A 144179-nucleotide genomic window follows, 5' to 3' on the forward strand; every position below is an offset into this window, starting at 1 on the left:
AGAAACCAAAAAAGACATGACAGCAAATGTAATGCGGTATACTGGAGCAGAAAAAAAGGATATTAGGTAAAAACTAAGGAAATCTGAAGAAAGTATGACTTTAGTTAATTAGTTGTAACTAATGTACCATACTAATATTAGGAAAAACCAAGTGTAGGATAAATAGGGACTCTCTGTACTATCTTTGCAATTTTTTGTAAATCTAAACTATTCTAAAATAAAATTTTTATCAAAATGTTTTTTACATCATTTTAAAGACTAAAACTTGCAGAGAAATAAAAAAGATCACATATTTAGTAAATATTTGCGGGGGCGGGGGGATATGGCAAGTCTAAGAAACCCAGAATCAGTAGATGTATTTTTGACTTTATGAAGCTTTAAAAGAAAATTTTCACGTGAAGTTTTGGTGCTATGTCTGTCATAAAAGTAATACAGGAACAAAAAGTGAAGTCACTCGTGTGTATCATACACTAATAAATTTATTTAAATTTTTATTTTGCACAGTTAAAAAGAATATAAGTGTTCTTATCATGACAAATTTGTTTTAGGCCCCTTCCAAACAAAAACATGGAGGAAATATTCTGCTGTAAACCATCTGGTTGTACTGTTGCATAATTGGTATTTTTAGGTAATGATTCAAATAGGACAAACTATTATAAACACATATGTAGTTTTGTTGCTGGTTTTTGTCACAATAAATCCTAGGGTTTTAAGTGGGACTGCAAGAGTTACAATCTCCATAAATCACTTAAAATATTTATGTAGAGACAGTAATATACACACCTTTCTGTTAGTTTAAGCTACACTTTATTAGGTGCAGTGCGTTGTGCTAGTCAGAGATTCTGATTTCAGAGGTGGTCAGTCAGCAGCATTTAATACTAAGACCACATACCATAGGTAGATGTTATCAGTAGTTAGTATTATTACCTGTATTAAGTATGTAGCCATACTTAATCTCACTCAATGCTTGTGTCTTTAGTAATAAGCAAAATAAATCTTAGAAATGAGTTTTATTGGTAAAATGAATAGCTTGTGAATTAGCACATTGTAGTGTGATAAGACTATCATTGGTAATGTCATTTGTTTTCAAAATATATAGATGGATCAAATGTTGTAGAGCCACTCTTCAATCTTCCATGAACAAGCTACAATAATCTACAGCAGCGCTGTCCAGTAGAAATATAATGAAAACCACATGTGTGTTTTTTGTAGCCTCATTAACAAAAGTAAAAAAAAAAAAAATGAAGCTGAAGTTAATTTTAATAATGTATTTTATTTAAACCAATAAATCCAAAATATTGATATTTCAACTTGTAATCAATATAAAAACAATAATGAGATATTTTAAAGTCCTTTTCATACTTAGAAATTCAGTACAACACAATTCAGTACCACACATTTCAATTCAGTACAACACAATTCAGTACAACACACCTCAGTTTAGAAGTTACTTAAATTAGAAAAGTGCATCTGTATTTAGATTTCACGTAATTTGTAGCTGAAAAGGTAGATTCACATACTTTCATATATCCAGACATACTTAAAAGTTGGCCCAAGATGGAATAGAGTATAAAAATCATTTAATATTTGTTTTTATAAAAACTAACCTGGCTAATTTTTTAGAGTAATTAACTTGATTTGCTTCAAAATTGTGTACATGTTAATTAAATTCACTAAGTCTTATGTCAGCTCACTATTACTAAGTTTGAATTCTAATGGATGCTACATAAATTTGAAAGCATCTCTAGACTTATTAATGTAAACAAAGTGTTCTTTAAAAATGTTATAGGTTTTTCAGTTCAAAATTATGAAATGCTATCATTTATAATTACAAACTTCTGTATATTGAGTTATGTTAGAAAAATGTGTAAAATTATTATTGATCTGTATTATGAAAATTTAAATTTCAATATGAACTCTTGCACTGCTTAGGTAACAAACTTTTTCTTGTATCTTTAAGTTTGTCTCTTTCATGTGCAGTGGAATATTGGGGAGAAAAAGTGTATCACATGACAAAATTTTTCTTTGATTAGTGAATATTTGGCAAGCCTTTTAAGAAAGTCTTGAATTAAAATTGTCCAAGGGTGTGAGTGACATCACTAAGATGGCGGAGTAGGAAACCCTACCTCTGTCCTAAAAAAAGATCAACAATTACACAGCTATCCATGAACAAGAAAAGCTCTGGGAGAGGTCTACAGTCCACTTAAGAAACTGCAGCATAGAGGAACACAAGCTTCAGAGTAACATACAAGAAAGAAGAACACGTTCATTTTGCTTGCATCATTCTACCTCCACCCTCCAAGGAAGCACTGTTCAGCACCAAGAGTAAACTCCAGCTAGAAAGTTCCCTTCACCAGGAGAGGGAGGAAGGAGGAGTAACCAGCTTCTCCAGCCTTTGGGGTACCGCAGGAATGACCACTTCGATTTCACCTCACTCAGTGAGCAGCAAAGCTGAGATGTACAGAAATGACGAGGAACGAGGAAGAAAAGCAGGGGTTATCAGTATCAGCCACACAGCAGGAGTGACAGTGGTTGCGAGTGTTGGCTCTGCGGATGACCCCAGCAACTTTTGCCACTGAAGAAACCAGGGACCAGCACAGCCACTGTGGAGCTCCTGCAGTTTTCACCGTGCTGTACAGGCATTTGTGTTAGCAGAGGTCAGCTTCCTGAGACCCTCTCCGGTCCCTGCCACACACTCCAACCTCCTGCCCCTTCAGAATCTGGAACCTGCACTGGCAGCCACCTGAGGCCTCTGTGGGTATGAAAGCATAAGCCACTAGCCTAGAGCCCCATGGTGGAGCCCCACTACCATATACACTCATGAGGCTAGGCCCACAGTTCTCACCCTGTATGGCCCATACCCAACATCCCATCAACAGCCTCCACTGCCATGGGCAGGCAAGGAAGGAGACTTTGCAGCAGCTACATGAGTCCACGCCAACAGCCAGAACTCCATAGCTGCTTGTGTGCCTAGATTTGGCTCTTTCTCTTGTCACTGGCTTGCACCACTGGGCTGACTTCCAGCTAGTACTTCTAGCTGTGCACCTGCACACCGTAGCCTGATTCCTGATACCAGCCTTACTACTATGTGCCCATGGTGAGAAACAGCAGCCACAGTAGTGCATGCTGACAGCTACACTCCCACAGCTGCCAGTTAGTCCACTAGTCCTTGCAGCTTGCACTGACCCCTACTATTACATGTATGTTTGCAGCTGGTCCCTGCAGCCACGTATGTGCATACCACCAGCTCTGGAAACCCTAGTGGCCTGCCTGGCCTCTAGCCACAGGACCAGGAAGTGTTGCTGAGGACCCCACCATCCCGTGCAGTGCTCATCAAGGACCACACAGCTGTTGCTGCTGCAGATCACAGTGTTTGAGCACTGATGAGTCATGATGCCCTCACACTTGGCACCGTGAACCATTAGAACCAGGGTCACAGCATTAGCCCCAGTGTGCCCTCACCCACAGGTGAAAGTTATTCCTTACCAAAGTCAACTATGGAAGAGGTGGCTACATCTTCAAATGGGCAGACACCTATGCAAAGTTACAGGAATCACAAAGATTGAGGAAAACATGACTCAACTAAAGTAAACTACACCAAACTTCTAGTAACTGATCACAGGGAAATGGAGATATAGAAAATGTCCAACAAAGAACTCAAAGTAACTGTTTTGAGTATGCTCAGAATGCTACAACAGAATGTAAATAAATAATTTAACACACTCAGGAAAGCAATGCAAGAATAAAATCAGAAGTTCAAAAAAAGAGATAGAAATATTAAAAAGTACCAAACAGAAATATATGAAGTAATGACAAACATAGGACACAGGGGTAGATAAATGTAGTTTAAAGTTTCAAAATTTCTATTAGAGTTGAGGAAAATGTAAACAGAATGATTTGTATTGACCCATAATGAGGCAAGAATGCAGATCATAATGTCCAATATAATCACTAAAATATGGTTAAATATATAACTTAGAAGTTGGAAGTGGAAAAAAGAAAATGATCATATTTGTATGATCTAAAAGTCATCAAGATGGGGAAAAAAGATAAATGGGAGTCAAATAGTAAATGAATAGTAAATAGAGCTAAACAAAATCATATCATTAATTATTTTAAATTTTTAAAAATGCACCAAGCAAAAATTTAAAATTGTGGAATGAGATAAAAAGTTGCCTCAATTTCATGTAGCTGACAAGACGTTTTTATAAGAGTACTCAGAACGAGTTAAAGCAATATGTATGCAAATATTAATCAAAAGAAACTGATATACTTATGTCATACAATGTCAATTTTAAGTAAGGGATCTGTTATGCAGAAAAGGAGGAACACTTCATAATAATACAAATGTTAATCAAACAAGAAAATATCATAAATTAACTTGGAATACTTCCCAGAATTAACTTATTCCAGGAACTATTATGCCAGTATATAAATAGGTTGTTGTGATCCAGTTTTTTCAGCCTATGAACCTGTCACTAGGAATACTTATTGGTAACCAGTATAAACACTTAAGAATTGAGACTCATGAAATCCAATTGTTTAGTTGCTATATGCATGAAACTGGTTCCATTATCTAGGGAATACGAATGGTAAACACAGCAGTTACTGCCTATATGAAAATGTTATGCTCAATATCAATTTCTCTTATTGTGTCCATAACAATGGCAAAATACACTTGGCTTTGATTGCCTATTATCTTTGTATTACTCATTCTGAAGATGTTTAATAAAAAGAGCTTTACAAAGCTTTTACTTATGCACTTTTATATTTAAATGTTTACCCTTTTTTTGATCTTAAAGGTAAGGAATAATAGCTGTAAAGCTGTAATAGCTGTAAAGCTAATGATAGTGTATATTTCAGTATTTTTTCTAGACATAATTACTAAAAGTATTTTACAAATATTTAAGAATATCATTAATGTTAAAAAAATAATCTAACAACCAATTAGTGATGTGAACCTTTTTTAAAAAGCCATAGTTTAAACCATTAATTGATTTACTATTTTTAGGGGTACTACTGTCAGGAAAGAAAAAAAAAACAATTGAAAATTATTATCTTGAAAATATCTTAATTAGTTAACAAATATTTGCTTTTTCAAATCTACAATTAGATAAAAATCAATTCAAAATAGCAAAGCCTTTGTTCTAGTTGCTGATTGTAATTGAGAATGGACACTAAAATTAAACAGCTGTCAGAGTATTCTTGGCTACTGACTTGAAAATTTCAGAGATATAGGTTATAATTTATCTGATAACTCCTGCTATTACATTGAAAGGTGCTTGTCTTTTGTGAATGATTCAACTTGCCAATTAGTCCTACAGCTCTGTTGAGCGAACAAAGATATTAAACAAAGGCTGTTCTTTAATCCAGGAGACTCCCCATAGTGATTTCATGTACTGCCAAATTTCACAGATTGACATTTTATTGTAATCTTACATAGCAAAGCAGTAATATTCACAAGCAGTAGATACTTTGACCTGAAAAAGAGATGAGAACATAATTACAATCTCTCCGCTGGAGTGAATATTGATATTTTTTTGACCTATGGTAAAAAAAAAAAAAAAAAGTACATGATGATAGTCTATCCCACCTGCAGCTTTATGTCAAAAATAATACACAAAACCAAAGAAAACAAAAAAATCTCCCACAATTTTGAAAGAATTAATGGAAATAGATGTGAATGACATAATATCTTCTTTATTTGTTTGTTTTAGATAAGTATACAGTATAATTTATAGGCCATTGATTTGTATGTAATATTTAGAACTGGGATGGTTGTTACCTATGAAATAATCAAACTACACATTTTACAAATGAGGAAATTGAGGCTGGAGATCAAGTATTTGTGGAGTATCTTGGACTCAAACCCACTACCTTGAAAACATCTACAACATAACTATCTTATAACGCAAATGCAAATTTTCTCCTCTAAATACGATTTTATAATCTGAGTCCTTCAAGAGAGACATAATGATTGGTTTGTGTGTTGAATTCTTAATATCTTATATCATTTTTGGTACATTATAAATGTTAAATAAATACTACTGAATAAAAGAGAGAGTATCATCTCAGAAGTCCCGTAGTTCTATGTAATCACTTAAGAAGGAACATATTAATTTTAAAAAATAGACGTTAAACTGTCAATCACTTATTTTCCATATTTTCATAAAATATAATATTGTGAAAGTAAATTAATAATCAATACAAATTCCAGCACCTATTTCCAATAACTGAACAGTTATATACCACTTACTATTTGCATGATGATGTAAATGGTTTAGTTCATTGAAACTTTAGGGTTAACCCTGGCTTAGAGGTGAGTACTGTTGTTATCTTGATATTACAAATAACAAAACTTGAATTTAGAGGAGCTGAAATTTGAATTGAGGAATCTTAAGAACCACAGTATAATAATGCCTTATGAGTTTAATTTATAGTACCTTAATGATGTCCATGTAAAGATGTACAACTAGGCATTGGAAACACAGAACTTCCCATAATTCATGAGAGAGTTAACTTTGAATACATAAATTTGAGCTCATCATATATCAAAGGATTGGGTGAAAGGACCAAAAATAATATAAATTGGGGGTGGGGAACTACTGGGGTGGAGAGGTGCACAACTGCAATTCAAATTAAATAATGTAGAGGGTGAGAAACAGAGTCATTAAGACCAGATGAAGTCTCCTACAGGACAGAAACATCATTATGATAAAGATTGTACTTTAGTAACTATTTTAAAATCAACAAATTGTATTTTCAGTTTTATTTTTGTTGTTAAATAAAATTTTCTAGTTTAAATAGTTCAAAATAAGAAATATGACATTTACCTATTACTATTTCATTATAAATAATTTATAAAATCATCAAAATTAGAGAGCTTTTCACTATATAGTGTTTTTGTTTGTTTGTTTGTTTGTTTTTTAAATGTATTTCCCAATAGAAAGAATACTATTGTTTTAATTAAAATTTATTGGGGTGACAATGGTTAGTAAAATTACATAGGTTTCAAGTGTACAATTCTGTAATACATCATCTATACTCATATATCACATTATGTGTTCACCACCCAGAGTCAGTTCTCTTTTCATCACCATATATTGGATCCCTTTAACCCTCCTCTACCACTCCCAACCCCCTCTGTCCTTACCTTCTGGTAACCATTAATCTATTGTCTGTGTCCAAGAGTTGTTGTTTCTTTATTTGTTTGTCTTGTACCTTTGTTGTTTTATATCCCACATATCAGTGAAATCATGGTTCTCGACTTTTTCTGTGTGATTTATTTCGCTTAGCATTATAATCTCAAGATTCATCCATGTTGTCGCAAATGGCACTATTTCATCTTTTCTTATGGCAGAGTAGTGTATATACGAGGTCTGACAATTACATTCGCGAACTTGCCACTGTGCACTTACAAACACTATGCAAACAGCTTGGTAAGGTTTCATAACTTTGGTTATGAAGCACTATACGAACAGCTTGGTAAGGTTTCATAACTTTGGTATATCAATGTCTCACAGCTGTGTTCAGGTCTATGGGTGGCTGTGTCTTGCTGAGTGGTGTTCATTATTGTTGTTCCATGTTTTGTGTGCTGTCACAAGAATGCCTGAACTTGAGTCAGAGTAACGAATAAACATTAAATTTCTTGTTAAACTTGGCAAGAGTGGAAGTGAAATCAGGGACATATTAGTTCAAGTCAATGGGGATAATGCCATGAAGAAAACAGCTGTGTACAAATGGTTTAAACATTTTTCTAAGGGTCAGGCATTATCCTTAGAAACTGATGAAAAGAGGTCAGGATGGCCAGTAACAAGCAGAACTGGTGTAAACATTGCAAAAGTTTGTTGAATTGTGCATCAAAATCATTGGCTGACTGTGAGAAACACAGCAGACCAAGAAAACACCAATAGAGAAACAGGAAAATCTTAACTGAAAATCCTGGCATGAGAAAGGTGTGTGCAAAAATAGTCTAGAAAGAGCTCACCAATGAACAAAACAAAGGAGAGTTGAAGTTTGCCAAGACCTTTTGGAGAGGCAAGATGATGTTTTGAGCCATGTTATCACTGGTGTACCAATGTGATCTTGAAACAAAACATGAAAGTGTACAGTGGAAGTCAGCCAATTCTCTACAACCAAAAATGTTCCGTCAGGCCAAATCAAGAGTTAGAACGATGTTGCTAACCTTTTTCTGATATTAGAGGGATTAGTCATTATCCCTAGTACTATTTGGAAGTGCTGAAAAGGCTGCATGAAAAAGTTAGACAAAAATGACCAGAACTTTTCACAAAACAATTTATGACTCTTGCATCACAATATATCAGCTCACACAACATTGTATGTGAGGAAGTTTGTAGCCAGTAAACAAATAACTATATTGGAACACCCTTCCTACTCACCTAACCTGGCCTGCAGTGACTCTTTACCTGAAGATAGAGGAAATATTGAAAGGAGGACATTTTTATGACATTCAAGACATCAAGGATAGTATGATTTTACCTGGCAGGGGAGATACCATGATCACGAAGGTGGTTTTCCCAAGGCGAGACTTATCCATTGCACTCCGGATGTGGGGGACCGCGTTCGTGCTCTCCCCTGTTATTATTATTATTTTTTAAAGGATAGTATGATGACAGTTCTGATGGCCATTCCAGAATGAAAGTTCCAAAATTGTTTTGAAGGGTGGATTAGGCTCTGGCATCAATGCATAGCTTCCCAAGGGGAGTACTTCAAAGGTGACCCTAGTGATATTCAGCAATGAGGTATGTAGCACTTTTTCTAAGATGAGTTCCCGAATGTAGTTGTCAGACCTCGTATACCACAGCTTCTTTATCCAATCATCTATTGAAGGACATTTTGATTGTTTCCATGTCCTGGCCACTGTTAATAAAGCTGCAGTGAACCTCAGAGCACCTATATCTTTACAGGTAAATGTTTTCATATTTTTGGGATATATACCCAGGAAAGGGATTGCTGTGTCATATGGTAATTCTACTCTTAACTTTTTGAGGAACCTCGACAGAAGAAAACATAGGTACTAAACTTATGGACCTGGGATTCAAAGATGATTTTATGAATTTGACCTCAAAGATAAGGGTAAAGCTAACATAATTATGTCAGAATGGGATGATATCAAACTAAAAAGCTTCTGCACAGCAAAAAAAATCATCGACAAAATAAGGCATGCAACCGAATGGGAGAAGATATTTGCAAACAAGCTCTCCGATAAGGGGCCAATATCCAAAATATATAAAGAACTCATACAACTCGACCACAGAAAAACAAACAATACAATTAAAAAATGGGCAGAGTACCTAAATAGACATTTCTCCAAGGAGGACATACAGATGGCCCATAGATATATGAAAAGATGCTCAACATCACTAAACATCATAGAAATGCAAATAAAAACCACAATGAGATATTACCTCAGTCCAGTCAGAATGGCTTTCCTCAACAAGACAAATAGTAACAAGTGTTGGAGAGGCTGTGGAGATAAAGGAACCCTCATACACTGTTGGTGGGAACGCAGACTGGTGCAGCCGCTATGGAAGGCAGTGTAAAGGTTCCTCACTGTATTTTTTGAAAATCTAAAAATATTTTAAACACATTGAATCTCACACTATGTAGTTGTCTCACTTTATATTTATAGTGATAGGTACACAGGGATTATTACAATTTCATTCATTCATTCATTGGTTCAACAAACACTAAGAACCTACTATGTGTTAGGTATTGTTTTAAGTGTTGGAGGATTTGTCAGCATGCAAAATAATTTTTTCATGTGTCTTATATTCAGGTGGGGCATGATATTGGCACAAATGTAAATAAAAAGTGTAATTAGAATTTCAGATATTGAGAAGGTCTCTTAATACGATAAAACAGAGAAATGCAATGGGGAGTTCTGATAAGTGTGTAAATGGAAACTATTAATAATTTATCTAGTACAGTCAGAAAAGGATTTTTGCAACATGAAATGCCAGTGCAAGACCAAGCTTGATTTATTGAAAAGTCAGTAAGAAAGAAGTAACTTAATATGGGGCAAATAGTAGTAGGTAAATTTAAACACATAGGCAAGATAATATAACAATTGTATTATCATATTAGATATACAAAGTACTATGTTGTTCTGTAGGCCTTAGTAAGGGGTTTATATTATACTATATATGCTATGGAAAGTAGAAAGGATTTAAGCAGGGAAATAATGATCCAATACATTAGAAAAAGGGATGTGGCTCTCATGTGGAAAATAAACCAGTGAGAAAAACAAAGAAAGCTAGAAAAGAGATTAATGAAGTAGATTGGGGGAGAGATGATGATATAATGATCTAGGAGTGAAACAGAGGAAATGGTGAAAAGGGACTAGATTATGATTTTTTTTTTTTAGAGGCAATATCAGCAGGAGTGTTAATGGATAGAATTAACATGAGGGACACAATCCTATCAAGAATGACACTTGGAGTTTTGGTCTGATGGGGTAGATGATATTGTCATATGCTGAGATATGGGAAGACTTCGAAGGGAGCAGACTTGTGAAGGGGAAGTGGGAGGAGTGACGCAACATGTTTTCAAACCCCTTTCTGTTCTTCATCACTCTCGTGGGCTTGAATGAATCCAGTGGAAGTCCAGAAGATCTATTTTACTCTCTATAGATGGGACTGAGTAGTAGAAAGGGGATTATAAGGAGGATTTTAAGGATGGGGAAGATTTGATCATGTTTAAAGATGAAAGCAAGGAGCTACCAATGGTAGAAAGAATGATAGAAAGGAAGTGACTGATAAGCGAAGTCCCAGAAAAAGCAAGAAGATGGGACGTTACATACATATATTTATGAACTGGTTATCTATAAGATATTTCATTTTGTAATATTTGAAGAGCAGCAGTAAGGATTGGTTTGACTGAAGTGGCAGGAGTGGTGAAGGAGATAAAGGCTCTAATGTATGAATGTGATCTGAAAATAGTAAAGGATGTGGTAGGATATTTAGAGACAATTATGGCTAAAATCAGTGTTTAAAGAACTGTTAATAAAAAGTTGAATAGAGCAGAAGATCAAACTAAAATGTAAGGTCCAAAGTTTAAAATGAAAATGATTCAAATTTTTTTTGAATATAAATTTCTGTAGCAGAATTCAGCCACCTGAATACATGATTATTGATGTTATATTCTAGCATGGAACCATTGTTCAAATTCGGTTGAACTGCAACAAGTAAACCACAGAGCTGCAAGGGAAAAGCAGTGTCTTATGGTGATTAAGCTTATGAATTTTAAAATCAAATCTGAGCTTGAATCATGGCTATGACACTTGAAAATTTTGCAAGCCCCAAAATATTAAATTCTGTAAGCCTCAGTTTTCTGATATGTAAAATGGAGTAGAAATATCCTCTTAACAAAACTACTTGCCTGATTCCTGACATTAGAGCACAAGCATCCAGTCTTTTACCATTACCTATGTAATGGATGTTTGCCTAGATTTCTGATCGATGCCACTTATCAAGTTGAAGAAATTTCATTCTATTCCTAGTATATGGAGAGTTTTTTTTTTTTAAGTTAAATTTATTAGGCTGACGATTGTTAGTAAAGTTATATAGATTTCAGGTGTGCAATTCTATAATACATCATCTATATATCACATTATGTGTTCACCGCCCAGAATCAGTTCTACCATCACCACATATTTGACCCCGCTTACCCTGTATAAGAATAGGTATTGCATTTTGTAAAACTGAGGGTTTTCTTTCTTTGCAGCTATTGAAATGTTTATGTGGTTTGTGCTCATTATGCTATTAATATAATGTATTACATTAGTTGGTTTCTAGATATCAAACTAGCCTTGGATTAGATACCACTGGTGATGATTTATAATTGTTTTTTCCTATGTGACTGGATGTAGTTAGCTAATATTTTGTTAAAGATTTTTGGGTTTATATTCATAGTTGATATTGATCTAGAGTTTGCTTTCTATAGTTTGCTCACTGATTCTTTTTTCTGCCGTACAAAATCCAATATTGAGTCCATGTAGTGAATTTTGTTTATTTCAGTTATTACCCTTTCAACTCTGTAATTTTCATGTTTCTTTTTTATAGTTTTTCTCTATTGAGTCCTTTTTTATGTCATTGTAATCTTATTTTTCTTTAATTATTTAAACATTTTATAATAACTTGAATATATTAATAACAACTGCTTTGAAATTTTTGCATGATAAATTTAACATCTGGGACCACTTATGATTGTTACTATTGACTGATATCTATATCTATATCTATATCTATATCTATATCTATATCTATCTATCTATCTATCTATATCATCTATAGATATCTATAAATATATCATCTATATCTATATGTTTATATTTATATATTTATATATAATAAGTATGAGTCATACTTCTTTGTTTCTTTGCATGTCTCATAAATATTTGTTGAAATTTGGACATTTTAAATAATATGTTATAACATTTTTATGTTATTTATATCATTAACATTTTTTGTTTTGTTTTGTGAGGACTTAATCTGATTTACAGAGTACTAAAATGGCTGTTTTAACCATATTCTCCAGTCTTACACTTCTTTCTTGGGGAGAGGATAAGCTCATCTCTTTGCATTGTGATAGCTATGACTCCAGTCGACCTGTGCAATTTTTAATAATGATACCTTATGTTTGTTTCTCAGTTTCTTTGCAATAAATGGGGATAATAAGAGTACCTTTAACAAAGAGAGGTGTTATGAAGATTAAATAAGATAATATTATAAAACAGTTTAAAATATCTGGCACATTATAACATAGATATTAGCTTTTATTACCTGCATTCTTGTTGTTAAGTACCATCAAATCTATACAGGAATTCTTATTTACTGAAGCTGTACCTCAATAACACTTTTTTTTCTAAAAATGATTCAGTGAGTATTTCTGCAAAACATATGATTTATTGAAGACCTTTATCTATGCTGGAAATATGTTCCAGTATCCATGGAGATAAAAATTAGCCTTAAAGTCTAATAAATGTCCCACTAAAAAATGGTACACATTTTGTAAATTGAAAATACTTGAGGAAAACTCTATCAAAAATTCACATGCTGCAATGAAATAAAATTATGCCCTAAAAACTTTGTCATAAAAGATTAAATTAGCAGTGTTCAGAAAATGGTTTTACAATATCTGAATAATTAAATTCATTATAAGGTTTAGTTTCTGCTTAAAAGTTAATTTTTGTTTACCTGTATATCTATATATATCTTTCTATCAATCTATCTAGATGTATATGTATACTATATATAAACGTATTTTTTAACAAGCTTGATACCTCTGATAATATGTTGTAATCAACTAACTCTTCAAATGTATGACTTTCTTAAAGAAGAAATAAGTAGCAGCCATCGACAAAGGGCAATTTGAGGGATATACACATGCTTACTTTACTCAAAGAACTTCCTCTGTTAGATTAAGATGTTACAAAAAACTTTGGTCACAATCAACTGGCAACTCCTATAGTTGAAGGAACAAAATATAATTTAATCTAAGATTTATTTGGGAACTGTAATGTGCAGAACATTCTGCTAGATTTTGGAGAAACAAGCACACACACAGTGATAGATGATAGATAGATAGATAGATAGATAGATAGATAGATAGATAGATAGATAGATAGATGATTGATAGATAGATAGATAGATAGATAAATTTTAAGAATTATTGCCTCCAGAATATAAAATATGTAATGCATTTTTGTGTTTATTAAGGTGTTTCTTAAGATTTGGATGAAATTCAGACTGGTGGGTGAGTTAAAATTTGGAATAACTTGGAAGTAAAATGAAAGCAGAATATTCCTGTCTGAGTTAGATAGCCAGATAAGGGTGGCTGGATTATTTTAGGTGAACACTAGACACCATAAAGTAATCCTGAAAATAATAGAAAGTTTCATGGTAAGAATTAGACACTATCCTGCCTCCTAAGGATGGTTGAACTCTAGAAAAAGTCCACCAAAACCTTTGAACCCTAGTTACGTGATTTATAAAATAATATTGCATTATCTTTCTCACAATTTGTGAAAATGAAATAACACTTAGAAAAGGAATAAGCACATTATTTGGCAAATAGAAGATGCTGAAAATATTAGTTGGAAAAGGATTTCTTCAAACCTTTGACTAATTTCACGTCACTATCACCACCACTACCACCATCACCAACCATCATAATCATCATCATCATCATCATCATCATCATCATCATCATCATCTCAAATAATTCCTATAAGAGAGCTCATATTTTGTGTAAATCATTTATGCTGTCCTTTCTTTCTTCCTTTATTCATTATTTTAATAAGTATATGTTAAAGACTTATTATGCACCAAGTACAATGATGAAAATCTGACCATGATTTCTTTCTTCCAAAATTTTTTCAATTAGAGTTGACATTCAGTATTATTTTATATTACTTTCAGATGTACAGCATAATGGTTAGACATTTATATAATTTATGAAGTGATCCCTGATAAGTCTAATACCCACTTAGCACTAAACATAGTTATTACCATATTATCAACTGTATTCCCTATACTGTATTTTCATCCTTGTGACTATTTTGCAGTCACAAAATAGTGCTTCTTAACCCTATACCTTTTTCATCCAGACACCTAACTCCTCCCATCTGCCAACCATCACTTTGTTCTTTGTATATATGAGTCTGTTTCTGTTTTATTTGTTTTTTTTTTAGATCTTTAGGTTCCACATGTAAGTGAGATCATATGGTATTTGCCCCTCTCTCACTTATTTCACTTAGCAAAATACCTTCTAGGTCCATCCATGTTGATGCAAATGGTAAGATTTCATTTTTTATAGCTGAGTAATATTGCATTGTACTCGTATATATGTGCCACATACTGATGGGCATTTTGGTTGCTTCAATATCTTGGCTATTGTAAACAGTGCTGCATGAACAAAGAGGTACATCTATCTTTTTGAATTAGTGTTTTGTATTTCTTCAGATAAATACCCAGAAGTGGAAATGCTGGTTATAAGGCAGTTCTATTTTTTATTTTTTTGAGGAACCTCCATACTGTTTTTCATAGTGGCTTGCCAATTTGCAGTCCCACCAAGAGTGCATGAGAGTTCCCTTTTCTCCACATCCTCGCTAATACTTATTTTTGATTTGTTGATAATAGCCATTCTGACGGGTGTAAGGTGATATTTCATTGTGGTTTTAATTTGCCACATATTTCATTGTGTGATATTTCATTGTGGTTTTAATTTAATTTCTCTGTTGATTAGTGATATTGAGCAATGGAACTGAATAGAGAGCCCAGAAATAAACTTATGCCTACATGATCATTTAATCTATGACAAAGGAGGCAAGAATATAAAACACAGTAAAGATAGTCTGTTCAATAGATGGTGCTGGGAAATCTGGACAGATACATGCAAAAAACCAAAAGAGAGAGAGAATGAAAATAGACCTCCTTCTTACTCCATATACAAAAATGAACTCAAAATGTATTAAAGACTTAAATGTAAGACCAAACCATAAAACTCCTAAAAGAAAACAAACTCTCTGACATGGCCCTTAGTAATATTTTTTCTGATATATCTCATCGGACAAGGGAAAAAAAGAAAAAATAAACAAATGGGACCACATCAAATTAAAAAGGTTTTGCACAGTAAAAGAAGCCATCAACATAACAAAAAGACATCCTACTGATTGGGAGAATGATATACCTGATAAGAGCTTAATATTCAAACTTTATAAAGAACTCATACAATTAAACACCAAAAAAACACAATCCAATTAAAAAATGGGCAGAGGATCTTCTGAACTTTTAAACTACTATTTAATCTACACCATAATCCTGTGGTGTTGGTACTCATTTAGTGTACTTGTTTTACATATAAAAATAGCTTGCAGAAGCAACTTTCACAAGATAAAAAAGCCAGACGAACGAAGAATTTTGATTGCAATCTTCATCCACAATCCAGAATCCATGCTCTGTGCTATCTCCCAATAGTTCTCAAATTGAAGTGGGTTTAGCATAAGAAGTGACTGATTGTTAAAAATCCACACATCAGAAATACAGTTCTCCAGGTTTCAGTGTCATCCCAGTAATCTGCATTTGTAGTAATTCTCCCCAGGCAGTTCTGATCCAAATAGTCTTGGACTGCATTTCAAGAAGCACTTGTGTAGACATTTTCTTAAAAACATTCTGGAAGGAAAACTGACTCTGGGTGGTGAGCACACAATGTGATAGATAGACGATGTATTATAGAAATGTATAGCTGAAACCTATGTAATTTTATTAATCATTGTCACCCCAATAAGTATAATTAAAAAACATTCTAATTATTCTCCTAATATAGGACTATAGAAACCATTAAAATCCCTCTTGAAAGGCTTACCATAAATAAATGATTTTAGTGTTCTGCCTAAGTGATTTTGTCTAATTACTTTGTTGTCATATAAATATAATTTCAAATGTTGTTCCTTTTTCTGACATTAAAGGAGAGAACTAGACAAAAATCAAATGATGGCAGGCATATTTCCTTTGTGTAAAACCTGCAATGGAGATGTGCCATCACTTCCTATCTGTGCTGTAGTTTCACATTTCATATTAATCACCTTTGCCTGGATGTTTAGTTTATCTAAAAGTGAACCATAAACTTTGCCCTAAAACACTTTATTTTACATGCTTGTATTGCATGTAACAGCTGCCTCAGAATCTATCTAAGACATTTTACACTTCTCAGTTTTGCTCACCATTTATTTCTGAAGACTTTCCATGACTAATCCAATCTCTGTCTACTGTCTTTGCTGTTTTCCAGTCACACTATCACCATCTTAATTTAGGCCCTCATTATATTTTTACTGGACTTTGATCATGTTTTCATATATTTTTGTGGTATTTTGAACTTCTGCTGTTTTCTATACATCCTACATAGCTCCCAAATCTTTTTCCGCAACACAAATCTTAGATATTGTCATTTCTCTCTTCACTAAAATCATCAATATCTCATAAAGTCTCATTGACTGTAGTGAACATTCTTTAATTTGTTCAGTTTCTCCATTATTTGACTTCAATTTAGTTTTCTAACCTGAAGTCAAATAATGGAGAAACTGCTTTCCAATGTGAAATCTATCATCATTTTTATCACAGTATTACATTCTGCTTTGTATTTTAGCTACTATATTATAAGCTTCTTGAGGGCAAGTCTGCTTTATTTTTAATTTTAAAACATTTTTATAAGTGATTGAACAAGTCATTATTTATAGGATAGTTGCTAAATACTTGCTTGAATAGTTACTGTTTGCTTGAATGGATTGCAATTCAGTCATTTGAAACATAATTTTTAATTTAAAATATATTTTTTTTAGATTTACATTGTTGATTTAATATTGAACTCATAGTCAATAACACTATAACTCCTGCCTGAATGAAACTTATCTAACATGCATGTTTTCTCTATAATGTACATCACATTTTTCTTCTGCTTAGGGACACCAGACAGCACTGTGCTTGGGGACCATTTTATTTTATTAAATTTATTGGGGTGACATTGGTTAATAAAATTATATAGGTTTCAAGTGTACATTTCTAAAATACATCATCTATACATTGCATTGTGTGTTCACCACCTAAAGTCATCTCCTTCCATCACCATATATTTGACCCCCTTTACCCTCTTCTTCCTTCCCTCTTCCCTCCTACTCTCTGGTAACTACTAAACTGTTCTCTGTGTCTATGAGTTTTTGCTTGTTTGTTTTGTTTATTGTTTTCGGTTTTATATCCCAAATATGAGTGAAATTATGTGATTCTCAAGTTTTTCTGTCTGACTTATTTTAAATTTGTGTTTTGTTGAAGTCTTTAAGAAAGATATACTGTATTTTGCCACATATATGCACACCTTTTTGCCAAAATTTGTGATGGAAAAATAAGGATGAGCATTACACATGGGCAGTACTAATTCTGTATCTACATAAATGTTTTTAATTCTTTTATTTATGCTTATGAGTTAAAAGTGTAACTCTAGAAATCAATAACGATATCTTTATGCAAAATAATACCCTGGAATATGATAATTGGTTTTGTTGAACTTACAATGAACTTGCAAATGAAGAGTTCTCAGCTTTCTATGATGCTTAAATGTCATAAATTTGTAACTGGTACATAAAATTTCTTGTACTTGTATCTTCTTGTGTTTTGTAATACATAAAATTTCTTATACCAATATATGTTAAAAAATAAATGCTAAAATTCCTTTATAATACAAAAAATAAGTACCTAAATGTAAACAAAAATTTGAATTAAAAACCTAAAGCAAGATTTTTCCATGAAAGTTTGGACCTAAAACATGGGTGTGCAGTATACACGGGAGCACATTATACATGGCAAAATATGGTAATATAGTTGACCTTCATCCACAGAGTGTTGGTAAAATATCTCCCTCTAGACATATTTACTCTGCAGGTGCTTGTTTAGGGCTTTGACCTTTTGCATGTAATAAATGTATTTAAAGTCTTATTTTCATTGTGTATTTTTCTGAATTATTTTAAATTTGAATATATCCTTTGAAATAGAATGCCTTAAAATAAATGTACTTTATTCAGCTATGGTCTCCTTAGTTTTGTGTAAAAACAAATGTATTTCAAACATTCATAACAAGGAAGACTCAAAACTTTTTTTTTATATACTAGTTAAACCTATGTGAACATTGACGTGTTTAAGAAAACATGTCAATTTTTAAACTGAGTTTAAAAAAAATGTTTAAACTTCAGGCTGTATATTCAAATGACTAAATTCCTTGTGGTTCAATTGCTACCAGGTAAGGGCATTTAAATATTCAATTTCATCTTACCTTTTTTAGCATTGGCATAGAGAATTTTACAAAAGTACTAACTTCAAAGCTTGTATTCAAGTTCAAAAAGGATCTACATACTTATTATTAACATTTGTGTTTTTATGTAAATATTTGTTTTTATAAGCTTACCACAGATTATAATCTCACTTTGCTTTTAATCAAAATATCTCCCAAGTAGGTTCTTTGCTGATCTGGATCTTAGACAGCTGGTAAAATTGTCCTTTTTTAGTATGCCAACCTAGGGAACAAAATGTAGAAACTGTCATGTTTTCTAGGGAAAAGAAAAAGAGAAACTGCTTAGTTCCTCTAACCACTGATCTTGATGAAAGGTGTACCATTCTTAATATTTATGAAGAGGTTTTTCCCAATTTTGCCCCAGAAAGCAACTACATTTGTTTTAAAAATAGATGCTATATAAAAACAAAATAAAAAAAAGCGAAAGAAAGAAAGAAAGAAAGAAGGAAAGAAGGAAAGAAGGAAAGAAGGAAAGAAGGAAAGAAGGAAAGAAAAAGAATAAAATGAAAGAAAGACGTGGAAAGACAAGTGTTTGGAAAAAAAAAAGAATTAGGAGCAAAATGACAGGTAGAGTAATGTGAACCTCACATGGTTCTGAAGAGCAAAGGTTTAGTATAGACAGAATAAATCAAATTCATGTAAATTTAAGGCTCTTGGTTTCCAAACACAAATAATGACTCTGGTATCCTTATATCATAGAATCAAAGGAAAAATCTCAAAAGTCAGGTTTCAAAATATATTGAGACCAGAGAAATTATGGAAATCTAGGTACTAAGACCTAATGCGTGAAGAATTAAGCCATTGATTTAGTCATTTTTATCTATTATTTGGCCAAATTTCAGAAGCATTCAAATTTCAAAAGCATAATTAAATAAGCAGTGTTTCTGAAACATTTAGAATAGTTAAGTCATTTAACAGGTTTCTATATGTTTATGGAAATAAATTTATTAGCTTTAGGGGAATTCTTTATTCCTTCTGTCAGAAGCCTGAGAACAGAAGATTCATTAAAAGCAACCTTATATTTGCTTCCTGTGTGTTTCCTCCTTCTGGTAGATCTGTGCTTGACCTAAAAACTTGATGGCCAACTTACATTTCTAAAGAACTCTTAACTAACACACGGAATACCATCCACAGAAGGCACAGCCTTTATTTCTTTTTCTTTTTTTATTGATATAAAATTGATATAAAACAGGCATGTGAAAAGATGCTCAACATCACTAACCATCAGGGAAATGCAAATTAAAACCACAATAAGATAGCACTTTACACCTGTCAGATTGGCTATTATCAAAAAGGTACAGTTTTTATTTCTGATTGGGATCTCTATCTTGGTGATGAGTTTTTTGTTTGTTTGTTTTGTTGTGTTGTGCTATATTGCGTTTTTGTTTTCTTGTTCTGAATAAATTAAGCTAGGAAATGGAACTTGAAGGCATCATTAACCAATCTTGTTTAAAGCCTAGAGCTAAAGTCTACCCTAACCTCCTATTGCTTTTTCTTCTTCCACCTGGACACTAGTCTATCCTTGATAGGTCCTACTGAGCCTTAGGTACAAATCCAGACTGACTTGGGAGCATTGGGTCAGTCTGAACAAAAAATCTGAGTCCTGGTGTGTGAGGTGCCTCAACTTTTTCAACAGGTCCCTGCCTTTGATTGTGATGAAACCACATTCAAGAGAGCAAAAGTCATTTCAGGGTGAGAAAACATGGTGATTACCGATGAACTTCCCTATCAGCTTTTACACTATATTTATGTACAATTCCTGTAAGTAAGTGATCCATTTGAGGTGGAAGTAAGCTCACATTTAAAACCAGTCAAATAGGAAAAAGAATACAAACCCATATCATATTTGTATAAAGAAGACAAGTGTTTGCAGGTGTTTTGCAACATGTCATATATGTCCCATACAGTGTATGAGACCATTTAGTGGAGAAAGGCATGATGAAAAGGAGAATTGTGTATTTCCTCCTGATGAGTGCAGGATGCTACTGCAGATGGAGGTAAATGTGGATAAGGGGAGCCACTCTTGGACAAGAAAGCTTTCCAAATATCTGCATTACAGACACTTAGTACGTATACCTGTGTGTGTACAGGAGGATATGTAGATCGATACGTTGTCAACTATACTATCAGTTAGTTATTTTTCATAAAGCACTATTCAACCTAAAATATTTCAGCATTTACTTACTTTACAAATGAGTTGGGGAAGAGTGGTTGCTGATTGACCTGGGACATTTTTCAGGACACTTTCAAGTCCTCAAATCTGCAACAACCCACGGTGTGTCATCTTTTTGAGATGTGTTTTTTCAAGGTGAGTTGTATTCGGCCAGAAGTTTTAGAATAAGGCAATCCTCAAACAACACATTTGGGTAAAACAATAATTATGTAAATACAATGAGAGAATATAGGGTATTTTATAGGCGGTTAGTTTTATCTTCATCCGAATCAATTTTCCATATTATCTAGCTGTGACTTACTAATGAAGTCGGTACTATGCTGACAGATTTTTACAGACCAGTAGGAGATTCCTGTGGTCAGCCTGGGCCTGAAAAGAGAGATTATCCGATCTGCTTAAACATGTGCAAAAGGAAACTATTCTTCCTGAATGAATGTATCATCCATCTCAGTACCTTTCCTAAGTTACTTCAAATCTGGCACTTTTACTGATTTAAAAGAGAGTTTGGGGGAAGGGGATGATCGCTGCTTTAAAATGCGTGTCGCATTAAAAATAAAAAAGAAAGAGGGAGAGTTTGGCAATGATTGACTTTCTGAGAGCATGCAGCCAGGCCAAGAGAAACTATCAGGTGGCATTAAAAGCAGTCAACGATCCATATTTTAAACTAACTGTCCATAAAGGTATAGCCTTTTGTGGAAAGGAGTCAGGTACCTGAATAAGGAAAGTATGTTAGGCAATTGATGAGTTATAGAAGATAAACATTGCACATAATGAGAAACAAAAAAGGAACTACATCATTTAATTCATCATCCCTCCTCCATATGAATTTGAGCATAACTGCATTCCTCATGAGGTGTTAATGTAATCATGGGTGTATGAAAGAGCTCTGAGTGTAAGGAGATCGTTTGCTCTCATCCTGTGGTCATTGGCTTTTTATTGTCTATGCATGACCATCTATCTCTACATGAACAGGCACTTTTCCCTCCAGAAAAATGTAGTTACACTGCTAGTTTCTGAGTTAAGTGCAGGTTCCAGAAGCTTTGAGTTTACACAAGGAGAAAAGAAAGGTGAAGGACAGAAACAATAGTTAAGTAGAAGCTTCTTAAATATTTCATAATATGTATAACTTTTTTTGGGGGTGGAGGGGGGCTATGAGAAAAATGGATTCTTTGACCAAAATAATGTCTTTCAAACTTAGCCCCTTGGTGGTAATACTTTAATTCTCCCATTAGAAGCACAGGGAAGACAGTCTTGTCTCTCCTGGAGGTCAGTCTATGAAAATCTACAAGTAGAGAACAGTGGAGACCTATCTTAATCATTAATATGTTGTCTAGTAAAACTAAAGAATGATATAGAGATAGGAGTGAGTCAACATATTACTGATAGAGGCAGCTTCCCCCACCTTACCCTTCCCACCCAACCCATGCCACTGCTCCTGGAGGCCATGGCATGTGTCTTCAGAGAGACTAGCCTTAGCATTCCTCATTGTTCATCTTTTTTAAAATACATTTTAAATAAAGTCATTTATTTACTTAGTTTAATTTATCAATTCTATTTATCAATTATTTATTTTTATTTTTTTAATTAAAGTTTATTAGGGTGACAATTGTTAGTAAAGTTACATAGATTTTAGGTGTACAATTCTGTAATACATCATCTATAAATCCCATTGTGTGTTCACCACCCAGAGTCAGTTCTCCTTCAATCACCATATGTTTGATCCCCTTTATCCTCATCTACCAAATAAAGTAATTTAAAATCAGATATGAAACCTAAATTCTTAGATTTTTATTAACATTAGTTTTGTATTGATGATTTTTATCTCATCAATGATGTGGAAGGCACAATAGTATAAAGTTACTATTTCAGAATCTTTCTGCACACAGGCAGCCCTCACCAGCAAGTGGTCAGGCCGTTACTTTACCAAGTAAATATGATCATATTCAGAAGTGAAATTTAATAAGATTGAATTCTGTTACCACATTTGTCCTAGGTTTTAACTTATTAAAAGAAATAATAGCTTTATACAATATAACGTTACATTGAAAGCATGAGTAGAAATCAGTTTTGGGCAAATAAGTAAGATGTTAAAATATAAAAGTGACTTTTAATAGAATGCCAGAAATAAATTTCAGATATTTGTTCTTATTTGGTTTCCTGTGTAAGTTGTATATATTTTCCTAGGAATAGATTAATTGATTAAGAACAGCTGCATCTTATTGCAATTACAGAAAAATGAAACACACAAACAAAATATTGAGAGAAACCAATTAAACTTTTGTTGTTTTTCAAGTAAAATTTGAAACATTTTAATTAAAATGAGAATTATAAATATATATTTAAAAAATTTTTAATAGATATTTAATATTTAGTCAATATATCTTAAAGCTTTATTCAAGACACAGTCCATTTTAAAAGCAAATCAAGCAACTATCCAATAAGATATATTTCCCTCTCAGCATATTTAAAAAGCAATCAGTGTATCACCTGACACTGCTCATTTTGAGCCAATTAGAATGAAATATAAATCCACAAAAGCAATTTTAGAAGTTGCTTGAGCAAAATAAGTTCTGACAGAGCAAAAAGATAACCAGTATTTGTCTCAAGTCTTGCTGCTGTGCAAACCTTTTTGCTGTATAATAACATAAATGTGTATATAGGACTCCTTAATAGAAGAGAAAGTGCTTCCAAAATTAACTGTAAAGTACTGTTTTATAAAAAAATGGAATAGAATTCCACTGAGCTTGTTTATAGTAGTGAGTTTATTTGAGGAACTGACATTAAAGCAGGGAAGTAAGGAAAAAGGCACCAGTAATCTTGTTTCACCAAATGATAAATTATTTTCTATTCTTAAATTTGTTCATAGATTTTCTGTTGCTTAGTTCATGTGTCAAAAGTATATGCTTTATAAAGTCCTTACTTTATAACTCCAAAAATTACTTGGCAGTGGGAAAGGCTCACAGTTGCTGTCATTCAACAAAGTAAAATGAAAATATTTAAAGTGTTCTTTTCAAATGAATATACAAGTAAGTGTATGTTGGTTATTAGTATTAACAATATTATCGTATTTAATACTGGAAATTCAAGAGATCAACTTTTATGGCTTTGGATACCGACAAATAAACATGTCTAATCATCTATACACTTAGGTTTTACTCCTTCTTAACTTTAGATGTGCATTAAATGTCTTTAAATTTTAATTTTAGGTCTGGCCATAAACATTTTTAAAATAAGGGTATAAAAAAGGGGAGACAGACAGAAGAGAGAGGATGAAGAAGAGTGAGGAGGCCTCATTTGTTGAATCCAAATTACCTATACAGCACATTAACATGTGCCAATTTATTAAATCTACAAAATAGTTCCATGACAAAATCTGTTTGTACAGAATATTTTATAAAATTATGTAACTGCTGCATGTGGTAAATAATGAGCAATCTCTAGAGTGCCTCAGATATAAACTAAAACCCAAATTGGCCTACTATTGATTTTATAGTTTTGACAAACCATTTGATTTCTATGAGTTTTAGTCTCATCAGATATACAGTGAGATAAATACTTGCTTTAAAAATTTACATTAAAGATGAAATGTAGTGTATGTAGAGTGCTTAACATAATGCCTAGCACATAATAAATATTCAATACTGTATTTCTCTCTCTGTCCAATGACACAGAGTTAATACATGGGACACAAAAGAAATTTGAATTCAGAGCTATCCCACTTTATTATCTATGCTTACACCATTTATGGAGATATATAAGTATTTAATATTCACAATATGGCAGTGAATAATTACTGGGTTATTATGTAAATACAATTCAAGGGGAAACTACAACTGTTTGGTAAAGAGCACATAGGTATTTGAATTAAAACTGCTAACTTTAGGAAAACAAAATTGAGTATGAATGTAAACATATAGTTATTGATTGGGCGTCATAAATGGACAGTTTTATAATCAATCTTCTATGAATTAAAATGTATATAATTTTAATGATAAAATGACAAACTATTATTCATCTAGGAATTGCAATATGCATTTGAAAAAGAATAGGTGACAGTAGTAGGAATAGCATCTCTTTAAATCTATTGTCTAAAACAACCTTCTTCTCATTTGATTAGCATATTGGTAAAGGTCCTCTTGAACCTCATTTTGGACAAAGAGTTCCATAGACAGGATATTTTAAATCATTTTAGGTAAAATAAATACCACTCCATGAAGCCGCCAGATACTCTAGTCACAATATGTCAACCCTAAAGTCTCTTTTAGACTCTACTTTATGGAATTTTCTCACAGATAAAAGGGGATTCACACTTTTACAATAATCCCATCTGGCCAAGAAGTGAACCCATAACTAAATAAACATTTTCTATAAAATCCATCACTTAATTTCCCAGGATTTTCTGAGCCTCTTTATTTATCAGACACAACCTTTTAACAACATAGAGGACATTTTGAGTAGCACAGGTGTCTAAGGCATTGTATAATGGTTAGAGAAGAGTAAGTAATAGGTTTCAAGGAAGTGTCAGTAATTAAACAACAGATTACTCATGGTATGAAAAAATGATTATGATTGTTCACATCCAGATAATATGATAGTCTCTGCAAGTAGAAGACTTGGAGTCGAGTTTTGGATAAGCCAAATAATACTGAAGGATATTGATCAATAACTGATATTCTGATACCCAGTTTATTCACTCAAAAATTCAGATTCATAAATAATGTTTTCTGGGTTTTCAAGATTCAAATATGATAATGATTATGTAGGACATTCTAGGGCACAAAACACACCTTAACATATTTAAAAGAAAGGAAATTATACTGTGTCTGCTCTCAGACCACAATGGAATTAAACTAGAAATCAAGAACAGAAAGATAGCTGAAAAAGCCTAAGTACATGGAGATGAAACAATACACTTCTAAATAACACATGGATAAAAGAAGAAACATCAAGAGAAATTTAAAACTATTTTGAACCAGAAGAAATCAAAAACACACCAGAATTTGTGAGATTCAGTGAAAGCAGTTCTTATGAGAAAATACATAGCATTGAATACATATATTTAAAAAGAAGAAAAATCTGAAATCAATAATTTGGAAACTATAAAAGAAGGACAAATAAATCTAAAGTAAGTAAAAATAAATAAATAAATAATAAGAGAAAAGAAATCAATGAAATTGAAAATAGGAAACCAATAGATAACACCAATGTAACCAAGTTTCTTTGAAAAGATCAGTATAATCAATTAATATAAATGAAAAAGAAGACATCACTACTGAGCTCATGGACATTAAGATAATAAAAGAATACTATGAGCGACTCTATTACATACATTTGATAATCTAGATAAAATACACCAATTCCTTAGAAGATGCGATCTGCCAAAATTTACATACAAAGACATAATAGGACTATATTTATTAAAGAATTTGAATAAAAAATTAATAACCTTCCAAAACAGGAAGCACCATATCCACATGAGTTCACTGGAAAATTCTACCAACTATTTAAGGAAGAAATTATTCCAATTCTCTACAATCTCTTTCAGAGGATAGAAGTAGAGGCAATACTTTTTAATCTACGAGGCCAGAATTACCTTAATATCAAAACAAGACAAAGACATTAAAAGAAAAGAAAACTACAGACCAAAATTGCTCATAAACATATATGCAAAGCTCCTCAGCAAAATATTTGCAAATAGAATAAAAAATATTTAAAAAAGAATTACAACTTTTCAAAAAAGAAAACCTTGATTGTTAAGCTTTTACACTCATGTTCCTTTAAATATAACTTAAATTTCTTCTAATAGCATTTTTATTCACAGGAGTTTACCAAATAGCACCCTTACCTTTTACATGAGGGGACCATAAAATTTTAAAAAAAGGATTACATACCAAGAACAAGTGGGATTTATCCCAGGTATGTAAGGTTTGTTTAATATTCAGAAATCCCTAATGTAATCATCAATAGATGAAGAAAAAGCATTTCTCCAAACCCATAGAATGTACTTGTATAATAACAAGATTGAACCTCAAGGTGTTAAACTATGGACTTTGGGTGATTATGATGGGTCAAGTAGGTTCATCCTCGGTGCAAAAGTCTGCTATTTGGGGTGGTGATTTTGCGAATGGGGGGAGATTATGTACATGTGAGGTCGGGGTACATAGGAAATATCTGTACCTTTCCCCCAATTGTCTTGTAAACTTAAAACTGTCTAAAAAAAAAAGTCTTTAGTAAAATTGAAATATGCTAATTAATGCAGGCAGAGACTGGCACTTCAAAACTCTTCAGTTAATATTAGCTAATCAATTGTATAATGGGAGTTTTCAGATAACACATATTCTCATTTCCTACTCATTCATTTTCCAAAATGAACCTCAATAAAGTTAGACTTCTTTTACATATTACTTAAAAAATATATAGTTATTTTATCCCTGGAGGCAGTTCCTTCCTAATTCATCTGTGGCTCTCTACTAGTTCATACAGTACTTTAATATTGTTGGTGTCCAATCAATGCTGAAAAGATGAATGAACAAACTTCATTGGTATCACTGCCCCAAAATAACATTAGAGTTGAGCCTTCTTCATCTTCTTCAGATGTTTAACTTTTAGATGGATTCAGATTTTGTTAAATTATTTTTTTATATCAGATATAAAGCTAAATGTGTTATCTAGTTAACTCATAACATCTCTATTCCCAACTCAGATTTAAACACATGTAATTTTCAAAAAGATGCATTTTGACATGGGGTGGATGCATAGAAAAGGAAGTCAAAATAATCAATTTATACTTTTTAAGTAATGATTTGAATTCCCTCAAATAAAATGAAAAGCATTACTGTATATCTTAGCCAACAACAGAATTTTTAAGGTGATGTTTCCAAATTTATGTTCACCAGTTTTATGTGAACATAGCTACTATTTTATCTCATATTATAATTAATTGGAATATCAACCAGGATATGATCTAATCATTTTTTCAGTTCTTCAGTACAAATGCTGTGGAAATTGCATTTGAAATCCTATGTAGACACAAAGATCCTATGATAATATAATATTTTTAAAAAAATAATACCATGTGATTTCACTTATATATGGAATCTAAAAAAAATATGAAAAAAAAACTGAAACAGACTCATACATACAGAGAAGAAACGGGGGAAATGGTGAAAAAGGTTAAGGTGAAAAAGTCAAAGTGAATATATATGAAAATAGTGTATGTTGCCTAATATTTTTTTCATAAGATCCAGAACATTGTATGTTGGCAAATATGAGTGTGCAGTGGTTATCCTGGAAATCAGTCAATCAGAAAGGATGATTAAAGCCAGTTATGTAATCCTGTGGCACAAGCAAATTGCAGTTGACCCTACTCCTGTAGATTTTGAGCTTGGGTCTTCTCCTGAATCTGCTGAAATTACCTTATATAGTTAGTTTGGTTCAACAACCTAGTCTTTATTCCCATAATCACATCTCATGTACTCAATACGCCCAATCATTCACTTCTCCCTTTCTTTGTATTTTCACATATTTTTAGCCTTAGACAACACCGTTGCTCAAGTTAGCCCTGTCACAGTGAGGCAAGAAATACATAAAGCCCTCTTTTTATTCTAAAGACCATGTGCTTGAATAGTGCGTAAAATTGGAGATGTAAAACAATCAGTTGTAGTTTATCAATTAACACTTTGTCTCATTTACTCATTATAGTCTGTGATATGGAATTAAAGTAGTTTAGCATATTATCTCTAGTTAGACTTGGAGAGTTATATACTATGTAGTTTTATGTAAATTTTAATACATAAAGTTGGGGTATGCCAAAAGGTGATATGTAGTACTGTGGTAAGAGAAGCCTAAATGTGAGAAAGAGGTTTTGATTTAATTCTTAAAAACAATGGAAGAAAGTATATATGCAGAACAAGTTAGTTGGCCAATTACACTCTATGCCTAATTTTATTCTTGTATTCCTCATCTGTAAAGCTAGTAAGTTGATTTTCAGATGACCTCTTTCAATTAAAAAAACATATAATTCTATTCATGAATTCTTATATAATTCTATTCATGTAATTCATGTAATTATTCACTTTCATTCTATTGATAAATACAAGAAAGCTACTATCCTCATCCATCTATTACTTGAGTTGATTTTTTTTTCCTGGTTAAGCACACGACTCTATTGAGAAGATGAAAGCCTACGGTATCTGATACCATTGGTAAACTTTAAGAATACTATGCTGAGTGAAATAAGCCAAAGATAGAATGACAAAAACTGCATGATTTAACTTATATATCTCACATAATGGTTGTGAGATATATAAAGATGGTTGCCAGGATTTGGAGAGAGAAGGAAATGGAAAGTTGGAATTCAACGAGTTAAAGTATCATTATAAATAGGTAATAGATAAGTAAGTTCCTGAGATCTGCTGTACAATATCATCCCCATAGTTCACAATACCAATACTGTACTATACACTTCAACATTTTCTAAAACGATCGAGTTTACATTAAATGTTTCTATAATAAAAATGTATATATTTTTAAGCAGACATAATGGCATGTTGCTTTTTTATTCAATTTGCTCTTGAAAATGAAAAGTAGGAGTATACTCCTCCTTTGGGATAAGAAAATTTCTGGGAAATACTGTTTTATATATTTTGGAGAAAATAATTTTCTGTGGTAACGTTTTATCTGTTAGCTATCACATCTCAATCAGGAAATAAGGTATTACCTTAATGTTTACACATTACAAGTTTTCATTGCTGACATTTCAGGTTTTGATTAAAAATATAGAAACTACATAATTAACATGTCTTTAATATTATAAGCAAGATTTGATCATAGATTAGGCTAAAAAATAGTTGTGGAGTAGCCGATTTTAAGCTATCTTAAAATTTATGATATTGTTTGACTTTTTGAGCCACTTTATTAGAAAATATATATTATTTTACCACATGTTTTTAATACTGAATTTTTTAAATAGATTTTTGCAATACAAATGATACCAATAGCATTAACTTTACACAGTAAATATTTCTTTTCCTTTGACTTCAGCTTTTAATTAGCTTTTTTTATCTCTTTGAAATTTCTGTCATAAATGTTAGTAAATATGTCAACTCAGTTACTCAACACCAACCAGACATTTTTCAATTGCCAAGGAAATCAAAATTAGAGATCCTCCTCTTACATTCGTCCTGGATAAAACTCCACTGGTGGACCTCTTATTTTCATTAATTATTTTTGGTGGAGAGTTTAAATTTTTATTTTTATTATTTGTGCATATAGATCTTGCCTTCAAAGACCTTAAAATTTTAATAATAAGATATTATTAATTCAATGAAATAATTAGAACAAAACTAGGTGCTTTAAAGTCAGGATTACAAAACTGCCCAAGAATCTGAAAATAGGGAGTGAAGGCCTCGTGAAGGACACTGAATTTGATTTAATATTTACTAATAAAAACTAATATTTAATAAGTACTTATTGAGTATCTGGTGATTGGGTAATGCTTTTGCAAGGATATATTAATTTAACTTTTATAAGGACTATGTAAGTAAATACTATAAATATTTTTTTCTTCAACGTTCAAATGATGAAACAATTATTTTTTAATAATTTGACAGGGTCATTCAGCAACACATGTTGCTTAGTTAGAATTTATCAGTTAATATAACCTAAGAGCTTGCTCTCTTGACCACAGTACTTTGAAACAGAGGTAAAAATCAGTTCCGTAAAGTGATAGAGTTGATACTGATGTGGGAATACATATAGTAAGGGCTGGCAAACTTTACCTGAAAGCAGCCAAATAATAAATATTTCAGGTTTTTCAAGCCACCCAGTCTCTGTGGCAACTATTCAACTCTGGTTGTATCACAAAAATACTTAGAACGTACACAAACCAATGGGTGTGGCTGTGTTTTAACTGACTGTGTGTGTATTTTTTTGTTTTGTTTTTTTAATTAAAGTTTATTGGGGCAACAATTGTTAGTAAAGTTACATAGCTTTCAGGTGTTCAATTCTGTAGTATATTATCTATATCACACATTGTGTGTTTACCACACTCCATTTGTCCTCTTCGAGAGCCCTACTCCCCGCTCCCTCCTCACCCTCTGGTAACTTCTAAACTATTGTCTGTGTCTATGAGTTTTTGTTCTTTCAGTTGTCTGTCTTATCTTTTGTTGTTTTCAGTTTATATACTACATATCAGTGAAATCATGTGGTTCTCATATGATTCTCTACTTTTTCTGTCTGACTTTTAACAAACCTTTAATTATAGAACAGGCAGTGGCCCAAATTTAGCATGTAGTGATCCGTATGTCGCCAACTCCTAATATATGGTCCCAGCTGTTTATTGTTTTATTCTGCCAAGAGAAAACAAACAAAAATATTCTAATTTTAAAAATATGAGTACAATAGAGTTGTTTATACCCTACAACTCAGAAATAATTTTTATCAGACAACTAAAGTTACATTTGCTGAATGCATCGATACAACATCTAGAGATATAAAATGCATCTGTGTAACACATATATAAGGTGTTTCATAAATAATTTGAGGAATAACATTGAGGATTCTATGTGTATTTCCCTTGCCTCTTGACAGCATTTTAACATACATACATTTCTTTCAACATACACTTCTAGAATCATAAAATCTACCTATTTTGTACAGTTGTCATGATTAGCTACCACTAATTAAACTGTTTTGGGAGACTTTCTTAAAATTTTCAGCTCAGGTCACTGGCATGATGGGTATTGTTGATGTAGCTCAATAAAGAGAAGCAGTAAGGGCTATATTTTAAGGTGAGTACAGATTTAGTATCTATACCCAAGGCAGTCAAGTTGAATTAGACACTGCAGACGAACAGCAATGCAATCACATAATTTGTGTTTCAAGGTTTCATATTTTTTCACAAGAAGAGTTTTGCTAATAATTAAGTATTCAGTAGAAATGATTCCCCCCTTTTATGAATATTCTCAAGATTTCTATTTGATATTCTGCCAAAATTATTGAATTTCACTGTGAATGCCATTTCCTTGAGGATTTAGAATCACAATTGAGAATCTTGTAAGAAAAAAACAAAACAAAACAAAACAAAAAAACAACTGTCATATAGACTTTACAGTGTAGGGGTAGGGTTAAGAAAATTTTATAATTTAGAGGTAATAGTGATGCTCATATTATATTATGGTACATATAACTTAGTACACTTAGTACTACAGAAATAAAAATATCAAAGGTCCATGATTCAAAAAAAAAAAAAAAAAGGTCATGACTGCTTATATCAGATCATTATTACTCAATTGTGGCAAAAATTGGGTTATACACAATTTATATATTTTCACACCAATGAAAATTTCATAAAAATCATTCTACTGGTGTTTATATACTATGATGTTTTAAAGTATTGTTATATGTCTAAGCTTTAAACTGTATTTCTAGTGCCCTTTCACATAAAGCATTAACAATTTTCCATTGTTTTTATACTAGTAAGTGTGCCTCAGTTTAAAAACATTCACTAACATTTTATAAATTAGAGACTAAGTATTTCAGCTTTCTAATTATCTTTTGAGTACCATGTAAACTCACAATGGCCATCTCAGATTGCAATTGTTATACTTTCTATATGTTATATTTTAATCTGTTTAACATTTAGCAATGAAAACAGGCCAAGGCATTTTGTGTGTATGAATGATCTAATCTTACTTTCTCTCACTGTTTAAAGAGGTAATGACCACATGAATATAAATGAACTGACCTTATCAAATCTATTACACCAAATAGTCTAACGATATTGAAAAACGTGTATTTCTTTTTTTTAATTAGTTTCCAGTGTACAAAACAATGTAATAGTTAGACATTTATCATTTATATCCCTCACACAGTGATAACCCTTTTCCCCCATCTATGACCCCTCTGACATCGCATACAGCCATTACATTTCCACTGTCTCTATTCCTAATGCTGTACTCCGCTTCTTGTAAATATGTATACACACATACACATACACATACAGACACACACATATATGTATATAACTGTAATTGACGTTCATTATTGTTCAGCTTCAACTTCAGGTGTACAGTGCAGTGATCAGGCATCTACATCATCCCTGATGTGGTCTCCCTAATGAGACAAGTGTCCATCGGATACCCTACAAAATCTTTACAGCATTATTGATTACATTCCCCAAATTGACTTTCATATCCCTGTGGCCATCTTGTGGTTACTGATTGTTTTATAATCCTCTCACTTTCCCCCTTATCCCCAACCCCCTTCCATCTAGCAACCCTCAGTTTTTCCTCTATGTCTCCGAGACTATTTCTGATTAGTTCATTCATTTATTCTTTTCTTTAGATTCCACATATAAGTGAGATCATATGGTATTTGTCTTTCTGTCTGACTTATTTCACTTAGCATAATGTTATCTGGGTCCATCCATATTGTTGCAAATGGTAAGATTTCTTTCTTCTTTATGGCTGCATGATACTCCATTGTAGAAATGTGCCACAGTTTCTTAATCCAGTCATCTACTGATGGTCATTTCGGTTGTTTCCATGTCTTGGCTATTGTGTATAGTGCTGCAATAAACATAGGGGTGCATAATTTTTTTTTGAATTAGAGTTTTGGATTTCTCCAGATACATACCTAGAAATGGAATTTCTGAGTCGTAAGATAGTTCCATTTTCAGTTTTTTGAGATACCTCCATAGTGTTTTCCATAGTGGCTGCACCAATCTGCAATCACACCAACAGTGCACAAGGGTTCCTTTTTCTCCACATCCACGCCAGCACTTGTTTGCTGATTTATTGGTGATAGCCATTTTGACTGGTGGTATCTCATTGACTGGTGGCATCTCATTGTGGTTTTCATTTTCATTTCTCTAATGATTAGTGAGGTTGAGCATTTTTTCATATGTCTGTTTGCCATCTGTATGTCCTTTTTAGAAAAATGTCTCTTCATGTCCTCTGCCCATTTTTTAATTGGGTTGTGTGTTTTTTTTTTTGGAGTTGAGTTGAGTGAGATTTTTGTAGATTTGTGATATTAACCCCTTATCAGATATATCATTGGCAAATATCTTTTCCCATTCAGTAGGATCCCTTTTTTTTTATTGATGGTTTCCTTTGCTGTGAAAAAGCTTTTTAGTTTGATGTAATCACACATGTTTATTTTTTCCTTACTTCCCTTGCCCAAGGAGATATATCAGTAAAACTCTTACTCTGGGTAATGTCTCTAAACTTTCTTCCTATATTTTTTTCTAGGAGTTCTATGGTTTCAAATCTTACATTTAAGTCTTTAATCCATTTTGAATTTATTCTTGTATATGGTGTAAGGTGGTGGTCCAACTTCATTTTTACGCATGTGTCTGTCCAGGTTTCCCCGCACCTTTTATTGAATAGACTGTCTTTACCCCACCGTAAAGTCTTGCTTCCATTGTCGTAGATTAAATGACCATTAGGCATGGATTTATTTCTGGGCTCTCTATTCTGTTCCATTGATCTATGTGTCTACTTTTATGTCAGTATCATGCTGTTTTGATTGCTGTAGCTTTGTAGTATAATTTTATGTCAAGTATCGTTATACCTCCCACTTTGTTCTTATTTCTCAAGATTGCCAAGGCTACCTGGGGTCTTTCATGGTTCCATATAAATTTTAGGATTATATGCTCTATTTATGTGAAAAATGACCCTGGTAGTTTGATAGAAATTATGTTGAATCTGTATATTGCCTTAGGCAGTATGGACATTTTAATTATATTAATTCTTCCTATCCATAAGCATAGTGTGTGTTTCCGTTTATTTGTATCTTTTTTAATTTCTCTCTTCAGTGTCTTATAATTTTCTGAGTACAGATCTTTTACTTTTTTGGTTAAATTTATTTGCAGGTATTTTATAGTCTTTGAAGCAATTGTAAATGGGATTGTTCTCTTAATTTTTCCTTCTAATATTTTAGTATTGGTGTATACAAATGCAACTGATTTCTGAATATTAATTTTGTATCCTGCTACTTTACTGAATTCATTTATCAATTCTAATAGTTTTTTTGGTGGAGTCTTTAGGTTTCTCTACATATAGTATCATGTTATCTGCATATAATGACAATTTTACTTCCTTCTTACCAATTTGGATGCCTTTTATTTCTTTTTCTTGTCTGATTGCTGTGGCTAGAACTTCCAGCACTATGTTGAATGGAAATGAAGAAAGTGGGCTACCGTGCCTTGTTCCTTATTAAGGGGAATGGTTTTAGCTTTTCCCCATTAAGTATGATGTTAGCTCTGGGTTTATGGCCTTTATTATGTTGAGATATGGTCCCCCTACTCCCACTACTCCCACTTTCTTAAGACTTTTTATCATAAATGGCTGCTGGATTTTGTCAAATGCTTTTTCTGCATCTACTGATATAATCATATGATTTTTATTTTTCATTTTGTTAATGTGGTGTATCACATTAATTGATTTGCAGATGTTGAACTACCCTTCCATACCAGGAATGAATCCCACTTGATCATGGTGTATGATCTTTTTAATGTATTGCTGAACTCTGTTCGCTAATATTTTGTTGAGGATTTTTGCATCTATGTTCATTAAGGATATTGGCCTGTAGTTTTTTGTTTTTGTTTTTGTTTTTTTTTGTAGTGTCTTTGTCTGATTTTGGGATCAGGGTGATGATAGTTGCCTCATAAAAGTGTTTGGGATCCTTCACCCCTTCTGGATTTTTTGGAATAGTTTGAGGAGAATAGGTGATAATTCTTTTTTGAATGTTTTGTAAAATCCACCTGTAAAGCCATCTGGTCCAGGGCTTTTGTTTGTTGGGAGCTTGTTGATTACTGATTCAATTTCCCTGGTGGTAACCAGTCTATTCAGGTTCTCCATTTCTTCTTGAGTTAGCCTTGGCAGGTTGTATGCGTCTAGAAAATTGTCCATTTCTTCCAGATTGTCTAATTTATTGGCATATAGCTGCTCATAGTAATTTCTTACATTTTTTTGTATATCTGTGGTGTCTGTTGTCACTTCTCCTCTTTCATTTCTGATTTTATTAAGTTGGATACTCTCTCTCAACACATATATTTCATTTAAAAAATGCAATATTAACTTTTCTCCTATACTAAATTAAAATCCTCTACATGCTTGCTATTAATGTGGCAACAGATAATTTACCATTGTGATGAGATTATACTTGTGATTGCCTAAGACAAGCATTCATTGTTTGGTTTTGCTATTTTGATACTACTCTATCTTTACATATGCATTTAATTATAAGCAACCTGAAACTACTTTTTCTTTTTCCTTTAAAATTGATTTTGAAAGAATTTTAGATTTACACTAAGATTATAAGAACAGTACAGAGATTTCCTATATACCTTTTATCCAGCTTCCCTTAATTTCAACAACTTTGGTACTTCTCTATCAAGTAAAATATTAATATTGATGCACTAAAATGAACCCAATACAGACTTCACTTGGATTCCACTAGATTTCCACTGTTCCAGGAGGATTTTTCTTTACAGTATTTTTTCTCACATTTTCTCCATTTTGTCACAGCTCAGTCTTACTTTGTATTTCATAACACTTTTAAAGCAAATGTTACGAAATTTTGTAGAATGTTCCTTAATTTGAATTTGTCCGACATTTTCCCATGATTGGATTAAGGTTATGGATTTTGAAGAAAGTACCACAGAAGAGACCTGCCCTTCTTATCACATCACATCAGGGAGTGCCTGATATCAACATGAGTTATACTCACAATGTTAAAGTTGATCATTGGGCTTAAGTCTGTCTGCCAAGTTTCTCCAATGAAAAGTTGCTATTTTCCCTCCGTTGTCTAATCCTCAGAAGTGATTTACTAAGGCCAGCCCATATACAAAGAAAAGGAAATTAAGTTCCACCTCTTAGAGGGACGTATATCAAAGATGTTGTGGACATGTATTAAAGCAAGCAGCATACTACGTAAGTACTAGGTAAACTCATTTCTAAACAAATGTCTATATGGATTCCCGTATTTGTCTATGGCTAAACTTGAGTTCATATTGATATCTCCATCTCTAACCCAACACTACAGGGTACATTACAGCATTTCTCCTTATTTGTAACTTCTTTCTCTGGGAGTGAGAAAACTGACTTTCATTATCTACAATCCATTTACTCATTTGTTCAACCATAATGTAAATTACTTTCACAATTACTAAATTATAGCCCTGTGAGAAACAAAATTACCAACTAGAGCACACTGTTTGTCTTTAACTTTACCTTATCTAGACAAAACACTGTTCCAAAATGATTTGGGCTGCTTTCTTCCTCATTTCCTTTAGTGAAGTTAGGTAATACATTTGTAAAACAATCCGTTTTCATAATCTCCATCACATCCTGACTTCCCCTGATATCCTGGTTGATTTTTTTTATTGAGGTATAATTGACTTAGAACATTACATTAGTTTCAGGTGTATAACATAATGATTCAATATTTTTATATATTATGAAATGATCACAGTCAGTCTAGTTGCCATTTTTCACTGTACGTAATAAGAACTTTTTGTTTCCTTGTGGTTAGAATGTTTGAGACCTATTCTCTCAACAAAGTTCAAATATGCAATACAGTGATATTAACTGTAGTCACCATGTTGCACATTACATCCCTAGGCCTTATTTATTTTCTAACTGGAAGTTTGTCCCTTTGAACTCCATTAATACATTTGACCTACATCTCAACACCCAAATCTGGCAATCACCAATCTGTTCTCGGTATATGAGCTTGTTTTTGTTTTTGTTTCCTGTTTTTGTTTTCTTTCTTTTTTTTTAGAATCCACATGTGAGATCATGTGATATTTGTCTTCTTTGTCTGACTTATTTGACTTAGCATGTAGTCCTCAAGTTTCATTCATGTCACAAATGGCAAGAATTCATCTGTTTTTATGTCTGATTGATATTTTATTATATATGTATGTATATGTATGTATATATATACATATATATGTGTATATATGTATATACATATATATATATATATATATATATATATATATCAGTTTTTCTTTATTCATTCTTCTGTTGATGGACACTTAGGTTGCTTCTGTGTCATAGCTATTATAAATGATGCTGCAATGCACATGGCAATGAATGTACCTTATCAAGTTAGTGGTTTTGTTTTCTTTTGATAAATACCCAGGAGTGGAATTGTTGGATTATATGTTAGTTCTATTTTTGATTTTTAGAGGAACCACTATACTGTTTTCCAAAGTGGCTTCAACAATTTACGTTCCCATCAAGAGTGTACAAGGGTTCCCTTTTCTCAACTTCCTCATGAACATTTGTTTCTTTTTGATGATAGCTATTCTGACAGGTGTGAGGTGATATCTAATTATGGTTTTGATTTGCATTTTCTTGATGATTAGTGATGATGAGCATCTTTTCATACACCTGTTGGCTGTCTGTATGTCTTCTTGGAACGATGTCTTTTCAGATCTTGTGCCCATTTTTAAATTAGACTGTTATTGTTTCTTTTCTTTTTTTGCTTTTGAGTTATATGAGTTCTTTATATATTTTGGATATTAACTCTTTATCATATAAATGATTTACAAACATCCAGTAGGTTGCCTTTTCATTTTATTGATTGTTTCGTTTTGTTTTTTTTGTTGTTGTTGTTGTTTTTTGCTCTACAGAAGCCTTTGAGTTTTATGTACTTCATTTATTCTTGTTTCTGTTGCCTTTGCTTTTGGTGTCAAATTCAATAAATTATTGCCAAGCCCAGTGTCAAGGAGATTACCACCTATATTTTCTTCTAGAAGATTTATGCTTTCAGGTCTTACATTCATGTCTTTATTACATTTTAAGTTATTTATTTGTGTATGGTATAAGATAATTGTCCAGTTTCTTTCTTTTGCATATGGTTGTCCAATTTTCCCAATACTATTTATTGAAGGAATTGTCCTTTTCTCATTGTGTATACTTGAATCCTTTGTCATAAGTTAATTGACCGTATATGTACAGGCTTACATATAGGCTCTATATTCTGTTACATTGATCTATGTATCCATATTTATGCCAATACCATAGTGTTTGGATTACTATAGCTTTGTAATATAATTTGATATCAGGAAATGTGATGCCTCCAGCTTTCTTCTTCTTTCTCGAGATTGCTTTGCCTATTTAGGATCTGTTGTTATTTTCTCAAATTTTAGAATTATTTGTTCTACTTCTGTGAAAAATGTCATTGGAATTTTGATAGGGATTGCATCAAAGTTGTCGATATTTTGTATAATATGAACGTTTTAATAATATTGACTTTTCCCGTCAATGAGCATGGAATATTTTTCCATTTATTTGTGTCTTCAGTTTTTTTTCATCCATGTCTGATAGTTTTCAGTGTACAGATCTTTTTCCTCCTTGTTTAAATTCATTCCAAGATACTTTATTCTTTTTTGATCCAATAGTAAATGGGATTTTTTTCTCAATTTCTCTTTCTGATATTTTGTTATTAATGTATATAAATGCAATGGATTTTGCATATTGATTTGTATCCTGCAACTTTAACTTTACTGAATTCATTTATTAGATCTAACAGTTTTTTGGTGGAGTCTTTAGGGTCTTTGTATGGAATATTCTACTATCTACATTTAGTGACAGTTTTACTTCTTTGCAATATGCATGCATTTCATTTCCTTTTCCTCACCTAATAATTCTGGCTATGACTTCCCATGCTATCTTGAATAAAAATTATGAAAGTGGGCATCCTTGTCTTGCTCCTGATCTTCAAGGAAAAACATTTAGCTTTTTACCACTGAGTATGATGTTAGTTGTGGGCTTCTCATAAATACCCTTTGTTATGTTGAGATACATTCCTGCTATACCCATTCTGTTGAGGTTTTTTTTTTTTATCATAAATGAATGTTGCATTTTGGCAAATGTTTTCTTCATCAATTAAGATACTGATAACATTTTTATTTTTTATTTTGTTAATGTGTTTGATCACATTGACTGATTTGTGGATGTTGAACCATCCCAGCATGCTTGGAATAAATCCCCTTGATCATGGCATGGGGTTCTTTTAATATATTGTTTAATTCAGTTTGCTAATATTTTATTGAGGATTTTTGCATCTATGTTTATCAAGGATATTGGGCTGTGATTTTTTTCTTATAGTATCCTTGTCTGGTTTTGGTATCAGGGTAATACTGACCTTATAAAATGAGTTTAGAAGTGTTCTCTATTCTTCTCTTTGTTGGAAGAGTTTGAGAAGGATTGGAATTAATTCTTCTTCTTCTTCTTCTTCTTCTTATTATTATTATTATTAATGTTTGCTAGAATTCACCAGTAAAGCCATCTCTTTTGGACTTTTGTTTGTTGTAAGGTTTTTGATTACTGATTCAATTTCTTTACTGGTACTGATTGTGTTCAGATATTCTATTTCTCCATAATTCGGTCTTGGAATTTTCTATCGTTCTAAGAATTTTTCCATTTCTTCTATGTTGTTCAATTTGTTGGTGTACAATTCTTCATAGTAGTCTCTTGTGATCCTTTGTATTTATATGACATCAATTGTAATGTCTAGTCTTTCATTTTTTACTTTATTTATTTGTTGTTGTTTTTTTTAAATCTTAGTGAGTCTAGCCAAGAGTTTGTCAATTCTATTAATCTTTTTAAAGAACCAGCTCTTTGTTGTATTAATTTTTTTCTATTGTCTTTTTGTCCTCTATTTAATTGACTTCTGCTCTAAATTTTATTATTTCCTTCTGCTGACGTTAGGTTTCATTTATTTGTTTGTTTGTTTGTTTCTAATTCTTTAAGGTGCGATGTTAGGTTGTTTACCTAGGATTTTTCTTCTTTCTTGAGATAGACCTGTAATGACATAAATTTCCCTGTTATTAGTGCTTTTGCTGCATCCTGATATTTTTGATAGGATGTATTTTCATTCTCATTTGTTTCTATGTATCTTTTGATCGCTCCTTTTATTTACTATTTGACCCAGTCATTCTTTAAAAGTATGTTGTTTAATCTCCACATATTTGTGGTTTTACCTTTTTTCTTTTTTGCAATTAATATCCAATTTCAAAGCCTTGTGACCAGAGAATATGCTTGGTATGATTTCAATCTTCTTAAATTTGCTGAGGCTAATTTTATGTCCCAACATATGTGCTATCCTAGAGAATATTCCATGTACACTAGAAAAGAATGTATGATCTGGTGTTCTGGGATAAAGTGTTCAATAAATGTCAATTATGTCATTTGGTCTAATGTGTCATTTAAAGCTGATATTTCCTTACTGATTTTCTGTTTGGAATATCTATCCATAGCTGTCAATGATGTATTTAGGTCTCCTACTCTAATTGTGTTTTGGTCGATTTCTTCCTTTATCATGTTTCGCCGAAATAAGACCTAGCTGGACCATCAGCTCTAATGCATCTTTTGGAGTAAAAATTAATATAAGACCTGATCTTATTTTAATGTAATATAAGGCCTGGTATTATTTTAATACCATGTAATATAAGACCAGGTATAGTATAACATGACATAATGTAATATAATGCAATATATAATATAATATAATATAATATAATATAATATAACATAATACCTGACCTTATATTAATTTTTGCTCCAAAAGATGCATTAGAGCTGATGGTCTGGCTATGTCTTATTTTCAGGGAAACACGGTAGTTCTGTTAGTAGTTGTTTAGTATATTTCAGTGCTTCCTGATTGGGAGCATGTATATTGATAAATGTTATGTCTTCTTGTTGCATTGTCCCCTTTATCATTATGAAATGTCTATCTTTGTCTCTTGTTAACCTTTTTTTATCCTGACGTTTGTTTTGTCTGATACAACTATGGATATACCCAATTTTCTCTGGATATTATTTGCTTAGAGTTTCAAATTCCACCCTTTCACTTTGAGTCTATATTTGTCCTTGGAAACAGCATATGGTTGAGTTTTGTTTTTTTAATCCAGTCTGCTACTTTTTGCCTTTTTATTGGTGAGTTTAGTCCATTTACATTCAAGGTGATTAACGATATATGAGGATTTCCTAAAGCCAATTTATTTTTTGTTTTCTGGTAGTTTGGTGCCTCCATTGTTTCCCTGCCTTTGTTGCTGTCTGTTATTTTAGTGAGGTTGTAGTCTATGATATTTCCCCTTTTTCTTATTTTTGTGTTATATGTCTCAGTTCTGAATTTTTTTTAATGGTTGTTGTTAAGTTTATATAAAAGAATGTTTCATATATACAGTAGTCCTTTTTCAGCAGACTTCTTATCTCCATTCCCCCTTGCAGATTCAGACCTATACTCTTTCCCCTTTTATTTTTGTTTTCACAAGTTATCCCTAATTATGCTGTGAGTTGATTTCTGAGTTGTAATAGCATGTTGTCTTTTTCTTCTCTTTTTCCTTTAAAAAAAAGTTTTTATCTTCTTCTTTTAATTTATCTTTTTTTTATTTTTTAAGCTTTTTTTTTTTATTAGTTTCAGTGTTTTTATCTTCGTCACCCTTTATGTTATGTTTAAGTATACAGTGCCCTATTTTGTGTAGAGGCTGCCATTTACTGCTTCTCTCTATCTGTTACTAATCTTGCTCATGGTTTTGTATTCTTTTGATTTTTTGTTTCAGGTCGAATAGCCTTTTGCAGTATGTCCTGTGATGCAGGCCATTTGTTGGAAAATTCCCTCAGCTTCTATACGTCTGGAAAGGTGTTTATTCCTCCTTCATATCTAAATGATACTTTTGCTGGATATATTATTCTTGGCTCATAATTTCTCTCTTTCAATAGTTTGAATATTTGATTCCACTCCCTCCTGGCTTGTAGAGTTTCTGCTGAAAAGTCTGATGATAGTCTAATGGGTTTTCCCTTATAGGTGACTAGTGGTTTGTTTGTTTGTTTATTTGTTTGTTTGTTTTTCCCCCTGGCTGCCTTGAGAATTCTTTCTTTGTGATTAATTTTTGACAGCTTCAATACATTGTGCATGGGGGGATGTAGTGGGCGATAGAGTTTTGAGCTTCTAAATCCCCAATGCAGCCTCTGTGTGTCTCGGTGGTTCTGGTTGCCACTGCAAGGATCCACCCGGAAAGGTGGGGGCGAGGTGAGCTACGAGAGGTGGCTGATGTATTTGTGGCTCCAAGCAATGGCAACTCCCAACCCAAAGCTGTGTCACCACTACAGCTCTTTCCCTATTGCTGGAATTATGGCACTGTGCATCTGTGGGATTGTCTGCAGTTCTCAGGGCTGTATATATTCTGTTCTTTAATCAGACACGGTACAGTGTTTTCTGGAGCCTGCTTCTAACACTGGGAGGGTTAGAGGTAGGGGTGAGCTCTGGAAGAGTGAGGGGGAGTCAGCCAGATTCCGTGTCTTTGTTTCCTGTTTTCTGCTTGGAAGTGAGGGCTTAAACCATAGTTCTCACCCTTCTATATTCAGTCTTTGCTCTGAGATCTCTACCCTGATCACTGGGTTCAGCCATATTATATGTTGATCCCTCAAGCAGGACTGTGGGCCACAGTGAGTGCACCTGCAGCATGAATTCTTCCCTTTCCTGAGAGTGCAGTGAGCTCCAGACTCTGGCCAGCAGCCCGAGTCTCGGCACGTCCCCCCTTCGCTCTTCTCCTGTTTACCCGATTTGCCCACCTTCAGATGATTCGATGCACGGATCTCTCAGACATGCTTCTGTGTTGCTTAGGTTATCCTTTGTTGAAATATAGCTGTTCAATTTGTTGTAACTTCCAGTGGAGAGTTCAAGAAGCCATACTCATGCCGCCATTTTTGTGACATAATCTTAATTACTGTGTTTTAAATTAACTTTTGTCTCATTTTGCCCTTAGTTTCCCTATAAATATTTTGTTATATGCTTATTAGGTGAATTCCAATATGAAGACTTCATTATTGTGCTCTATTTTTTTCAAGACTGTAAAAATTTTGATCACTATATCAAGCACAATATTACAGCTGTAGTTCTAACTATCCAAGGGTACCATGCAAAGAACAAGAAACAGCTGCATACAAAGAGGCAATAATGGATTAGAGGGAGACATTAAAAGAGAATGCAAGATAAATGTATTAATTATTCCCACATATGGCAGTTACTATGGGATGATCAATACATGGTAAATAGATACACGTTGATGGATAATGTGTTATGACATATCTTGGTAATTGTTTCCTAGGGAAACGAAAAAATAGTTCTATAAACTTTTAATTACAGAAGTTCAAAAATGTCTTTGAATGGACAGGAAAATTAAAGCTTAAAGGCCCTCTTCATTGTGTAATCTTAAATCATTTAATCAGACTTTGCTGGTTACAAATAAGAGTTATAGTAAATAGATCCTAAGTAACTTGATGGTTTATAATGAAAATATATATTTAGTTTACTCAGTTTAGTGCTAGTACAGATATTCTCATTCCCTAAATTCTTTTCTGAGATTGAAATAAGACACTTCAGAAATTCTGAATGCTTAAAAATAAATTTTCTACTATTATCAAATCATTTTCAAAACTTCCTAAACCACAAGTCTAGAAGGATCTTAATCATTGATCTCTATAAACAATTTATGGACAGTAAAATCAAATGTATATAAACATTTAAAAACATGATGATATTTATAGTATGATGATTTTGAGTAGCTTTAGGGATTTAAATTATTAGGGACTTAGGTATTTCATCATAAGTCTCATAAATAGAATAATATGGCAAAATAAAACATTATAGTAACCTTCATGTAATATCTTTATCTAAAGAGAGAAATGATTCCTTTGGGATACCCTAGGATTTAGCTGATTTAGTAATTCCTTAGAGAAATACCAGCTGATTTATGTCTATTAACTGGCTTGTGATGTAATAATGTGCTTGACAGTGGTAAGTTAGTTTAACAAGCTGACCTGCTTACATAGAATTTGTAAATATTGCATGAGTTGAAGCATTAATTGGGTCTTTTAATTGCACAGACTGAAATGAAGAGCTTCTTGAAGGAGTTTTGTACGTTTTACAGCATTTGCCAATTTAACACTACTCAATAAAAACTTGAAATACCTTCTGAGCTTATTTTGAGTTTACTTCCTAGTCATCAGTACATGTTTCTGGGAATAATACAGGAAATTTGCTAACCAGCAATGAAATTGGTGCCTACATTAATCACCAAGGCCTCATGTTCTATAGTTCTAATGAATGAAAGAAAGAAGTTGTTTTAAGAGGTTTCTGTTGAAAAATATTTCTCTTTAAGTAAGTAGGAGTGTAAATAGCAAAGGAAATGGTTTTCACAGGTTTTTGTCATAAAAATAAATTTAAACTTTTAACTTCATATATAACCTGATTTTGTGCATTTCTTCGGAGAAAATGATACAGGTTTATAAATGACATTGTAGGAAGGGTATCATAAAAGCTGTAACAGAAATTTGAATAAAATCTGCATTTTAAACTTTGAATGTATGATGTAAAAAATAGTGATTAAATATGCTATTAGCTTATTGTATCTCAGTGAAATACATTTCAAAATTAGTGGTGGAAAATTTTGCATGTTTATGTATTGTTCTGTGTAGAGAATATTGTCTTGCAAAAATAATGGCATATCTTCCATTTTTAATAGCAAATACAAATAGTTTGCTGGAAGTTTATTAGCATAGACTATAAACCCTACAATTAGATAAATTTGTTCTTAACTACCTAGAAAGGTATATTTTCAGGGTACAAATAAGGCAGAGGAAACATTTTTTGCCCGCATTTTCAAGATGGATCTTGAAATCATTTCTGAGGCAGCTCAGGTATTTAAATGCTCTCTGGAAAACATTAAAATGCCATCTCAGTGCTTGTTTAGACATTATTGATTTTATATTATAAGTAGATGAAAGGTTCGCTTGGGGAATAGTGCTGTATAATTGCTGCAATGACCTAGCCATCTAATACTACCCAGGGCAAAAGCCATTTGATCAAAATCAATGTAAAATATACATTTATCCTCCTGAGACTTCTAGGGTATAGAGGAGAGAAGGGGCAAGACATAAAATATGAAGAGCAATATTTAATAATGTGACATCAGAAAAAAAAGCAATTACATCTTTACTAACTCTCAAATGCAAATGACTCTACATGACTCTGAATTCTGGAGCTGTATGGCTTATCGACAATAGAATAGACAAATCAATAACTTCTGAAAAACTCAAAGTGTTTTGAAAGAAGGAATCTTGTATTAGTGTGAGGAATGTATCTTTACAAAACTCCTCAAATGCCATACCTCTTGTTTGTTTAAGCACATGGTTGCATAAATATATTCTTGGCAAAGCTTACATCTTCAACTTTTCTTACATCTTCCCTAGCTGTTTCCTTAGTTAGAGGGCCCATATAATCAACACATCATATCCACGTGAAAATTATTCTCAACCTCAGAATATTGGTCAGCTTTGTAAAATTCAAGTTCTACTCTTTAAGTCCAACTTCTCATCTGATGTCAAGAAAAGCAGAGGGAGCACTGTTGAGGGATGTCCTTTACTGAGAGAGAGGGATTTACCACGAGCCAATGACACTTAAACTTCATGCCTTCCTGGGCAGGACCCCTTGTGTCCTGGAAAGGACCCTAACAATGCCTGCATATGCTCATGTATTTTTGTAAAACTCATGTTTCTGAAAAAAAAGGTAAGATATGTTTAAATTTATGTGATTGGTTTTCTAACCTAAATAATGCAAATACTGTTATATTCATGATTTTGTTTTATTGATGAGTCCAAAACTGTATTAGCTTGAGACCCCACAAATTCAGGATCTGCTGCTACTATTGATAAGACCCATGAAGTTATCCAATTTGAGTGTGTAATCAGGGGAGTACCAGATACCTGACTGGAGCACCAACAGCATGTCCTTGGTCTAGAGGATAGCAATCATGTGCCCATGCTGTGTCATCCCCACTGACCAAGTGCCAGTTGAAAAGGATAAGCCATGTCGAAAACGAAACTTTCAGCAAGAACACAACTTATATTTTTAACTTACCTTAGTAAAATGTTATTTGAATAACTTGCTGTACCCTTGCAAGCAGGACACCATCATTTCTAGCAATCGTAGCTTCCATCTCCACTATTTCTCACACCCAACCATGAATACAGTCATATCAAAACTTTCCAAGTTGATCATTATCTATGACAGCTAAATTCTCAGCAGAATGATCTCTAGTATATGTTCTGATATTATACAAATATAAGAAATGATTGGGAGTGATGAAGTAATTCAAAAGATTGGAAATTTCTAACCTTAGCTGGAAGCAGAAAAACACCTTCTTTAAATGCTTGGAGACATCAAAACTGCTCACTTTGTGCTACAGCACTTTGCTTTCTACCTGTGTACACTCCATCTTTATCGAAAGCATATATCAATACCATACACTCACATCAACAGATCTCACACCTTCAGTTGAGAACCAAAGGATACATTCATTCCTTAATTCATTCATTTAAGAATTACTTATTGCGCACATTTCTTTTTTTTATTTAGTTTTATTTTATTTTTACATCCCTCACACCGTGAACTCCCCTCCCCGCATCCACCACCACCCCGACCTCACACTGAGCCATCACATTATACACATAAAATTATAGTTGGCATTCATTAATGTCCAGCCTCTGGTGTACAATGCCATGACCAGGCATCCACAGCATCCCTGAGGTGGTCTCCCAAACAGGACATTTCTGAGCCTGGCATTCTTCTACAAATGGAGTAAGAGATATGCACATGCTACTTTTAAATAACTAAAGCTGGCAGATTCTGGTGCCATGGCAGTCACTACCATGTTAGCTGAGAAGATCAGTCCTGAAGAAGCAAGAGTGGGAAATCATCTACCTTGGAAATGCACCAGGACTTTCTAACTGACACACTCAGGGAAACCTAAAACTTATCATTTAAGGAAAGGTATTTTGGAATGGAGGATGGGGAGGTATCTTCCATGTCAGAGTGTTTTTACTGGGATTGTTCTCATCAAACAGACTATACATGCATTTGTTGTATAGCCCCTTGCTTAATCACATATTAAGTAATCACAACAAATCTCACATTATATCACATGTACATGTTTTTATAGCATATTGAATCTTCAGTGGTTCTTAACAATGATGAGAGAGAGAGAGAGAGAGAGAGAGAGAGAGAGAGAGAGAGAGAGAGAAAGTTGAATAATTAAGTTTGTGTGGGTATGCATTTTTTTCCATTCTATCTTCTTTTGTGACTATCTGCTGGTGGTAAACCAACATTACCCAGGATGGAGTTACTGAAAAAACCCTGGTACTGAATTCAGGTTATACTAAAGTTAAATCCAAGGTCTAACACTTATAAACTATGTGATTCAAAGCACACTTATAAGAATAAGATTTATAAACCTCAATTTTTCATACCTAATAGAGAGTTAACACTACGTGATTGGCCAAGATTAGATGAGTCTTTCTTTTTTTTAATTTGTATTTTAATATGCTCCATATGATACCCCCTTGCATCATTTAAATCTGAAAATTCACTGAGATCATGAATTATGCTCTTCAAATCATTATTTTTGTTTCCCAAAAAATATTAACGATAACATTTATTTAGTATTTACACTTTGGTAGACACTCTATTAATCTCCTTATAGACTTCACATATTTAATTCTTATATTTCTAGCCAGTTATTAGACTTCAAGTTCTGCAAATGCTGTTTGACTTTAAAATTTAGCTCTTTCACTTACAAGCTATACTATTGGAAAAACCACTGAGCCTCTATGAACCTCAGTTTTCAAATGTAATCATAGCTAATTGTGAATAAATACAAATAAAACACATAAATATTGCCAGGAGTATAGTAAGTTATTGATTATAAGACAGCATTGTTTTCAAATATACCCATTTTTACCTTTATCACCTTTTATTTGAATTCTTATGGTAGATTTATTATTGTTCATTTTTTTGCTGTCTTGTGTAATTTGCATTTTGTTCAGTAAATACTCATAAGGAACAAACCTTAGCCTCACCTTGATAAATCTAAAATATTGACTTTTCGATTTTCGTACTCCTCCTCTATAGAAAAAGTGTATTTCCCATACCTGTTATGTTGGACTTGTCTATGTGATGTTCATTGGATAATGAAATATGTTGTGAAGTGACCTGGTGCAGGCTGTAAGCCTACCCCTTAAGTTTCTATTTACCTCTCTTGGAGCTTCTGGTCTGCCTAGGAAAATGTACACCCCCATATACCTGATGGTCTTATACACATGCCCCAAGCATGTGAAACGTGGCTTATGTCTGAACTCAATATGCAAGAAGAAGCAGAGCCACTCAAGCTGTCCCACTGACACACAGATCTATTAGTAGTGAGTGATAAATGCATATTGTTTGCCACTGAGATTATGCGTGTTGGTGCATTATAAATTGGTTCAGGAGTTTAGCATATTTTAATGGCATGCCATTGCACTTAGACTAAAATAAAATTCCTTCTCATAGCTTACGAGGATTTTAACTGCCTCTCAGATATCATATTACATTTTTTTATACTCAGTCCACCTGGGTCTTTTTTTTTTTCTTTTCCTAGAATGTTATAAGATCTTTTCCTTCAGGGCGCCTTCTTAAATGTTATTCTGTCTTCCTGAAAGGATATTTCTCACTCTTCTTTTCATGCCCCTCACCCTTCAGGTCTTGACTTAAAAGTCATCTCCTCATAAATAGCTGCCCTAACACTTTATCTAAATACTAAGATCCCTCCGTCAGTCTCTGTTCTATCACTTACTATCACTTTATACAATTATATAATATTCATTTACTTGTTGTCAGTATTTTATACTACAATCTAAGCCCTTTGAGGCCAACAGAAGGGCTTGATTTATTTGCTATTGGTTATCCAGCACCTGGTACAGTGCTAAAAGTTTACAAGTACTCCCAAATTTTATTGGATGAATTGTTTATTTTTAAGTAAATTGAGGTAGATAATGAAATAAATGTCACAATATTATACAAATGATAACCAAGTGGAGAACTAAGACTCATATTCAAATTTATTTGTAAAGATCTAAGTATTAGAGAGAAAAACCAATAATATGTATACGTGCACATGTGTGTGTGTGTGTGTGTGTGTTTGTGTATTTTTTTTCTGTAATACATTTATCCTTGATTTATTCAATGTTTTGGTAATTCATACCAAATATTGATGAATCAATTATTGAAATGTCTCACAGTAAGTGATTCATTAATTAAGTAGTGGATTATTTAAGGGTTGAATTTATACTACTTAGAATAACAGTCTCAACTACCCTCAAGTACATTAGATGTACTATTAAAAATTTACAGCCTAAATATACAGTATTATTTGTTTATTTAAACAGATACCCTCAAGATTCTTTATTATACAGCTTGATCTACTTTAGTAGACATCTCTGCTAAATATTTGATAGTATCTAAATTTCAATTATTTAAAACAATTTTATATTTATATTAATTGTTATCACATCCCTATGCTAGATTGTTTTATATTAAAGAATCTAGCATATTAAAGAATATGCTAGATTGTTCTATATTAAACAGTAACCTTAAAATAGTAAAGACTACAACAAATACTTATTTCCTGCCATATGTCTGTTCTATAAAATCTTTTCTTTAGGACCTAGGCTAAGTGAATAGCCTCTTTCTGGAACTTTGTTGGTTGTCACTGCACAAGAAACCTAAAATGTAGTGAAATATGAGCTAGCTAGCTTTAAATCTGCTCAAGATACATGTCACTTCCTCTCCTGTTTCATTGCACAAAGCAAGTCATATTATGAAGTTTAAGTCCCTGTGACAAATACAAAGAATTCTCCCTGAGGGGGTGACACTGAATGTAGGCAAGAAATGATACATTTATGACATTCTGACACCTAATTTTCCTGGTATGATCACTATATAAATGCTTGTTTTACTTTAGCAATCACAGACTAGCAGTTTGACTTTCTCTTTTCAAAATACCCATCACTACTTTTTCTGAGATAATTCTGAAATCTCAACTGACCATATGCACTTTAGATTAAAGTCTGATAACTGTAAGGTAAAGTATTTGCTAGAGGATTTTTGAGGTGAAATAGTATGTGAAAAAAAGTAAGCATTTTTCTTGATAAAATTATTTGGGGCAGATAAACATTGAATAAGTTTGGAAACTTTGTTATGATTACCCCAAACTTTACAGTTACTTTGAAATGTATTAAATATAGCCGGAAGTCATTAAAATCCAAAATTTCCTGATTTTTCTTGGACCCACTGTCCAAGGAAAAAATGATAATTTCAAAGAAATTGCTTTCTCAGAAGTCAAATTAATATTTTTCATATTTTTAAAAAGTAAGAGGAAGTTAGACAAAACTGAAATAAAAAAATACATTAGGTCATTGTACTTGGTCATCTTTCTCTGCATCAGGATGTTTCGATTAAAAAAAAATCACATTTTGGTCCATCAGATTAAAAAAATGGGACAGAAACTAATACTTCTGGATCTCTTATTATGTACAGAAATCTGAGCTATTATCTTATGTACATTTTCTTTAATCTTCAATGTAATCTTTGCAGATATTTTTATTATCATTTTATAAGAAAATTAAAGCCAAAAAGGTTGAATGCATTGCCCTATGACACACAGCTGGTAGTGAACATCATGGATTAAAAACTCATACAGTTTTCCTTTCAAAGAACCTACAACTTCCATATGCTTCATTCAACTTAATCTTTTGTTTGCACTATCAAAGGTGGTATCAATGTGTATTTGAAATGTGAAAATGGGATGGTTCTTCATAGAATCTTACTTATATCTCTACTCTTTAATTTTCTATACTGGAACTAAAATAATTTTTTGTCCATAAAGCCTTCACTTTAATCCAGATAAATCTGCATGCACCTCTCCAAACTATTTGATAAATCTGTTAATATTTGATTAAATTGTGCTCAATGTTCAGACCATATACTGTGTGTAATTGATCCCAGAAAATAATACTGTTAAATAGTAATTCATAAATCTGTATGCGGTGAGGTCTTTGGGACACGTTGAAAATGGAAAAAGGACTGAGTATTGTGTATAAAATAAACCCTAAAATGCACACAAGATTATCTAGTCATTAAGAGCACTTTCTGGCATCAGACAGATCTAGTTGTGTCTCCCAGTTATGCTATCTACCAACTGTGTGAACCTATAAGTTATTTAACCATATCTGAAATTGTATTTCCTTACCTGAAAAATGTGGATAACAGCAACACTTACTTCAAATGTTTGTTTTGAGTATTAAATAAGATATTCCTCTTAAAGTGTTCATAGTGTTTAGCAAAGTGCATTCTTTCAATAATTGGAAAAAATGCCTACATTTTGGTCTTATATAATGACTATATCCATTGCTATGATCTAAATGTGTCCTCCCAAAATTCATATGTTGAAATTCTAATGCCCCCTGTGATGGTATGAGGAGGTGGGGCCTTTGGGAGGTGATCAGGTCATGAGGGAAAGCTATCATTCATGGCATTAGTGCCCTTATAAAAAACACTCTAGAGAGATCCCTTACCCCTTCCATCATGTGAGGATACAACTAGAAGTCTGCGAACCAGAAGAGGGCCCTCATCAGACCATGCCATAACCCTGATCTTGTACTTCCAGCCTCAAGAACTGTGAGAAATAAATTTCTATCATTTTGTAAGCCACCTAGCTGTTTTATTTTGTTACAGCAGCCAGAACAGACTAATTAAGACATCCATTATCCCCAAATTTGAGTCTTTAGAACCAATATAATTAAAAATAAATCATAATCTGTTCACTGTTAGAACTTTAGCTTTAATAATATAGAAAATGATCTGTCAGCCCTATTATTTTATACTGATTCTTACAGGACCAATTGGATATCAGAAACCACTTAGGAAGAAGGGTGATGTTGCTACTTCTATCAAGATCCAGAGGGTTGATTAAGGTTAGTGTTGCATGTCATTTCCCAAAATCACATATCATTAAAAATTAAGACCAGTGATAAATGGTAATATCGCAGGTAAGTGTTTCTTGATAAATCTAATATGAATTTGAGGATTTAGGTTTTCATAAATAGTAATGTAGATGAGGAGGCATCAATTCATTTATCTACAATGGTAACATTAACATGGATTGGAATTTTCTTTAAAAAAATAAGACTAAGTGTCCAGTGTCTAGACAGATCAGTCAAATTATCTCATCAGTAGAATAACAGACACACTGGCTAGATTGCTATCACATTCAGATTATGCATTTCTTTATTCTACATAATACAGCTTCTCAATCTTCCACTTGTCAGCTTCTTTCTCTTAGGTGGTTTATCATGTGTTAGAATTTGTCAGCACAATTAGACATAGACTATCCTTGTCAGGAACATGATCATTATGTGAAAATGTGTGGCTCAGAGCCCAATATGAAGGAAAATCAATGCAACACCTAGGTCCTGAATATTAACCTTATTAGATTTGTTTAGGATAGTGATAGTTGAAAAGAGATAATAGTTTGATGGATCCTGATTCAGCAGGGTACAAGTTCCATCAATGCTTCTCTTCGGGGAGAGGTGAGGAAGTTGTGTTTTACACTAGAACATCTTTTGAATTAGTAGAAGGTAGTAAGATAACCACCTCAGACACAACTTATGGTGCTTAATCCTCTTGTAATGCATTATTTTTAACAGGCCTACCTCTTTTCATCAGAAATAGGACTATGTCTTACTTTTCTCCTCCTCTAAGTTTCTTCCATCAGAAGTGAGGTTCTTACATATCATTATTCATTTACTACTAAAATTTAATAGGATTAAAAGAATCATTGGCTCAAATGAGATTTACTTACGTAGGAAATCTGATATGTTAGTACTTGGAAATTTAAGTGTCTGTAATATATAATTATATGTATGTATACATATATCTATAGGGTGTGTGTGTGTGTGTGTGTGTGTGCACGCGCGCGTACAAATATATGTGTGGGTCTAGATTTGCTTGCTACTTACAAAAACTAATTTATTTATTCAAAGCAGGCACTCCATACAATACTGTAGTTGATTTGATTCTCATTTCTTTTTTCAGTGAAATATAATTGCAATATGTTTTTATGGAAATTCTTAATTTAGATCCACAAATCACAGAAGAAACTGCAACAGTGAGAAGCTGTCGACAATTGGATAAAAATGCCACCTGTTTTAAATAGTCTAGTCATTGAAGTAAATAATAGTAAATAAATATTATATCCCATGAGCTACATGTGCTAGATTACAGTATTGTTAAAATATTTACTGTTCTTTCTATGTGGACCCTCTCTGTGGCTGAATCATATTTACTCTCTCATAGATACCAGGCTTAGGAATGTTATTGGATTTGGGCATAAATGTTTAGGCAAGTGTCGTGTGAAAATTCCAAGTGGAATCCTTGAGAGTCACTGCATGGTGCCACCATGTCTGTTTTCCCTTAGTCACAAGCCTGACAATGTTACAGATATGGGCGGCTCTCTTAGCTAGTTTTGGAGTGAAGTGGATATTGAAAAGAGACTAAGCTGAAGTATAATAAAATCTGTTACTGTGTAAGCCATCAAGATTTGGGGTTTAATGTTTCTTCCACCATTATATGACTTAGCCTAATATTTATAGAGAAATAGTTCCCAAAATAATATAATGCAAAGATATAATTCAGTAGTTTCTGTAATACAAGTACACAGGCAGTAGCAAGACAGCAAATATAATAATCTTGTATTAATTTTCATATCATGTAGTATAATATGGGAAATTACTGTTAGGCATAACATTAATAACTAGTATTTAGAGCTCTGACTTTTCATACAGTGTTCTGGGAGTGTAAACTGGTACAATATTTCCAAAGGGTAATTTTTAATATGTTAAAAGTATTAAAATACAATCTTTGATACAGTAAACCTACTCTAAAGAAACAAAATAGCAAAAAAAAACACACAAAATATTCAGAAAACAGTTATTTTTATGATTAAAATTTTCTTGGAACTATTTAATGTTTAAACATAAGAGATTGGTAAAGTAAAACATCACCCATAAGGTGAAATACTATGCAGTCATTTAAAAAATATTGTACAGGAATATTCAATGGCATAAATGTTTTTAATAAAGCAAAATATAATTGTAAAGAATGCATTACCTCAGACCTTTTAAATCATAATAAATATATACATGAAAACTGGAAAGAAAAAAATCAACATTTTTGACAGTGGTTATCAGTTGATAGTATAACTTTAAAAATAGACATGTACAATATTATTTTTAGACCTGGAAAATTGTTATGAATTTCATTAAAAGTAAATTGTGGCAAAAAAGGAGGAATCTATCTTTTTCATATACATAAAATTCCAAAATGTGCCAGGAGTGAGGAAAGCTCTTTCTTTGGCTTTCCTAACCTGATTTGTCTATCTATTTGTATGTGAAGTGTTAGGTCCTCATCACCCTCACCTTGAATGGTATTTTAATTCCATTTTCACTGGTTTTGAAGTTGTGCTAGTCGTGTTATTAAATCAAGCAATCTGAAATCTTTAAAGTTAGACCAAATGCCGGTCTCTTAACTATATTACTGCTGTCTCTTTTTCTAACTACTGTAGAGGTAGAGAATTCATGGTAATTATATATTATTTAGTCATTAAATCCAGCCGGGACTACTGATAATTATGCCCCAATGTGATTTCCTCTAAGATATCTGAGAGACCAGTGATAAACAGCTAAGAAGAAAAAAATCAGGGGATTAACAGTAATTATCACAAAGTGGTTTGCTATTAAATTAATTGAATAAAAAGTAATTGGATTATGTATGATCTTCAACAGCTACTAGAGTTTAAACTTTAATTAAATTGTCATAGTCCTCATTCAAAAAATGAATGTTTGAGCATAAACTATTTTTTAAACAAGGATAGCAGAATACTAATCAAAGCAGCCTATACCACCAACCTTAAGTTGAAAGCTCTATCAGACTGATTACCAACCAATTTTCCACACATTAAATCATTGAAAAAAAATATTGAGCTCTAGTAATCATTTGCAGGCTTTTCAAATATTATTACTTGATAAGAAGTCAATTAGCATCGACTAAGAAAACTCATTCTTAAACTATTAGCCGGGTTGTATGCATTAAAGAAAATCTAGGCTTTTAATTTTTGCCTGGAAGTTTTTAGAGTCAGAGTTCCCCAGCTAAATATAAAATGATATATATCAACTATCTCGATATCTACCATGAAAGACATTTTTTGTATGATTTTAAATAAATGTTTTTTTATTTCATTACTCTCTTTTAAAATTTTTTATTTCATTTTTTCAACTATAATTGACATTCAATATTATTTTATTTTAGTTTCAGGTGAAATATGATATAGTTTTTCCTACCTAGCTCCTGATATAATTTTTCATGCCCAGCTCATCCTATTAGTGTTCTAAAGTAAAAATAAGTAAATAAATATGATGTGAAATAATGTATATATGTACATATTTACATACATATTGCACTTGTACTAGGCACACATATATTCATATGTACATTCATAAAGATAAACATATATATATGCGTATCATCTGGGACATCTTTCAGACAGCTACTTGAAGGTGTTAGGGTAATTTGCTAAAACTTTCTCTGAGCGAAAGACAAGCAGTTACTTTTTTGATTTTCTAGTTCTAGCTTGCACAAAGATGGTAAAAACAGGAAATTGCCTAATTTAGACACAAAAATTTTCAGTGAGAACTAAACGTAAGAATTTGAGTTTTCTGATTTTAAGATTCTTAAATACAGTATCTGAACTACCCTCAGAGAAACTTCTGTTTTTTAATCTTTTTGAGAAATGCTTGATAAAATGATTCTCAAGATGTACCACTTTAGATTTTCAGAAAAAATTATTTTGAGTTTCTTTTGATTTAAACCCAAGACTTTCTCCAGCTATTTATGGTAGATTTGGATCATTTGCCTTTTACATTAATATTTTAAATACATATTTTTACAGTTTGAGTCATTTATTGATCATTATCTTTTCTATTTCAGGAATATAACTTTTATTTTGACATGAGGCAAAGTAAAATTAAGAAACTTCATTTCTATTTTTTGAGTGCCATTTATGCTGTTTATGTTATATTCACTACTTCATTCATTTCTTCCAAAAATACCATGAGAAAGTTATTTCCTTTAAAAAAGAAATGAATGACTGCAGTTTCAGAATGGCTCAGTACTTTGTTTAAGGTCACACAGGCAGTAGATGCTAAAACAATCTGTATGTCTCAAAGCCCTGCTCATTACACAATCCATAAAAAGACATAACTATCCAAGTTAAATTATGCTATGCTTATCTATTTATGAGATTCTTCCTATAGTTCCCAATAGTGAGCTATTGAATTGTGTAGGCTGTATTTTATCCATCTTCATAATCTCTGCTGATCTGCCTGACTTATTAAAGTGTTCAATAGATTTTAATGTGATATATATATATATATATATATATATATTTCACATATAGTCATTTATTCTGTTCATTTTTATCACTGTACTTATGCTTATTATAATATATCCTTATATTTATATAGTGCCATATTATTTTCTTGACTTTGCTTAATGTTATTTTACCCAAGAAGCTTTCCATGACCACTCTAAACCAAATATTGGCCACCGTCACACCCCATTATCATTTACTGTCTCTTTACCAAGTAAAACTTTTTAAAAATAGTATTTATCATCAGCCTAAATATTCAATATTTAATAGTATAGAAACTGTTTCCTTCATCTAAGTAGTAAACTCAAAGAAAGAAGGGACTTTTCCTGTTTTGCTCATTGGCTGACACAAAGCAATTGGTTAAAAATTTACTGAAAAAAATAAATGAATTAACAAAACTACTCATGGGTGTGATTTACATTTACCTAAGGGTACCTTAATATTGTATTACTAGCTTAACACACGTGTGTGTGTGTGTGTGTGTGTGTGTGTGTGTGGTGGGGATTATGGGGTAGGGACAGGTCATGAGACATTCCTTTATCTACACCAAGATTCAGTACATTTTTCACTAATAAGCCAGATAGTAAACATTTGAAGCTTAGTGGGCAATAAAGTCTCTGCTAATACTACTCAACTCTGTCACTGTAGTGCAAAATCAGATAATACATAAAGACATAAGTGTAGCTGTGTTCCAACAAAACTTTATTTACAAAAACAGGCTGTGTAGTGGATTTGGCCCATGCTCTACCATTTGCTGTCCTCTGATTTATTAAAAGAATGTTCCAGAAAAGGGAAGAGCAATAAATTTTAATTAAGAAAAAGTATAAGTAAACTATCCAAGAGCAAAAAAAGAAAGGGAGAGCAAATGCAAAGCCTGAAAGGGTAACATTCTTGCCGTATTTGAAAAACAGCAAGAATCCAGTGTGATTGAAATGAAGTGAAAAATGATAGACAAGTTTAGAGATACAACAGAGCACCAAATTCTATCATTTCATATGGAAGTGAGGTGGGGATTATTGGTGGGTTTTGAGCAGAGGAGTGATAATTTGATGTATGTTTCTAAAAGATCTCTTTCACTGCTGATTTCAAAATAGGAATTGAAGAGCAAAGGTGAAAGCAGACTATTGCAATAGTTCATGTGAAATTATGGCTACTTGTACTAGAGTGGCTGTGATGGAGATAGTCAAGAGTTGTCGAATTCTTCACACATTTCAAAGGCAGAACCATAAACATTTGCCTGTTGCCTTAATATGGCCAAGAAACAGAACAGAGTCAAAGGTGATCCTGTACCAAAGACGTTTAAATTGCTTTTTACGTATGAAGCATTACCAAGGGTAATCATCGGAGTTGAGGAAGGCAAAACGGGTAAAAGGACTTTGTAGGAGGAAATACTATAGTTGATATTTATTTTTTTTTATTTTTTATTTTTTCCTTTAAATTAAAGTTTATTGGGGTGCAATTGTTAATAAAGTGACATGGATTTCAGGTGTACAATTCTGTAATATATTATCTATATCTCACATTGTGTGGTTACCAGCCAGCCAGTTCTCTTTCCATCACCCCATTAGACCCCATTTAGCAATAGTCCTATTTCATCTTTACTTACCACCGAATACTATTCCATTATTTATATGTACTGCAACTTCTTTATCCATTCCTCTATCGAAGGACGTTTTGGTTGTTTCCCTTGTCTTACCCACCGTAAGTAAAGCTGCAACGAACATTGGAGCACACTTGTCTTTATGATTAAAAGTTTTCAGATTATTTGAGTAGATACCCAGGAGAGAGATTGCTGGGTCATGTGGTAATTATTCTATTTGTAATTTCTTTTTTTTTTTTAATTAATTTATTTATTAGTTTCAGGTGTACAAAACAAGGTAATACTTAGACGTTCATCATTTATATCCCTCATACTGTGAACCCCCCTCCCCCCATCCACTATCCCTCTGACCTCACACTGAACCATCACATTATATATATAAAATTATAGTTGGCATTCATTAATGTTTAGCTTCTGGTGTACAATGCCATGATCAGGTATCCACAGTATCCCTGAGGTGGTCTCCCAAATAGGATGCATGTCCATCGGATACCCAACAAAATCTTTACAACATTATAGAATACCTTCCCCAAATTAATTTTCAAAAAAACCCTGAGGCCATCTTGTGGTTACCAGCTGCTTCCAAATCCCTTCACCTTTCCCCTTATCCCCAACCCCCTCCCACACACCCATCTAACCACTCTCGGTTTTTTCTCTGCGTCCCCAAAACTGTCTCTGATTAGTTCATTCACATAGTCTTTTCTTTAGATTCCATATATAAGTGAGATCATATGGTACTTGTCTTTCTCTTTCTGACTTATTTCACTTAACATAATGTTCTCTAGATCCATCCATGTTGCTGCAAATGATAAGATTTCTTTCTTCTTTATGGCTGCGTAATACTCCATTGTATAAATGTACCACAGCTTCTTAATCCAGTCATCTACCGATGGGCATTTCGGTTGTTTCCATATCTTGGCTATTGTGTAAAGTGCTGCAATAAACATAGGAGTGCATACAGATTTTTGAATTGGAGTTTTGGAATTCTCTGGGTAGATGCCTAGGAGTGGAATTACTGGATCATAGGGTAGTTCCATTTTCAGATTCCTGAGATACCTCCATATTGTTTTCCATAGTGGCTGCACTAATCTGCAGTCCCACCAACAGTGCACTAGCGTTCCCTTTTCTCCACATCCGCGCCAGCATTTGTTGTTTGTTGATTTATTGATAATACCCATTTTGACTGGAGTGAGGTGGTATCTCATTGTGGTTTTTATTTGCATTTCTCTGATGGTTAGTGAGGTTGAGCATTTCTTCATATGTCTTCTTGCCTTCTGTATGTCCTTTTTAGAGAAATGTCTCCTCAAGTCCTCTGCCCATTTTTTAATTGGGTTGTTTGTTTTTTTGGAGTTGAGTTGAGTAAGTTTTTTATAGATTTGTGATATTAATCCCTTATCAGATATATCATTGGCAAATATCTTTTCCCATACAGTAGGATCCCTTTTTGTTTTATTGATGGTTTCCTTTGCTGTGAAGAAACTTTTTAGTTTGATGTAATCCCACATGTTTATTTTTTCTCTTACTTCGCTCGCGCGAGGGGATATATCAGTGAAAATCTTACTCCGGGTAATGTCCATGAAGTTTCTTCCTATATTTTCTTCTAGATATTTTATGGTTTCAGATCTTACATTTAAGTCTTTAAGCCATTTTGAATTTGTTTTTGTATATGGTGTAAGGAGGTGGTCCAGCTTCATTTTCTTGCATGTGTCTGTCCAGGTTTCCAACACCACTTATTGAACAGACTGTCTTTACCCCATTGTACATTCTTGCTTCCATTGTCGTAGATTAGATGGGCATATAGGCAAGGATTTACGTCTGGACTCTCTATTCTGTTCCATTGATCTATGTATCTATTTTTATGCCAGTACCATGTTGTTTTGATTACTGTAGCCTTGTAGTATAGTTTGAAATCAGGTATCGTTATACCTCCCACTTTGTTCTTATTTCTCAAGATTGCTGAGGCTATCCGGGGTCTTTTATGGTCCCATATAAATTTTAGGATTATATGTTCTATTTCTGTGAAAAACGTCGTTGATAGTTTGATAGGAATTGCGTTGAATATGTATATTGCCTTAGGCAGTATGGACATTTTAACTATATTCATTCTTCCTATCCATGAACATGGAATGTGTTTCCATCTATTTATGTCTTCTTTCATTTCTTTCTTCAGTGTTGTATAATTTTCTGAGTACAGATCCTTTACATCTTTGGTTAGATTTATTCCCAGATATTTTATAGTCTTTGGAGCAATTGTAAATGGAATTGTTTTTTTAATTTCTCCTTCTGCTATTTTATCATTGGTATATACAAATGCAACTGATTTCCGAATATTAATTTTATATCCTGCTACTTTACTAAATTCATCTATCAGTTCTAATAGTTTCTTGGTGGAGTCTTTAGGGTTCTCTATATATAGTATCATATCATCTGCATATAATGATAATTTTACTTCCTCCTTACCAATTTGGATGCCTTTTATTTCTTTCTCTTGTCTGATTGCTGTGGCTAGAACTTCCAGTACTATGTTGAATAGAAGTGGAGAAAGTGGGCAACCTTGTCTTGTTCCTGATCTTAGGGGGAATGGTTTTAGCTTTTCCCCATTGAGTATGATGTTAGCTGTGGGTTTGTCATATATGGCCTTTATTATGTTAAGATATGATCCCTCTATTCCCACTTTCTTAAGGGTTTTTATCATAAAAGGTTGCTGTATTTTATCAAATGCTTTTTCTGCATCTATTGATATGATCATGTGATTTTTATTTTTCATTTTGTTAATGTGGTGTATCACATTAATTGATTTGCGGATGTTGAACCACCCCTGCATACCAGGGATGAATCCCACTTGATCATGGTGTATGATCTTTTTAATGTATTGCTGAATTCTGTTTGCTAATAATTTGTTGAGAATTTTTGCATCTATGTTCATTAGAGATATCGGCCTGTAGTTTTCTTTCTTTGTGGTGTCTTTGTCTGCTTTTGGGATCAGGGTGATAGTGGCTTCGTAAAAAGTGTTTGGGAGTCTTCCTTCCTTCTGGATTTTTTGGAAGAGCTTGAGGAGAATAGGTGATAATTCTTTTTTGAACGTTTTGAAAAATTCACCTGTAAAGCCATCTGGTCCAGGGCTTTTGTTTGTTGGGAGATTATTGATTACTGATTCAATTTCCCTGGTGGTAATCAGACTGTTCAGGCTTTCTGTTTCTTCTTGAGTTAGCCTTGGAAGGTTGTGCGCCTCTAGAAAATTGTCCATTTCTTCAAGGTTGTCAAATTTGTTGGCATATAGTTGCTCATAGTAATTTCTTACAATTTTTTGTATTTCTGTGGTGTCTGTTGTCACTTCTCCTCTTTCATTTCTGATTTTATTAATTTGGGTCCTCTCTCTCCTTTTTTTAATGAGTCTGGCTAAAGGTTTGTCAATTTTGTTTATCTTCTCTAAGAACCAACTCTTGGATTCATTGATCTTTTGTATTGTTTTTCTGGTTTCTATTTCATTTATTTCTGCTCTGATCCTTATTATCTCCTTCCTTATGCTCCCTTTGGGTTTATTTTGCTGTTCTTTTTCCAGATTCCTTAAGTGTGAAGATAAACTGTCAATTAGTGATGTTTCTTGTTTCTTTAGGTAGGCCTGCAGTGCTATGAACTTCCCTCTTAGGACTGCTTTCGCAGCATCCCATAGATTTTGGGTCGTCGTGTTCTCATTCTCAATTGTCTCAAGATATCTTTTGATTTCTTCTTTGATCTGCTGCTTGACCCATTCATTATTTAGCAACATGTTATTCAGCCTCCATGAATTGGTGTATCTTCCTGGTTTTTTTCCCCTGTAGTTCATTTCTAATTTCATAGCACTGTGGTCAGAGAAGACAGTTGGTATGATTTCAATTTTCTTAAATTTATCGAGGCTTGTCTTGTGTCCTAACATATGATCTATCTTAGAAAATGTTCCATGTGCACTTGAGAAGAACGTGTATTCTGCAGCATTGGGGTGAAATGCTCTGAAAATATCAATTAAATCCAACTGCTCCAAAGTATCATTTAAGGCTGTTGTTTCCATATTGATTTTCTGTCTGGAGGACCTGTCCCTTGTTGTCAGAGGTGTGTTGAAGTCCCCTACTATGATAGTGTTGCTGTTGATCTCTGTCTTTATGTCCATCAGTACCTGTTTTATATATTTAGGTGCTCCTATGTTAGGTGCATAGATGTTTACTAGGGTTATGTCCTCTTGTCGGATTGATCCCTTTATTATTATATAGTGCCCATCTATGTCTTTTAATATGTTTTTCATTTTAAAGTCTATTTTGTCAGATATAAGTATTGCAACTCCAGCTTTTTTTTTGCTTCCATTTGCATGAAATATGTTACTCCAACCCTTCACTTTCAGCCTGTGTGTGTCTTTTGATCTGAAATGAGTCTCTTGTATACAGCATATACAAGGGTCTTGTTTCCTTATCCACTCAGCCACCCTATGTCTCTTGATTGGAGCGTTTAATCCATTTACATTTAAAGTGATTATTGATAGGTACATAGTTATTGCCATTTTTAGATTTGTAGTAAATTGTTTTCATCTTTCTTCTATTTACAGAAGTCCTTTTAGTATTTCTTGCAATGCTGGCTTGGTTGTCATAAATTCTTTCAGTTTGTTCTTTTCTGGGAAGCTCTTTATCTCTCCATCAACTTTAAATGATAGCCTTGCTGGATAAAGCAATCTAGGTTGTAGGCCTTTGTGTTCTATCACTTTGAGTATCTCCTGCCACTCCCTCTTTGCCTTCAATGTTTCTGTAGAAAAGTCATTTGATAGTCTTATGGGGGTTCCCTTGTATGTAACCTTCTGCCTTTCTCTTGCTGCTTTCAAGATTCTCTCTTTGTCTTTAAGCTTTGCCATTTTAACTATAATGTGTCTTGGTGTGGGCCTGTTTGGGTTTATCCTGGTTGGAACTCTCTGCACTTCCTGGGCTTGTATGTTGGTTTCCTTCATCAGGTTAGGGAAGTTTTCGGACATTATTACCTCAAATATGTTCTCAATCCCTTGCTTCTTCTCTTCGCCTTCTGGTATTCCTATGATGCGCATGTTGTTGCGCTTGATGTTATCCCAGAGGTCTCTTAACCCATCTTCATTGTTTTTTATTCTTTTTTCTTTCTGTTGTTCAGTTTGAGTGATCTCTGCTAACTTGTCTTCTAAGTCGCTGATTCGATCCTCTGCTTCATCTAACCTGCTGGTCATTCCTTCAAGTGAGTTCTTAATTTCGGTAATTGTGTTTTTTAGTTCTAGCTGGTTGTTCGTTAAGATTTCTACATCCTTTTTTAGCTCTAACTGGTTGTTCTTTATGATTTCTATATCCTTCTTTATGTCTTCTCTAAGCTCCTTAAACATTCTTATCACCAGTGTTCTGAACTCTGCCTCTGACATGTTGGTTACCTCTGCTTCATTTGGTTCCAGTTGTGGAGGTTTCTTCTGTTCTTTTATTTGGGACATGTTTCTTTGTCTCCCCATTCTGACTGACTCTCTGTGTTTGCTTTGGTGTATTAGGAAGATCCCCTAGAGCTCTTAGTTCTTGCTGGGTTATCTTATGTAGTATGTGTCTTTTATATTTGACTTGGACTACTTCGTTCTTCTCTGCATGTGCTCCACAGGTGGCTCGTGTGTTTAGTATATCGTCCTGTTCAAGAAGAACTTTAATTGCTTTTTGCTTGTGAGTAGGTGGGTTTAACTCCTAGGCCGTCTAGTTGTAAAACTTGGCTCTGCTCACCACAGGGTGTTCTGCTGGGTGAGGGTTGGCCACTAAAATGAGGTTTGGCCTCTATGGGCACTTGTGCCTTCAGAGAATTCCCTCTGGGTGTGTGACTTGTAGGTCAAACTCGGTAGTACTCTGGTTTGGTCCAGAGTTGGCTTCTGGAAAATGTGAATCTTGTGCCTCTTAAGCTGGGCCCTGGTAGGGCAGTTTCAGCACAAATCAAGTTGCCAAATACAACAACAACAACCACAACAACAAAGAAAACAAATCAAGTACGTTCACATGTAAAATACAACAAACAATCCCCCCTCAACATAGGCAAAGATATCAAAGAAATAATGACAGAACAAAGCAAATCACAACAAGCAGAAAAAAAAAAAAAAAAAAAAAAGCACCAAGCAAAGCAAAACAGAAAGCAGAACCAGTCTTGGCTTAAGCCCACCAGGTGATCTCCAGGTTGTCCTCCGCTGTGCCAAAGAGTTCCCTGCCTAGTGCACAGGCAGCGCTGGTCACCTGGTGCCCAGAGTGAATTTGGGAGTGTAGATTTAAATGCGAGGGGCTGAGGGGTCTGGATGACAGTTTTCAGAGAGACCATGCAGTTTCTGTTCTTTCCTGCACAAATGCACGCTGAGAGTAGCTCCACCAGCCCTGTGCCCAGTACTCCTGAGTCTTAGGGCCCTCCTTCCATGGGTGACTTGTAGGTCAAACCCGGTAGTACTCTGGTTTGGTCCAGAGTTGGCTTCTGGATATGTTGAATCTTGTGCCTCTTAAGCTGGGCCCTGGTAGGGCAGTTTCAGCACAAATAAAGTTACCAAGTACAACAACAACAACAAAGAAAACCAATCAAGTACATTCACATGTAAAATACAACCAACAATCCCCACTCAACATAGGCAAAGATATCAAAGAAATAAAGACAGAACAAAGCAAATTACAACAAGCAGAAAAAAGAAAAAAAAAGAAGAGAAAGAAAGAAAAAAGAAAAAATAAATAAATAAATAAATAAAATAAAAAATAAAAAAATAAAAACTACCAAGCAAAGCAAAACAGAAAGCAGCACCAGTCTTGGCTTAAGCCCACCAGGTGATCTCCAGGTTGTCCTCCGCTGTGCCAAAGAGTTCCCTGCCTAGTGCGCAGGCATCGCTAGTCACCTGGTGCCCAGAGTGAATTTGGGAGTGTAGATTTAAATGCGAGGGGCTGAGGGGTCTGGATGACAGTTTTCAGAGAGACCATGCAGTTTCTGTCCTTTCCTGCACAAATGCACGCTGAGAGTAGCTCCACCAGCCCTGTGCCCAGTACTCCTGAGTCTTAAGGCCCTCCTTCCATGGGTGTGTGGGAGGGGGCGGGCGGGAGATCTCTAAGCTGCTGAAAGCCGGGAGCTGCGACTGCCGCTTACTGCTGAACTCAGGGATTGCTTCCGCGGTTGCCCTTGCCCCGCCGCAGGCCAGCCAGAAAGGGTGGGGCCTGGGGATGGAGGGGTCTCCTCCCTCCCAGGCCAGCCACTCACACTCCTCCCGCAGGCCTGAAAAGGTGGTGGCTGGGGGTGTGGGAGTCTCCTCTCTCCTCGTCCAGCGAAAATCCCTCCTCCCAGCCTCTTCCGAAGGTCAGAGCCGGCTGCCAATCTTTCCAGCACCTGAGCGCAGACGCCCCTCTGTAATCTGACACTATTTCTCAGTTTAGGGGTAGTTTAAATCTCTGGAAGGGCGGGGGGAGGATTCGAAAAGCGCGGTGAGGGGCCCAGGTGTGGCGTCTGAGTTCTTTGTCTGCCCTAGGGCCCACGAGCTGCCCGCCCCGGCGGGAGCGATCAGCTGTGGGACACAGGGAAAGAGCCCACCTCCTGGACCCTATGCTCTCCGCTGCACCCTGGGCTCCCGTGGGACTCTAGAGCCCCGGGTGCTGCCTGCCGCTCCTCCTATGGGCACTCTCCTCTTTCCCTCCTCACTCCTCCCCCGCTCGCCCAACTATCGCACCTCAAAGCAAACCTTCCACGAGTCTCCGCTCAGTCCTGGGAGCCGCGCAGCGCAGCTGTTGCTGTACGGCCTGTGCTCCGCTGTGTGGGGGTTAGTGTTTTCACTTTGCGCCCCTCTCTCCTCCCCCGCTTGCCTAGCTAGCGCACTCCAAAGCAAACCTTCCACGAGTCTGCGCTCCGTCATCCTGGCGCCGCGGCGGCGGTTGCCGCTGGCCTCGGCTCCACTGGGGTGGGGGTGGGGGGGCGAGCTTCCACTTTGCTGTCCTGCCTCCTCCCCTGCTTGCAATCGGCGCTCACCTTCAGGTAATTCCTCCACGAGTCTCCCCTCTTTTCTGCGTGTTCTATATCTCCCTGTGTCTTTAGAGCTGCGGTTTACCGCCGCAGCCGCCGCCGCCGGTTTGATTCCACCGCGAGACCGCGCGTTTCCTCTCCGCTCCCTTCTTTCTTCCCCTGCTCGCCCAATTTGCGCACCTTCAAGTAATCCTTACACGAGTCTCTTAGGAGTCTCTTAGCTGTTCTGCGTGATGAGCGAAGAGTTGTTTGATGGGTTATATGTCCCGTTTGTAATAAAATCCGGAGGAGAACTCAGAAAATGTGCCCCGCTGCCGCCATTCCTATGACGTCACTCTGATATTTAAAAAGATTCATAATTTTATACCAGTTAGACAAGTGGAGGGGAAAATATCCTACACAGATAACAAACTAATCCAGAGATCTGAAACTGGGAAATGTTTGAGAAGTCATTTTCTTTTCATTGTAGGGTATATTGTAGATAAAATTATGATTTATTTATACTTTATTATTACATATAGAAACAAAAGGTAGCAATTGTGGTTATGTTAGTAAAATGGAAAATTTGTCCTAAAGTAACCAGGCTGGTGGAGTGAGAATGAAAATAGTGAATATTCAAGTGAGAGGTGACAAAGACTTTCTGATGCATAGAAGCTCACTAGAATAAGTCAGATATATCATTAACACATGTTATTTCTATTGTATCTTCAGAATATTTAGATATATGGTAAGCAATATGCTTCATTTTTCAAGGAGTAATCTGGAGATAGAAATGTTCCTTTGATGTGGATTTAAAGGTGATAATTGAAAAAAACAGCCAACCCAGTGATTTGACTAAACTTCATTGTGTCAGACAATCTTCATCAAAGTCAATTCTATAAGTGAATGCATTGCTTACTTAATTTCCAGAGCCTTTTTGGAGCATCTTGATTTCATTTGAGTTGACTAGTAAATATTTTTGATTAGTTGAACATTTTTTTTCAGAAGTCTTTGACTGCATTTAGCTTACCAAAAATTAAGGAAACTAGATGAAAGTTTTAATTAATGATGCAACCAGATGAATTTTTAGGTTTAAAAATGTATAATAAGGTTGCATTTTTTCACCTTTTCTAGTGATATATTTTATCTATGTACCTATATATGTGTTTATGTATCTATCTGTATTTTATGTCTCCCACCCAATACTCAACTTTAGTATAATTAATATAATATGCAATAATATCTAGGTGAACTTTGAAAATAATGTGGTACTATATATGTAAATATAAGGATGTTATAACCATAAGTACAGTTATAAAAAAAAGGATGATGATAATGATAGTGTGTGATCATTATAATCTGATTACCTTCAAGAAGAAGGGTGGTATTCTTCATAGCAATTAATTTCCCAAAGCAATATCAACTCAAAATATGTCAAATGGATGCTTTTGGATTTTTATATTTATCAATGTAAAGAGTGATTTCAATAATGTTGGGAAAGAACATAATTTTCCAGTTAGTAAGTTTTTCTTTAATTTTAATTACTTGTATAAATCACTTCCCTCTCTAGTTGAACATATTTTATCTTTTTATATCAAGGTAAATAGCTACTCTAGTCTCTGTTCTTAAAGATTAATATTTCAGTGCTGTTATATTAAATATCACATGATTTCTGTCTTCTTTCTGGCCTATAGTAATGATTTTAGTATTCTTGTGTTTTGCTTGCTTTTCTCTAATTTTGAAACTTGTTTCTTCTGTTGAGGAAATTCTAAATTTTAACTAGACATGCTACTAAATTATAACTAATTATACTTGGAATGGGAAGTAAAATTGGAGAGCATAAGTAGGATAATGCAGACATTTTCTGTAACTCCAGAGGCTGAGATTTCGATAACCACATATTCTCTAGAAAATTCTAAAAATTGGGAGTTAACTGACTAGGTTGAGCACCAGGGAGACTCATACGTGTAAATTTACAAAATTGTTTGTAACATTTTTAAGAGTTTAAAACTATGCATCTTTCTGCTTTAAATTGCTTTACAACATTCATTTAATGTATTTATAATGATCCGTCATGTGGCCATTTCGTGCAAAATTGCATAATTTCAAAGGGAATATTTTCTTCCTGTAATAGGCAGCTCTGGACCTAAAATTGTGCACACAGACCCACAAACATAACACAAACAAAGGCAGACCACCTAGCCAAACTACATTTTTTTGCAAAGAACATTTTTGCATTATTTACTGCTCTAAATAGAAAAAACAAAAATTATTAGCATTGTATTTCCAACTACAAAGGTTTTTTGACTTTTCATGAGCATTTTCATATTTGTATATTCTTTCAAACTGTACTGTTGTGTATGTACTCTATCAGTACAGAATGCAATGTCTCAGACTTTTCTAAACAACACTGCATGTATGTAAAAATGAAAGATCGAACAATTCAGTAGGTATTAGGTTATTAGAATGTATACATACATGACAGTTGAAAATTACAATTTTGTACTTGGTAATCAAAATATTTCTGCAAAACCTGGGAAATTTGTGGTAAATTTGTTTTTCAGATATGCTGGGATTTTTTTGTTTGTTTGTTTTTGTGGTAAGAATGCTTAACATGAGATCCACCCTCTAACAAATTTTAAGTGTACACTACACTATCGTTAATGTGGACACTATATTATATAGCAAATTTCCAATATTCATCTTGCATAACTAGAACTTTATAACTCTTGATCAACAGCTTCCCATTCCCCACTTCCCCGAACCCCTGACAACAACTGTTCTACTCTGCTTCTATGAGTTTGATTATTTTAAATGCCTCATATAAATGGAATCAGGTAGTATTTGTCCTTCTGTGACTGGCATGTTTCACTTAGCATAACTTCACCCAGGTTCATCCATGTGGTTGAAAATGACAGGGTTTCCAACCTTTTTTTATAAGCTGACTATATTCCATTATATGCATTTCCCTCATTTTTCTTATCCACTCATCCATTGATGGACATTTAGGTTGCTTCCATGTTTCAGCAGTTATGAATAATGCTGTAATGAACATAGGAGTGCAGACATCTCTTCAAGATAAGATTTCAATTCTTTTGAATATATCCAGAAGTGGTATTGCTGGATTATATGCTAGTTCTATTTTTAATGTTTTGAAGAAATTTCATATTGTTTTTCATGGTAACTGCATATGTTACATTCCCACTAACAGTGCACAAGTGTTACAATTTCTCTCCATCGTCATCAAAATTATTGTCATTTTAAAAAATAATAGCCATTCTATCAAGTGTGAGGTGATATATCATTGTGGTTTGATTTGCAAAACTCAAAATATTTTGGAAATTAAACTCAAAATAGATTGTCTAAAAATACTGGTCTAAAGTTGAAATACAATACAAGTTCTTTCCCTTCAATATCTTTAAAAACTAATTCATTATTTACAGGAGAGTTTTAAATCTCAAATTAGTACTGTAGTGCAACATTTCCTTATTGGTTATAACTAACATGTTCACTTTCATATATATGAAGCAAAACTCTCTTATAGCCTTCTATAACTATACTTTTAAACTCTCCTGTTCTTTACATACCTGATTTATCACATTAAAACTCTTTTCCTAAGATTTTTATGGTGATGGACTTGCTTTTAAACTAGTAGACAATTGATTTACATATATTCTTTGCTGGTGGAAACTTTAGTCATTTTTCTGAGATGAAATTAGTTTTGAAATGGTCTTGTGTTTTCCAGAGATGTTTTACTTCACAAAAAATATATATTATCTCTGGAAGAACTTTTGCCAGCATATGAATATTCTTGCTATTTCTCAGATTTTGGTAATCAAACATCACACCATCATATTCTGTTCCCCAGGTCTCCGCAGTCAGAAACTTCAGCAAAATTCCTCAGGCAATACAAGCTATTCTTCATGTAAAGCTTCAGTATTTTTCTTTCTCTTAATTGCTATTGTAATATTACATTGGCTAATACTACATTGGCTAATACTACATTTGCTGTGTACAATAATATCAGTGAGCAAGACAAAGGAGGTGCAAGTAAGCTAGTATATGTTCCTTGCCCTCATTGAAAAATATTCTTGCCTATTACATACATGTATTTAAAGATTTTTTTCTAAAAATATTTCTAAAGTGAGATCTGAAAGAGAACTTCATTAAATTATTAAGGATATTATTATTTCATGAATATAAGTGTATTTCAAATTTATAGTTAACGGTAATACTATGCTCACACAAGAAAAGCTTATTTAAGTACTTAAGAAAATAAGCACTTAATGTAAAAATATAGAATTAAAATACATAAATAAATAAATAATACAAATGTAATGGTTCAGCAAATTACTTATAACACTTCACAGATGGAATTCATGACAAGGTTTTCTTTTAGTTAGAAGGGGTGTCAGTAAGTATTTCTTGGATTGTGATTGCAATTTATACTGGAATTTTTATGTTTAATATTAAAATCAATTATTTATGATTTATGTCATTCAGAGCCGTTTAATAAGTCACAGTTTTTGTAATATGAAAATTCAAGAATGAAAACAAGACTTATGTAGCCAATTTTTGGAATGAGAATTTACAGGTGAAATAATTCCCTCTAAGAAAATGTTTGACTGTAAAATCATGATTTTCAATTGCTACAACTATTTAATCTATGCTCAGTTATAGTTAGCAACTGGATCTAAGATGAAAATTGGATTATGCTTATCACATGTTAATTAGTAATGTGTTAAGAAGTAGGTCAGTGAGGTGAGATAATAAAGCAAGAGTTCACTACATATATATGTATATACATATATATACATATATATATATATACATATCACTAAAAATATGTGAAAAAGTACATAATTTAGAATCCATTTTAAATATTCATGGTTTAGATTCATTATTACATTTTAGGTGTGCTAGTAAATATTTTGATGTAATTAAGTCAATGTCTTGCCTTATGATGTGGCTGTTGTGTTTTGTTTTCTTATAGAAATATATTGAACTATCTGAAGAAAATCATTCAGCTGGCCTGCCAGCTGTTTATGGGCGCTCTGAGAGACAATCCTCCTTTATTAAATTTGCTTTCAATTGCATCATATTTAAACAAATAGCTCCAAATCATCAGATTGAGTGTGAATTTGTATATAGCTTGGATTGAAATGTTTAAAATTTTTGTTAAACATGTAAACAGCAACAGTTTGTCAACCAGTAATTACTGTTTTCTTAAAAAAAAAATGTGGGTGCAAATGACAATCTGAAGAGCATATTTTTCCTGCCATTAGTTATTCATGTAAAATGTATTTATAGTTAGATCCCAGGAAGTGCATGTTGTGTGTTGTGAATTTGTGTGTGTGTCTGTGTATATTCAATAAAAACAAATTGAACAAATTTGTATAGCCATTAAGGAACATATATACTAAACACTGACATTTTATCCCACTTGATATTGCACTAGACTCGTGTGTAAATATTGTTCCATCTCACATTTATGAAGAGCTATTTTTCAAAGGAACCACACTGTTTATTTCAAAACAAACAGAAAAAAAGTATAGGAGCAGGATACTCTAAAAATGGGTACTTGTAATATCTAAGTGGGAAGATTTTCAAATAGTATATAAATCTTTTCTGACTTTTTAGCATTTGTGTTAATAAAATAATAGTAGTTGATATATTTAGTGTATATTCAATGAAGAATGTATTTTGTATCTCCCATATCATGAAAAAAGAAAAAGAAATAAGGGAATCAACTGAAAAACCAAGGGCACTCTAAAAATACTGCTGCCCAATTGTGAGAACTTAAATAAAATTTCCTACTTCAGTACCATACAATACTCAAATGTGATCTTCCAATTTATTAGAATGTTTCTGATTTTGGAGCTATCAAGTCCTCTTCTTCAAATATATCTCTCCACCAGTGACTATGTTGCCTAATATTCTTTTCTTTTTAACTCTTAAGATTCTGAAGCATTTTAGCTTTGAAGAGTTCCTTTTTGAGAAGACTAGAGGATGGCATTTCGATGTAAAGATATTCAGAGGGATCATGCTGGAAGTCCCAGAAAAGAGGAGGTAAGTCACCCATTTAAGCATTTTGCATCGAACTGACTTTGAGTACAAATTCTATATGGTTCACACAGTGTTTGACAACCTACTAAGAACTTTTTATGTGCAAATTATGATAGGGTGCGAGGCCCAAGAATATAGTCAGTCCTCATTATGTACACATTCTGTATTTGCTTCTTTGCTTACTAGCCAAAGTTTATCCGTAACTCCGAAGTTTATACACCCAGTTCTTCAATGCTCATTTGCAGACGTGTGCACAAAATTGTGAAATTTGAGTTCCCCTGACATGTGCATTCTCAGCTAAAATCAGTCACAGCAATGCTCTGCATTCTTGGTTCAGCTCTGTTACTGTAAATAGGTGTCTTCTTCATTCTATTTAGTGCCCAATTTTTCCCATTTTTGTGCTTTTTGTTAATAATTTTGCTGTTTTAAATAGCCCCACCACCTTGGTTAAGTTTATTCCTAAGTATTTATTGTATATGGAACTATCTTCTTAATTTCCTATCGTATAGTTTAGTTTTAGTGTAGAGGAATACAACTTATTTTTGCATGTTGATTCTGTATCCTGCAACTTGAGTGAATTTCTTTGTTCTAACAGGTGTGTGTGTGTGTGTGTGTATTTTTTAGGTTTTTCTAAATATTAAATCATCTCATCTGCAAACACATACACTTTTATTTTTTACTTTCTGAATTGGACTCTTTTCTTTCTTTTCCTTTAATCTAATTGTTGTGGCAAAGACTTCAAGTATTACATTGAATAAAAGTGGGAAGAGGGTCATCCTTGTTTTGTTCCTTTTCTTAGAGAAAACGCTAAAAGCTTTTAGCTCTTCCTTATTGAATATAAGGTTAGCTGTGAATTTATTATACATGAATTTTATTATGTTGAGGTACTTTTTCTCTATACAGATGGGGAAAAGATAGTCTCTTCAAAAACTCATTTTGGGAAAACTGGATATCAACTCACAAAATATGAAATTGTAACCCTCCCTTACTTCTTATATAAAAATAAACTCAAAATGGATTAAGGTCTACACATAAGATATGCAAACTGTAAAAATCCTGGAATAAAACGGGAAATTTTTCTTGAGATTAGTCTTAGCAATGATACCTTACATCTGACACCCCAAAAACAGAGATCAAAGGCAAAAATAGACCAATGAGACTACATCAAACTTGAAAGCTTCTGCACACAAAAGCAACCATCAGCAGAATGAAAAGGCAACCTACAGAATGAAAGAAAGTATTTACAAACTATATATCTGAAAAGGGGTTAATATCCAAAATATAAAAGTAACTCATACAGCTCAATAGCAAAAACCAAATAACTCAATTAAAAAATGGTCAAAGGACTTGAGTAGACATTTCTCTGAAGAAGATATGCACATGTAACAAAAGCTGTTCATCATTAATAACAGGGAAATACAAATCAAAACTACAATGATAACTGACATCATATCTCATGTCACCTGTTAGAATGACTATTTTTTATTAAATGTATTGGGGTGAACTTGTGTTTTTTTTAATAATGATAATAAATGTTGGTGAGGATGTAGAGAAACTGAGATCCTCGTGCACTGCTGGTGGGAATGTAAGATGGTGCAGTCAATGGAAAACAGTATAGGGTTCCTTAAGAAATTCAAAACAGAAGTGCCATGTGATCCAATAATCTCACTTCTGGGTATACATCCAAATTATTGAAATCAGGATCTGGAAGAGATAGCTGCACTCCCATGTTTACTGCAGCATTATTTATAATTGCTAAGAGATGGAAACAACTTAAATGTCCATTGACAGATAAATAGATAAACAGAATGTGGGCTATGCATACAATGGAATATATTCAGCCCAGCCTTTGGAAAAAAAGAACTCTTGCCATTTATGATAATATGAACGAACCTAGAGGACATTATGCTAAGTGAAATAAGCTAGCCACAGAAGGAGAGCTACACCATGATTACACTTATGTGAGATATGTAAATTAGTTGAAGTCATAGAAGTGGAGAAAACAATAGTGCTAGAAGCTGGGAGAAGTGAGAAATGGGGAGTTGCTTTTCAATGGGTATAAAGTTCCAGTTCTGCACGATGAATAAGTTCTAAAGATATGCTGTACAATATAGCACCTCTATTTAGCAGTATGGGTTTTTGCACTTCAGAATTTGTTAAAAGGGTAAATTTGCTAAATGTTCTTTACACACACAGACATGCACACACACACAAGCAAAGGAACACAAGAAAACTTGAGATATTTAATATGCCCATTACCTTGACTATGGTAAAGTTTATCATGGGGGTTTGCACATGTCCAAACTCATCAAATGCTGTACATTACATGTGTGTAGTTCTGTGTAAATCAATTATATCACAATAAAACCATTTGACAAAAATGGTCCTAAATACAGTGCTGAAGTGCTGTCTAGTGTTTCTAAGCACAAGAAATCCGCGGTGTGCCTTTTGAAGGAAAAACATGTGTTGGATAAGCTTTCTTCAGGCAAGTGTTAATGAACTATTCACTGTGAATTTAATGTAATTGAATCAACACTGTGGTCCATCCAGATAAAGGAACAGGAAATTCAGCAATCTGTAAGTGGGGCCTCCCTGGAAAGTGCTAACGTAACATCTATATTGCATTATGAAGCTATGGAAAAGATGCAACATAGGCTAAATTTGCATATTCATGAATGTCGACCAATTTAAAAAAGCCTGTTGTTAGGAAATTGCAAGTTAAAGCGACCAGGAGATATCACCACACACCTATTAGACAGCTAAATCCAAAACATTGATAACACCAAAAGCTGATGAGGATGGGGAGCAACAGGAATTCTTTCTCATTTATGTCTAATGGGTAGAAAATGGTGCAGTCATTTTTTCAGCTTTATATAAGATAAACATAATCTTACAAATGATCCAGCAAAACCTGGAAGCAACCAAGATGTACTTCAACAGGTGCATGAATAAACAAACTGTGACACTGCCAGACAATGGAATATTACTCAGCACTAAAAAATGAGCTCTCAAGCCATGAAAAGACATGAAGGCAGCTAAACACTACTGCTAAGTGAAAGAAGCCAATCGAAAAGGTCCCATGCTGCATAATTTCGAGAGTACAGCATCTAAAAATGGCAAAACTATAGAGATAGTAAAATGATCAGTGGTTGCCAGAGGGTTGAGGAGATGAATGGGGCGGGGGGGATGAATAGGTACAGCAGAGAGAATTTTTAGGCTTGTAAAACTATTCTGTTTGATCTGTAATGGTGGATACATGTCCTTATACACTTGTAAAAACCCTTAGAATGTACAACAAAAAGAGTGAATCCTAGTGTAAACTGTGGATAATGGGAATTCTCTGTACTTTGTGCTCATTTTTCTGTAAACCTAGAACTGGTAGAAAAGGGAAAAAATGTCTATTAAAAAAACAACAACACAGAAATCATAGGGGACAGCATTGTTCTGAGACGAAAGACTGAGAAATGTATATTCACTTTACCCAGGGTCAGGAGAATGTTACACCTGCAGATAAGGTAAGTTCTGCAGATCAAAATTCTGGGGAAGGTTTTTAAAATAGTTACTATATGTTATAACAGGAAAAGGGTTTGATAGAATAGCAGATTTTCACTGCTGATGAGACTACCTTGTTTGTCAAGGACATTGGCAAATGAACCTATATAATGCAAATGACATTTCAGTTGACAAAAATCTTGCGACCAGAGGCTCACCAAGTGCTAACCCTTTACTTCCACTTTGAAAAATAGTTCAGTATTTGCTAAGTCAGTGTTTATGGCAACTTCATAGAACATAACTAGTATGAGTAACAATCACTGACATTTGTTACATTATATGATTGTTTAATTTTAACATTTGTTCATGCTTTTTTTTTTTTTTTTTGGTTTTCATTGTTTTTCTTTAATACTTTTTTTTAAATTAATTAATTAATTTATTAGTTTCAGGTGTACAAAACAAGGTAATACTTTGACGTTCATGCTTTTTGAATAGATATCATGCAAAGGCGCAGGACATAGATCGTGCTATGCTTTAATTAGATCTATGTGAAGAAAAACTCTTCCTTACCATCTTTTCTGCATTTGTTTTCTGTATATACTATTTGATATCACATGACCAAAACATTTTGTGGAATAAAATTAAATTAGTTGCCTATCAAACATAAAACTAAATGAATCAATCAATGGTAAATGCAAAGAAGCTACAGTTAGTGTAATTGGCTTTTTTGTGCATTGTGTTGAGATTCAAAGGTCCTTCAAATTATCATGAGATATGGAAGTGTTATACAAAAAAACAGCTTGCTAATATTCTCCAAAGGAAAGAATGACAGAAGGTCTCAAATGAATGAGGGATTTATGCATATAAGTTAACTTATTATAAATTATCTAGCTATTATAAATTCCACTTGAGAAAACTGGATGCTGAATTATATTTATATTAAGTTTATGTGCTGAATATTTCATAAATAAGAACAGGAGTAAAAAGTGACATATTTGTAAGCAGAGATACCAGTAGAGATTAAGAAACTCCACTGCTTTTTTAACACCTGTGTAGGAGTAGTTGAAGTAATTCTGTTTTTAAAAGGAGAAGGTCCTTTCTTTTTAAATCTTTACCTTCTCTATCTGCTCTTTGGACATATGTCTATCTTTGTCCCTTTGACTTACCTTTGGTTATATAGAGTGCGCAAGATTACTGACTATGTTACATTTGTTCTAAAGATTTAAAAAGATATACCTTAATTTAGAAAATATATTACTTTAATGTGAAGAATCGTTTTTTAACTTAGACTATTCTAGGCTTTGTTTTGATGGTTGTAAAAAAATAGTTGAAAATTATTCTATCACCTTAAATTAGTTGGTGAAATGAAGAAAGCATTAACCTAATAGGAGGGGACTTAAATGACTTACAAAATTTCGAGAGGAATAGAAGTTTTCTTTTTTCCTAATGTGCAGAAATATTTGATAAAGAAGAAGAGATTGAAGAACATATCCATGGCGCTCTAGAAAAAACAATATTTGGAAAATAATCAAAGTTAGGGAGCAGCTAAGATCCATTTGAAGAAATTATTTAGTTTTGAGGATGTAATAAAGGAAGTATTCAAGAGAAAAGTTGAGAAGAGATGAATCAAACATAGCACAAAATGGTGAAGCTGGCAAGTTAAACCAGTTTTAAATTATTGTATATAGTAACAATTAATTTGGCCTCAAAGTACTCCATTTTTCCTCTGATTTTTTGGGAGGTATCTTGTAATTAATGTGATATTTTGGTGTTTATATTTAGAAAATGCAGGTAATGAATTGCTAAATTGCTGTTAAACATTAGAATAAAGGTTATTCCTTAATTTTTCAGTTATATATCTGATTTCTTTGGGCACTTTTTAAAGTGTTAGATATAGAAAAACAAATGAGAGAATGCCCACCCCTTAGGATTTAGTCCAGTGGATATATAGATAGAAAAGTTAATTTACAGAGTAAGCCATATGAAGTGCTATTTTGTAAATAATGACTGTTAGCATGTTGGCAACTTCACGTAGCTCTATAGTATGTTTGTTTACCCCAAAATTCATATATTGAAGTACTAATCCCAAAGGTCATAGTATTAGGAAGTGGGGCCTTTGAGAACTGCTTAAATCATAGGCGTGAGCCCTCATGAATGGGATTAGCAACCTTATAAAAGAGACCCACAGAATTCAGTAGCCCCTTCCACCACGTAAGGAAACAGCAAGAGATTAGCAGTCTGCAAACCTGGAAGAGAGTCCTTACCCAACCCTGGCCCCCTGATCTTGAACTTCCAGTCTCCAGAACTGTGAAAAATAGTTTTAATTTATAAGCTACCCAGTCTGTGGTATTTTGCACAGCAGCTCAAAAGGACTAAGCCAGATTACATTGTAATGACTGAGAGCAGAAATGCATTCATTTCAGATTGGCAAACAGGCCTGTCTTTCAGGAAGAAGTAATAAAAACTACCTCTGTCTTGATGCGGGGTAGGAGGAGATGAAAGTTTGTAAAATAGTACAGGCAGTTATGCCATTTGGCATATTTATAGTTCTCTTTCAAATTTTCAAGTCTGGACTACATATTCTACCATGATAACAATTTGGCCCCATTCTTACAGTGACCAATTCCAATGACTAAAATAGCATCTCAGGGGGATTTTAACAGTCCAAAATTAAATCTCTAGATAGTTGCATTTTATCTTCAGTTAGTCCTTGTAACACTGTATTGGAAAGTAAACTAAAGATTTTATTTGGAGTTGGTATAACATTAATTAAAAATAAATATGGTCTTTTTGGTTTTGTCATTCTTCCTGATAGAATATCTCGAAATTCTGTTTATCAAAAAACTTGTACTTAAGACAGTTCTATTAAATGACTCAGATCAATGAGCAAAGACAGGCTGGCATGCATGATGGATAGTAGGTGTTTGTTTATAGAACCTATCTTTTTGCCTTATGTCTATTTTATGAGAATATACTTCAGTACCTCTTCAAGATGATAACACATGCTCTTCATTTTCCTTTTATACATTGATGATTGTTATTGTCTACTAATTTTTTATATAATAATAATACATCCAACACAGATGAGAATTGATAAAGCATAGAAAAACTGTGTGCAAAAGAGGAATTATACAAATGTGCAATTTTTGTCAACAAATGACAAATTCAAAGTTTAAGAAGTTGCTTGTCAAAAGTAATCTACTAAACAAATGGTATGTTAGGTTTTACAGAACTATAAGTAAACTACAAAACACTGCTCTTCCTTGCAGCATAAAAACCCTCTTTTTTAAACACAATATGATGAAACATAATAAAACAAAATAAAAAATGGCATTGAAAGTGCTAGTAATGTTTCTTCCCTACTCAGCAAACTGTGAGTACTTTCAGTATTTTTACTGTTTGGCTCTTGGCAAGATCAATTTCTTCTTTTGGGTGTCCAAAAGAAAGTGAAATACATAATACATAAATCTCACTACTTCCATCTCTAGAGTTATACATATATTGCCAAGGTTCACTAAAATATATTTAGTTATTTCTAGCTATACTTCTTTTCATAAAAGTATAATTTAAAAGTGTTTTATATAATGACTTGATTACAACTATATTCCATTTGGATGGTGTTTTGCCTTTTTTTTAAATTGATGTTTGCTTTAAAAAATTTTAATCTAAATTTCAACTACTATTCCTGTAGTTTTTCTCTGAGAGTGTTTATAGATTAAACTTTTGTATTCTTTTTCAATTCCCATTTTTTGGGAGGAATTCACATATTTGCATTCTCAATTAAAGCAAGGCAAATAGGATGCTGTAGACTCTTTTACAAATTGTTATTTGTATTCTTAGTTTGATACTCTTGAAAAATCAAAGAATAATATATAGACTATGACTGAATGCCTAACCCCTGTCATATCATGATTCTCTTAAAATAGTCATATATTTATTGTGTTCCTATACTAAAAATAACAATAACAATAGCATTAAATACAATAAACAGGGTTTAAATACCTTAGGGATCTGTGTGTAGTGAATCCTCAGTTTTCAGACTAGTTGAAACACTGCTCTGTGGTTCATCAGTTACAATTTGTCCAGTGTAATTTACCAGGGAAAGTTATAGTTCAATTTTTTTAGAACCTGTGGTTCTCTGTTTATTCCTGTGTGGGTAGAGGGCATATGGATAAAATGGAATGGTAGTGTGCTCTTCAACTTCAATGAGTCCTAAGCTTATAATAAGGACATTTGAACACAAATTTTAAAATTATTTGAAAACAAATGAATTAGTAGTCTATAGAATGATGGAGCCTAAAGGGGATCCAATATATGGTGATGGAAAGAGAACTGACTCTGGGTGGTGAACACACAATATGATATATAGATGATGTATTACAGAATTGCACACCTGAAATCTATGTAACTTTACTAACAATTGTCACCCCAATAAACTTTAATTTAAAAAAGAATGATAGAGCCAATAAAATATGAACAATCATGATACGATCTGAAATAAAGAATAATCAAGTAAAAATAAAGCAATTGGAGAGATAGGAACATGAAAAAGATTAAGAAATTAGACAATATTTTTGTGAGAATGACAAAGAAAATTTAAAAGAGAAAAAACAAAATTAAAATGAATGAAAAAGGGGTCATTCACAGGACAAAATATTGCACAAATAAATTAGAAACCTTATGAAACGTGTAACCTGGAAAAAAAAGGAAAACTCCATAATTGGTATGAGAAATTTAAATTGTTTATAGAAAATTAACCATTTAGAAAAACTGATGATTTAGTTATTAGCTAAAAAAAACAAAAAACAAAAACAAAAAACCTCGGATCTACATAAATATCAACTTTTACCCAATTATCCAATTTTATGCACTTTTATATATAAAAAATAAGTAAAATAATTATTCCCACCAAATTTGATAGAGGGAATTTAATTTTGTTTCCAAAACCTAATAAGAATAGTATAAAAAGGAAAAGTTATAGAACAATTTCTCTCATAAAAATAGTTACAAAAATTTCAACTAAGGCAGCAGTATAATACATTGAACAGTACATTTAAGCAGACTACATCCCAGAAATAAAAAATGGTTTAACTTCAAATGATTCATCAGTATAATTTACCATAACACAGGATTAAAGAATATAAAAGACTAAATTGGCTCAACAAATGAGTAAAAGTTAAAGGTTAAATGTCTTTTTGTCATAAACACTTCAAATTGATTAGAATCCATGGTAACTTTTCTAACTTAAGAACTTTTCTAACATGATACTAACTTGATATATTCTACAATGATAACTTCAAAATCATACTTAACTGAGATATACTTCCTTTAAATTTTGAAATATAGCAAACTATATCACTATTATGGGACTATTTGAGATTCTGTACAAATAATAATTAGGAAAATGAGATGCTCAGATATTGCAATAGAAGGAATAAATTGTCAGTATTTACTATGATTCGATCATCAAATACTAAACATATCAGAATCAATTCACAAAGTGCTTGACTTGTCAAGAAATATCAATTGGTTTGCTAGAAACAAAATCAGAAGAACAAACAACTTAAAAATGAGGTAACACACCCAATGCCCAGTATTAATGAGGATACAAGTAAATTAAACTCTCATGTAACATTGATGAAAGTTTAAACTGTTGCAATCTGTCTATAGAACAATTTAGTAGTTCTTAATGATGTTAAGCACATTTACATCCTATGATTTAGTAGTCCACTCCTCAGCATGTAATCCAGAGTAATTATTTTTTGAGAGGATCTGTAAGAGCAATGAAGCATTTGTAAGGTTACTACGGTTGTGGGAAGTTTAACATCTCCTGACTATTATGAGAAAGGGTGGGTAGATTGTGGAGGGCATATACTTTAGAAGCAGTTAGAAACAAACAGTTAAATGGGAACACCAAAATATAGAATGATCTTCCTTCAAGCCAGTGTTAAGTGAATCAAATTTAAAAACCAAAGATACTCTATAGTTTGATAATAGCTAAGTGTGTTTTCACAAGAAGCGTGTACATTTTAGAAATGTATTTACTTTTTCAAGGGCATATATCAAATGTATTATAGTAAGTCCCTATATGGAAAGAGTATGGAAACAAGTAAAAAACAAAATAAGACAAAACAAAATAAGAAAGAGGACTAAACACATAAAACAATTACAATGCTCTATGCACTGAGGAATGGGAGTCCTCAGATCTCAGAACATGAGACTATAAAATAAAATAAATTATATTTAATAAATAAAAAATAAACTATTGGTCAGCTACGTATTGACCCTATGTTTGTCATCTAATTCTTACAACAGCACCATAAGGTAATTATTTTACCCAATCTCACCAGGATGTTAACTTTGTACACACTTATCTGTGATTGCTTAGCAAATGTAACCATGATCTAACATCAGAATTGGTGTTTTATTTCAATAAATAAATAAATAATGTAATACAAATTAAGTACAATTTCTGAGTTTCCTAATTTGCTTGACACAGCTCTGTTTTTTTGTATTTAGCTATTTTGTTTTCTGAGTATGTTTGGATAATTTCACTTTTAAGCCAGGTAGCTCTACTTGTTTTTGTTTCCATCATAAAATTTGATAAATAAAACTTTGTAGAAGAAAAGAAAATATTTCTTCTTTGAGAGTAAACCTATTTTCTTTTTGTTTTTTAATTAAAGTTTATTGGGGTGACAATGGTTAGTAAAGTTACATAGGCTTCAAGTGTACAATTCTGTAATGCATCATCTATATATCACATTGTGTTCACCACCCAGAGTCAGTTCTCCTTCTGTCACCATATATTTGATCCCCTTTACCCTCATCCATCACACTTCTCCATCCTTACTCACTGGTTACCACTAAACTATTGTCTATGTCTATCAGTTTTTGTTTCTTTGTTTGTCTTGTCCCTTTGTTGCTTTCAGTTTTATATCTCATATATGAGTGAAGTCATGTGGTTCTTGACTTTTTCCATCTGACTTACTTTGCTTAACATAGTAATCTCCAGGTCCATACGTGTTTTTGCAGATGGCAGTATTTCATCTTTTCTTATGGCAGAATAGTATCCCATTGTGTGTGTGTATATATATATATATATATATATATATATATATATATATATATATATATATATACCACTTCTTTATCCAATCATCTACCAAAGGACACTTTGGTTGTTTCCATATCTTTAGAGCACTTTTAAGTTGCCAGCAAAATTGAGAGGAAGAGAGATTTCCTATATACCTACTGCATATCTCACACATGCATAGTCTCCCCGTTGTCAGCATCCTGCACCAGAGTGATAGATTTGATGAACCTACGTTGACACTTCATAGTCACTCAGAGTCCATAGTTTACGTTATGGTTTACTCTTGGTGTTGTTTATTCTATGGGTTTCTACAAATGTATCGTGACATGAGTCTGTCATTATGGTATCGTGCAGAATATGTGCACTGCCCTAAAAATCTTCTGTGCTCCACCTATTCGTTCTTTCTCCTCAAAGCCTGGTTTTTGAGATGAGTTTTACTTAGAAGATACAGGAAATTTGTTTATAGCTTTTTGTCTAGCAGGACTGCCCTATTTTCAGAAAGGTCCATCATTCTAGTTTTTCACAGAATATTTAACCCATTCTGTCTTGTAATTCATGTATTTACCAAATACTGTGAAGTTCTATTAAAATTAAGTACTATTCAGAAACTTTCTATCCAGTTCTTTTTCTAAATATGTTTTATTTGTTAAAATGTATTTTAACAAATGGACAGTGTTGGATGAACAATTTACAGAATGGAGTTAATGGCCTTTATATCCAGTTTTTTAAGAAAATAGAAAATTCAATAAACATAATCTGGGTAGAAGCACATCTTCTTTTGCAAGCTATGTTACAAGAAGGTATTAACAAAATTCTCAAGCAAACTTAATTTCATATATCGCACAGGATATGATGAAGTTTATAGATTTAACATTATTTTAAAAACACATTAAACATTTCATTTCTTTTATTATTGCTCCCTCCAAAAAAAAAATTAAGAGGAAAATGCACAGAAACATCAATGTTATAACAGTCCAAGCATAAAGAATCAACATAAAAGCTGGACAAAGAGGACAAGATTTGCTTTTGCCCCATTTCATCATAATTAAGTATTAAATGTCCAAGGATTTTAATGGCCCACACCCTATATTTTAGGATTCCCCTCAAAGTCACTCATGGTAAACAAAGGAGCATCTGCTCACTCTAATCCAAACTAGAATTTTCTTCCATTTTTAAGGTCCCTGTAAATAGAAAGGATTCACTTTAAAAATTCTGCAAGGGTCTGAACAATATTGGTCTTCTTCCAGAATAAATAATTCCACAAAGTGTTATGATATTTTATGATATCAAAGTGTTATGATAGAACACAGAATACAACACAGTAAAATTAAGGTTCAAGTTCAAATGCTGTAATTTCAAACTGTTGATCAATGGCAATTTTTGGCACCTCTGGGTTAGTTCACTGGCATATGACAAACAGGCAAGGTAGGTTAAGTATGGATGATTAATATCACAGTCACTCAATTTCTTTAATTTGCATAGATTTACTAAACCGATGTTTTTGCTTTTATCTCCATTGTTTGTTTGGAAAATGATATTGCCTCTAATTAGGACAGAGCTGGAAAAAGAAGCTTTAATTAAGACATAACTAGAAAAAAAGCACAAACTTTAATTGACCACTTGCTAAAACTATTAGACAAAAGCCCATTTTTTCCAAAGGTATGAATTAATATCAAATAATGCTATCTCATACTGATAAAAACAGTGTAGTAAAAATATTCTATATCTGTTAATCACTTTTCAGTTTTCAAAGACAAGTATGCTGTACTTTTACCTGGCACCTTGAAACATTATAAACTAAAGTTATCAACAAATTAAAATATATTAGTACTCTTCAATTCAAATGTCTTTAGTCCTTTTGCGTGAATGGGGCTTATTTATTATATAGTTGGATACATTTTAAAATTATTAATCTAATATTTGTAAAGTGATTTGGGATATGTTAAAGATGATTTCTTTATAGCTATAAAATTGTTAGTTATATTGTCATTGGATTTATTTTCTATGATAGTTCAGAAGTGTTAGATAGTGTATATTTTATTTCTAACTGTAGTGGAAAAAAAAACATTTCAGTATTCATATCCACATAGAACTTGAGGGACTACAAATCTGTGTTAACAAGTGAATGCATTTATTTTGAAATTGAAATAAAAGAAGAAAGCCATTTTATTTCACCTAACCTTATGGAGTGTCCTTTTTATTAAGTTCAAAGTAACTTAGACAAGTTTAATATAAGTATGAGGGGGGGTCGCTGAGTTGTTTTTATTTTAAATCCACAATGGATGCTTCAGTGAAGTTTTTACTTCCCAAATCTCCCTTCTTTTGTACCTTTTGCTGTTGTTTTTTCTTGGGGACATCCCTGTGGAAGAGTTAGCCATAGGAATAGGGAATCAGGCATATGTCCCCCAAATGGATCCCACATGAAGCAACGTCTTTAACATGTACAATGTTTTATGATAACAAATCCAACATACATCAATGTAGATATTTTTTGCACTTGATAGATTTCTAAATTTGTTAAACAAAGTATATGTAAACAGGTAATCAGACTTCACTAGCATTCTTCATTTAATGAATCTTCTAAAAGTGTAACCTCTTTTTAAAGAAGTTTACTATTTTAAATAAAGATAATTATCAGATATCTTGGCTATAAATGTTTGCCTGTTTCATATGTTGAATAGTTCTTACCTGTATTAATTTATCTTCTTCCTTCTGCTTCCCTTACCTTTAAATATAAATATACACTTGCACACATACTATAAAAACAACACACATATTCATGCATCATTTGATCATCCCTAAGTTTCTGGGAGTAATAGAATATAGAGAAAGAAAAATTTGGTTCTCAATGACTGACAATTTTATTTAAACCACATCATCTTAAGTTCATCCCAAAGAAAGAACATTAACAATGATGCACTAAAGGGGCACCACATATGTGTTGATTCTTTCTTCAATATCTAATCAAATCAGTCCATCATCATAAATCACACATATTTCACCAAATAGAATAATTAATAAAATGTTAGATAGAATAGATTTCAATATTTATTTTTTGAAGATCATCATATTTAAATCAATATCTTTATCTTAATTTTTTTGTTTTCCCCTGGTCTTCAAAATGATCAATTAAGGAACATACTTGCAAATGTCCAGTTATTTCTGACTCTGAAAATGGCCATATATTCTTTCTCCACTATCACCTGTATGACAAAGTTCCCAGCTAGTTACATTTGTGTTAGATAAATTTGGATAATTACATCTTTGTATTTAATTATCAATGGGGACTGTAAGCTGAGAAAATGAAAATATATAATAAGAGGTAGGGGGTAATATTTTATCACAAAATATCATAGACAAGGATACAGAAGGACAAAAAAGGACTAACTTAAAAGAACTGCCCCATTATATTTTAGGTAAGTTACTATTTTTTACGTAGCTGTCTGAGTATTTCAAAAAGTGATTAAAATAAGAAAATTCAAATTTTTTATATTCTAGTTCACTCATGAGTTTAGGTTTTAGAGCAACAAAGACAAATGCTGTTATTTATTTTGAGTAGCCAGTTACAAAAATTACTAGAAAAATTTTAGGGTACTGACAAGAAATTTTTAAACCATTTATGTGTGTGTGTGTGTGTGGAGAGAGAGAGAGAAAGAGAGAGAAGCTGATCTGTACTGTGATTCTCCTGCTGGAGCTTAATATATTTCTCAGTACGTCTTCTCTATTTACCACATAAGCTGCAAGTGGGTAGGTACCCTTGAGTCTCTATTTGGCATCTGTTTTCATAAGGAGCAATTTCCAGTAATTTTAATTCCGTTTTGAACTTGGTAGATCCTATGTTTTTATTTTGTTGCATCCATCTAAATGTATTTAGTTTTGTTCTGGCAAATAGGCAGATCAACTAAATCATGCCAAAGCTTGGGTTCAGGCAGAAATCAATCTATTCCTTACTTATGGGCTGGAGACACCCTACTTCTAAAACATCTTTGTTAAGTTTCAGTAGAATATCTAGACGTTCAATGTGGTATCTCCATTTTGGCTAATCACATCTCCACCATCTCCCCACATTGTGATATGGCCAGAATATGCATTTATTTCACTGTCTCCATTAGCTGTCCTCTGCTTTGCCTCACGGAGCCTCTCCTAGAACACCCTTAGGTTAGTATGCAGGCAACACCTGCATAAAGGGGACCTTAATGTGCAGTTCTTTTGATCTGTTTATCTGTGCAACTCCTCATCACTGTTTCCTGTCCTGCAAATTCCAGCTGATTCAGCCGACCCAGCCTCCAAACCCCCAAACCACCTACCTTCTAGTTAGGTCTCTGCTTTGTTTAGGCTCCAATTCCTTGTGTCAAAATTCGGTAGTGACTCCCACAGAAAGCAAATTTGGAAATGAAAGTCACCTCTTATGTCCTTTTTTCTCAAGCATCACAGTCTCATGCTGTCCAGTGCCCGGTAAACAGGTCCTTCATATCTGTTTTTTGCTTCTTGGTTGTCTAAGGGAGACGGATGTGTCCAGCACCTGCCACTATATCAAAGCCCCATCCAAGTCCCTGTTTAGTTTTAATGCTTCTTCATTTTCTCTTATCCCCTCAAATTTGCCCTGTTAGCAGTGACTTGAATACCATGCATGTTTTGCTATTATTGGTTAAAATCTTATGTTTTATCACCATGATTCCCCAAACTACTTTTAAAAATTCATTACCCTTGATTACTTTGCATCATATAAAATATTTAGCATGATTTTACTTCATTCTCTCTTCACAAACGATTTTTAGCATTAACGGAATTACTTTTACGGATTATTTTTAACATTTGCCATTGTCTGAAATTTTTTAACGCGATACATTATTTTCTTAGTGTTTATCTCTATAATCAGTATCGTTCCTTTATACCATATTTTCCCATTGCTGAATATTCTATCAAATGAGATAAAGCATGGCAAAGCCTGGCCTACCACAGGCATTTCATGAATGACATCTGCTGTTACTGCCGTCATCGTCGTTGTCATCATCATTAAATAGCACCAGTCACCAGCAACGTCAAAATTTCTCAAGCCGAAAATTCCTTTGGAATTCATTTATCAATTACAGAGATAATAGATGTAAATCTTTTGGAAAAAAACTGAGTTTTTTCTCTCCTTCCCTCTCTCTGTCTGATGAAACATTTTGACACAAAAAGAAATAATAATCATAGAGGCCCAAACAAGTTCTATAATAATATTTTAAGAATATTGTGATTCTAAATCCTAAAAATTTCTGTGCGTATATTTGACTTCTGACTTACTTTAGAAAAGTTAGGAAGCGTCAAGTGTCATACGAAGTCACTAACTCAGTTGCAGAGATAATTCACAGCATCTATAAATCACTGTGATTAATTTTAAAAAGCACAGGTCTTCTATTCAAAGAGAAACACTGCATCAAAAAGAGGCAATCATATATACTCACAGTGACTTTGACCACAACGCCAAGGACTTTGACCTAAATTATCATTAAGAACTTTTCCTGACTCCGTTCTCTCAAAAGGGGTTGCAGTTGTGAGTGTGGAATTGATTTACCGCTGGATTCCAATTTGGTTTTATGTCAAATACCTACCTTAATTAATGGAATAATGATGAAGTTCAGGAATCCTAGAATTGGAATGCCATACCCTACCTTTCCCCAGTGTTTATTTCATGTATAAGTTGGAGGAAAGAATAAGTAGCACGCTTTAGATTTAACAGTGATATGAGGAAGACTAAGAGAAGAAAAAGTATGCTGATGCCCATTTGTCTTTTCATTATTATTCTACAAACATTTTATTATCCGTCAAAGACAATTTACTAAACTCTCCTGCCATATAGGTGAGTTTTCTGAGTGGATATTTGTGTCTCTAATAACACAACTGAACCCATTATGTAAAATAAGAATGAAAATTAATTTTTAAAAGTTTGAAAGAAAATTGAAATCATTTAAAAGTCCAAGTCAGTGGTAGAATATATGTGCAGACTTAAAGTTATAATTGCATTTGTATTTTTAAGGGAATTTCCAGCAATTCCCTTTATGCATACCTGTCACAATTTGGGTTTAAGGTTTCTAAAACATGGTCTGAGAAGTGCAGGCCTTGTATCCCTTGTAATTGGGCTACATGGTCTGCACTGGTTGTTTTTGTTTCCATCTAAGTAATGATATAATGAATCATGTTCACAATAAATCATGAATACTTTCACACTTTCCTTTAGCATTTGATTCTACAATCAGGCTATAGATTAGGGCTGAGAAGCCATGTATGAGGCTGGGGTTGTAGTTCTCCGTATTACCTGAAGAAAGAACATAAACAAATATGGACACTAAGGAAAAATAGGTTTGTGAATGTGAATACTTATTATCAAAATCCTCCCCTAAATTGGAAAACTAAAGCTTACATATACAATGTCCATACATCTGCATCTTCATCTATAAAATTACAGAAATATTGTGATTGCCTTCAAATGCATCCAGGTTAGACAGTCTATTAATATAATTTATGAAAAATGTAATTACATAAAATTGAAATCCTTACTGAGACAAGATTTTTCTAGTAAGGGTTTTATTTGATAATATACATTATTAACAGAGATTTGAAATTTCTTTTCCAAGGGATCCTAAAAACCAGGATAAATACTTGTCATTCTGAAATTGTTCAAATTCAATTGACATATTATAGCTATGTTAAGTGGAAAAAATATCACATAACATATCTAAGATATAATTAGTTACATATAGAAGAAACAGATACCTGCCCATGTGAAGCGATTTTCGTCAGATAGTATATCAGGTTTCTGTTACTGCCATAATAATTACCACAAATTAAGGGGCTTATTAAAATGATACAAACTTACTTTTTTATAATTCTATATGTAGAAGTCTGATATGGGTAAACAGCAAGTGGGTTAGATGGCTACATACCTTTCTGGAGGCTCTGTGGAGATGCTTTGTTTCCTCGTTTATTCAGATTGTTGGCCGATTTCAGTTCCATGCTATTGTAGAACTACGGTCTCTGATCCTTTAGTTGTGGATTATTCTCTGTTGTCCACCAGGTTCTCTGGCTCTAGCTCCCTTTTACAATCTTTGAAGTTATCAAAGGCTGGCCAAATCCCTCTCAAGTTTTCAGTCTTTCCTGCCTCTTGTTTAATCACATCTCACTGACACTTTCTTTGACTCAAGATGTGAAAAGTTTCTCTCTTAAAATAATGACCATATCTTAGAATGGACCCATTTGGATAATCTAGGAACACATCCCCATCTCAAGGTCTAAATGCTTCACGACATTTTCAAAGTCTCTTTTGCCAAGTAATATAATATATTCACAGGTTCCAGGGCTCAGGGTGTGGATATCTTTGCAAGGCCATTATTCTTCCTACCATAGGTAGTTTTTCAAAGATCTTTCAGTTCAAAAATCTATAATTGTACAATACTGCTTGCTTAATAATCTCTCAACTTTCTGAGAAGACTAATTCTATATTCCTCAACTACTTAAAGCCTCTTTAGACAATATTCAAAGACACTTTTTCTTCTTGCTCTAAATTTAATTTGGACTAAACTTTTTTATGCTCCTTTTGTCACTTAATGTATTAAACATATTTTTGAAATGTAATCTTCATATGAGTATACTAATACAAATGTTTTCTCCCATTCCATACAGAATGAATATTGTAACTGCATAGTGATTAAGTAGTTCATCTGTGATGTTTGTCTGTGTTCAAATCTAAGGACCATCATTTACTGTTTGTAATAAATTGCTCAAGTGACTTAGCTTCCCTTACCCTCAGTTTCCTTACTATCAAATAAGGATAATAATACTATCCATCATGTAGCATTACTTTTGTTAATAATAAAATTAAGTTAGTTAATATACACTTGAGTTAGTAAGGTATGTAAGGAACTTGGGGGGAATCCTGGCACCTAAAAAAAGCAAATTAATTAATTGATTAGCATATATCAGCAAAAACTAAATAAAAATATATAAAGTGTACATATTGCAATTGATAAAATAGGTTTTTATAATTTGTTACCTATATCGGTCATGTTTTTTATACGATTACTTATAAAACCAATAAAAGAGAAGTAGAGCAAGCCCAGTTCTCCTGACTTCTATAGTAATAGAGCTTTCTATCATGAATCATTCCGTTTCTTTATATAAGTACATATTCATGTAGTTTGTGAAAATAATAATGAGAAATCTAAATTTTCACTAGGTTTGATTTAGTTTGATTCTCAAATTAGGCAATTAATATTGCTCATACTGATTTTGTTTGTATATTTTAGCTCACCTTGTTTCAGAAAGAATTAAAAACAGCCCATAAGAATACAAGAAACATTTCAACATAATCTTAATTGAAGGTGGTGATAAATAATAAAGAGAAATGGGAAACTTAGAACTAGTAAAAAGGTCAAAATTAGGTATCATAATCTGTTTTCCATAGTCAAAGTGAAACAGTAAATTCATTACCTTACACAATTGTCTATTTACATAATAAAAATATATAGCTATTGCATCTCCTGGACTGTAACTCTCTAAAGGCAGGTTGCCTGTTTTACATTTGTTTGAGTGTCTTGCACTTTGAACAGTTTCTGAAACATAACATGTGCTCAGTATACATTTGTTGAATAAATGTTTAGGAAGGAATTTCTTGTCTGAAAAATTCCTATGAGAAAAAATAAAATTTGAATTCATATTTGCAGCTCAAACCAAATGCATAGTGGCAAGTTTTCTAATATCTGAAAAAGTGTGTCAATTGTCATCCGTTGATAAATGACATCCAATAAATGTCATTTATCTTAATTGAATTTTTGAAGAGTATTGTGTTGCAATCAGCTTAAGCTTGTTTTCTTGGCTAGATACATAGAAGGCAGACTCTATTGTATTTCCCTCTCATGCTGGTTTTACTCCACGATGTCTCTAGAGTGCACGAGTGGAAAACTTAACTGTTAAAATTTAAGATATTATCTATTACGTATAAGAGTATTGTTATTATCAGTAAAATTATATTCCTTTAATTTAATAATAAAATTGCTTGGCTCTTGCATGCCTTTAGAAGTTTTCTAACCTGAAATAAAATTAGTTTTTTTACACAAAGTTTTCAAAAATTGCTTTAAAAGAGGAAACACTCTTTCGAGGAGTAAACATTTAAGCTAATTATCAGTTACAATTTACTTATTTATTTATTATTAAATGATCATGCCGTTGAACCATGATGGCACAATTTATTTATTTCTCCTAGTCCTAAAATCTAGAATTTCAAAAGTTTGAGAATAAAAATAGATGTAGTAAGGAAGGGAAATACTGTGAAAAGGTTAGAACACTAGGCTACAATTCTTAGCAAAATCATTTCCTTTCTACTTTATCAGCCAAATTAAAGGAATAAAGGGGATTGACTGTCATACAAGAGTTTCTCTAGAAAATAGAGAGTATTTTCTATTTTGCAAGTTGTGGAAACAGTATGGCTTATTATGGTTTTTGGATAGCTAACCAGATAAGTTGCCCTATATGAGTAGGTAACCAGATAAGTGTACCTACTAAGAAAAGAAGAAAAAAATTAATGTAAAAACAAAAGCAGAATCAAATACTTTTTTCTTACCTCTTTAGTTTCCCAGTAGCAAACTACCATATCTATTCATAAAATAATGTGTTTCCTGAGCATAAACCACACCATTGATTCAACAAAAACTAGACCACGTTATCAGTCATACTGTTTTAAATCCCACAATGTAATGCTTTCTGAGAGAGAAGGGTTGAAAATCTAGAAGCATGCTGAAACAGGGGCATATTTGGACTCTCCAGGTAAACAGTGGTTAAAAACAAACAAACTTTACTATCTCTGTTTTTCTTTTCTGAGAAGCAAGAAGCCCCCGAGGAGTACAATGGGAGTAATTCTGTCTGTGATACTTTACAATCATCCAGAAGCCTAAGGTTTTACGATAAAAGATGACTCCCTCGCCTTCATTGATGAATGGCTATAATTTTCCATCAGACATCTTGAATCAGCTACCCTGCCAGAACAGGGGAAAAAGCTCTCTAACTCTGAATTGAAGGCATAATTCTAAAATGTAAGACTTTACTGTGCAACGATAACACCTTTTCTAGGAACCCTTGACATACAAGAATTATGAGAACAAATAACAAGATAAGTATTTACAGACCACAGGCATTTAGATAAATTCATAAATTTCATTATAAAGGACAAAGGATAATGAGATAAGGAAATAAATATTCTGAAACACAATGGTAAGAAACTCAATAAAAATTGAACTTCAAACAAAGCTATCATGTGAGACGATCAGCCAAAGCACCTTGAGTGCCTCATGTCCTCTCAATCTTGTAATAGAAAAATACGATGACAAGGCATTTACCCACATACTCCTACACAGAGAAAAATCTCACATTCACTTTTAAAGAACATGCAACATACAATAGATAAACCATTTGATAAATGCCTAAGTATGAACACACTTATTTTGCTATAAGATAAATGATATTTCATGTTCAGCAGTTATAAATTGTTTTTTTGGTTATTTTGTCTCTTCTCTATTTCACGATGCCCCTGAAAGAAGTAACTCCTCTCTATTTTAAGGTACCCCAAGTTGATTTATCTATTGTCTTTTCTTCCAAGGGGTCAACAGCTAAGCTGTTTTTTTTTCTTTTAACTACTATAGTATGAGCATTAGTAACTGCATGGCATTTAAGGGACTTGAATTAATATTTTTAATTCAAAGTTGTAAATTTGGTCTAATTACTGCAGTCACCTTGCAATTGGATATTACTGCTGCACTGGAGTGCATCAATATTGGCAGCTACTAAACATTCATTGTAGTATCTAGTTGCACATTCAGTGAACAGGAAGAAGCAATATTAGCTCATTAAAATATATATATTTCCAAAACAGTGCTAATACTGAATAAAGAATAATGAACTAAAATGGATAAGCAGGAAAAATGCCAGCATTTCAGTAGATAAATTGGTTATTTAATAGTACTGTTGTTTAGAAAGTATAAAGGCTTCTATGTTTCTGCCCGAGGGATCCTTTCAACTTAGATTCTGGCAAAAAAAGTAATTATCTTTCCCCAAACAAATGCAGGCTATTACTATGAAAGTAGAGAAATAATAAAAATGTATTTATAAATATATCTAATAAAACAGACAGACATTTAAGCCCATATAGGCAGAGCTTATATGGGATAAATAGAGCCTCATCCACTAGCAGTTCTTATATTTATATAGAGAAACAAGCTGGTCATTGAAGACCAGGAATATCCATTGGAATCACAGAAGTATTTGCTTAGCTTGTGTGCTTATGTGGAGGAGCTTGTGGTACCAGGTATGCTATTCCTAAAATACCCTTTGATGTTCACTTACCATATCACCACACAAAGAAAACAATTCTTAAACTAACTAATAAAAGAGGCAATCAAAAATTTAAGATTGTAGAGGAAGCAGCACTCCTTAACAGTGTAACAGTAGAGTTTCTTAAATTCAATTTTGAACAAATACATTGAGAGAAATTAAGAATGTGAACTCTGATAAGAAGGAGGCACAAAAGTATAAAATTTTAGAATAGAAGAGTCCTAATCAAACCTAAAAGTCATATTAACCATTTTAGTTCATGTCTCTACTATTGGGCTAACAAACTATATTTTGGCCTCGGAGTTAGTAGGTGATTTATTTCACCAGTCAATAAGAGGAAATTAAGACTTTATAACAAAATCACAATATTTAGTATTAAAAACAGATGCATGGATCTTTATACTTAAAATAAATTTAAGGAAGTTAAGTATAGTTTCCATTCAATAAAGTTCATTCCTTACAAAAAAAATGTTTTTGTTTTTTTTCCATAAAATTATCACTTGAAATATCTGGTCATCAGGGAGCTGGAATGACCTGATGTTGGTAAACCATCATTTCATCCTGGTTCCTATCACAGAGTGCATCCTGCATGGAATATGAAACAGTGACATAGCTTAATTAGACTCTACTCTGTTTGTAAGCCCTATTAAGCCACAAGTTTATTACTGTGATGCTAATTAATATGTCAGTACCTTGAATTTGGTCTTCCTTCTCTTAGAATGTTCTTCTTATTCTTGTCCATGTCTACAGCTATATTCATCCTCAAAAATTCTATTAAAATTAGGTTGCTTTTTTTCTGCTACTCTGGTCTCCCCACATACTTGTATAATTGGCCTATACTCACTTTACCGTTTTGTTCTTTAAACACCCTTGTATTATTTTAAAAAACAGCATTACTATATTTATGTGTAGAATATATAACACATGCAATATGTACCATTATATTAGATTATTTATATATTATGTTATATATTGAAAATTATGTATCTTACATATAAAAATCATGTCATACATTCTATATATATAAATTTATACTATAATATTTATGCAAATCTAAACTAATCTCTCTCTTCTTGAATGGTAGTTCTTTTCCTAAACCCAAAGTTAATATCATTTTTTACTTTATTTTTGTAGAACCAAATAAACACTCATTAAATCTTAGGTTGACTTGAACAGAACTCCTCCCTAATATTTTTTAATTTATTTTTTAAATTTTTATCTTTCACTTACGTTGACATTCAATATTATATCTGTCACAGGTATACAGTATAGATGTTGGACATTTATATAATTTACAAAGTGATCCCCACCGATACGTCTAGCACCCATCAGACACCATATATACTTATTACAATGTTATTGACTATATTCCTATACTATACTTTACATCACTGTGACTATTTTGTAACTGTCAATTTGTATTTCTTAATCCCTTCACCTTTATCACCCAGCCTACCAACCCCCCGCCCATCTGGCAATCATCAGTTTGTTCTCTGTATCTGAGTTTGTTTCTGTTTTGTTTATTCATTTATTTTGTTTTTTAGATTCCACATATAACTGAAATCAGCTGGTATTTGTTTTTCTCTGTCTGACTTATTTCACCTAGCATAAAACCTTCTAAAATAGGTCCATCTATGTGGTGACAAATTGTAAAATTTTATTCCTTTTCACAGTTTGGTAAATTCCATTGTATTTATATACCACTTGTTCTGTATTCAATCATGTATTGATGGACAACACTTAGTTTGCTTCCATTCTTGGCTATTATCAAGAATGCTGCAATGAGCATAGGAATGCATATATCTTTTTGCTTTGATTTCTTTGGATAAATACCCAGAAGTGGAATTGTTGGGTCATATGGTAGATCTGCTTTTAATTTGTTGAGGAACCTCCCTACTGTTTTTATAGTAGCCGCACCAATTTGTAATCTCACTAACAGTGCACAACAGTTCCCTTTGCTCCACATCCTCACAAACACTTGTTTGTTCATTTATTGATGATAGCCATTCTGACAGGTGTGAGGTGATAGCTCATTGTAGTTTTAATTTGCTTTTCTCTGATGAATAATGACATTGAGCATCTTTTCATATGTCTATTGGCCATCTGTATGTCCTCTTTGAAGGAATGTCTATTCAGGTTTTCTGCCCATTTCTTAATCTGATGATATGTCTTTTGGGTATTACATTGTATGAGTTTCTCATATATTTTGCATATTAACCCCTTATTGGATGTATCATTGACGAATATCTTCCCCCATTCAACAGGTTGTCTTTTTGCTTTGTTAATTGTTTCCTTTGCTATGCAAAAACTTTTTAGTTTGATGTAGTCTCATTTGTTTATTTTTTCTTTTGTTTTCCCCTACCTGTGGAGACATATCCAAAAATTATTGCTAACATCCTGTGTTTATTTTTAGGAGTTTTATTGTGTCAGATCTTACATCTAAGTCTTTAATCCATTATGAGTTTATTTTTGTAAGTGGGATAAGAAAGTGGTCTAGTTTTATGTTTTGCATGTCCTGGCCAGAGCTGCCCCTCCAGTTCCTCCCTATATGTCCCTGGTGCTTTTGAAGCTGCAGTCCCAACACTGGAGCTTAGAGCAAGTGAATCCATCAGCAAATAAATCTATGTACAGGCCCTTTAAGAGGATTGCCTGGGACTCCAGCAGCCCTCCATCTCACATGTACAGAAACCCCACTGATTTTCACATTCTGATATGGTGGGGACTTCTCTTCCCAGAATTGGTAGTCCAGGCTGGAAGCTTAATGGGGGCCTGGGCCCCCTCACTCTGTAGGGAACACCTCTGCAGCTAAGATATCCATCCTGATTCTTATCCATCCCACATGGGTGTGGGACTAGCCCCTTGTACCATGTCTTTGCCCCTCCTACCAGTCTCGAGGTGCCTTCTCTTTATATCCTTAGTTATAGGAATTCTGTTCAGTTAGTCTTCAGGTGGATATTACAGATCGTTGTTCCATAATTTATTATTTTTTATATGGTCATAGGTGGAGGTGAAAATAGCACTTACCTACTCTGCCACCTCGACTGGAAGTCCTCTTCTCTAATATTTAAATAGAATCATAAGTATGCACCAGGCAGAAACTAAACACCAGAAACAGAAAATTTCAAAGTGGAAAACGTTAACTGGAGTGATTTTTTTTTTTGTTATTCAGATCAAAAATGCAAAAATATAATTGATGTACTAAAGATAGAGAAAACAATGAATTCATGTGGATTACTAAAGATAGAGAAATCAATGAATCAAATGAATCCATATTTTTTTTATATTAAAGTTAGTCTCCAATGCTGGTCAGTTGTATTTGTTTTGGAACAGATTTAACCTGAATAAGAGCAAAAGCAAATAACATGGAGAACTGCCAAAATTACAATAATTATTCACTTACTATATATATTGAAGCCCTGGAGCGCTTTGCATTAAGCCCAAACAGTGAAATTATTCCTGAAACCCAAAATACATGTAAAAAGCAAGAAGTAAGGTATTTTAAACACATCCCTCCATGAGAAATGAAAAGTAAAGTCTACAGCTCTTATTGAGGGAGGATTTTTTTTTTCTAAAGTATCGCTAAAAGAACCAGATATATCACACAGTAGGATTACCTGGATACTACCAAAACCTCAGACTCACATTGTGAAGCTCTAGTACTGAAGCTCCTGGGACTGAGAGACAATCAGGCACAAAAAGCCATATGCTTGGAGAAAAAGAACATTTTTCTTTCCTCGTTATACTAAAATTTACACCAGGGACAAATAGAGCCTCCTGAGAAACAGAATATGAAAGTAAATAAAAATACACCTTTCACAATCAAGGGGAAATATTATGCATCTAGAACCAGAGAATATTTTGAGATTGTACTTTTTTTCGTTGCCTTGGATTTATATAAACACTGTTTGCAGTAAATTTCACAAAATGAATAACTTTATTTTAATAGGAAAACTATATTACTTCTTAAAAGTGTAATACAATGCTTGGGGCTTAGTCTTTATAGCTAGCATACAGTAAAAATAAAATGTTCCTGCAAAATATGTTACGTTATAAAGCATTATGCAAATTTAGAGATTTCAGAGTTATTACATCTAAACAATATGTGAAGATGATGAGTGATGGGGGACTCTGGGAGGAATGCATCAACCTAAATACTCCTGCTTCCATTATTCTGCTACACGCACAAAAACACTGGTGAAAACTGGAAAAAAAACACAAAAAAACAATATAATGCAGCAATTGTAACTGCAGGTGATAAATATTATTGGTATGGAGGACAGGTGTGTATAATGTCAGAAAGGATACACAATCTTTCTTAACATGGATAAAGATTTAGAATGGAACTAGGTGGGTGAAACACTGATCCCACCATTAGGAGTAAGATTTGGGAGAATTACTCCAATGATTAATGCCCATGAATTGGGCTGGGCTGCCACTGCTAAATTGTTCATGTATTCCTGTACTGTTTCCAACAATGCTGACAGGATTGCAGACAGTTGTAGTTTGTGCTGTAGTTTGTGCCTTCTTATCTCTAAATATAGACATATTATTCTATATAAATCTCAAACCAGAGGTTAAAGCTTCTCAAGCTGTATTCTATAAAAGCTTAAGAACAAGGAGAGCTTATTTTCTTCTATTGTGTACAAATCCACAACTACCTATCAGATCTTAACAGGCAGACCCACCTGAGGATTGAGTGATTCCACACTGGACTTAAATAGGAAAAAAAAAAAAAGAACACAAGCCATTTATGAAGGGGGATCAAGAAACACAGGACAGCCAGAGTCTTGCCATGGTCAAAGAACACAGACTGTACAGCCTGATGAATCGGTTTAACTTTTTGCTCCACCATTTATTAACTTTGAGCTTTGGAAAATTCCTTCGTGTCTCAGTATCTCGATGTTTTCATTTCTAATATATGACTTTCTGTATAGCTGACGAGTATTTTTAAAAAATTAAGCTAACTGATTTTTATATAAAGTCTTTCTAATACTCTGTGCATACAAAATACCAAATAAGTTAGCCATCGTAATATTCTAACATAATATTTAAATTAGCGAATTAAGAAAAATAAAAACCAAAGCTTATAAATAGAAATGACAAAATATGTTTTGGAAAGAGAATTAGAATATCTTCAGTCTTTTCATATGCTATACTGAATTTAATAAAAAATCAATGAATCAATATCAAACTATTGAAAGAAATGGTTGGCAATTTAAGAATAATTTACCTAGCTAGGATATCATCCAAAAAGAGAGTAACATGCACTTTGGGATACACAAATATTCAGAAAACAAAACATTCTTGTAGTATTTTCAGATTTTAATTTTAAGTTTATTTTAAAATTTAAGTTTATTTTAATGAAGTTTATTTTAAAATTTAAGTTTATAAAAATATCTCAGAAATGATAAAAATAAGCAAACAAGAAAGTATTAACAATATATAATGAAAATATTTATAGCTATTAAAATGATGCAATCTGCACTCTAGCATGTGGTAAAATGTGGATTATTAAAATAATTTTAAAGATTCCTGGATGAAACAAATAAGACAACAGTAGCAATAACTAAAACCCTAAAAAATATCTTTTTAAAATTTTTAAAAAGATTTTTATTAAAATATAGCTAATGTATAATATTATGTTAGTTTCAGGTGTACACCATAGTTGTCCAACATTTATAAACCTAAAGAGGTGATCACAATAAGTCCAGCATGTGACACTGTACCATGCTATCACAATTTTACTATATTCCCCATGCTGTACATCACACCCCCATGACTTATTTGTTTTATACCTAGAAATTTAGACCTCTTTTTCCCCCTTCACCTTTTCCCCCTTTTTTAATTTTTCAATTACAGTTGACATTCAATATTGTTTTATATTAATTTAGAATGTACAGCATAGTGCTTAGACAATTATATAATTAAGAAATAGTCATCCTGACTAGTCTAGTACCGACCTGGCATTATACATAGTTATTATCATATTATTGACTATATTCGGTATGTTTTACTTTACATCCCCATGACTATTTTGTAAGTACCAATTTGTACTTCTTAATCCCGTCACTTTTTTCATCCTGCTCCCTAAACCCCTCCTATCTATCACCCTGATAAATCTAGTAACCATCTGACACCATACATAGTTATTACAATATTATTAACTATAACCCCATGATTACTGTGTAACACCACTTTGTACTTCTTAATCCGTTCCCTTTTTTCATCCACACCCCCAAACCCCTCCCATCTGGCAACCATCAAAATGTTTTCTGTATCTGTGAGTTTGTTTCTGTTCCGTTTGTTTTGTTCTTTAGATTCACATATAAGTGAAATTACACTGTCTTTTTCTCTCTGACACTCCACTCAGCATAATACCCTCCAGGTCCATCCATGCTGCTGCAGATGGCAAGAACCCATTCCCTTTCATTCCCAGACAATATTTAATTGTATATTAATTGTATATATATATATATATACCACTTACTCTTTACCCATTCATCCATCAACAGACACCCCGACTGCTTCCACATCTTGGCCATTGTAAACAATGCTGCAATGACATATCCCCTTGAACATATCCCTTGAAGTAGTGTTTTGGGTTTCTTTGGCTAAATACCCTGAAGTGGGATTGCTGGGTTTTTCTTTGTTTCTTGTTACAGCCTTTATTTTAAAGTCTATTTTGTCTGGTATAAGAACTGCTACTCCAGTTTTTTTGTTTTGTTTTGTTTTGTTTTGTTTTCCGTTTTCATGCAGTATCTTTCCTATGCCTTTACTTTCAGTCCATGTGTGTCTTTCGATCTGCAATGAACCTCTTGTAGGCAGCATATGATTTTTTATTCATTCAGCCATCCTATATTTTGATTTACATTTAAAGTAATTGTTAATAGATATGTAGTTATTGTCATTTTATTATTAATATTTTTGGTTTTGTTTTTTCATCTCAAAGAAGTCCCTCTAAGATTCCTTATAATTCTGGTTTTGTTTTTGTGAACATCTTTAGCTTTTTTTTGTCTGGGAAGCTCTTTATCTGTCCTTCGATTCTAAATGATAGCTTTGCTGGGTAAAATAATCTTGGTTGGTGGTCTGTGCTTTTCATTACTTCAAATAATTTCTGTCAATCCCTTCTGGCGTGCAAAGTTTCTGTTGAGAAATCAGCTGACAGTCTGGTGAGACCTCCCTTGTAGGTAATTAACTGCTTTTTTTTTTTCCTGCTTTTAAGATTCTCTCCTTGTCTTTAACTTTTGGCATTTTAATTATGAAGTGTCTTGGTTTGGGCCTCTTTGGGTTCATCTTGTTTGGGACCTTCTGCCCTTTCAGGACTTGTATATTTATTTTCTTCACTAGGTTTAGAAAGTTTTTTTGTAATTATTTCTTCAAATAGGTTTACAATTCCTTGCTCTGTCTCTTCTTCTGGTAGCCCTATGATGTGAATGTTTAGTACCCTTGATGTTGTCTCAGATGTCCCTTAAACTATCCTCATTTTTTTTTTTTGGATTATTTTTTCTCTTTGCTGTTCTCTTTGGGTGTTTTCTGCCACTTTATCTTCTAAATCACTGATTCGATACTCTGCTTCATCTGATCTACTTTGATTCCCTCTGATGTATTCTTCATTTCAATTGTTCTATTCTTTGTTTCTGACTGGTTCTTTTTTTGTTTTCTATCTCCATTTTTATGTTTCCTATCTCTTTGTTGAAGTTCTCCTTGAGATCATTGAGCAACCTTATAACCAGTCTTTTGAGCTCTGCATCTGGTAGATTGCTTGTCTCCATTTTGGTAATTCTTTTTCTGGAGCTTTGTCTTTGCCTCCCCATTTTGGCTGACTCCTTGTGTTTATTTCTAAGTATTGGGTAGGGTTTCTATGCCTTCTGGTCTTAGTAGAGTGGCCTTATGTAATAGGTGTCCTGTGGGGCCCAGTTGTGCAGTCTTCCTCACCACCTGAACTGGGTGCTCCAGGTGTGTCTCTTATGAGGGTTGTATGTGCCCTCCTATTGTATTTGAGCTTTGGTTGCTGTTTGCATATCAGTGGAAGGGATTGATCCTTGGGCTAATTGGTTGTGAGGACTGGCCATGACTACAGTTGAGAAGCTATTGTGCATGGGAGAACCTATAGAGCAGAATTCCCTTTAGCAGGGCTCTGGTGCCCATCCAGTGTGCCCTTTGGGTGTGCTATCCTCGGATGCAGCTGGGTGATGCTCTGGCTAGGTCCAAAGCTGGCCACCAGAAGTGCCAGTCTCGGGGATACCTGGCAGGGGCCTTACCACAGGCCAATGTCAGCCACAGACTGTGCCCTATCAGGGGCCACCTGGCATAAGCCACAAAGCAATCCACAAATGGCCACTGCCCGTGCTGGGCTTGGAGGTGGATGGAGAGACCAAGCCATGTACCAAGGCCAGCTGTCATTAGTGCTGGGTTTAGGGTTGTGCAGCCAGAGGTACAGGACAATTTGAAGCTAAATGCTGTTTGTTTGGGTTTGTGATCCTTTGAGAGATTGTAAGAAAGTCTGCAGCATGAGCCAAGGCAGGCCATTTATATAGAAAAGTCACTGGAAGTGGCTTGGGTGGGTCTGTAAGTTGGGTGGAGCATGGTTTCAGGGAATCAGGGCAAACATTTTTAGCCAGGTTGATGGAGACTCAGATATAGCTGCTGCCTGCATCTGCCCACCAGGAGGGGCAAGGGCTCAACAAAGAAACAATTGTTTTTGCCAGCTCCTCTATCCAGGAGAGCATTCCAGACCTCACCTTGTAGCCAGACAATTTAGTTCCCGCCCACATGTTCCTGGTGCCTTCGAGCTGCTGTCCCAGTGCTGGAGCTCAGAGTGAGTGAGTCCATCAGTGAGTAAGTCCATGTGCAGGCTCTTTAAGAGGAATGCCTGAAACTGCAGCCGTCCTAGTCTCATTCAGCCACAATCTCTGCTGGTTTTCACATCCAGAAGTTATGGGGACTTTTCTCCAGCACTCGATCTCTGGGCTGGGGAACCTGGTGTGGGGCTGGGACCCCTTGCTCCTCCCAGGGGAGCCACCATAGCTGAGATATTCCCTCCCCATTTTTAATGGTCAGACGTGGATGTGGGGCCAGCCCTCCCCTCCTATGAGTCTCGAAGTGGCTTGTTTTGTATGTTCTTAGTTGTAGGGCTTTAGTTCAGCTAGACTTGAGGTGATTCTCAGTGATGGTTGTTCTGTAGTTTAGTTGTGATTTTGACATGGCTGTGACAGGAGGTAAATACAGCACTTACCTACTCCACCATCTTCACCAGAGCTCCAATAATATTAATAAGGTTGGAGTGGAAATCAAAAAAAATTGGGGAGGTACATAGTCATATTGTAAATTTTATCTATCAGTAAACAATTACAGATTTTTATTGCCAAAGGCAGGATACCACTGAATGATAGTTTCCAGCTGCAGCTCCTTTGAATTTACCATGGAGTTCATGCTGAGGCTACTATAACCTGGACCAGTTTTAAGGGATTAAGGACCCTTTTATTAGTTAACTTTGCTTAGAGACTTCTCAATAGCCTCAGTGAGACATTCCAAAAAAATCTGAATAAATCAAGACTGGAGAAAGATAGGCATCTATGCATTTTTGGAATGTCAGCATCAGATAATGGCACTCCTAAGAGCCAGCCTTCGAGTGACTTAACTGCAGGCCTCTGAATTTCAAATTCTGTGAAGGCATAGCCTAATTCCTAAGCTTGGGTATGATGTACAACTCTAGATCTGCTATACATCCCTGGATCAGTTAGCTAAGCTTAGGATGGAGCCTCGGCAGAGGTAATGAGAAGATTATGCTGTGTTATCTACTATAGATATGATTGTCACACATTCATGCATAGCAGGTTTTAAAAAAAGGAGGAGAATCTCATTTCTTACTATTGCTCTTTACATTTTTTAGTGGGTCTTAGAGAAAAAATAAGCTAACATAAAATAAGGAATTATTTCTGAATTCATCTTAGAAAGATAAGTTACTGAGGCTCTATGCTCTTACAAATGGAAATTTTCAAAAGGAAATAGAAAGATAGAAGCAGAAGCATAATAAGTGTCAGGAGCACTGATTAAGTTTATAGCCAATATTGGGCACCTCTTCCCCAGTGATAAGTTGAACTCTATAAATTTCCTGAGAAATGTACAGAAGAAGTAAGCAGAAGTCAGGTCAAAAATTAATCTTTAATTTTATAGCTGCCGTCTGCTCTATCTTTTTAATGGAGAATGTCTGAGTCAACTCTCTTCAGATGCAGACATGAGAAGAAACATGAGCGATCAACAGTTCATGTCACTTACTTTGTTTTCTCCTTTGTCTAGTGGCCCAATAAATATGCTTCTTTTATGTTTACATTTTTAAACCAGCATTTTAAGGTTTCCATTCTAGTTAACGAACATGATTGTGTTGAAAAGAACTATGGTAGAGTAGATATTAATTTTTCCACCAAGTTCAGAAGCCAGGTGTGATGGCCAATAGAAACCAGTTTCTAGCAAAACTAGGCAATGGGTAAAGTTTGGTTTTATTACACGTTTTAAAAACCTTAGTCTTCTCTTTCCATTCCTCTCACCTCCAGGGAGCCCATCAACTCATTTTATCCGCAGTGAAAATTTTCCCTTTTCTGTTCTCAGAAGGGATTACCTCAAAATTGCACAATTGTCACATCAAATGATCCAATTCCCTGAGGGTCCAAGTTTCAGTTACCTGCCCCAGGAAATAATCCCATAAACCATGCTGAGACCATAGCAGATGCCATTAAATGTTATATAATTTCAGTTTATGATAGCTATGATATGAATGTCTATAGTCAGCTGCATAGAATGTAAATAGAGCATGCTTATTATTAGATAACAAACAACAACAAGCAAAAAGGTATGTAATATTTTTATTTTGTAATAAAGAGGAAAAACAAACCCCAGCTGCTCTATTAACATTTTGTGCCATTCCTGTTTTGAACTTTTGTTGTAGTTGACTATGATTTTATTTACCCTCTTGAGTTTGTTTTTCAAATGTATCCTTTTATATGTAATATATAATTTTGGATTTTCCCAATAAAAAATAATTAAGTGAGATTATTTTCATGTTACAAACTCTGGAATAAATGGCTTCATGAAACTTTTTTTTTGTTAATCATATTTTCCTTCAACATTACATTTCAAGCATCCTTAATATGGCTGAGAACATAGTGTTTGTAAAATTTTGTGTCATTATCTAATGTAATTTTAATTGAGCAGTAATCACCCAGAGAGTACATAATTTGTATGCATGTACAGTCAAAGAATATTTATGAAATGAACACCTGCTGCAGTTGATCACATCACTCTCACTGTCTCTACAATAAACCGCCATCATGACTTTTGTGATGATTTCTGTCTTGATCGTTAAAAACTTTTCCAAATAAGCCAAAAATAGTTTAGTTTTTCCCATTTTAAATTTGTTATAAAAGAATGTCAAAGTATGTTCTCTTTTGTGACTTGTTTCTGTTTAATATTGCTTGTGAAAATTATCTAGTTTAATGTGTGTAATTATATAATTATATTTAATTTTATTTGTAGATTAGTGTCTTAATATAGGAATATATTTCAATTGATGTAGCCATTTGCATTATTCTGGTTAATGCCACCCTGAGGTCAACAGAAAGACCTAGGTTAGGATGTCAAGAGGTAGACAGCACATAGAGAAGCAGACAGCAAACACCACTGCCTTGGAACACCTTCCATTTATTTCCCTTAGACATGCTAAGCAGTGACTGTGAACAGCCAAGGAAAAAAGTGTGGATGGTATGTGTTGCTTGGTTCAGTGCGAGGATTGGTGTCTGTTTCTGTCACTCTGTCTCTCCATTCCCAACCCCAGCCTAGCCATTGCTCAGTCCTAGCAAGTGCATCAAACATCCACTGCTTATGGATGTCCACACGTAGAATTGGTGTAATTTTATGATCAATGTTTGGCAGTCCACAGCTAACTCAGTGCGTTTTGATTCAGAGAGTAAACATTTGGTGTTACTTAGCAAAGTTAACTTATATGCAAATGTGAAGAGTCCTGGGCCTTTTGAGTGCATTTAACATTTTATTGGTCTGCAGTTTGCATCAGACATCTTCTGATCAATTCTACTCATTGTGACGTAACTCTCTGGTACTCTTCAAAACATATTGATTGGCAATGGTCTCTAACTTGAGGTGATCACTTTTGAAAAAAGTGTTTTCCAGCCAGTAAAAATGTCTGCGGGAAAAACCAGTTTTGATTTCAACATAGTTATACTGATATATTAAAATGTCAGATGAGCCATGCTTTATAAGCTTCATTTGACACATAATAGATCATTCAGCAATTGATCACTGTGTCAATTCAGGTCCCATGAGAAGTAGACACGAAGATGAGGTTAGACATGCAAGAGATTCATTGGATGACACCCCGTTAAGAATGGAGGACGGAGACAGAGGAAGGCGTCATACTGTGGTGCAGACCTGACAACAGTGTTAGAAAGGACTGGGCCAGAAGAGTCTCAGGCTACTGGACAGTTCTAAAAGAGTTTGGGCCAGGTTAATTGGGGACCCCAGAGCCAAAGTCGCTCACTAGAGGACATGGGCTAGCACTGGCATCCTGCCATGCACAGTCATCAGCTGAGAGCAGCCTTCTGAAAGTATGGTCTTGGTGGGAATGTTTCATGAGAGTCGTAACAGGGCTGTCAGTCAACTGTGCTTTCTGTAGCCATTTCTCTTGATGGAGATTGTGCAGCACATTTCTGTTGCTGCCACAGTCCACCACTTGTTCCGCACAGATGCCTTTTCCCAAGCATTGGGAAGCAGCTCCTTCGTGGCTCCCTTGAAGCTCTTTCTGAGAGGAAATACAGAGAAGAATACTTATTAGAATAAATTATGATGTCTGTTGCTGTGATTGGTTGTGAATCTGCAAATGTTATCTATTCTCCACCATCCTTCAGTATCCCTTTTAAATTCCCTTTATCTTCAGCTCTGATCTCAGCTGATCTCAATTATCTATTCAATGGTATAACACAAATCTTCACTCCTGAATAGACTAAACCATTGGTAATAATGCCATTTTCCCTTCAGAGGTTCTGTATGTTTTCATTCACAGTTAGAACAGTGCACAGCAGTACCAGGAGGCACCGAAGTGGACAGTGAACAGTGAGAATTCACACATATTGTTTTCCATTCGAAAGACAGTCATATCTCCTGGTGATCAGGTTGCTTATGACAGCTTTTCTTCTTACCTGTTGTCCTCTGGACCAAACAAATTCTGAAGAACACTGTCTACAGCTGTAGCCTGTAGATCAATGGTAATGTTGTTGTGTCCACTTTGGGAAGCTCGGAGCTGCCAGAATAAATAACACAGTTTGCCACTTAATTATTTAAAATACTGCTAAGTGCAGCCAGCATGCCTTTTGCCACTTTGTTCCTAAACCAATGGGTTATTCCACTGGAGATACAGCAGACTGTGAACACCTGGATTTATGAATATACTGGATACTGCAGTGACCCCATCTTTCAATAGTGCCTCTGAGTAGGTCCTCCACCTGTGCCTCCAATTGGGTGCTCTAGCACTCTATTAGGCTAACAGTGTCTAGATGACATGATACAGACAGTGGATCTTCTGATCATAATCCACTCTCATACCTCTTCCTGTGTAGTGGCCCCCTTGATTAGATGCTGTGTTATGTGGCATTCTGTATCCATGAAACAGTCATTTAATAAGCCCCTGAGTAGAGTTGCTGACTGAAGTTCTGTGGACCGGAAAGACAAATCCATAACCAGAAGAGGTATCTGTCCCTGTGAGGACAAGCTGATTGCCTTTTTGAAAGAGCAGGGATTTAATATAGTTAACTAGCCAAGGAGAGACCAGTTGATCCTCGAGAAATGATCCTCACCATTGGTCTCTCTATAGCTGGCAGGTTGAATATTCAGACATTGCTAGCCATACTCCTCCCAGTAAGTGAGAGTCAATGGTATTGAGTTCACATGTCCCTTTCATATCTGCCAATGTGGCTACTTTGTTCATGTGCCATTGTGCCTGATCAGAGATAAGCAATGAAAATAATGTTAATTCTACTTGGATGTTGAGTGTCTGTTATCTGATGGATATGTTCTGGTAGACATTAACATGTAAATACAATATGTTCATACTTCATGTCCACTCCCATATGTCTGTTCACATGCCTGTATCCCAACAGCCTTGTGTGTGATCCTCTAGTCATGTTCCTTTCTGGCCATTAACCACTTTTCAGGAATCTAAATATATTTTTATTTGAGACTACCTCTTTCACACAAGGCGAATTACCAGGTATACCCCTTGCAGATCTACCCACTAGGAAAGTTTTTTTTAATATTACTTTTAGGACCCGGAATGTGACAGTAATACAGCTATTGCCATCTATTTGAGCTTGCACCCAAGCTAACGCAACAACAAACCGTCCTCGGGCTTTTTACTCATTTTTTAGGTGGTCATAAGAGATTTTGCCCCCTTTCTCCCCCCCCCCCGCCCCGCATGATACAACCAGTGGTGAGCATGCATACCGTGGTCCTGCTCCTCCCCTTTTCTCCCCATCCCACCCCGCATTCAGCCAAAGGTGTAAGTGAAGAAAGGTGAAACCATGGTGGGTGCCATGAACTTCTGAGCTACTCATGACCTACTCCTGCATCCAACTCATAGTTTTCTTTTTATTAAGATATTGTATCTTCAGGAACCTCTGTTAAATTACAAATATCTCTAAGAGAGGAAATATTTCATTAGAAACTTCACATAAGATAGTTTAAGAAATTATTTCCCAAAAGAATTTGCCTGAGTATTAATAGTGGTAGCCACGCATTTTGGCATAGTAAATGAACAGACAAATTTGTATATTCAGTCTTATTTAAATATTGCAATGCAATAAAATAAAATATATATCTTTGGCATGGACTCTAAAATCTTCCCTAATTTAGGCTTTGCTTGCTCATATATTCTTTTTTATCACCTGTTTTCCAATTATATATCATTATTTAGCTATATCAAAATTGTATTGTTTCCATTGCTTCAACACATCCTCTATCAATTAATGGAACTCTATTCATTACTTAAGATGTAACTGAGGGTTACTTCTATGAAGGCTTTCATACCCATTTTCGCTCAACCTTTTCCTCAATCTTGATTTAATGATTTTCCTACAGGCGCTCATAATACACTATGCAAATCTCTCCTCTAACATTTACTATATTAATGTTCAGATTATATCTCTCTTTCTCTGATTTAACTAGAAAGCAGAGACTATGTCATGTAGCTTTTATATATTGAGCTGCAAGTATAGTACGCACACATAATAGGTGTTCAATAAATCACTCCAGATCCAGGGAAACTGCAAGACGAACAGAACTCAAGTAGCTCCACAGTGAGAGTTCCTTGGACTGCAAAGAGATTTAAAATTAAAATCATCGCCTCCATCTGATATTTTTGCTGAGAATCGACCTGATGTATACCTATAAATTGCTGCATACACCCTCTTTTGTCCCATAGGAAAATTAAGTGAGTTCTAGAGAGCTCTTGGAAATTACTTTTATAAATCACTAGAGAAAAGATCCAGGAATGATAACTAAGTGTTTGGGGAATTTGCAATAAGCACTAATACAAAAATAGAGTAAACTAAGTGGTGTACATCATTAATTTTTTTTTTCTTCTTCTTCAAATTTTAAGTCCTTTAACTGCATTTAAATATTTAAAGCTTAAACTCTGGAGGAAATGATGTCTCCTGAGAGATTCTTCCATCTAATGCTCCTGAACTAATGTCAATATTTAAATGTTTTAAAAGTCATCTTTGAACATCAGCAATTCTTCATCCTGAAATAGTTTGTCTTTGGTGCAACCTAAGAAACTGCAGGTGTTTATTTCATAATCTGCATACTAAAACCCCTCTCATTTACAATGTAAATTAACTTACCACAAAGTCACTTATGTAAAACTCAACTTCCATTTTTCACATCCTTTTCTTCTTTTAATAATTGAGACCTTGACAATTTATTGCACTCTTTATTCTGAGGCTTTATGTGAATTGTTTCTAATCCTCATCGCTAGTTAAGTATGCCATTTCTATCATATAAATGAGGGAACTGATAGTAAGAGAAAGTAATTTACTAATTCCAGGAGTAGCTGCAAATATTTTAGGGGACAGAGTTGCAGGAAGAAACTTTTCTGGAGAGTCAATTAAGATGATACTAAAAGTAAACTTTGAGTATTTGAATGCACAAAGATGAAAAACAAAGTAAAAAAAGACCTAAACATAAACAGATACAATCCCAGTAGAAAAGAATGTGGGACAAGTATGCATATGACATACAACAAAGGATTAACAGAAAACATATTACAAAAGATAATATCATGAAAGATACCATCCTCTATCCCAGGAGTTTTCACAATTTTTCTTTTGTGTGTATGAGGAAAAACTGGAAATTTATATCAAATTCTCATGTTACATTATTCATCATCACTTTTTCTCTATAGTTTATGCACGTAATTTCAAAATATGTGGAATTATTATTGTAAGAAAATATTTTATCACTTCCAATCAGTACTTGTATAAAATGCTTGTTATATATAATATATATATATATATACAAATATAAATATATTTATATTATATAAACATATTATATATTATAAATATAAATATATTATTTATAATATAATATATGTTATAATATATATTATATACATATACATATACACATACATATATATACACACACACACATACACATACACACACACAGGATGCCAAAAAATGTATACACATTTTAAGAAAGGAAAAAACTGTATTAAAATTGTAATATTCAATATACACCCATAACAAAAATTGAATACAAGACACGTTTGACTTCTGCAATTGCAAGAGGTTCTCAAAGTGGTTACCATCAGCACGTATACATACATACATTATATATATATATATATATTCTTGAATACATTATTAATATTCATGAACTCCAGTGCATGTGTTATATATATATATATATATATATATATGTGTATATATATATATATACATATATATATAGTACATAAGTATTATTATAGTTGAATTTATAAAAATATAAGTAAAAATGTCTAGGCGAATAGAGCCCCTAATAACATGTTTTTGCTCATTTTAAGTTACTTTTATTTGTTTAATTGTGCTTTAAATTATATAAATGTAGGCCCCTAATCAGTGAAGTTCAATAGGAAAAATTTGAATATCAGATATAAAGCTTGGAAGAAGACATTGAATATAAGGGTAGAAGGAAGGATGAGGAAAGGAGGAAAGAGTGAAAGAGAATGATTATTCAGGGATTTTGCAGATTTTAAATTAAAGATGTAAAAATATTTTGGACCACATATGAATAAGTTAGATTATGGTGGAAACTCTATAATCATATCTGGGTTTATTTATTATTTCAGCTGAACAGCTGCAGAAAAACAATGATGACTATAAAAGGAAGATTTTTTTTTAATTAATGGTTAATCTGAGTGCTTCTATATTTATGAGGCACATTTGGAAAATCAACTTTTTCAACCAATAATAGCTTTTTAAATTATCACTTCAAATACTAGCTTTAAAATTGAAAATGGATTGCCCTGGTTTCACAATATGCTATTGAATTATGTGTTACAGTACAAAAACATAAAATGACACCTGGAAAGCTAATACACCCTTGCCAAGGCTAGTACACGGAATGCTTTATCATGAGTATATATATCTATGGCCAAGAAAAGATTTGCATGTGAAAGATGCCTCACCATTAGTAGTTTACTATTTGAACTTGTACTGATGACAAACAGGAGTTTCATCTATGATTTTCATATGGCACATTATTCATATATCACATTCATATACCACATTAAACAGTCAGTTAAAGCCATCAGAATTATAAATATTACACCCCAGCACAACTGTGAAATGGTTATTTTGAAAACTGTAAAGTTAAGAAAAAATATTAGGTGCTTAATAATGTGGCGGGGAACACAAATAGTGCTGGACACAGAAATGACTTTGTTGTGTCCCCAGAGGATAATTCCTTTTGCAAACTTCCAAGTTCTGTCAGAGTTTATTTAAAAAACGAAACAAATAAACAAAAACCAGAAAAACTGTGCAAAGTGTATAATATGATCCAAAAGAAACAACACCACATGGTACCTAATACTTTCTGAAATTATTATAGTTATTAATTTGATTGTTTATTATCCAATTTCCACTCCTAAGTGTAAGTTTAATGGGTAACTGGGGCCTTTGCAGTTCCAATGTCTAGAAGGGTTAATACAGGGTAGGTGCCCAAGAAATATTTGTTCAACCAATAAATTACCGTTCGAATTTATTTAGGTTGTACTGTACTGTAGGTATAAAGTTATACAGCTTTCTTATTTCATCAGAGACAATTTTAAGAGTGTAAAAGTACTCTGCATAAGATATTATTTTATGATAGTAAAGAGAAATATTTTTTGATAGTAAAGAGAAATTTGAAAAAAATATAAAGCTCTCATTAAAATCCATATGACAAATATGTTTGTTGTCTTCTATCTACTAGTTATGCAAAGTTTCCCTTTTACATATGTTTCAGACTCAGTCGTCACAACATCTGTATGAGGCAATTATTTTGTCATTAGTGTAGAGTAAGGGAGACAGGATCAAAAAATAAATAAATATGCAAGTAGTGCACTTAGTATCACAAACCAAGTCAGTACTTCTAAGTGTAAGGCCCTGTTCTTTCTTCCACATCACAGGTAGATAATTAGGCATTTGGCCATCTGCAAGGTCAGAAAAGATAACATAATCTTATATTTATATTGATTTTATACTTGTATCTTAGGGTCAAACTAAGAAATCTTTGTCCCATAAATAGCTCAAAAGTTTCAAAATATTTAAACTCTTAATGTGTTTTGAAACATGGTGTCAACCTCTTATTTGGATGGAACAACAGCATTAGTCAATATTTTAACAAGTGAATGCCTAAATATTATGTCATAAACCACAGCTGCAGTCATATTAAATGCCTCATTTTCTGGAAATCTTGCTCCATCCCAAGCATTCCAGGTTACTTGTCATGAGCCCAGGAGTGGGTCTAGTCTGATCATCTAAGCTTTAATATGATTCAGATACAAGAATTATAAAACAGTCTTCTTAATTCAAAATTTACAAGAACCATTAGAAAAGAAGGATAAAAAGGGATTTGTTAATTTCCATATTTATATACTTGCATGCATTTTTTACATTGTTCAGAAGTTCTGTAATCTATGGTGTGGAGAAGGGAAGGCAAAGAAGTGCATACAAACATGAATATATGCTTAAAGGATCACTTTTATAGTACTTGTTATGGCACAGGGTTTTGAAAAGCTAGAAAAAAGGAAAAGAATTTTTATATCTCATTAAATATATTAAAATTCACATCTGTCTTTATTACGTGTGATTAATGCAAGTAGACTGCCCAAGACCTTCTGGGTTTGTTTTTTCTCTCGTTCCATTTTTTTTTTTTTCAATCTTCAGATTCAAAACAACAGCCCTGCTGACTTAGAAAAAGGTATAGAAACTTATGTTTCTTGGAAGAAGTATTTGAAATCCATAGAGAGTAAAGAGGTTATCAAGCCACAATGCCAGCCCACAAACCAGAGAATTTTACAACAAATCCTATATGAGCAACCCTATATGAGCAACTCCGGAATCTTAGGTTTCACTCACATCCAGAGCTACTCAATCCAGAAGAACAAAGATTCAGATAGTCAAAAAACATGGCTTTGAGTTGACACAGTGAAGTTCTTTTCAGAAATACTCACTTTTTTCCCCATTATTATTTTTCATTTAGTACTTCAACAAATATGTGCCTATTTCTGTAAGTGTCAAACAAATTATCCTCTGAAATTTACCCATCAATAAAAAGTTAGGAAATTATAATTGTCAACATAAGGCAGATATTAGAAGAATGACGATTACTTTCAAGATCATATAATAGTTATGCACCAACAATCCATGTCGTACATGATAGTGGTTCCATGAGATGACAGTAGAGCTAAAAAATTCCTATTGCCTAGTGACATCGTAGCCACAGTAATGTTATAGCACAACGCATTGCTCACATGTTTGTGGTGATGCTGGTGTAAACAGACCTACTCTGTTGTCAATTATATAAAAGTATAGTGCAAACAATTATGAACAGTACATACCATAATATTTGATAATGATAATAAATATGTTACTGGTTTATGTATTTACCATAGTATATTTTACCATACTATATTTTATTGTTATTTTAGAGTATTTATGCTCTTTCTACTTATAAAAAAAGTTTGTTGTAAAACAGTATGCTGTGTTATATCTGCAATAGCCTCATACACCTTGTGTTTACCATGTCTCTTGATTGCATTATTTTCTCCTGTGCTTGATTTAATGGTGTGTTGTTTTATACAGTAACGTGCTATACAGGCTTTTAGCTTAAGAACAATAGTCTATACATATAGCCTAGGTGTATAGTAGGATGTACCTTCTAGGCTTGTATAAGTACACTCTATGATGTTTCACACAATGATGAAATCTCCTAAGGACACATTTCTCAGAACGTATCCCTTCATTAAGTGATGTGTGACTATATTGTAACACCTGCCATATTTGGAAAAAAGCAAGAAAAAATAGAAACAATTGTTTTTCACTCTCTGGGAGATAGCTAGATCCTGGCCATTCTGATATCCTTCGAATACTATCTCAGCTTAACTAAAATATTATTTACTGGTTTCTAAATATAAATAATTTTGGTCATTACACTTTGGAGCTTCTCAAAGGATGAGAAAAGGATTGAGAAAAGGATGTTTCTCAAAGTTCAATGGTTTCACATTTGTAATAACCCAGATAATAAACTAAATATCAACATGTACAGAATGTACAACTGCTTTAAGATTAAGTGAGGGGTTTTTTGACATAACATAATCATGGGAAAATGTGAATATATTTGCTCTGCATGTAAAATGCAATTTTCTGTTGGTTATATCATGAAATACAACTGGCACTTATTTGTTTTAGTATTTACTAACAATTGTCACCCCAATAAATTTTTAAAAAAAAGATATCTTTACCCATCTCTTCATTTTCACATTTTCATCTGTATCATGGGGATAAAGTTTAGACTACATAATTGTGTTACCTAAGTAAATGCTCTTTCATGATAACAAGTGAACAATATATAATTGTTATATGATATATAATTATTAATTATATACTATTTTATTTAGCATAATAATTCTAAATAATGTTAATTGAACATACAATAGTTTATCTTTCTTTCTGACAAGAGAAAAAATAAATTATAAAATTACTCCTCCCTGTTAACTGTAGCAAAGTTAGAGCACATCTGCCAAGGAACTTGGATTCTTAATCAGATGTAAATATATGGGCAGAGTGAGTGAAGGGAAATTATAAGCAAGATGGAAAAAGTAAGAGACTTTATATTTACAGCCCATATAACAGTGTCTTCCTGAGAATGGAAGAAAAGCATAAGCCATTAAAATTCAATGGGGTAATTGTAGGTGGCACATGCACAAAGGAAAAATGTTACATAAATACATGTCCCAAAAGCTTAACCACTGCTTTCCAGGTACACTTTAACACCATCTTTATTACTGACTAATTTCTCGCTGGATTTGTAAGTGCCCCAGTGCCCCATCTCTTCTGCTGGCTTCATTGTCTCTGTCACACACAGCTTAACCATAGGGGAAAGTTGTGCTTATTCGGCTACCCTCCTGACAGCGTTGTCCAGCTCTTACAAAAGTCTGCTTCTTCACGGCAAGCTGCAATGAACTGCTTTAATAATGAAGCTTCTTTCTGCACTGTAGAAGACTTGCCTATATTTTGTGGAATAAAATATTAGCCCAACTAAGTATTCAGCAGCTCAACATTCTGTTCTTAAAACACTTCCTTCAACTAGCTTCTGGGAGGCAGCTCTCTCTGATTCTTCTCAGTTCTTGAACATAATAGTGCAACAGGATTCAGTTCCCGTGCTCCCCTTCACTGTCTATGCTCATTTTTGGAAGGACAGTGGAAAGGGAGAGCTCAGCCACCTAGTGGCTTTAAATGCTATGCAGATGCCAGTGACGCCCAAATTTATGTCTATAGTACAAGCTTCTCTCAAACCACCAAACTCATATCCATGACAACTTGACACTCCACTTTGGTGCTTTATACACAACTTAAACTATGTTTTAAACTGAACTCTTTTTTCTTTTTAATTAAAGTTTATTGGGGTGACAATTGTTAGCAAAGTTACTTAGGTTTTAGGTGTACAATTCTGTAATTATCATCTATAAATCCCATAGTGTGTTCACCACCCAGAGTCAGTTCTTGTTCCATCACCATATAGTTGCTCCTCTTTACCCTCATCTCCCTCCCCCCACTCCCTTTACCGTCTGGTAACCACTAAACTATTGTCTGTGTCTATGAGTTTTGTTTCTTCATTTGTTTTTCTTGTTCTTCTGTTGTTTTCAGTTTTATATGTCACATATCAGTGAAATCAGTGAAATCACATATCAGGTTCTCTACTTTTTCTCTCTGACTTATTTCGCTTAGCATTATAATCTCAAGATCCATCCATGTTGTTGCAAATGGCACTATTTCGTCTTTTCTTACGGCAGAATAAGTATCCCGTTGTGTATATGTACCACATCTTCTTTATCCATTCATCTATCGAAGAACACTGGTTGTTTCCATGTCTTGGCCACCATAAATAAAGCTGCAATGAACACCGAAGCACATAAACTGAACTCTTGATTCATCCCCAAAATCTTTCCAATGGCCATCTTCTTTATCTCTGTAAATGACATACCATCTTTCCATTTGTTCAGAAGAAAAATCCTTGGAGCCATCCTATCACCCCTCTTTTTCTAAAAGAGCAAAAGAGGAATAAACTTATTATGTTTTTTTCTAATGAAAGAAAATAAGACTATATTTATAACCCCAAACAAATTCCTCAAGCAGACAAAACAAGTGCTATAATCTACCCTGTCACACATCTTGTTTTATGGTCCCTCACTGTTCGTTGAAGCAATGAAGATTTTGACCATCTACCTAATTGTTTAACTCTTTGTTATTATCTCTCCGACCATTATTTTCTGAAATACAATGATCATAATTTATTAGTGGTAGTAATCTTATTGCATAGCCCCATGCGTGACCAAGTATAGTCACTTATTGAAGCAAACTCAGGTTAATCTATACTCTGAGATTCACACTTAAGCATTTACATAAGAATAAAAATTGTGTAAAAGATTCCATATGTGTAACAAAAAAAAAGCAGAAAAAACACTTCACCATCAATTTAATGATGAATTTTAACTATGGAGAAAAATAAAATATTGCACTGTGTCTAAATAAAATGTTACCATTCTTTCAAAAATGACTACATAATATTTAAATGTGAACAATGATGCTGATGGATTTTTTTTTAAATCAGTTACATACATATTTATAAATTAGTCCATGATTTTAGAAGACTCATTTAGAAAATAGTCTTGATAAAAGAATCTAATCCCGTAGCACTGATGGGGAGGACTAGATCATAATTAAGAAGATAATTTATAGCAGTTTCTTGACCAAGAATTAGAAAACTTATTTGTAAGAAATCAGGATGACTATTTACAGAGCAAAGCAATCTAGCCAAGCAATTTTGACACTAGTGTGATTATTTTCCTTCATGTGGTCTTCAAAATATAAAGTGTAATTGAACTGAATGACTTTTTAAATTCCTTCTAGTTTGGTGATTCCTTGATATGACAATATTTCTTTTCACTCACCATAGTACTGGAGGGTTATTGCCTTGGATGTCTAGTCATTCTAGTCTGAGAAGTCAGTGATTCATAAAAGAACCTCTATCTAGTCTGGCACAGTTCTAAATATTTGGCAGGATTTATTTAAAATAGGTCCAAGATGGGAATAGAAGAGGCATTGCTGGCAGAAACATATAAAGTGATGCTTGCCTTCTCTGTTTTTGGCTCTAGCTGGTGCTATTTAGCCATCATTTTATGAAAACATGAACACAAAGCTCTGCCATACCTTTTTAAAAAGAGGGGTGTGGAAAAGCTAAGCTAAAAATAGGCCATCATTTCATTGCGCTGTGGTCATGCAGTCTTACCTGGTGTGCATTTGTTGTTGACTGGCAGACTCCCCTAACATAGATGGTGGAGTTTTCCTGACTTAATCTTTTCTTGTACAGGTATCATTCAGACTATGATATTTTATTCAATTCTAAGTGTGATGGACCAAAACTTTGCCTTGTAGCATAGCACGGTGGATCTCTACGGACTCTTCCTGTGGAATACTTTACTGTATCTAGGTAAAGTGAAACAGAAAGAAAATTGTTTCCTTTTTAAATTTTAATGTATGATATTGTTGAATTTGTCTTCTTATAATTAATTTAGTTCTGATAAGTCAAGAAATAGAAAAGATACTTTTCAAAAACACCCCTTAGGATCGAGGTGCTCAGTAAGCATTATTCAGTAAAACCTAAATTTGATTTCATTGGGAAAAAAGAAAACCCTTGATAGATCTTTAAGAACATAATCATTATTTATTGCACCTACACATGTTGAATAAATAATAATCTATCCAGCTTATAGTAAATAACATATTTTTGGAAGTGAAGTTTGCTAGTCACATGAAATAAACTTAGTAGATTTACAACCAATATTTTATAATCTTTGTGATCTATTTCAGTGCTTAGATCAAGGGGAGAAAATAATGTAAAAATTAAAATATTTAAAAGCAATTATGTTGCAAATACAATATTTTTTAAAAAATCTTTTGAACTTAAATGTTCCTTCTGATTAACAACTTTTCCATAGAGTGACAGATAAAATTTCAGTCTTACTATCTCCAATTTCATAATTTTACCATTTTGAAGTAACCATAAATGAATATTTCATGTGTATCTCCTCAAACATTTCTTTGTTCAAATAAATATACTTGAAAATAGATTTTTCCTTTGTATTTAAAAAGTACCAACTAATTCTATATAATAAGAGAGGTTTGATTATGTTCATATCTTAAAACTTGTCCCTTTCCAAGATAGTCCCTGTTTAATTTTCACATTATTACAAAATATTTCAGTCAAATGTGTAGAATCTTTGATCACAAAGAACAAGTTTCTGCAGCTTTCTGGATTCTGCTAAATTTCTACTCAAAGCGTTATACAAGTTATATTCCAAATAAGTAAAAATAATATCCCCCTTTCTTTCACATTCTTAATAATGCATGGAATTGCTGGTTTGTTTTTTGCAATTCTCTAGAGTGGAAATACTGTGTCATTGATATTTTAATTGGGCTTCCTCTTTGGTGATTTGTCTAATTATCATTTTGCCTGCTGAAAATCTCTACTTGAATGTCTAAAGATATCTCAATACTAAAATACCCACAAATGAACTGATATTTATTCCCAAAACTGCTGTTTCTTCAGGTTTTTCCATCTCACTTAGTGTAAGTATCATCTTTTCTTTTCTGTTTGCCAAGGCCCAACTCTTGCAATCATCTTTCATACCTTATACCTCAACAAATACTGTCATCACTACTGAAAAACTGTATCCAATATGTATTAAACCTCTTTTTACCTCTATCACTGTCACCACCTGATTCCCAGCCACCATTATGTCCCACCTGGAATATGAGAGATCTCTTTAACTGGTCTTCTTATTCAGTGCTCCTTCTTGCCCTCTGTAGTATATTCTCAAAGGTGAATAATGTCATTCACTGTTAAAACCTTTCCCCATTCTAGTCTTAATAAAAAGTGAATCTTTACTTTGGTCTGTAACTTCCTATAAGATCTGATGTGCTTTTTGTTCCCTCATATTCCCTCAATATTCTTCCCTCAATATTCTCATTATTCTTCTCTCAATTCACTCAAACTATCTGGCTTTCTGACATATCAAGGACATACCAGATACCCCTGTTTTAGGTCCTCCTCCTCCCTTTCTGCCCAACCTTCCCTTTTTGGAATGCTTTTCCGTAAATTATCCACATCATTTCTTCATTCCTTATTATTTTTTGTCTTAAACGTTACCTACAGAGTGAGACCTTATCTGTTCATTTTACTTAAAATTGCAAAATACCATATGTTTGACTCCATTCACCCTCATCTTCCATCCCCTGACTCTGGGTGGTGAACACACAATGTGATATATAGATGGCATATAGAATTGTACACTTGAAACCTATGCAATTTCACTAACCATTGTCACCCCAATAAATTTTAATTTAAAAAAAAAGTTGCAAAATACCCTTCTGATATCTTCCTGTCCTTATTTTCCTCCATAGTATTCATCACCAGCTAACATATTGTATATTATACTTACGGACTGGACTAACTGACTTATTTATGTACCTTTCATCCCAACATTTCCTCTTGTATCACACCCTATCCTGGATTCTGATGTTTTCTTCCTGAGCTAAATCTTCAGTTATTTATCACTTGGTGGGAAACTCAGTTTTTGTTCACTGAATATTTTTTAACTTTTCTCTTCTGATAACAACAATATGTTAACTGTTACATTTTTTTCAGTGATAAGTTGGATGGGAATAGGACAAATTCTATATGAATGGAAGACAGTGTGGTGTAATTGAAAAAGCATAGGACCTTAATTTTCTGCAAGACTTTATGTACTTTAACATAGTTGTTTTAGGGAATGGGGTTCCAGGCTGCAGACAGGCTTTAGGGGCTCACTGTTTAGGTGCCCTTGGCCTTGCTCCATGCATTCAGTAAGGTGGGCCGAGCACTCAGATGGTGCCCGTGGCCACTGGTCCACAGTCCAGGCCTGGCAGGCACCACGCCCTGCCATATAGGGGTCCCATGATGTGGCTCTTCGCTGAGGAGGAGCTGGTCAACTTCGGCTGGAAGGAAGAAGATGGGCCCATCTACATGGCAGTAAAGGGAGCGATGTTTGATGTCACTTCTGCAAAAGAGTTTTATGGATGAGGAGGCCCTATAATGCTTTGACTTGTAAGAACTCCAGCAGGGGATGGCCAAGATGTCCCTGGATCTTGCAGACCTCACCCATGACACTACCAGCCTCATAGCCAAGGGTCTGAAATCCCTGGGTGATGTCTTTCCCAAAATGTATAGAGCAATTTTCCCATTGTTGGCTATATGGCCTGGAGAATTCTCAGTGAGAACAGAATCCCCAACCTGGACTTCAAGCCTGAAGAACAGCCCCATTTTGACATAAAGGATGAGTTCTGATGTCCCCTCTGCAGGAGGAGGTTCTTGGGAGGTAGAGTCAAGGAGACACTCAGATGCGAAGTCTCCTGCACAATAGATTGCTTGGGTCACCTAGATCTAAATAATGCAGATATTTAACCTGGAAAAAAGTAGTTGTAAATTCTGTTTAATAATTACATTATCTTAGGTTCTTAGAAACCTAATCTTGCTATTTTTAGTGTCTGATGCCTCTCACAATATCTACAGTGTCTAAAATCCCAGTTTCTTCTTTACTAAGACTGTCGCATCCCTGTGGACACCAGCTCTTTTTTAGCTTCTTTGATTTTTACATCACTCTTTGTTTTAATTCCCAGGGAATTAAACTCCCAGGGAGCTTTGCTACATTATCTCAACTAAATTCTTTTTTTTTAAATAGGTTTTTATGCCTTACCCAAAATTTTGTCATGTTTGACATGAAAGATTTTTGACATAGGAAGATTTTTACATTTACAACTTCTGAGAATAGTTGCTCAAGTTGTTTTTTCTTAACTTGTCAATAATTCTTGATATGTGTAGCTCCATTTCAATACATATAGTTCTATTAATTCTCTTTGGAAAATACACTTCTTATTTTTTAATGTACTTTATTCTACTATATCCACCACTCATGCAGTCTCCATTTTTTTTTCTTTTTCCTATTGCGAAGATTGCTTTAATAAATGTCATCAAATGTCTTTGTAGACTGAAAGTTTTATGTTTTTATCAGAGTCTCTAAAAGTGACATTTCTGGATTACAGGGAATGGGCATTTTAAGTTTAACATACTGAATAATTAAATATATACATTTTTAAGTCTTTGGTTGGCTGCAAATTTAGGATTTTATATCATAACTGCCTCCTTCGAGAAAGATTTTATAAATACAGTCACAGACATAGATACACATATAGATGTTTTGGATTACAAAGCTTGTTAAATCAGCCACGTTAGTTTGTAGAAAAAGAAAAAGAAATTGGGACGAAAATCCACTATGGCAATTTTAAGTTGAATAGAGGTTTATAAAATTGTGGATTTGCCAATTCTAAAAAGCATGAGCAAAAATAAATAAATAAATACATAAGTAAATAAATAAATAAATAAAGTAAATTGCATTTCATCAAAATTAAAAACATATGTGCATCAAATGACACTACAATCTACAGAATGGGAGAAAATATTTGCAAATAATATATCTGATAAGGGTCAAGTATCCTATATGAAGAACACTTACAAGTCAATAACAAAATGACAATCACTGCAATTTAAAAATGTGCAAAGGATTCAATAGACAACCATGTGTTGACTTCAAAAGACACATCTCAGCTGCCAGGACATATATAGGCTCAAAGTGAAAGGGTGGAAAATGATACTCTAAGCAAACAGTATCCAGAGAAAAGTGGGTATAGCCATACTTACATTGATAAAACAGACTTCAGGATTAAAAATGTAATGAGAGACAAAGATACATATTTCATAATGCCAAAGGGGATAATACAGCAAGTAGACATAAAACTTGTCAATATATATTCTCCCATTCAGAAAGCACCAAATATATAAAGCAACTACAAACAGAAATAGAGGGAGAGAGTGACAAAAACACAATTATAATACGGGAGCTAAATATGCCACTGATAGCTAGGAATAGATTAAGCAGAAAATCAATAAGGAAATATCAGCCTTAAGTGACACTTTAGACCAAATGGACATAATTGATATTTACAGGACCTTTCATCCTAGAACACCAGACTATACATTTTTTTCTAGTACACATGGAACATTCTCAAGGGTAGACCGTACATTGGGACACAAAACTACCCTCAGCAAATTTAAGAAGATTGAAATTATGCCAAGCATATTCTCTGACCACAATGCTTTGATTGGAGATGAACTGCAAAATGAAAGCAGGGAAAAAACAAAAAATATGTGTAGATTAAATAACATGCTATTAAAGAATTACTGGGTCAAAGAAAAAATAAAAGAAGTGATCAAAAGATACATAGAAACAAATGAAAATGAAAATATATCGTATCAAAATTATTGGGATACTGCAAAAACAGGATTATGAGAGAAATTTATGACATTACAATCCTATCTCAAAAAACAAGAAAAATCCCAAATAAACAACCTATCATTACATCTTAAAGAACCAGAGAAAGAAGAACAAATGAAACCAAAAGTTACCAGGAAAAGAAAAATAATAAAAATTAGAGCACAACTAAATGAAATAGAGAACACAAAATAGGAAAAAAATTAATACAACAAAGAGCTGGTTCTTTGAAAAGATTAATAAAATTAGCAAACCCCTGGCTGGACTCATTAAGGAAAAAGACAAACAAAATCAGAAATGAAATAGGGAAAGTTACCACAGATACCACAGAAATACAAAGGATCATATTAGTATACTATGAAGGACTATACGCAACCAAATTCAGTAAGCTATAAGAAATGGACAAGTTCTTAGAAATATATGACCTTCCTAGACTGAATCACAAAGAACTCAAAAATCTAAATAGACCAATAAACGGTAAATAAATTGAAACAATCATTCAAAACCTCAAAGCAAAGTCCAGGACCAGATGGCCTCACTAGTGGATTCTACCAAACATTCAAAGATGATTTAATGCTTGTCTTCCCCAAGATTTTCTAAAACATTGAAGAAGAGGCAATACTTCATAATTCATTTTATAAGGCCAATATTACCCTGATGCCAAAATCTGGTAAAGATAACACAAAAAAGAATATCTGTGATGAGCACATTTGCAAAAGTCCTAAACAAAATACTAGCAAATCAAATACAACAATAAATTAAAAGATTATACATCACAATCAAATGAGGTTTATTTCAGGGGCACAGAGATGGTTCAACATAGGCAAATCAATCAATATGATACACCACAAAAACAAAATAAAGGATAGAAACCATATGATCATATTAATAGATGCAGAAAAAGCATTGGACAAGATACAACATCCATTTATGATTAAAACACTTAACAAAATGTGTATAGAAGGAAAGCACCTCAACATAATAAAGGTCATAGGTGACAAATCCACAGCTAATATCGTAGTTATTGTTGAAAAACTGAAAGCTTTTCTTCTAGGATCAAGATCAAGACAGGGGTGCCCCCTCTCACCACTGTTACTCGACATAATATTGGAACTTCCAGCCAGAGCAATCAGGGAAGAATAAGAAATAAAAGGCATCGAAATTGGGAATAAAGAAGTTAAATTGTCAGTTTTTCAGACATGATTTTTATGTAAAAAATCCTAAAGACTACCAAAAAACTATTAGAAACAATAAAATATGGTAAAGTTGCAGGATACAAAATCAATGTACAAAAATCCATTGCATTTATATATACTAACAATGAGATTTCAAGAAAGAAATGAAAAAAAATAATTTTGCTATTGCAACAAAAAGTAGAAAATACCTAGGAATAAAATCAAAGGATGTGAAGGACCTATACACCGAAAACTATAAGACATTCTTAAAGTGAAGAAGACACAAAGAAATGGAAAGATATCTTGTGTTCATGTATTATTCATGGTGGCCAAAACATGGAAACAATCAAAGTGTACTTTGACAGATGATTGGATAAAGATGTGGTATATATGCACTCATATATACATTGGGATACTACTCAGCCATAAGAAAAGATGAAATACTGCCATTTGGGACAACATGGATGGATATTGAAATTTTCATGCTAAGTAAGTCAGACAGAAAAAGTACAGAACCATAGGATTTCACTCATACGTGGGATATAAAACTGAAAGGAACAAATGAACAAGACAAATAAACTGAAACTCATAGACATAGACCACAATTTAGTGGTTACCAGAGGGTAAGGGGGAAGGATAGTTGTAGAAGAAGGTAAAGGGGGTCAAATATGTGGTGATGAAAGGAGAACTGAATCTGGGTGGTGAACACACAATGCAATATATAGATGATGTATTATAGAATTGCAAACTTGAAACCTCTATAATTTTAGTAACCAATGTCACCCCAATAAGTTTAATAAAAATAAAAATAAATAGCATGTAAAAAATCCAACATCCATTCCTGATTAAAATATCTAAGCAAATTAAAAATAGCAGAGAACTTCTTCAACCTGGTAAGGCTTCTCTGAAAAAACAAAAAACAGAAGAAAAAAAACCAAAAACTATAGTTAACATCATACTTAATGTTGAAACATTGAATGCTTTCCCATAATCAGAAACGACCCAAGTATGTCTGCTCTTATCACTCATGTTGAGCAAGGTACCAGTTGGTCTTGTCAATGCTATCAAACAAACAAAAGAATAAATAAAAATTCACGTTGGAAAATAAGAATTTAACCTATGCTTACTTGTAGACAAAAATGTGCATTATATAGAAAATCTGTTGGAATCTACTAAAAAGCTACTAGAATTAATAAGTGAACTTAGCAAAGTTTCAGGAATTAATACATAAAATCAATTAAACCTCTATGTAATAGTGATAACCAAAATTCAAATTAAAAAAAAATTCCAATTACAAAGTACTGAGAAATACGGAATACTTAAGACTCTATTTGACAAAAGATAGGAAAGATCTGAATTCTGGAAAATTACAAAATATTGCTGAATGAAATTAAAGAAGACCTAAATTAATGGTGAGCTATACCTATTGATAGATTGGAGGACTGAGTTATTTTAAGATATGTCTTTTTCTGAGATTGATACATAGATTCAATGCAATTTCACTCAAATTATCAGGAAACTTTTTGTTAGAAATTCTCAAACTGATTCTAAAATGAATATAGAAAAGCAAAGTACACATATCAATTAAAACAAGTTTGAAAATTAAAAACAAAAATGGGAAACTAAGATTAATTATAAAACTACAATAGTTAAACTGTGTGATGTTGGTACCAAGATAGATAAATAAAAAATGGAACAGAATTCAATCATACATATATGATCAACTGATTTTAAGCAAAGGTATAAAGGCAGTTCAGTGGAGAAAGGATAGTCTCTTAAAAATATTGCTGAAATACTTGGTTTATGTGAATTGAATGTACAATGAGGAAGAAAGACATTTATTTATGCTTGGCATCATATTCAAAATACAATTCAAAATCAATCTTAGACCTAAATGGAGAACCTAAAATTATAAGAAAAAAATGAAATTATATACCATGTTTCCCCGAAAATAAGACCTGCCTGGACAATCAGCTCTAATGTGTCTTTTGGAGCAAAAATTAATATAAGACCCGGTATTATATTATATTATATTATATTATATTATATTATATTATATTATATTATATTATATTATACATGGTGTTATAGTAAGTAAGACCGGGTCTCGTATTACGTTATATTGTATAAGACTCGGTCTTATAGTAAAATAAGACCCGGTCTCATATTAATTCTTGCTCCAAAAGATGCCTTAGAGTTGATTGCCCAGCCAGGTCTTATTTTTGGGGAAACACGGTATTTATATAAAAATATGAAAATATTCACAGCTAAAAACTGAGTGCAACCCCATGTCTATAAATAGGTGGATGGGTAAATGAACTGTCGAATATGCATACAATAGAATACTAATCAGTAATAAAAATAATGAACTATTTAAACAAACTGTAACTTGGACCTAAATCAAGGTAATTATGCTTATTGAAAGAAGCAAAAAAAAAAAAAAGAATGCATACTGTAGGAAAGCAAATCAGAGCCTAGAGATAGTGTGTGTTAAGATTGTAAGGAAGGAAGGAAAAAAGGATTAGGAAGTTTCGTGAGGAAATTTGGGGATGATGAATGTGTTTATTGTCTTGATTGTGGTAATGTTTCCATGAGCATGTACACGTCAATATTTATCAAATTTAGACATTAACCATATGGAATTTATGTAAAATATGTCTCCATAAACTGTTATAATTAGAACAAATTTGATGTTTGGAGCATATCAGTTTTTGAACTTTAATTTTTTTATCTTAAGAAAGGTAAGGTTATCATTACAGAGTGGGGAATAACACATGTAAACACTTGAGAATTGCTTCCCAAATTGAGTCCAGTAAGGCAAATTCTGCTCTAATATTTAGCACTTTTAAATAGCGCATTTGTTAGAAAGATTGCATATATCAGATGTGCTTTTAAATGATCACACCTCATATGATATAGGCTGATCAATCTAGATCAAGTAGATAGAAGATGAATGGGTGGATGGATGGATGGATGGATGGATGGATGGATGGATGGATAGCTAGCTATATTTATAGTTGAATGTCAGAATGGGGAAATAATTTATAGACAGCTGGATAAATAAATCAATAAATAACAACTGTTAGTCTAACTTTGAAGTTTATATTTTTGGGTGTTTCCATAATCCAGGTTAAACCAAAATGCTTTTTCAAGTTCCATTGTTATACCAAGAAGAAGAATCACTATATGGATGGATTCCTTAGTACAGAGTATTTATTTACAACTGAGAACACACAAGAGAAATGCAAATGTGATTAAGCTAACCACATACAACCTTTCTGTTTTGATCTTCTTACACATTACCTTTTCTAAAAAAAAAGAAGAAAAAAAAGAAAAAATAATTTAAATGACGCTATTACTTTAATCGCTTCCATTTGCATTCTGAATTTTCATTGTGCCAGTTATCCGATTCCACTTACATGATGAAATTTGTGGGCCTCATGGCTATTTTAATGTGATGCCTTTTATAATGTAATTGAGAGAAGTCTCCAATGAATAAAATAAATGGTTTCAGAGGGTTCTTAAACCCTCACCAGACATCAGCTAAAATGTTAAGAGTGCTTCCAAATCCCAGTGGTACTATATTTTCTAACCATGAAAGAAATGTCATTATTGTAAATTCCCAGCTTTTGTCTGAAAATCTTGTACTAGATCCCTTGAGTGCCAGTTCAGTTAATTAATTCAAACAATTTCCTCTCTAATCTCTAAAACATTTTCATATTTAAGACACTAAATGAGGTACTTAAGGGGCTCACTCATTGTTGGTCATTAATATGCCAGGGAATTAGAAAAATTACCCCTAGTCTTCAGTGACATGAATAATGTCTTTTTTTTTTTTTTTAATTTCAATGGTTCTGACCTGGACAAGGTTAAAAGCATGGTTTCTCTGTAACTGAATTTAAGAAAGTCCTATTTTGCACTTGCTTTGGTTTTAACACATATATATGAATATTCTTCCTTTTCCTCCAGCAATAATTTTGATAGGTAGCTTGATAGGTTACACCAATTTAAAGATTAAATTAGTTAATAATAACTTTGAAATTAGTGATTAGTTTAGAAGAATAACTGCATTTTCCTTGAAACAGTACATAGGTCAATGCAGTCTGCAACGTGATGGCTCCAGTGACTCTGACACTAATTGGTGATTGTGTTACATGTTAAGATAAAGAGTCAGCATGAACAGATTCTCATGAGGTTTGCATGAGACAAAGCTATTTGTTCTAAAACTTCCTTTTCGCTATTTGAACGATTGGTTTAATTTCATTAAAGGCTGGTATGTGATCTTCAAGATAAAATTTCATAGCATTTCATACCATTGACTCTAGATTATCAAAATGAAACAAAGCACAGAAAACAACTTTTTCTGTAAAGCAAAATCAACCATCTATTTGTCAATACATGAGGCTAATTGTTCAGTTTCCTAAATTGACTATCTCTAGGGGGGAACAAAAAGGTGAGATAAAAAAAAAAAGAATACCATGTTTATAATTGCTCATAATGCTTTGTGTTTATATAGCCCTTACCCAAAGTCTTCTAAATCATTTTATAGCCATAAATTTAATATTAATGTACACATACACACATACATACACACTCCTGTAAATGTGATTTAAAAAAGAAGCTAGGTGTTAAAGAAGAAGCTAGGTATTTGTGGTAAGGTAGCAGAAATATGTAAAGCAAATTGTACATAGGATAATGAGCCAGAAAAGATTCAATTCTTATAAATTCTAGTGCAGGAACATATCTATTACGGGTCATTCTTTTCTCTATTAATTGAAAGCAGTAATGTTTCACCTCTGAACAAAAACTTCTTATTATATTTTTCTCATTTGTAATTTTTAAAGGCTTAGTCATTTATACGAGTCATGGCTCAATGTTTTCCTCATCAAAATGTTAAAATTTGAAATCTAAGATGCATCATTTCATTCTTTATTTGAAACATTTACTCACCTATATATTGTCTTTATAATAATCAGCATCATCATGGTGAAAATTATGTTTGGATAAAGCAATGATGTTGCTAGATGTTTCAGATATTTTGTTTAATCTTTTTCTCATTAGATAGTTGGGCTGTTTTATTTAACAATATTACATTATAAATCACAATTTTCAAAAATTGATTGTGGGAAGTATATGTTTTTGAGTCTCTTCATATATAATTTGTTTTTTGTACTTTTTCAGGCTCATGCAGATATAAAGATCTCAATTATATTTTTCATTGTCAAACAGTTTTTACATTAAAAATTATATGTTTTTAAGATTCTCTTCTTTTAGTCACTAAGAATAAAGATCAGTGCTAATATGTTTTTAACAAAAACCTGGAGATGTAGTTTCCCATTAACTAAAATAAATTGAATATTTACAAATCAAATATATTTTAAAAACCTCATCAATGTAATGTATTTAAAGGAAAAATTTGAATAACTTTTTAAAAATAAGACATCTAATTATTTTCTGGCCACGCTCCTATCTAAATCCAGATATTTAAAAAAATATTTTATTAAATGTTATTCAAATAGGTATAGCCATGAGAGTCTTCATTTAGATGGATGAGCAGTGAAGTCACAGTGTCATGAAAACTTAAAATGTTTTGTGTTGATTTAGAGAAGACAGACATGGGAATGAAAGGGTGCCGATTTGCCTCTGTGTTTCAAATATGAGCAACCTATCATTTTTTTATCTTTTTTTTGCTTTGCTTCTTCCTCCTCAGTTCATGCACTGTTTTATTTTAAAAAAGACAATAAAAAAGAAAAATGGGGTGTTCAAAGAGACTAACAACTGTAAATAATGTAAGGAGTGTGAATCTAAAAACAAAAGGCCAAAAGGGAAAGGCAACAGCTTTTACTTGTGATCCAAAAGAATAGCTGTTCAGGAAGCACCAATAAAGACTGAAACCCACATCGTGTTCCAATTAGGAGGTGAAGGCAAGGGGTTTTTCTGTAAAAGGGAAGGGGGATAATTACATAAATAGAAGGAAGAAATTTCTATTGGTGTTAATAAGTCAAGGAAGGGATTTCTATAGGTGCAAATAAGCTAAATTATTCTTAAGCTGTATATGGCAATGCTAATTCTAAAGAATGTCTTTAATTTTCAGTCTGGTAGATGTCTGCTTTCCTATAGCTTTGCAGACAGTTGTTTGGAATACAATATTGCTTTGGCCCAGCCAAAGGTTATTTTGCCCAGTTTCAACATTCCAAAGGTTTGTAGAGTAAGATATGCAAGGCAGTTCCTCTGGGATAGCAGCTCTGAGTCCACTTTGAAGTGACTCCATTTACATTATTTTTCGTAGGAGAAAGAAATAAAAATAGAAAAGATACGTACAAATTCAAGATGACAGTATTTTGTAAACATTTTATCGATAGAGATAATCAAAATTTAGTTGAACACATTTTAGCATATTATTCTTCAATAATGAATTAATATTAATTAGACTAATTTCTTAAATATTTAATTTTATATTTTAATATTCTGTATGTAATTCTTATTACTTTTAATTTCAGATTAGTTATTAATTATTAATGCCACTTGTCTAAAATATACAAATGTATAAGAAAAAATAAATACTTTCACTACCACTCTCTCACCACCCTAATCACCACCTCTGTTATTTATGGACCAACAGCTGCATAATATAACAGAGAAGACAGAGTAAATATACTTTATCTATTGTATATTGTTCCTGATGCTAATAAATCATGCCAGAATCATTCCCAATAAATTGTAATAATTCACAGTGTCTCTAGCAATGTAGGAAACTATTCCTTTTCCCCATTTTCCTGATTTCCTAACAGTAGTAGATGGCATTGATCATCATGTTTTGTTTGTTCACTTTTGTTTTTGTTTTGTTTTATCTTTTGAATGTATGAAAATAATGTCCTTTTATTATTCAATTTACTTGCTTTTTTGAGCCACTAGTGAAGTATCTTTTTTTTTTCCAATTTATTGATTATTTGGATTTCTTTTGTGAAACATCAAATTTCTTTCCTTTTATTTGTATACATTATATTTCTAAGATTCATTATCATATGTAGTATATTTTTTTCAATGTTCTCCAGAGAAATAGAACTAATAGGATATATATGAAGAGGAGAGATTTATTTTAAGGAATTGGCTCATGTGATTATGGGAGCAGACAAGTCTGAAATTTGTAAGGAAGGTTGGCTGGCTGGAAATTGAGATAAGAATTGAATTTGAAGTATTGAGTCTGAAAACTGTGGGGCAGGCCAGCAGGCTGGAAACTCAGGCATGATTTCTATGTTACAGTCTTGAGGCATTATTATTTTTTCTCTGGGAAGTTTCAGCTTTTATAGACTTTAACTGATTGGATGAAGTATACCCGCATCATGAAAGTTAATCTGTTTCAGTTAAGTAGATGTTAATCACACTTACGAAATGTTAATCACACTTACAAAACACCTGTACAGTAACATCTAGCATAGTGTTTGACAAAACAGTTGGACAAGTTGACGCAAAAAATTAAGCATTGTATTTGTATGTCTCTTATCCATTCATTTTGACTGCTGTGTTCACTGACTGAATCTTCCAGTTTAGTCTTCATCAATTTTTTGCATTTAGGTTGTTTTTTTGGTTTTTGCGATTGTGCATAGTGTTTCTATAGATATTCTTGTATATTTATTCTCTAATAGGTATTACCGTATTTCTAAGCTAGCTAGTACATTTCTAAAAGGAGAAGTAGAGAGTTAGGGCCCTATAACATGTCATGACCTGTTGTGAACTTATTCTAATTAAGACAGTATGGTAAGGGATTGGAATAGATAAATGATTCACAGAATAGATATGAGAGCCCATGTACATGTTGTATTTTAATGACATGCCAGATAAATTGGGAATGTAAGGACTTTCAGTAAACAGAAATGACAAAAAATGATATCCAGATAAAGAAAGATGAATTGAATTTTAATTTCCTGTCTTCAAGAAAAACACACTAAAAAAATCTAAAAGACAAGTAACAATTGACAGTAGGTTCTCATGGTACACAATTAACAATCATATCAAGACAGGTAAAAATACGCTCAACAAATTAATAAGAACACAACTCAAAAGTATCGTGAATAAGGAACATGGTTAAGCATTTCCCAAAGGAAACACGGGTAAAGCAATGTTAAACATCATTATGATTTATGAAAATTAAATCAAAATTTCAAAATCACTCCCACACAAATAACATTCTATAATCATTAAATTACTCATTTTTAAAATGTGGTATGCCTTTATCTCATCAATTGAGAGAAAATCACTATATGTCAGGGATGCTGATCTTTGATTGCTATATGTTATACACATATTTTTCTAGTATATTATCTGTCCTTTTTTATTGTTTCTTATAGTTTATAATTTTGGTGGTCATTAGGATTGAGTTTTTATATTTAATGTAGCCAACATGTCTATAGTTTTCTCTGTCATCTAATGTTACCCAAATATCCAATTATTATTTATAATACAGAAAATTCACTCAAAACCACCAAATATATTATTAAATTATGAAATTTTGAATATATGTATTCAATAAAATCTGGTAAAAATATTCAGGATGGCAACTTTCCCCAGTATTTATTCAACACTGACTTTTTGTTCTGAGTAAGTGAAGACATATGCAGATATTATATGTAGGTAAGCTACGTTCTCATCGAATTTTTAGAAAACATCATTTCACAGATGATGTAATTACTATGTGTAAGGCACTATTTTAATTATAGCTATGTTTTGTCTTCTGGGATTTACTATTCAAAAATACTGTGACTTACTTTTATGGATCAATTGGAAATTCCAAATATACCTCAGCTATCAGTCAATTTGTTTATCTTTGAGATAGAAATAAATTATCATCAAACTTTTATTACTGCATATTGAAAAAAGCATTACCCTCTACAGGATTTCTCAAATTCCCAAGAGGCATATGTTTTTATAAACACGTATGTCTCATAAACCTTGCTTTTGCTAGATTAGTTAAATTAGGCAATCATATGCCATTACATTTAGGGTGTTCTTGTTCTCCACCACATTTGCTCAACTATAAAACTTTGCCCTTTAATTTTTATGTGCACACTCATATACACACACATACACACATATGCACACACACAACCATGTTTAGGTCAACATGTATACAGTGTGCTGTAGGGAATTTCAGAAGACAATGAATGATGCAGAGTATATATTATCTCAATTTAAAATGCCATATTCTGATCATTACCTTCTATTTTCCAGCTCATTTCCTCTAATAGTCTATTTTAGACAATCCTTAAAACAAATCTGAACCTTCCTCAATCCTTAGATCCTTTCTGGTTTTGAACTGTCTATGACCTGCTTTATACTCTTACTTCAACCCTTACCCACCTTACATCATAAGGAAAATTATGATAATGACCTCTTATGTAAAGCTGTCACATCCTCTGTAGCTTCATAGTACTCACTAGGTTAAATCATAATCCTGGGTAGAGCTAAAATTTTACTCTCTCCTCATATGTGTACTTATACAGGTAAACATAGGTGAGACAAATATGTGGATTTCATTCATCTTAAATCCATGATCAAAAACCTCATTTCATCTTTAAGTAGCTGGCAATTAGATTGCACTGAATTTAGGTGTTCATATTTCCCCTTTCCTAGTTAATTATTTCATTCTTTATCGTCTTTCCTCAAACTTCAGTACTTTATTTCCCATCATCACATCAAATTGGTGACATTGCTGGTTATTTCATTGAATCTCTCACCACAACGTCTATCTACTTTTAGTCCATTTACTTTTGCTGAACTATCCTTTCTAGTGCCAACCACTTTACCTATACAGTACATCTTAATGTTTCTTACTTATTCAACTAGTTCCAGGAAACTTTCATTTCCTCCTTCATCTCTAATATTTTTGACTCTGCTAGATAATTTCTGTAAGGATAAACTTACTAACATTTTCCAACCTTAAAAATTTGCAAATCTTTCCAGTTATGACCAATATGGAGTATATGGAACCATACTTAAGTTCTTACTTTTATTGATTATAAAAGATAATCACAATATAGACACAATGGCTTCTACAGTCAGTGAAGCAAAGGAAGGAGCAAAGTCAGTGATTCCTTGTGTTAGTCCAGGCTTTCTCCAGCAGAATATTTTCCAGAAAATCATGGAACAGGAAATAGAAGCAAGAGCAGGGATTTCCAATCACAGCTGTTGTTCTGGGTAGAAGAAACAGAGATTGGAACTGTGTTGATGTTTTGGATCCTCTCTGGGTAAGGATGAAAAGAAAGGGATTTTGCAGAAAAGTAACTTCATAGATTTTCAGGATCTAACCTAACAAATCTGTGTAAGAATTCTCATAGTTTCTTGGCTAGCTCTATTCTTGTACACACAGAATGAAATTCTAAAAGGGCTTAACACAGAGTAGCCATTATATATCTGAAATACCTACCAGAGATTTCAGAGGTTGCACAAGCCTGAAAATATATTGAGGTTCACACAGATCTGAAATAGAGATAACCTCTTTTCAAATGCACATGGGGCATTTTCCAAAATAGATCATATACTGGCCATAAACAAAGTTTTGACAATTTTCAAAAATTGAATTTTTACAGGGTCTGTTCTCTGATTTCATTAGAACTCAATAACAGAAAATCTGCTAGAAAATGTATGAGAATTAAACAACGATCTTCTATATAATCCAAATTTTAAAAAATCAGATTAGATATTAGAAAATACTAAACAATAGCTGAAGAATAATGAAAATACATGTCAAGACTTGTAAAATGTAGTTGAACTAGTGCTAGGAGGGAATTCATGGCTTTGAATGAATATAGTATAAAATAAGAATTGTTTAAAATAAATTATCTAAGCTTCTAATTCAGAGAGCTGGAAAAATAAATAAAATTAAACCCAAAATAAATAGAAGGCAAAAATAAAGTAGCAACAATAACAACAAATAAAGGAATGAATCAATATAAAGTAAAGTAGTGAAATCTACAAATCCATGTTGGAATATTCATAAAGCCCTAAGAAATCCAATTATAAGAAAAAGGAAAATACAAATTGTAAATATTGAAAGTTTAGAAAAAATGCATAAACTCACTATAAAAATATTTTAACAGAATTGTCTCATGAAGAAATAGAAAATATAAATAATCAAATATCTACTAATATAATTAACCCATAATTATAAACCTTCACAAAAAGAAAATTCCAAGCCACAATGGCTTCAGTAGGAAATAGATTCAAATATTAAAAGATAAATTAATAAAATTTTTACACAAAGTTTTCCAGAGCATACAAAAAATGAGAACAATTATGAAACCAGCATAAATTTGAGACCAAAACTTTAAAAAGACATTAAAAGAAATGAAAATAAGATCATATACCTCTTATGAGTTTTGATGCAAATATCATTGACAAACTATTAATAAACAGACTAAAGAGATATATAAAGAGGATAATATGCCATGAGAAAGTTAAATTTATTCTAAGACTGAATATGATTTTACACTTCAAAAATCACTTAATACGATTTTTTTTAAGTAAGAAAAATACATGATTTTCTCCTCATATGCAAAAAGTGCTATCTCATATTTGTAGATGGTGTGATGGTGTATGTGGAAAATCCAAAAGAATAAAAAATACTTAGAAATAATAAGTAAATTTTGTAGTATTTGTGGATATCAGGTTAATATTTTAAAATGGATTTCTACAAATTAGCAACTAAAATTGGAAAGTAAATCTTAAAATATGAATATAAAATAGAGTCAAATGTGTTTAATATCTAACTATAAGTATAATGAAAAGTGTGCAAACTTCATACTGAGTAAAACATTAATATGAGAAATCAATGGTGACCTAAACAAAAACAGGAGTCCACCATTTTTTTTTTAAAAAGACAGTATATTTAAGGTATTACTTCTACCTGAAAAGCTCCATTAATACTATGCAATATCAATCAAAATTCGACATCTGTGTATGTGTGTAAATTGACCACCCGGTCAATGTTTTATATGGAAATTCAAAAGACCTAAAATTTTCCCAATATAGGTGCTAGGCCAATTTTCTGTCTCCTACTTTGCATGACAAATAAAACTAATATGATCTGGCTCACAGATTTAACTCTCAGGAGGTAAGATGTTAAACTTTTAAATAAATATGCCTGCGCATACCTTCATAGTTTTGATATAGATAAAGGTTTTTAAAACAAAACACAAAAATCAATAACAAAAGAAATATGATAAATTAGCCTTCTGTAAAATTAAGCACAACTCTTCATCAAAAGTCACCATTAAGGTAGCTAAGATAAATGTAAATTACAGGCTGGGAAAAGATACTAGCAGTACATATATCTGAAAAAGATCTCATAGCCAAAATATATGAAAAATCTAATGAAATTATTAAAAAAAAATACTTACCGTCAACCCTGTTAAAAATAGACAAAGTCTTGAACAGACAGTTTGTGAATGTGGATTTCAAAATGGCCAATAGAGAAACAAAATGTTCCGCATCATTATTTATATGAGAATTGCCGCCATCAGAATGGCTCAGTCTGAAAAGTGACATTACTAAGTGCTGTGGAGGATGTGAAGGAGATGGAATACTCTATTTTTTAGCAGGAGTTAAATTTCTACAGCCATTTTGGAAAACTGTTTGGATGTACCTACTAAGGCAAAACATATTTATTCCCTAACACCTGCAAGTTTATTTGAAAATATATTTTAACAAAAAGAAAGTATTAATGTCCATGAAAAGATATGTACAGGAATCTTTGTAACAATTTTACTGATAGTTATTTCAAATTGTAATCAATCCAAACATCCATCAATAGCATAATGCGTGAATAATTTGTGATAGAATCATAAAATGAGAACTAAACATTTGTGATACTACACAATGAAAACAAATGAACTATTTCATAAAATGATTTATGAATTTATAAAAATATTCAATATACTTGTTATTAATTTTTATATTCCTTTTTTTTCATTTCTGGGCTTCAGATCAGTTTCCTACGATATTTCTCAGACTTGGCCTTATGCCTTCCCTCTTGAGGTGTTTTTGGAACTTTTTTGACTTCTTCCAAACCTAACATATCAAGCAATTCAACTCCCTAAATTCCCAAACTCATATCCAGGCCCACAATTTCTTATCCAAATTTATGGAGATTCTCAAAAGAGAAAATGAAAATCCCTTTATTTAATAATATTTACCTTCCTCAAAAAGCAGTTGCGTAACTGTTATATAATCATGGTTTAAAATAATTTCAAAATATACACAGCTATACCCCCCCATCCTTGCTATCTGCTGAAGTATGTGTGTATCTTCTGGAGAAGATTCTTTCCTTTATTTTTATTCATGGAAATTCATGAAGCAAAGCTCTCTGTAGGTTTTGCAATTGAAGGCGTAGAGAACTATAACTGAATATAGATATTTGTTATATGGAATATATAAGAGGAAATATGCTGGAATCAAAAGATTAATTAGGATACTAATTTTTTATAACCTTGAGGTATAGAATATCTAGATTATCATATATGTAATAGGAGCAGAAAGAAAAGGAATAATAAGTGCTATTAAGATTAGGTGAATTCAAATGATTAGTTTTATAGAGGAATATTTACCCCACCTCTATAATTTATAGTAAGAGTCAAGAGGGGAGTGATCAGAAAGAATTAAATCATTCCTGTTATTTTGATATCTTGCCTTCTCCAGAGATATATTTGAACCTTTTAACCTTTTAAGTCATAAGTTACAAACATAGCATGTTAATGCCTGATGCCATATCAAAGACATCTTTTCAGGCATATCCAGAGTACATTTTCATAAAACATCAATTTAGGTTCAGTCAGTTACATGGACTTCTGAGAGATTTCATCAGTCACAATGTGTTAAATCACATGACCACACACAAAATGATTGATATTATACAGATAGAACACATCCAATATATAGGTTTCGTTAGAAAAAATTTAAATGACCTATGAGGTCCATGTCATATGGACCTCAAATACCAAGTATTTTAACATTATTCTACAAATAGGTTTTAACTCAGAGAGTTAAATATACAAAACAGCATATTAAAGGGTCAAATTAAAGAGATAATTTTTCTCTCAAAAACTGTATGGCTTTATGAAATTTTCTTAGAACAAGCACCAAAGTACAGAATATTCAAACTTTTGAATGATTCAAAAATAACACTTCATTTCAAATGATCATGCATGTATCATTAAGTACACAGTATTCAATTACCAGAAGCTATTCAAAGGAGCCAATCTCAGTGACAGTGAAGGAGAAGTCATATTGAATGGGGCTTTGCGAGAATATTCTTATGAAATTCATTTTATTATCCCTGTGTGTAAAACCCATGAAGACTGCCTCTCTAATTCCTTAATTATCTTCTCAATCTTCTGTTTTCATTATCTTTTGAGATGTCACAGAATATAGTACCTGTAAGAAATATATACTCAAAATTACGCGGTCTGACAATTAAGTTTGTGAACTTCTTGCAAAATGTTGCTAACCTTTTTTGATGTCAGAGGTATTATTCATTATAAATTTGTACCAACTGGACAAACTGTTAACCATGTTTACTATTTGGAGTGCTGAAAGGCTGCATGAAAATAACAGACAACCTGAACTTTTCACCAACAATCCATGGTTCTCACATCATGACAATGTACCAGCTCACACAGCACTGTCTGTGGGGGAGTTTTTAGCCAATAAACAAATCACTGTATTGGAACACCCTCCCTACTCACCTGATCTGGCCCCCAATAACTTCTTTCTTTGCCCAAAGATAAAGGAAATATTGAAAGGAAGACATTCTGATGACATTTAGGACATCAAGGGTAATACGATGACAGCTCTGATCGCCATTCCAGAAAAAGAGTTTCAAAATTATTTTGAAGGGTGGACTAGGTGCTGGTTTTGGGGCATAGCTTCCCAAGGGAAATACTTGGAAGGTGACCATAGTGATATTCAGCAATGAGGTATGTAGCACTTTTTCTAGGATGAGTTCGCAAACTTAATTGTTGGACCTTGTACTTAAGAAAAGGGATATTTAGTTTAAGGATATCAAACCTATTAAAAAATCATATTGAGATTTCACAGAAACAGAAACCATACAATAAGAAGTCTTTCAGTCTCCTTCTCTTTTCTGAGGTTGCTCCATCCTTCTTTCTACAGAGCACCTACCCTCATCTATAAGGTAAAAGTCTTCGGTTTTCCTTAAGATCCTCTTACACATTGTTTGAGATTGTTATGAGGTAGATGTTTGTATCAGGACTATGTGACTTTATGAATCCAATGCTCATCCGAGTTTGGCAGTTTCAAGTTCTGTTCTTCAATTTTATTTGTTAAGGGAAAAAATGTAATTAGTGTCACTTTGTCCAAAGGTATATAGAGCTTCAGAGCAAGTACCCTAAGAAATAGTTAAGATGATGCAAAATGATGATCCTTTTTAATACCCAGGACCCAAATATGTTTCATCTTAGTAGAGCTGTGAAAGGTCTAATTTTGACCTAATTTTTTGGAACCAGAATTTTTATCCATTTTATACATACATCAGCTTAATTTATCACACCATTCTTCCTTTTTGTAACTCTTTTCCTGAGTGTTTGTTAGAAAAGAATTGATTTTTAGATTCATGATTTTTAATCACTATCAACAATTGTTGAGCATTCTTTAATTAGCAAATTAATTATACATTGGACTTATAACTATGGTTTACAGTTACCATAATCATAATTATATTTTGCCTCATATAGCTCTCAAATATTCATGTGGAAAAGCATAGTTTAGTGGGTGTGTTATTACAATACAGATTCAAAAATTTTTTGCTCAACTAATGTTATAATTTCAAGTCTAATTTTTTCAGTCACTAATATCGACAAAATGAGCTAAATAAAAAAAACGCCCAAAAAATGTCACGTTATATAAAATGTTAATGGCATAATCGTTGCCAGGTATTTACAGTATTTGTGTTTCAAAATCTATCAGTTACTTCCATTTCTATTTAATTTCATCATTCATTTGACAAGTGCACACTAATTTATGACCTTGCAGCATTATGGGGTGACTCTTCAGGGATTTTACTCTTGTTTGCAATGATATAATGAGTTGTGAATGATCCCATTAAAGAGAGATGATGGAAATTTCATTATAAGATGTCAGACCCTGGTAAGCAGTTCTAAATAGCAAGCCAGAAAAGGGGAGAGCAAATGGGAGATTTTATGACAGAAAACTCATCATTAATATACATACAAAAGAACCAATATCTGGATGTGTGATACACGAAAAGCTCTGATGAGAGCTAATAGCAGTTTCCATCAAATATTGTCCCCTTTTTCTTTAATTTTCCCTCTTCCCTTTGCCCAACAATAGAGTGAGAAGAAATAGCAACTTTTTAGTGATGAAAGGAGGAAATGAGGGGAAAGCCATTACACTCCCCTGTTCCTCAGAACCTAACAACACTGAATCAGGTCAGTTGGTCAAAGGTGAGATGCATGAAGTGAATGACAGAGTACATTTTTAATTTAAATAATAATGGATAAAATGCCTGCCTTTGATTCACCTCTTCTTTCAGCTCCTTCCATTTTTTTCTCTATTTTTGTAGTCTCTCATATGATGTTTGAATGTGTTACAAACTAAGCTTCCCTATTTGCTAAATGCAAATAACTCCATGAAGAATTTTACTCTTTCATGACCTACCTGCTTCAGCTAACCCCTTGTATACTCTAACCAGTTTTCAAAAATCAGATATATGAACTTTAAGCCCCTGGGTAAGAAAGAACTTTGCACCCTGCGGAGACCATTTTTGACAACTTGATCGTAAATATAGGACAAGGGTAGTTATTCCCAGAGTACAAAAGAAGGTCTCCAGTACACTGGGGACACTTTGATGATCTCTTCCTGGGCTGTACCTGGTATCTCAGATGTGAGATATTATGACCAGTTTATCCGTTTTGCCACGTCAAATTTCTATGTTGCCAGAGCAGCCAGTAAGCACATCTGAACTTCTCTTTCAAGCTCTCCTTGAGACTTATGGTAAGCAATAAAGGAAATCTTCCAGAAGGGACCCATACTTCTTGAATCATGGGGAAGAATCTGCATATAAAAATTTATATTATTTGTGTCAAGACTTTAGCTTGACACAAATAATTATAGAGATCATAAACCTAAGGTCAATACGCCAAATCTATGTTTGGTACAACGTTTTTAAAATTTTTAGCAAATATTTTAAGACAAGGCTATTTTGCATAAAAATATCAGATTTGGAGATTATCATGAAACTGTTTGTGCTCTTAACAGGCCTACACTCCTATTTGTCAAGAATCAAAAGGAACTGCGTATACCTGTACCCTTTGTATGATCATTTGCTCTCTTGTTTGTCGTAGTCCCTATACTGTCATTATATATATATATATATATATATATTTTTTTTTTTTTACAAAGTATATTTATAGGTATATTAATCATGGTTCTCCAGAGAATCAGAACTGATATATAAGTAAAGAGATTTATTGTAATGAATGAAATTATGGAGGCTGAGAAATCCCAAAATCTTCAGTTGACAAACTAGAGACCCAGGACAGCCAATGCTGTAAATTTCAGTCTTCAAGTTGGCAGGCTCAAAATCCAAGAAAAGCTGACTTTTCAGTTCAAGTCTTACACCACACATAGAACAGTGTTTGACCAAATGTCTGGAAACCATAATTAACCATCACAGTAGGCCTAATCCAGAGGTGACAGTCTCATAAATCTTTGGAGGTATGGCTGGTAATAGACTCATTCAAAGACACAAGAGTGACTCAGGTTAAATTTCAATTCTCGAGGAGCTTGTGTTCTATAATAACTATAGCATAAATGGTAAATTAATAAGTATAATAATGTGTAAGTAATAAACTTTCTAAACCCATTTGACCTTATTACAGCTTTACAAGCCAAATCTCTGAAACGTGTGGCATGCCAACCTCACAGTGTGTAGAGTTAGTCATCATGTTTTGTTGTTGTTTTGCTTAGGGACTGCTGGATTGCTCCATAGCCAGTCTTTGGCAACTCTGATAGAAATCTTGTAAATGTCATACTTGAAATTGTCAGGACACTCGGTGCGAGGTCAGAGGGATAGTGGATAGGGGGAGGGGGATTCACAGTGTGAGGGATATAAATGATGAACGTCTAAATATTACCTTGTCTTGTACACCTGAAACTAATAAAATAAAAAAAGAAAAGAAAAGAAAGTGTCAGGACATAAAATGGTCTTATCTAAGTCAGTACCTACCACTGATGGTCCTTCCAGAATTTATATCCAGTAGAATTTCCAAATCCTGCAATTACAACATGGACAGCAAGGTCTCCTGTCAAAACCCAATCATCAACAAATAACAGCAACACTTTCTGCTCTGATCCTCCAGAAAAACGGGGGGAAAAGGAGTGGACCCAGTTCATCTTCTACCAAAAATATCATGTCAGAATAATAGAGTTTATATATCCAAATAAATGCATTCATCTAAAAATGCATGGAGAGGAGAATCTATGACAATATGAACTGTAAGTTTACAGTTAAGATTAGCGAAAGCAAATTAAAACAATTTTCCCACAAATTTATTGAACCTAAAATTTTAATCTGAAAATATATATTTCACAGAAACACTAGGTGATTTCTGTCTTCTTGTGTTGAGTATAAAGTATTTAGTTTTAAGTATTTTTTCATCAAAATTAAGTTTATGAATTGGAAAGAAATCAAAGAATAGAAATGTTAAATTATTTTACCTATTAAATTTATTTTTGTCTAGGGAAGTTT

Source organism: Rhinolophus hipposideros (genome assembly GCF_964194185.1).
Source record: "Rhinolophus hipposideros genome assembly, chromosome: 9".
Taxonomy (NCBI): domain Eukaryota; kingdom Metazoa; phylum Chordata; class Mammalia; order Chiroptera; family Rhinolophidae; genus Rhinolophus; species Rhinolophus hipposideros.